The sequence below is a fragment of the Bradysia coprophila genome (assembly GCF_014529535.1).
Source record: "Bradysia coprophila strain Holo2 chromosome X unlocalized genomic scaffold, BU_Bcop_v1 contig_12, whole genome shotgun sequence".
Lineage (NCBI taxonomy): Eukaryota > Metazoa > Arthropoda > Insecta > Diptera > Sciaridae > Bradysia > Bradysia coprophila.
Genome location: NW_023503293.1, coordinates 4,579,758 through 4,723,936, shown reverse-complemented (window position 1 = coordinate 4,723,936; position 144,179 = coordinate 4,579,758). Strand labels below are relative to the sequence as shown.

The window sequence follows — 144,179 nt, the reverse complement described above, 5'->3', positions numbered from 1 at the left end:
TACTAAGAAAATCCGACTCGAACCATCAAATAAATAATATTCATTCACTGATTCACTAAACAAAAATCTTTTTTTAATATTAACAAACAGCACAGCGTTCGTTTAAAATTTTATTAGTTAGAGAGAAAAAATTTTCATATTTCTGCTTTAACACAGATAAAAAAAAATTCTAACGGACACTTTTCCATAAACACCATATGCCACTAATACCCATTATTATTGTATTTATGAACTGATGTATGCATGTACACATTCATTCATTCATTCATTCAAGAAATTTGTGTGTGAAAAAATCGCATTTTTTTTTCTTCTGCACACCTATAGCAGCCATTATTATAAGTGCATTGTACACAGTTTTCACAATGCACCAAATGAGTGTGATCGTGACAATCTTTGATGACAATGAGTTATGACTGAATGTTTTTTCCTTCTCTACATAAATACATATATTAAGCGTTTGACTGACTTCTTTCTAGTTTAAATAGCAATTAACCTCTTAGAAACGGCAAACGATTATGTTTGTCAAATCTAATACTTCATTTGCTTAACGTTTTTCCTTAATACGACATTATTTACTTCGTTTGTTACATACTTATATAAGAAAATGGTAATTGAAGATAATGGATTATTTTTGTCATCGTTGTCGATAACTGATAACTAGCCGTTTCTGTTTATTCGAAGACATTTATGAAGGCTCTCCTAATTTGTTTGTGTTAAAAGGTTAAATTATTCTGGTCTTGTAATGCAGAGAAATTCTTTCTTTTTTATTGTGTTGAATGTCGTTTGCATTTTTCTCCTCTTCGTTCAATGAGAATATTTATACAGTAAAACGACGACGACTGACCCACCACAACACACATTTATACTCTGTCTGATGATAGTTTAATTATAATGCAACTACGTCAGTATTAGCCACACTTTTACATCTATATAGAGGAAAACATATAGCATCGAACCAAATAAGCAAACGAACATGTTTTGTAGCCCTAATTATGGTCATTTCATCTTGTCTGGAACGCGGATTCATTTTTTTTCTTCATTAGCTTTATATTTCTACTGATTAATATTTACGCGTTTGGATGCAGTTGTTCCGTCTGTTGGTAGATAAAGGAATACATATCCGTATAACACTAGTTTATACAGAACAGAATCATATGAGTGTAATCGTTTGATGCATACGAAAAAAAAATGCATTTAATGTGATAACAATGAAGAAGAAGAAGAAAAACTTCTGATATAATTATACGAAAGACATGGAATAATGAAACAAATATGCAGAGAAAATAAGGATTCAAACACTGATGGTTTACTGGAGTTTTTTTTTTGCGCCATTAGTCTTTAGACGTAATGAGCGATTCTTTTGAAAATCCACCTATCAAAATCGGACCCATTTCGTCTGGGATTGATATATATATATATATGGTTTGAAAGGTCTTTGCCAGTAGACCTTAAAACAGGCCTCACACAGTCTCGAGCCACACCTGGTTGCTGGTGGAAGATCTCCGAAGTTGGAAAAATAGTGTTTTTTATCCGAATTTTTTGGCCGTTATAAATGATCGTTCCGGGTGAGATTGGGCTCGTTGGAAAGCTGAGCTTAAGTACTTTCAAAAATTTTCAAAATCTGTCTGAACTTTAGACAGGACTGGGCTGGTACTGATGACGCTTAATGTGAACCTAACATGCTAGTTGTAACATACATTGTCTAAGCTTTCCATTGATACCTCATTTGTAGTGCTGGTGATTGCTGACATAACAGAACTTTATGTTAGTACAACCGCTGCTCGTAAAACTCGCCAGCAATCACCAGCACTGCAAATGAGGTATCAATGAAAAGCTTAGACAATGTATGTTACGACTAGCTATATCAATGAATCTAATCAAACTAGGCATGACCCGAAAGTACTTGAGCTCAGCTTTCCAACGAGCCCACTCTCACCCGAAACGATCATTTATAACGGCCTAAAATTTCGGATAAAAAACACTATTTTTCCAACTTCGGAGATCTTCCACCAGCAACCAGGTGTGGCTCGAGACTGTGTGAGGATTGTTTAGAGGTCTACTGGCAAAGACCTTTCAAACCATGTATATATCCATCCCAGGCGAAATGGGTCCGATTTTTATAGGTGGATTTTCAAAAGAATCGCTCAATAATAGTAATTTATGCAACCGAGTCAAAAAAAAAAATCAGAAAATATATCTATCATCGAGTACACGGCAGAGTAAAAGTTTTACTTTTACTCTGCCGTGCTGAGTAGCATACAACTTTTTCCTTAAAAAAAAAGAAACGAAAGTTTCACATTTCGTCACTGAGTTGAAAATAGCTATTTGCTAACCAGTTAGTAAATGAAGTTGTTTTACGCAGTAGATCTAGATGTGAGATTGCCGATACGAGCGAAGCGACAAGATTTTATCTAACAGCATGTCAAAAACATCACAGATTAACACAGTCTTAGTCAAAAGATTCATTATTTTCATGCAAGACACACACACACACACATGAAGCATACTTCAATACCAATAAGATCCGTAAATATTAGATTTGTCAATTTTCGCACTACAACATGCAACATCTATGACAACGGATCTGGCAGGGTGTAAATTCACTCCATTTACAAACTGAAAGAGTAGAACAAATTATGAATATTTTGACATGACAGAAGATAAAAGCTAGCTAGTTCTTAATTATTAGGTGACTCAGTTCTCAACTTTTGTTGTCAATTTGGGTAATTAATGACAATTTACACAATGTGTAATACACAGCCGTCAGTGGTCGATGTACTGGATTGGATATAATTTGACAAATTACTAGCTCGTCAGTATGTAAAAAAAAGACTCATTTTTCAAAAGGCTGATTAAAAGAATATCTCGCAAATATTGGTTACGTGACTACCTAACGGATAAAAACTGTGTGTTCCACCCCGACAAACTACTGCATATTGGTATTCCTGTAAAGCTGAGGTTCTCCATATTCATAATAAATAATAATCTAATCAAACAATTGCATTATTGAGGTCACAGCCCTTATTAAAGTTCACCGAAGTTCCATCTATTCTGAGAAATTTTCCGGAGGTCATATTTTTTGAAGTTTATATTTGCCCTGGGAGTACTCGACCTCAGCTTTCCAACGAACCCATATATACACCAACTTACGGATATGAAATCCGGACTACGAAGCCCATTTTTCGACTTTTGGCCACATAACACCAGCCAGGTATGGAAGCTGAAAAATATCTGTGACTGGTTTTGGGGCCTAAGAACCAAGGGCTTACTAGGCATATATAAAAAATCCCGGATCAAATAGAGCCGATTTCGGTCAGTCGAAGTTCAAAAGAATAGGCCTCAGTAGACCAACTTTGATTTGGAGTAGCCCTAAAGTTATTTTGCTGCATCTGAATACGGTTTTATCATTGCTACGTGTTTTTGTAACAGCTTCAACAGTACAAACGAGTATAATCAGTTTTGATTCTTGTATGGATCAGCTAGCTGAAGCAAACTCATGGTGAAATTTTCTTGCCTCTAACTGTAAGGAAATCGAGAATTTCACGAAAATTGAGAACATTAAAAAAAATTATCTGAAAACAGATGCTGCACGGGTGGTGTGCCTTGGCCCTTTATTGTTCTGTATAAGAGATACGAACTACAATGAGTTCTTTGGAAAGGTACTGCAGTTTGAAGAAAAATATTGCGGCAACTGTATAGAAATATGGAAGACCTAAAATCAAAATTTTGATGAAGTTGGATCAAAAGACAGTCACATGTACAACTCAATCCTGACCATCTAATCGTAGTGTGGTCGTTTACAAAACAATTTCTCATACACCACATATCATATGCACTTTTCACTACATACCGTGCATCGGACGCATAACGAATCGCTTTAAGTATTGTATTAAAATGTTTTCTGCAATTTATCTATACTCTTCATAATCCGCAAATGCAATAAATGAGCATTACCAACAATATTTCGACATTCAAATTAAAGTTCATTTAAATGGAATGATCCTATAAAGATTGAACTACTATTTGGTGTTCTTATTGTAATTTTTGTTTTTGTTTTTGCTTAAAAAAAAATGAACGGAAATAAGCCAACGAAATAATGATCACACACGTTGCGGTTGCGGTATACCTTACACAAAAGGTTCAGAAAAGTGAAGTAAAAATTAAATTGAAGAAAAATTGGCACATTTTTTTGCACCAATATCTTCCAACACGAGTTTGTGGTCGGTGTTATGTTATTCTTTTTCGCCTTTATTTATGTATGCGTATACATATTTATTGCAGATTTAAGACCATTAAATTGTATAGTATATTAAATATATAAGCTTAAGTGCAGGTCATTTCATAAAAATCAACGACTATGAGAAGCGGGCAAACAATTTTACAAAATTATTTTTTGATCGGATTCGTTTCGTGTACGAAAACGTAAATTATTATTTAAGGAAAAAAAAAATGTTTGGTCAGATGCGCGGATCTTTTGGTTGATGACTTCGATAAAAACAACAACAGAAATTAATAAGCGGCAAAAAATGAAAGATTGAGTTTTCCATTTTTTTACGTAAAATCTTTTTCATACAATTTTGCATACACTTTAACAGGTACTTATTCAACGTTGTAATTGGTCGCTTTTTTAAACATCAACTTGTCATTGTCGAATTTGTAAAATTACACGTTGATGCCATATAATCGACGTTAAATGTCTGAACTTAGCCTAATTACTTCAGTTTCAGCTGTGTTATTAGTAGACATCCATGCAAAACCGCATCAACCCGTAACAAACACAGAATCCTAATATAGTTAGTTACCACAGAAAGGTCATTTGAAGTATTTTATGAGATACTGCCTAAATTTGGATTCTTTGAAAAATTAAAAAACGGGTGGTTCAGTTTGAACAACATTCGAACTGGACTGGTACAAAAATCAAAAATGTGAAGATTGACCTGAAATTTTCATAAAAATTTTCTTGTAGACCTCTCCAAGGAAATTATATACTGATAGAAGGTGGATATCGAACAAGAAATGCGAGATCAACACCTCGCGAGATGTTTGACAATATGCGAGATAAATCGGCAACGATAGTCTGGTTTGTCTGTTTTGGTTATCCACATTTTAAAAATTATAGCGCGACCTTCATACATTCTTAATCAGAGTGTGCTAAAATTTTAAAAATGTGGATAACCAACAAACCGGACTACCGTTGCCGATTTATCTCGCCTAATGTCAAAAATCTCGCGAGGTGTTAATCTCGCATTTCTTGCTCGATATACACCTTCTATCAGTATATAAATTCATTGGACCTTGCGTTGACTTTTTTGATAGTTTAATTAGCCCTCTTAATTAAGAGGACAAACACATACCAATAAACATTTCGTGTTTCATGTTGGGACCAGGGACCACATATTTTACGTAATTTTGTTCGAAATTTCCTCTCTAGGTATAATTACTCTTAGGATCAAAATTGATTGACGCAGGTGTTTACTAGACTGTGTTCTTTTTTTGTTTCTAACAAAGGCTGTTATATCACGATTTAATTGGAAGCAGCTAGGAAAATTGTTACTAATACGTGACAATCACAAATGTACAAGAAAATATATGAAGCGTTCTCTGAAGCCCGCGTCCCACGTGTGAAGCTCGTATGAGTCGTACGGTATGATTCCTAGAGGGAGGAGGGATCTATTTCATTGTATCCATACATCTTCCTATATAATATATAGTTTACCACGAATAACTAAACCATTTTCACAGAACAATTGTATCATTTTAAGAAATCATGAGTTTCTTTTGTGAATGGTAATAATTAATCAAATTCGACGAACCATTAGTTTTTTTTTGTCAAATACCAAAGTATGGTAGAATTATGTCTTAGAGTAGCTGTACTATGATTTGAAAACTCACAAATATATTGAATTACATTGACAACGAAATAATTTATAATTGAGGGTATATCTACACACACGTGACTATATATATTTAATCATCGGTCGCAATCATAATAATAATACTCAGCTCAGTAACCGATATTACGAATGAAGATATGGAAAATATTAATATATTAATCACGACAATTGTTCCGAAAATCTTCTCCATTCTTCTTCTTGTTTTTTTGGCGGTTGTTACACCATTTACAGAGAAATTTAATTACATGTGACCATGCGGTTATGTGAACTTCATTTTTATTAATTTTCATGATCATTCACATTGAACATGTAGGTTGGTTGATACATACATATATATATTATATGAAATATAACTGGGCATTGGCTTCAATTTTTCGCCAATCAACAAATACATTTGGTTGAAATTTAGATCATGTCATAAAAAGCGAATACAAAATCGGTTTAAATGACTTTCAGCATACGTGTTATGTCTGGTGTGTACACACATTAAACATCATCGTCTCTATCTCTCCAACGTGTATCGATTCCCATAATATTCACATGTCTTTATGCTTTCGTTAGATTAATATTACGAATCCAAATGTCGATTTATGGCCACTCTTTGAGAAACATTAAATTGGAACTTTATATATTTGAAATCTGAAATATACCCCAGGGCGCAAAGAAATTCATCAAAATATAAATATGTGAATGTGAACATAATATTTCTTTGATTTTATCATATTGTCTAATCTTTCGTTCCATATTCGAATTTTATGACTTTTATGCTATATGGTGTAGAACCCGGCTTAGCTCGGGATTATTTTATTGACAAAATATGTAAATATTTTTACGCGTCAAAATTATTTTCACGCAGCATAAAAGTTTTTCGCGCGTCAACAATATTTTTGCGCGTCAAAAATAAATTTTCAAAAAAAAATAAAATAATTTCCAGCGTATAAGATTTTAACGCGTTACAAAAATGTTTGCAAAAAGAAAATCCACGACGTAAACAGGCAAGAAAAATTGGTGAAAATGAAAATTGTTTCGTGCGTTTTTCCTCATTAGTGGGTATGCCAAGTATCAAGTCTGTAGGACTTTACATCTGGGCTCCGATACAGAGGAAAACAAACAAACCAACAAACAGACAAACAAACATTAAACTTTATATTATAGATACAATCTCTGGACTAGCTTTATAATCTACATTTAGCATTCAAATATGAACGGCTAAATACCGAAAATTATAAATGGTCGCAGATTTTGATATTCGAATTCATTCAAATAACAATATGCCAGAACAACTTGACACTTCAACATAAAAAATGTTCTAATTTCGGAAATGAAACAAGCGATTTTAGGCAATTAGGTTCTCTCTAAAAACGTTTTATATTTTATTTTGATGTTGAATATTATTTTAAGCGTTTTTATATTCTATCATACATCAAAATTTTGCTTATTTATCTTTTAATTGTAAACAGTATTGGTAAAATTTACAGAATTACCAACGATCGTCAACATGCGACCAGCGCGCCATCTTAATTATTCACTAGAAGCTGTTAAAATATACATGTAAAAGTATCGGGGTTTTTCGCAGAGAGGCAAACCAAATCTCCTTTAAATTTTAGAATTTAAGCCTTCAAATTTTGTCATTTAAATTCGTCACTTTTAATCAACTTTATAAAAAAACAACACATTTTTTGGCATACAGTCTTCGACATTTCAAATGTCTCACTGTCAAATTTTTCTGAGAATTTCATTGTGTCATTGCGAATTCACAATGACATTTGAAATGTTAAAGCCTGTAGTGTAGAATAATTTTTAGTTGCTATTTGTCTATAGAATTGAAATAAATTCATATGCGACAACCTGATTGTCCTATAGCGCAATTGATGGTTATTTGGGACATCGAGTGCAAAGCACTTTATTAGGCTATAGTTGTGCGTAATATATGAGGACGTGTGTCATAATACGCATCGTAACAAAGTATTTTTGCACCGAGATAAATACAACGATTTTTGATGCTGAGTTGCAAATTATTTCAAATTATTTCCCGAGTGTAGTATGACGTTTTCTTTTACAAAGGATGGAAAGACTTTCCCTTAGGGACGGAAAGTCCATTTTCCCTCCCTAGTAAAGGAAAAGATGTTCCTACAAGCCTCTGTTTAGTACTTCATTCTTAGCGCTCTATTATCTGGTGATATAGCTTCACTATGGTAAAATATCTATGAAGTGTCATAGCTGTTGTATACGGAACAGAATATTCAAAGCGCGGCACAGTTTGATCTTTTCTTTTTTAACTACTCTCTTCATGATCCAATTTATTTATTTTCTGTTTGTTTATTATGATTATTATTTATTCGGATGTTTTATTTATATTATATTGAAATTTATAATATGCAAAGCGTAGCGACTTATTTATTAACCAGATTACATTGGCAAAAAAACTTTAGATACTTATATGGTGTACATACGTTAAACCATACTAATCGTTACGTTAAGTAATTTTGATAGATCAGATTAATTACTAATCGTTATAGTTATTTACGTCACAAGGACATTTCATTTTCGTGTGACGTATTAAGTTTTTCTTGCTTCATACGAGAGACGAAAGTAAAGAAATGTCAGTTTTTGAAAGTAAACTTTCGTCCCTCGATGACATTTCTACTCTCGGCTCTCGTAGGAAGCATGAAAAAGTAATTCAGGTCTACACCACATTTAATATATACCGATTTGTTGACCTTGTGGTTTATTGTGGACTTGAACTGAGTTTACTTAGTGTGTGGAGGATTAAATTTTGTTATGAGAAACCGAATCGTGTATAATGTGCTCGATTGGAACTGCTCATACAAACGTCTTACACGTCGCAAAGTTGGTTTCCGATTACATATAATTATTAAATAATTAAGAGGCATACATTTAGGCCTTTTTTAAATACTGGATTTTAGTTTACTTTTGATGATATCTTTCTATTAGAATCCCTTTTGAAAAATGCACGACCGCAATATCGACCACTAATGTGGTAGCTTTCAACAGAAAATAGATCTGGTTGTAGCAGTTTGAATAGCTCTGAGAAAACTGAACAGTTTATGAAAATTTCGTTAAACTGCTCACTTTTCTCGGAGCTGGTCAAACGACTAGAAGCAAAACTTATTTTCATTTAAAGCTAACACATTCGTGGTCGGAATTGCGATCGTACATTTAAAAAAAAGGATTCTGATGAAAAGATATCATCAAAAATGAAATAGGAGACACACAAATTTAGCCTACAATTTTAGCTAAGTACCGATGCCTCTTAACCAAATCGAGTTCCCAATTTAGAAATAGTATTTGATTCCGTCATTCGACCACTGCCGGAAACGCTACAACCAATCGGCTGGAGCAATATAATACATCTTTTCCGTGATTAAGTTTTCCTATCGGTTTCTTCGGTTTGAGCATTTTCAGCAAAAAAAACCTTCCACCCCAACTATGGGTGTACGTACCTGCAATTATCGCAATATTCGTAGTCTATTCTATTTTTCTATTTTTTTTTGGTCTTACTGCAGTTATAACGATTAAATTGTTTAGTTAAAATATTTAAAATATTGTACTGTACTCTCAATTTTTATTGATCTAGAAATCATTATATACAATTCACAGATGACCATGGTAATGATAATTAATTTAAAAAATCCAAGAATTTATTTATTTGATCAGTAGTCTGTGCGGATGTGGATGTTGATGTTTATTACAAACAGCAAATTATTTCTGAAAATCCAAATTATGTCACACCTTTTGGGTGGGTCGGGTCACTTGACTAACTAATTACAAGATTTTTGTCATTTCATGACCATTTGATTTCGATTTTAGTTCTTTTCTTGCCATTTTTAAAGTAACTGTAAAACGATTGTTACGAGAAGGAAAAGAAGATCAGAGGAACAAATTCCAATTCCTTTCATTTTTACGTAGGCCTCCGAAAAAGGAAGCCATGGACCATGGCCCATGGTAAACATGCTTCGAAGTAGTTTCCCCCTTGCCTCCGAAACATTCAGAAGACACAGTACATCTTATAAAAACCTATCTCCATTTTCACGTCAAAGCTCAATTTTCGGATTGAGACCCTAAAATGAAGAAACTTTGACACGCATATCGCATTTGGTCTTAAAACATAAATCGGATTGAAATGGTTGAATATCGGCTGTGCTTTGATATCCGAATTCGATCATTTCATGAGTCATTTTTAATCGAAATGAGGATGTTTTTACACTAGTGCTATCAATAAATTTACATTAATTTTCCTCACCTATTGACACCCTTAACCTTCATCTCTTATATTAGACCTAGTGGTAAAAAAACCACCCTATTTCGTTACCTGTACTGCAAATTGCTATCTCACAATTTCCTGAATAATTTTACCAGGTCAGATCGTCCCAAAATAAAACAGTAAATTGATGGAAATGAAATAAAAACGCATCCGTTACAATTATCATCAGTCGAACATTATCATAACTCTCTGAAATGTAGTTCGTAACTTTTAAATTTCTAAATAATTTTTTCTTCTTCATTTTTTCTACAAAATATACCAAACACGACATTTTCTTTTTCTTTTCGTTTTTTTTTTCTTCATCTTCTTCTGTTAAATCAAACAAACAGAGTGCGTCTGTAATCATGTAAACAAGTAAAGCAATATTGGTTTAGTTTCAAGAAATTTCTGTGCAGCACATACGACTCTACTTTTATTAACCGTCTAAACCAAAATGCAATAACACATGACATTCAACGCAGCATCATACATACATTTATGCTTCATAGAATTAACTGAGCAGGATATTAAAAAGAAGTGAACACGAAGAAGAAGAAGAAGAAGAAAAAGAAATAAGCAAAAAAGAAGAAGCTAAACTTATGATGCTTTCTGTTGAAGAACACAAGAATGCCGGAATTGGGTTTTCGTTGAAAGTGAAGTAGGTCATTGTGGTCGATCGATGAGTTTTCGATTTTTATTAATATTCTCTTGCAGGTCGCAATAAGTTAGAACATAATTTATTGTTACCGATTAGTAAGTTTTTGATTTTTTTACAAGCCCGGTTCAAAATGTTCTTCAAACTGAACGCCTGAACAATATTTCTATTGAGGGCAGATTCCGCCAGGCATTAGACTGATCTTTCCTCTATTGCCTCAAAGTGTTAAAAATTTGATCTGAGGTAACTGGTCATACAAAACTATTGCAATTGGCGGAGGTCAGCATTTCCAAACCCATATTCTACGGTGAACGGTGATCTCCGCTATCAAAATTTTTTCTCCGCCAATAACGGATTTGTTCCATAGTTTTTCACGCTCTATCGTCTTCAGCAAGTTTTATTCGTTCACCATAGAAACTGAGGCGTCCGCTGATAGACGATTTTACAGATTTTGAAAAGTTACCATCAGCGAACCGCCGAGTTACGTGGGAGAACAACCAAAACTTTCGGGGATGGAAAGAGCCGGAAAAACTGTGGAACAAGTCCGTTATTGGCGGAGAAAAAAATTTGGTAGCGGAGAATTGCCGAGGCTCTAAAGTCCCAATTCAAAAAAAATATGCCCTTAAGGGCTTTATTCATTTACGACCAGAGTAACGATAAGTTGGTTGTTGGTGCGCCTGTGACGAGATTGAAGTAATATGTGAATGACAGTCGGCTCCTATTTCATTCAGATTCTCTCACATTCTCTCTCATAGGAGCCAGCTGTCATTCACATGTTCCTTATATCTCGCCACAGGCGTACCAACTTATCATTTCTCTGTTTACGACATTAGAACTTTCTTCAATGTTGAAGTGATACACTGTCCAGGTTCATTACTCTATTTAGAGTACTACTCATGCTTGAAGTGAGCTGAAAATATTCATTCTTCGTAACATTACTGCACACAAATTTTGTGAACAAAACGTTTCAGCTCAAAATAGAATTTCAACGTGCATTTAGTGGTGAAAATGGTTCTAGAATTCGCTTTCACCGCTTAAAACTTTTAGTATAGTCATTGTATTTAAAACGTTCCACGTATTAATTACATTTTAATTAATTAACTTGTCACATTTTTTTTTGTCCATCAAATGTACGTTGAGATAATGCCAGTAGTAAAGCATGAACTGAACATCAACGTAAGTTTTTTTTTTTAAATTTTTATCTTAAGACTTTCGAATCATAATATATAATTCGAAAGGGACTGGCTTCACCGAACCGAGGTACCCTAGTAAACATTGAAGTTCGGAACAATAATAGCTTTTAGGTCACAGCATATGATTCGAATAATATTTTGTTCTTAATTCGATTCGACAATGAAAGTCATCATATAGCAAACATTTAGGCGCTTATAGAATATTGAAATGCTAGCTCATTTTTCGTAAATCCTTGTCTAGTAACTGTTGCATTTGACTTAAATGAGTACAAATTCTCGATCACGAAGCCAAAATAAACGGATAATAAAAAGAAAAAAAATCTTTATTTTGTCTTTATTAGATAGGTCTGAAAATTGTTAGACCTCATGCTGTTTGCGAGCAAAATATATTTTCTCAATTAAATACTTAAACGTAGCAAAAGATGAATTGCATGTTCTTTGATCTTTGAAAGATTTTAATAGTTTTGTTGAAGTTAATTTACATCAAAACGTGAATCGATTAGGATCTCGTAATATGATCGTTATTTTTGTGGAAAGTATTATGCATGTACGGCTAAGTGCATTGTGTCTTTAATACAAATGTTCGATACTATTCACACCTAAGTGCTAATAGCTATTATTATTAAGTGAACAGATCTTACCCGTTAAAGAGGTTGAATCAGGGACTATTATTGGGATTTTTTCCCCCTGAAAATTGCAGAAATTTACCGATGTTTACCAAAAAATCACTACAGTTTACCGAACATCTTTTTCGGTAAATTCTGCATTTTTTTGTGGTAAATTTCGGTAATATTCAGTAATGTCAGTAAGTAAAATTTTCAAAAATAGACTCTGGGTTAAAATGGGTCTGAATGAATGGCATCCTTTCATCGACGAACTTTAAAGTATTATAAACGGGGTAAGATTTTTGTGATTTGAAGTGGATGTTCTGAAGTAATTCGACTTGGATGGTAACATTGTTCAGAGTTAACATACAAGGCCGTATACACAGTAAACTAGAGAGAGCTTTCAAAAACCTTACTTCCCTTTACAACATAAACATCAGATATGAGAACATATCGTGACCAACCGATCTCAGTCCAACATATTCAATTGATATAATGGGATGAGCACATTTGCTGAAGACTTTGATGTCAATAGTCAAGATTGAGAATTAGAAAAATGATAAAACCGGATTCAATCGCCTTATGTGGGCAGATAAAGGTATTCAGCGAAATTCGAACGAAAACCGGTATCACTCAGTGATAGGTTCGGTTTATTGTTTAACAAGAAATAAAAATTCTGACTAAAACATCGATCGACACTTCATTTTGATTCAAACAGTTAATGACATAATTTTACGTCGCACATTGCTTGTTTTAGCGTGATCTGCTTCCTTATCATAATTGTCGTGTAACAATGAATCTAATTACTTTGCTAGTACGTGTATACAATTCGGTAAATTGGTGTTGGTGTTTTATAAAGATTGCCTTGATTTATTGTAGTTATGCCTTTTGATATGCGTTGGGTGTTTGTACGCGGCAGCTGTTGTTAAACAAAAAATTTCATCGGATACCGATCTGGAAACATCCGAAACTCTATTCATTGGTCCTATTGGTGCTTTTTTAACAACACTAGGCCAAACTTATTTCTATATCAACGTCCTAGGATTTCGACCGCGACGTTATCGTCACCGCTACGACTCCGACTCTGATGATGACTGAGTTGCTGATGATGGTGCGATTAGTTGATTAGAAATAGTATCAATAGTATCAATAGACTAAAATTGTTGTTCCATCAAGATAGTGTAATGAAATGGTATAATTAAGCGTAATTTCTACTGTGTAGAGTCCTCAAGCTCTTTAGAAATAACAAAAAAAAAATGATGAAACCGGATTCAATCGCCGATAAGTGGGGAGATAAAAGATTTAGCGAAATTCGAGCGAAAACCAGAATCATTGAGAAAAGGTTTTGTTCTTATGATTTAAATACAAAATAAACTTTCAACTGCGTCGACGCCTCATTAAGTCTATAGTAATTTTCCACCGTGCACGTGGCGAGCTTTCTGATTACATTCTCGTGTAAAATGAATCTAATTATCTTGCTGGTATACTCAACATTTAATTAAACCATTTGGTGATTTGCAATTTAACAATTTAACGAATTTGTGTGTAGATATGCATTTTGATATGTGTGGGATGTTTGTATGCGGCCACTGTTGTTAAACAAAAAATTTCGTCTCATACCGACTTGGCAACATCTGAAACGGTATTCGTTGGCCCGGTTGGTGCTTTTCTAACAACACTTGGTTTAACTTACTTCTATCGTAGCCTAGGATTTCAACCGTACGATCGAGATCCACGCGATCAATATTATCGTAATCGGTACGCCGACTCCGACAGCAGCAGTAGCGATGAAGAGACACCCCAAGAGTTACACGATAGATTATTTAATTAGATTGAATGAGAAAATACTGGAATTTGGTGCTTAAGTTGAGTACATTTAAAGAGTGCTATTTGTATTACGATAGTGATAAGCTTAAGAATTTGAAAAGTAATGGCATTAGATTGTGAACGCCGCTTAAATATCGTGACAAAACGGTTTTGCGATTTTTAATGTTCAAATTGATTCTCAAATTTTGCGACAGCAATTTCGTAAGCCTTTTATTTTCGAGGAAACTACAAAATTCATCCGAAAGTCGAAAGGTGCGGTTAATAGTATATTACTTCCGAGGTTCCAAGTTGTGTATTTGGTAAGTGGGGTGTTACAGCCCGACCCGAAGGGGAGGGCTGTATTCCCCACTTGTCAAATAACAACTTGGAACCTCGTAAGTACAAAGCTTTACGTGATTAGGCAATGTAAATGAAAATGAAACATGCCGTAACACGTAAAATAATAATTCTAACTGAATCGACCAAACTTTGTCAGTATCCATCATGCATTTATTGGTTTTGGTAAAACATTCTTCTACAAAATGGATCTTAAAAATGTGTTTGTATACGCAGCTTCATTAACCCAAGAAGAAACTCAATCGGACGAGATCAGTTCTTTTCTCCCCATTCTCGGCTTTACCTACTTATATCGTAGCCTAGACTTTCAAACTTACTTTCAAAGTCCATGTCGAAAAGAAAAAAAATTGCTACAACACCCTTCATGATGTTGACGGTATTACTAGTTTAAGCCCAAGTCCAAGCTAAATAAATCAATTGTTAGCTCACTCCCTGAACCTCTTCTACAGTAACATTCGGAAATATAAATTGAAAATAAAATTCAAATGTAGAGTTCGATCCGCCGTCGGGCTCCGTATTTGAATGACCCCTTAATCATGAAGTGATTGTATTTGAAATTGATGATGTTCTACGCACAATTAAAATCGTCTGTTGGTCAATCATACCATTCATAGTACACAATGTTAATGTGTATAAATGTAAAGAAGTAAAACACATCGCACTGTCCACCATAAAATAATCAAATGTTTATAAACATTCGAACGGAGCGTATGTAACACTCTTTCGCTCTCTCATCATTTATATTAACGTGGTTCACGCTTGGCCCATTTACCTACAGTCAGGTTGTAGTGACCCGATTGGAATTGTCGACGGAATTTCAATGACTTGAGGCAGTCTGCGCGTAAAATATTCTTTTTCTTATTTTCCATCTTCTTTTAACTTTGTTTTTATAAACATTTCCATTTTAATATACAAAGATGATCGTGAATGATGATGGTGATGATGGTTTAGCAGTGTGATTATTACTTTATGTATACTTTCCTTTGATTCTACTTTTATTTGTAAAAAGACTTGCTAAGATAGATTATTATAGGCTCGGTGGTTTTTTTTACATGTGATTGGTATTTTATGATATGCGGAAAGTTTATTCTTCGTTGGTTGGTTGGTTGTTGTTTTTTTTCCTCTTCTCTGTCGTATTTTATATACTCTGTGTGCATGTCTAAACACAAATCAACATCATAATATAATCAATCCTGTCTGGCAGTTCGATAATAATGACATTGAGTAAATGATTTGAATTTCATTAAAATATTTTCGTAATTTTCATGGAATCTTAACAAATTGGATAGCTTTTGATAGTAAAAATGCGATTTAAAGAACAATTCAGAATATTTTTTAATAAATTAACTGCGATATTCGAGCTCTGATAGGTTTCATTGTAAAGAGAAAATATCGCTGACAGATTATGTGTGAGTTTCTCGATAACTTTATCGAATTGAAATTGAATTATGGTAATAGAAATGCTAAGGAGAAATATCATGATGTTTGCATACGGACGGTTATAGGGGCTGAGTTTTTTCTCGCTACCACTCTAGAATCTGGAGTCCTTATGGAGTAAAACAATTCTTAAGAGACATGAAAGGTTAGACTCAATTGTAGCCTAAGTTTGGGCATGTCGAATCTTATTTTCGATAATATCTTTTCATCAGAATCCTTTTTGAAAAATGTACTATCGTGATTACGACCACGAATGCGTCAGCTTTCAATAAAAATTACATTACAGTTGTAGCAGTTTGACCAGCTTTCAGGAAAACACAGAAGTTTAACGAAATTTTCATAAGCTGCTCAGTTTTCTCGGAGCTAGAAACTGCAGGTACATGTCGTTGGCAACTCCACCCTTTAGTGCTGCATGGGGATTAGGCCTATCATTTAGTGCTCGTTTAATGCTATCAAATCAAATCTATTTTTTGTTAAGAGGCACCGGTACTTTGCCGAAAAGCATACATTAGGGCGATTTTTAATTACTGGATTTTAGTTTACTTTTGATGATATCTTTCCATCAGAATTCTCTTTCAAAAATGTACGACCGCAATTCCGACCACGAATGTGTTAGCTTTCAACAGAAAATAGATTTGGTTGCAGCAATTTGACCAGCTCTGAGAACAATGAGCAGTTTATGAAAATTTCATTAAACTGCTCACTTCTCTCAAAGCTGATCAAACGACTACAACCAAAACTAATTTTTATTCAAAGCTAACAGATTCTTGGTCGGAATTGCGGTCGTACATTTTTCAAAAAGGATTCTGATGAAAAGATATTAACAAAAATGACATACGAAACACGCAAATGTAGGCTACAGTTTTAGCTAAGCGCCGGTGCCTCTTAAAAGCTAAATTCGTTATTAGGGCCCTGCATTTTTGAAAAAAAAAAGTATCAAAAGTAATCCAAAATCCAGTATTTAAAGAACGCCCAAATGTATGCTTTTCTGCCTCTTAGACTGTTTACGTTTTTACGAATGAAACAGAATTCATCAATCATATTTTTGGCCCCTCCCCACGTACCAATATTTCCTATACCATTCTAAAATTCCGAGGTTCGCTGCACAAAAAAAAAACGGTGTTGTCGCAGGGCTTATTTTAATGAAATTGTTGTCCTGAATTTTCGGAAAATTTAAAGTATTTTCACGATTTTTATGAATCGTAAATATAATGAAATTCGTGAAAGCTCTAAGAAGATTTATGAAACATTTTCATTAAAATAGGCTCTGGTATTGCGTGGTAGACTCTGTTCGTCGTTTCTATTTTTGTCCGTTGTTCCAGAAATAAGTTATCTGTTTCACTTTAAATAGAATGTTCACCCCAAAAGCACCCTCTAATCAGCAATGAAAGTAAGGCACTTCCTGAAACTTAATAAAATTAGTAATAGGATTTTGCAATGTGGGGAATTCCAGACTTGATGCTTGAGGAATATTTTAGAAATAAATATTTCGATAAAATATTACGATAAAATTTCGTTTTGTTGATTATCGAATGAGAAAGAACCTAATTTTCAAACTACAAATTCGGACTTACAATCGGAATTTTTCTTATCGTATTCACGCAACATCTATTGTTACAAATGCTAAATCGTAATGACTCAAACGATGACATCAGAGATATTAATTACAAAGCTCTGATTTTCACATTAATATGACCGCATTAACGCTGGTGGCATACAAACTAAAAGTTAAATGCGAGCTAATATTTTGATGGAAAAACTTTTTTTTTATTTATATCTTTCACTTACCTGTGTAAATGTTAACAGTAACCCAACAAAGGTTAATACGATTCTCATCTTTTCTTTGAATTGTTCTGTAATTAGAAAATGAATTGTTTGTTAGTACACATTTCACAATTTATTCTCGAGAGACTACATTATATAAATGTGCGGATAATTAATTTGACGAGTTGTGTGGGAAGTATTTACCAGCAGCATAATATTTAGAGTGGTCGACTTTAATGTCAGATCAATTAAATTTCGTATTTGAATGGACGGACACATTACCGAAAAAAAAGTTTTCATGTATTCGATCATCGTAGGACCACTGAAAGTCAAGCAAATCACCAGTATAATTATCGAATCAATTACCTCACTTGATAAACCAAATCTTCATCAACATATCTTATTTAGACGTCTTAACACAGCTTTTGCTCTATAAGGTCACATCAGCTCAAGCTCATTTCTTATTGATAACAGTCACATTCACACCCTGAGTATATTCCATGGTAGTATGGGCGTAGATACGAAATATGGGATAATAGTAATTTTGGGTAATGTATTCGAAAGTGCGTAAAATCGATCATCCAAAATACATTCTGAAAACCTTGCATTGCACAGGAACAAAAAAAAATCTCAAAACTCCGTCATTTTCGGCTCTGATGCGTGTAAATGATATTGTTTTAGGTCGAGGAAGTTCAGGAAAAGTGAAAACAGTACGGAAGAGCATTGAATGAAGGCGATGGAGGTGGAGGTGAGGCTGTATTTTCAAAAAAAAAACAACTCACTTTTAAGGTTTGTTTAGTATAAATGGCGAGTCTAATTCTATGTGATTGTGAATTGAAGAAAATTTTATGAGCTTTACTACATGGTGTAGTATTGGTACAGGTCGCCCCATTAACTCGTGAACCAAACGTTTCTATTATTTCCAATCTCTATATATCCGGAATGAATTTTTCGGAGAAATAAAAATAGAAATTCTTTCAATTAATCAAACATTTCAAAAAAAAACATTTTTAATCTTAAATCAATAATCTTCATAAATAACTTGGATTTCAACAATTTACATACTAACGAAAGCACATTCTATACACTTTTTCTATTTGTACGCATTTTCAAGGCATGTAAGGCATAATGTAAAAGGCTAATGATTTTATTACCTCGCTTTTTTCTATATTTTTTTTTTCATTCACATATTACTCGACGGTCGCTTCTCAGACATGATTTTCGAAACTTGTTTTAGGATTTACATTTATTGTTTATGATCGAAACATTATTTACATAGGGAATTAGAGTAAGGCGGTATCCGAACATTAAACATTGAACTTGTGGTCAGTTTTGCATTATGCCATTTTTTTCGTTCTTTTTCGAAAACAAATTTTTTTAATTTATCATCATTGTGGCACACTGTTAGAGGTTCGCTGTCTCACATTAATTTCACATTTCCGAAAACATTTCGACCTGTGGTTACCTTTTCGTATGTGGTTAAAACGAAGTAACGGTTAACAAAACCATTACCACCGTTTGACTTAAGTCAATTGATGCAATAAAGGAAGATTATGTACTTGAGTAAGGAGTACCATTAAAATCACTATTTTATTAGATATAATTGACGTCCTGTGAAGAGGTGAAATATTAGTTTTATTATAAAACGACCTCAAGTCTTTGGATGATTTAGTTTTTCGTATTAGTGGAATAGTTTTTCAGAATTTATAGCCGAAGTCGATCATTTGATAACTTTGTTAGCAGTCCTTTTCTCAACTCAGTGACGAAAGGTATAGCTTTCACTGCCTTTATTGAGGAAAACGTTGTTTACAACTCAGTGATATGTGCTCTTTAGGCACATGGTTTTTATTGTCACCAGGTAACGCATCTAGTATAGTATGTCCTTGCTCGTAGAAAGTTTGTTGTTTTGGCAAGTGTGAGCTTTGCGGAACAAGCCGAAGACGCGTGGTGTAATCAGACAAGCGAAAACAATAACTTACAAGCAACTATGTCACCGTCAAACAATGACGGTTAGTGCATGTAAAAAATCATTAATCACTCGGTTGCGTAAATATATAACTATGAAAGGACATCTGTCCCGTATTTGGAATTCTGTGATTTGTTGGCTTCACCGCACATACTGATTTTTAGGAGTGAAACACGTCAACAGAAATTAGAAATTCAATTCAGTTATACAAACACCGACTAACTATGGAATGCGTTGAAAAACTGGTTAGCGAGGAAAAGAATAAAAAGAAGATTAATACGATCTATATCAGTGTGACATTCTACTTGTGACCGTTTTGTTATTGTTGTTGACGTGACTTAATTACGATGGAAGTTACATTTAATTAGTTCTACAAAACATCCATCATAGCAAAGTGTGCGAAAAATCCTCGGCATTTGAATTTTTGATTAATACAATGAGCCATTTGTGAAAAAAAAGAGAGCAAAATTATACTTTGCACTTGGCATACATTATCTTCATTCTATCGCAATGTTCATGTCAATGTGATGTGTACCGTATATGTAATGCAATTAATTCAAATCAAAAGAGGAAGCTGTTAACACGATATCATACACTGATGTAATACCGATGTCTGAGGTTTACATGGTACTTAACGGCTAGTCTTTGTTATCGGCTGCAGCGACAGGAATAAGCAATGAGTTCTGTTTCCTTTAGTCACAATGCTAAAATCAACGATTCGATTGAACTAGATTTAATAAATTTTTTCGGTTTTGTCGTTTATTTCTTTGACAATAAAAGGAACATTTGCGTTTTTATAATACGGCGAGAATTATTTATTAGTTTTACTGCAATTATTTATTTAACTTTTAAATTTGAAGGAAAATTGGAGACTCGATTCCCGATTTTCGATATGTTGAATCGAATATTTTATCGATAAACGATAATATCGACTGACAATTCGATGAAAATAGACTCTCGCCGAAGCACTTCAAGCAAAACTGGTACTCTAAATAGAGTACTGAAAGTTGACAGTGTTCCATACAAAATTTTACACTGTAAAAAGAGTAGGGATAAAATTTCATACAAAATAGTACTCTATTTGGCAGCTGTCATTAATAGCACTTTTGCTGGAAGTGCGTTGCTCTCACGTTTAATTTCAAAACTTGTGCATTACTGCCACCTCTTTTCAACTACTTACAGTACAGTGCGTAGTTAGGTTTGTTAAATCTCTGGTAACATTCACATCATTAAGCATCGCATAACGTGTAACATAAAATCTTTTACTTATAACAGATGCCTAACAGTTTGAGTAGGACAGTTCCTTTGTATGGACTGTATGGACCGTTGATCCAACACACATTCTGCGTTAGCAAAATCATCGGGTTGTAGTGTAGTTATAAAAATAAATTGCCTGAATCACGACAGAGTAAAGCTTATTTTACTCTGCCGTGCCTGAATCAATTTTAATAAAAGATGATGTTGACATTGTGATGATTCTAAAACGCGATTCTAGACCTACCCATCGTCAGTCGTCAAACTTTAGCGATTTAATCTAAATTTAAATCGTTGCGCTGGGTTAAATTGTATGTAAGCAAGGTTCGAAATAATCTACGAAAAAAACCAAGAACAAAATAGCTCAGTATGAACGTCATCGATGGGTTCTCTTATATTAGCGTTCAAGGGACGATGCAAAAGAAAGTCTCGTCGGTTTTCGTATCCAAATAGTCAACCTTATCCCACAACAGTGTTCACACGAAAGATAACACCGATCGTAATCGATAAATCTATCAGTCATAACCAATTTCCTTCACGTACTAAAGCATAATTTTGCACTGTTTATAATCCGCATCGTACAACTATCATAAGTATAATAAATTAAATTTTAATAATTTTGATATTTACGATTATACATTTACCTCTTGTTCGCGCCATTGTAATGTGCTTGTTAAACAAACATTTCATAATACACTTCGTATAATATGAAAAGTACTAATAAAGATATATGTGTGAAAACCTTTCACGAGGCACGCTATTGTTTACTCGGTAATGTATATTGTACTACACATAGTTATAGTAAAAATGGAAGGTTTTACTTGAAATTTTGTGTGGCTGGTTAGCACACAATAATATTCTTTTGAATATTCCATATGAAGCTCGTACGTTTTTTTTAAATATCCATTATAAAGAAATGGGTTAGAAGAGTCAACGCGATTTTACGATTTTCTTTCGGAGAAAACAATTTAATAGGAAGAATGACGTTACGTATAGCATGAATTTCATTGACACTTTTGGTTTGTTATTTGATGGTTTCACCACAATATAGACGGGACCTTCTATCAGGTTCTAATATCCCGCCCACGGCTTTCTTGTGAAAACAAACTTGGTCCCTTCTGATTACGACTTACGTTTACTGATGTCGGAAACACATACACTCCACTCAGGGCCTATTTTAAGGGAATTAATTCCCTAAAATTCCTCAATTTTTTAGCCATTTTTTTGACCTATTTACTTCCAAGGCCACAAATTGAACAACTTCTGGTTTTTTTAGCGGTTTTCGACCATGTGCATGCCAGTCAAACAATTTTGAATGATCATTCTTAAGATTCACGAACAAATAAAATTTGTGAATTTTCAGGAATTTTGAGTAATTTTTGGGAATTTTGAGGAATTTTAATTCTCTAAAAGAAGCCCTGCCTGCACTACACTATACTGAAGATAAAATATTGTACCTACCAAACGCCTCAACCGTCAATACTATCCGTCAACCTTGAAGCTAGTTAAACTTTAATGTTAGCTTAACGTACGTAAAAATTTGAACTAAAAAATACCCAACTATACTGTGCCGTATACTTTCGTAACCCATTTTGTACCACAAAAAAAAATCGAAATATTCTTTCAACTTCAAACTTGTTAATTGCCTCTTAATACATTATTAATTAAATGATCTTAATTATTATGGTCCGTTTCTGACAGGCAAAAATTGTATCTCCTACCTTTGTAATTTGTATTTATCATACCAACATTCAGCTTTCTGTTTTACAAGCATATTTCGTTTACGGAAAAAGAATTGTATATAATTATGGCACTTTTAACTGAAAAAACGTACGTTTCTCATTATCTTCTTTTGCTGCAAAAATTTTGAAACTGATTAATTACAAATTAAATCGAGAAATTCGGCGAAAACGCCTCGGGCAACGACATAGACATTTGTGTATACATACACAGTGTGTATTACACAAAGTATCCACACCACACGAACTGTGTAGATGGAAAAATTGGGGAATGTTAATCGCAGATATTTATAATTCTCTGACTGAAGTTGAGAAAACCAATTAAACGAACTTGATACTGGGCTCCACTCTGTATATCTGAGATTGGTTGGGAGGCTTCTGTCAGGTTGAAATCGAGCTTCTTTTTTCAGAAACAAGATAGACTCAAAATAGCTAAGAATTGAAATTATAAAATCATAACTGAGAAATGGATCTTGTTGACCATTTAGAAATTACAAGCATGTCACAACAATCTAATATTTATGAATATCCTAGAGTTTGATGCAAAATCTATGACTTCAATAATTGTGTCATACATTTCACCGTATACGATAACATAATCCAGAGGTCATCTCTTATACATGTCGTGGTTGTCGATTACAGATGAGTTTAAAAAAAAGGTAAATCAAGACATTCTCTCACATAATCTCTATCGTATGTTTCTATCCCCATTCCCAGATTTCACATTGAATTTAATTCGCTGAGGGAAATTGCTAGCATAAACTACTTTATTAACCGGATGAAAAAAAAAAAATAAAGGTAATCCTAAACTCAATTGTTATGCTAAATAAATGCGACACTTTTACTTGAACAGAATTTATAATGAAATGATCTTGTAAAATTTGAATAAATTAAATCGATTTTGTTTTCATCTTTAACACACACAAAAAAAAAACAAAAAAAATCCATTCAGAAATTCAGAGTTTTTCAGAATGCTAATTCTAATGGCGAAAGAAAGTGTAATTTGATTTCAATAATTTGCTAAGAGAGAAGACTCAGACGAAATAATTTTATTGCTAAGCTATTCACTGATAAATATCGAGAAATTTTGATTTAATCCAGAAGTTAATCGGTTTGCATTATTAATATTGATAAAAGCGAAGCAACTCAAACAAATGATTAAACTGAATAGAATTGAGTTTCATTAATTGCTTACAGGTATACACTTTGTAATCCCATTAAAAATGTGGTTCACATTTCGTTCATTGAATAGATAAAAATTATTGTTTCTTACTATTCATGGTTCTTATACAATGAGGAGAACAACAGCCGAAAATATTAGATGTTTTTATTCACATTTCTTTCTCTTTCTCGGTTTATATTGGCTCATATTAATATGTGGTAATATGCATGCCACTAAGAATGAATCCACGCCGACAGTCCATCAAACGAATTTCATTCAGAAAATGAATTTCACAAAACCTTTAACTGTACAATTGATGATAAAATATAAAAATAAAAATTCATAAAATAAAGAATGACTATTTTCAACCAGTCTCTCGCTTACGGCTACTCACAATGACTTATCCAAAAAGTTAATCAAAAATCGTAAAAGTAAAAGAAGAAAAAAAAAATTCTGATGAAAACCATACAAAAGTTATAAATGTTGCAAGATCACTCTGCTTCGCATTATTAAAATTTCATATGAACTTTTTGACCGATATTCGCACATAGATCAGTGGAACTTAACTGTTACTATAGCAGAGAAGAGAAGCAACAACAACTACAACAACAACAACAAAAAAACATTAATCGTCTTGCACAAGTGGTTGACAATTTTTCTTTTCAAAGAAAATATTTTCATTTTTCTTTCGCGTCTCGTTCTCGAATAACACTTTTTTTCTGCAGACAGACATCAATCATATTTTTCTGTATGTATATTGGAATCGAACGAGTTGTTCGAAAGACATAGTTTGGATTGGATGATTGATGATCTGAGCCTACTATTTCAAAAAAAAATTATTTACTAGAAATATTTTACCTCTGTCGAGCAATGAAATGGTAATATCCTTAATCCTTTCGTTACAAGGTCACTGCAACAACACATGCACTTTTTATTAAAAATCGTAAACGACTGGGATGCGTAAATTATCTTCTTCTTTTTTTTTGGTTCAATTATCAGAAAACCACGAAAAACCAACAAAAAACAAATCTCGTACTTAAAAACAACCTGCTAAACTATCAACCGACCAACAAATTTATCGTTCAAAAATAACAAAAATCCGTCTCTCCCGTGCCGCGGTTAACGCAAGAATGGTTAATCCACCTGTTTCCTTTCAACGATATACTCGCATAAAATCTATGAAATAAAAGTCTTACACCAGATTTATTTGGCTCTGCGAGTTCTTCTTTTTACAACACACTATATACATACATTGGGCATATAAGCGCACGGTGTATTGCATACCTTCGTATCAATGAAAAGCAAAATGTACCACCATCATCATCATCATTAATATTTTATCCATCATCAACCGTTTATGCCTTCTAGTGTATAGTTTTGGCTGTTGATGTTACCACCAATAATACCCAGCCATAAGATATGAGTGTAAAGTTGTATGGATTCAACGTATGAGGAATCAAAAAACAACAACAAACTTCGCGTACTTGTACAGTTCGTATGTGATACAATTTTTTTTTTCTAAAAAAAAAATTTATGGTACAGTGGCGGTGTGCGTTTTTGAAATGATGACACAGTATTTAAAAGTCTTTTTTGAATGGGTTTTAATGATTTACAATATTTCAAGAGAAATAATAAAAGTAAAAAAAAAAATTATTGGAAAAAGAAAGATGTAACATAGTTATGTTTGATGGTCATGTATAAATGTGGTGGACATATATACACACATATATATATACTGTAAAAGTCGCACATATTCATTCATTTCATATACTATACATTAAGCTCTTTCCTCTTTTATACATATGATGATGTTTTATGAATTTTGTTATTACATTTGCCCGACTGGTTCGAATTTAATTAATTTAACCGAATAGAGTTTAATATAAAATATGGGCAAATTTAACTAATAACCGACAACGATTTGTTGTAACCAGTGTGGATATTGCAGATTATAACGTGTGTAAATGAATATTTTCATCAATCCGATCGAAATTGAACATTAATATTGGAATGCTAAAAGTTCTGTTACTTCTGATCGAAAAGGGAATGTGACGACGACGGTGTTTTTTTTTTAAAGAGCCAAACAGCACATTTTATTTGTGTTGATTAGGCTGGTTACATGGAGGTGAATTAGATATGATTATGTATCGGGTCCAATTGTGAGTCACGTGTTCCTTATCGGAAAGAGCGCTTATCGAGACTCTTCGTGTCGATTCGATAGCACCATTAAGATCGTATTGAAATGACTTTAGTAGAGGTAAATTAATTCTACTAGAGATTGACGGGATGGCGAGTTTTTAAAATTCAGTTCAGTTCAGGTTTTTGTTTAGAAGAAACATATAAGCTTCTAATAGCAGAGATGATAACAGTTGGCGTTACTTACGGCAGGTGGGAGCAACGCCATCTGTTAATAACTCTTTGCTTCCAATGAGTCAAGCATTTAACAACTGGTCGTTTTTTTGTAGACTTGTTGTCCCTTGGACATTTTTGTTTTAACTTGTCTGTTATAGACGTATAGACGAGGTATGGATGTAATGTGAACCGCGAGGACATACAATTACACTCAACTTCATATACTATTTTGACCACGGGTGTGACACTATTCATGCTATTCACATATATTTTATGTCGAAGTGTCTTTTGACATAAATTTTGATACTGTTCAATATGAATCTGCCGATTGGCCATATCTATTTTAAACTTTCATTAATTTTAGTAAGACGTAAGATCTTTTTTAGCAGATTACTTGCAAAAGTACCGACCTCAAAAAATTATTAGTAAATCGAAGGAAATCATAGTTCATGTTATCTGTTACGAGTAAGATGTTTAGATGTGTAAAGAAATATCTTCTAATAACTTAGATGTGAGCACCCTCTCGACTATTTTTAGCACTTTTAATAAGACAATTTTTTTCGTTGTTGTTGGGCAAGATTTAAATAGAATTAATCATAAAATCCGGGTTAAGAGATAAAGGGTCTTATCAAAGCTATACTCGTTCACCTCTACACAGTAAATATTGTACTGTGATACCACACGAATTATGGACAGATATTTGAAGCTTCATTAGCTGAATTGTTAAGCTCATCATGGGAGCGATTAATTTATTATTGGTGTACTTTGCATTGATATGCTCAACCCATGCAGCTTTCTATAATCCAATTTCGGATGTCAATTGGCCGGATCCGTACGCATATTATCACGCCGCCGATGGATATTACTATATGCCCCGTTCGGAAGATACTGGAGTTACTCTGTACAGAAGTCGTAACTTAGACAATTGGCGAAGCAATGACAGTACACGAGTCTATACAGCGCCACCAGGTCTGGATGAAGTGTGGGCACCGGAAATTCATTATATTGGCGACAATTTCTACATTTATGTAGCAATACAAACAGGTGGTCTGAATGCCAATCATAGGATGTATGTAATGCAAGCTAATGATCCGGATGATCCGATGGGGACGTGGAGTGATGCTCAAAGGTAAAAAAAAAATTATGGGTGTGGATGAGGCTTTTGTTCTTAGTGTTGAAAGAAATATAATTATTTAACGTTAATTTTGTCAATCCTCTTCCTCGCAGAATGATTGTTCCGGAAGAAGATTATTGGGTAAGAATCTGGTCCATTTTTCATTACGATTTCCTTAATTATTTTTTTTAAAGGCAATAGATGGAACTGTTTTAGAGTATGGCAATGGAAAATTATATTTCATTTGGTCAGGTTGGCCAGCAATAGATTCAGGTCTAGATCATAGCTAGAATGCGCACTAGAATGTATGGCAAATTCAAAAAACAAAATTCTATTTCAGACTTTCCACAAAATCTTTACATAGCGGAAATGTGTGATCCATCGACTATTTGCGGTCGTCGTGTATTGATTAAAACAGTTGACTACGCTTGGGAAAGGAACGGTGCTGATCTGATTGAGGGACCGCAAATTTTACACAACGCTGGTCGCGTTTTCCTCGTGTATTCTGCATCGGGAAGTTGGACGCCCGATTACATAGTGGGATTTATGGGCATCGATAACTTAGCTGACCCACTTGACTACAACAATTGGTGGCGTCACGATCAGCCAGTATTTTGGAGAAATGACGAAGAAAATGTATACGGTGTGGGACATGCCTCCTTGACAACATCTCCAGGTAATATAATAAAACTTAATTATTGAGTCAACACAGCATTCGTAAGTGAAGTAAGAATATGCAGAATGTACAAGTCACAATGAACAGCAAAATGTAACACTATGTTCACTTGCTCATTTTTTATGGTTTTTAGACGGCACTGAAGCGTGGATAGTTTATCATGCAATGGCGGAACCAAATGCTGGTTGGTTAGGTCGAACAGCACGTGCACAAAAATTCTATTGGAACCTTGACAATTCACCAAACTTTGGACGGCCTCGAGGATTCGCAATTTCTCTCGAATCGCCGTCAAATACTAGAACGACAACTACTGATGCTCCTGGCTGTGGTTCTTCGATAACATCGAAACCAATAATAAGCATCGTATTACTTTATGTAGTCTTTAAGCTCAGAGGTGCTTTAATATAGAAGTGTATTTTTCGCTCTGCGCCTTTTCGAATTTTTGTCTTTTGAATTATAAGCGATGGATGCCTAGCATATTCCGTCCGAAAGTAACAGAGCTGTTTCTCTTCCTCACATATCATTTAGCATCACATGAACATTATATTCACAGTTTTGTTTATAACCATATTACATGTCTACCAGCAGCGCGTAAAACTTAAATGCAACATTTGCCAAAAATTTCACAAAAACATGTCTCTTATCTTTGAATCAATGTGGTCAACTCTGTAACATTTATTTCATTAATGCTATTCGTCAGTTTTTCTGTGCTGCTGTAAGACTTTGTACATTTAAATAAAGATAAAAATTGTACGCTATCAGTTACAAGGTGCATCTGTACATACCAAGAAAAATAATTACACCACCTCTGGACGAGAAAGGCATAAAGAAATGGCTAATTCGTACATATCGGGAGTATGGTTTCGACAGCCATTATTATTATTGGATCACATCAGTTTTCGGTCTGTTTCGATCAAATGTTGCATAGAACACCGAAACACCCTGTACGAAATTAATCAGAAATGTGTAGTAGTTATAATTCAACGGATCCAACCATTAATGTTGTTGTTTCTCTAGATAAATTCTTTAGAAGGAAATTTACGAACATTTCATTTTACAATGTGATTTTATATGTATCAACGTTGAGACGTTGAGGTCGTATCAATAAGTCGTGAATATGAAACGACGGGAAGTGATTGTTTTTCTTGCAATTGCATTTGCAACTGTGTCATCTGCATCCATCTACCAAGTATACAATACGCAAAATGTGCACCAATCAGGATCGCGTGAAATTAAGGAAAAGTGTCCGAAGGTAAGTGGGTCAATCAAAATGAGATTTCTTTTGTTTGTTCAAAATTTCGTTAATGTATTCGCAACGACATGATTTTTCGTATATAGTGACTAAATCGTCAAAGAATTCATTTCTGTTAGATTTCCAAATATTGTTGTCAGCATTGCTGATCTAATGTTGAAAACATTTTGTTAGAAATGATTATTGGCTAGTAAGTAATGAGTCGACATATAAGATAAATTGCATGTCGTCTGCATATTATACCCGTCTGAAATATTAAAACAAACGGCCTAAATGGTTAAACCAATGTTTCTGCGCAATATCACAACGGTAAAAATACGAATATGAGTCAGTTCTTTCAGAAACTGAACCTGTTAACTATGGAACTTGGAGGAACAACCAGTAAATATATATTTTACTAGGAAGTTAGTCCAAAAAACTCAAGTTGGAACTGGGTCATTTCGGGTTGGTAGCATCACATTTTTCATAAATACTATACTGACGCCAGTGTCCTCTTATCAAGACGAATCCATGTTAAAGCCAGTGATGTAAAAGATGTTGCATCAAACAGCATTGCTAACTATAAACAAACGAAGATTTAGAAAAGCTCTGACCGATTTTCCAGACTCTGCCATGCATTGCAAGTATGTCTTTTCCAATCAAGCCTTTCCCTAAAGTACTTGCTAGGTACTGTTCTAAAAACGAATTTAAGTTTTATTTAATGCTCAATATAATGATTTTCAAGCTTCTGGTAACTTATGTTGGAAGTCAAAGGTAATACAGAAGTGTCACTAGGTTCAATAGCTACGTCCTACGCTTTGGAAATATAAAAACTTACTTTGACTACTACGAGTAGCATCAACGGCTGAAAACTCATACCACCCGGTAAGATTTCTTTTGTCCTTGTCCTGAATGAATGTCATTTATGGTATTTGTCCCAGTCTGGATATTTTACAGTGTCAGTTGGTGGGAAAACATTTGACTAACTTTTCCGATTTTTTCACTAATTTTCACAAATTATATTTATGTTAAAATTTGGAAAAACAAGGAAAATTTATAAAAAATAGGAAAAATTGGGATAAGATTGAAAAATCGGAAAATATGAGAAAATCTGGGAAAATATAGGAATTACCAAAAATAGTTCCTGATAATTTCATCTTCTGTTATAGAGGCATAGAATTTGATTCGACTCGAACCTTACTTTTGATACATGTAAATATCTATGTCTGACGCATAAACTGACGAATTCAATAATTTTTATAATTTTGACAATTATCCATCATCAAGACCTGCTCTCCAAGATCAGACAATTTTACTCTAGTTAAACGATTGAGCAAAAAAATCTATTGAAAGTTTAAATAGCTTCTTAAATGCGAACAACAACAACAAAAAACCAATTTTTTTTCATGTTGTGATTACGTGGTCACTGGTCACGCACGTTCAACTAATAATAATTTCTTTGTCAGCTATAATTCGGTTATTAATTGATTTGATTCTGACCCACCGCATTAAATCAATGTTTATTATGTTCTTTGCATGAATATTTATATTAGTAATAGTGGACACACCTCACAAAAAGTAAATACTTTGGACATAGGACCAAATACGCATACGAAACGTTGTATGATTATGGCTATTGAACTTCATCATAAACAACATTTACATTTGTGTGTCTACTTCTGAAGTCACTTCGGTATATATTCATTGCATTTAGTACATAACAATTTATAACATATGCTGTATTGCTGTATGCACCACAGTTCTGCACAATCACAGCATCAACGAGAAGAAAGAAGAGAAAAAAAAAACAGTTAAAACAACAAAAATATTTTCCATATTTCAGGTGAAAGCAATACGTAACTTTGATTTAGCCGGGTTTTTGGGCTTTTGGTATGTTGTTCAATACTACGCATCGTCCGAAGAAGCCCCAGTGTATGGTTGCATGAGAAGTATGTTTCGTATGGAACAAGATAACCATGTAAGTGTGTTTTACATTTTAATGTACATGCGTTACGTGCATATCATTTACTCAAACATGTAGTTCGCGGTGTGAGCAAGGTTGGGTGATAAACATTTTCTGTTTTCAGTAAAATGTCATCTCAGTCACTGTGTATAATATGTACATATTTTAATGCGACTATTGAAAATTGATGTAATATGGTAAATACGCGGTCAAGCTATCATCAGAATCCGAGCAATTATGCCATAGAATTTTATTGACATTTTTTTTCGCTATTAGCTTTAAGCTATATGAGGTGCATATCCGCCGGCCGCAAGTAGCAGACGAACCGTACGGACTTAGAGTGCATATAATTGGTACGCACCTAGTTCGCAGAGCTTGATTTAATTTTAAACAAAATTGTAGCAAATCAATAACATGAAAGTTCTCAAGGGTTACTGTGGAAAGTCATCACTGTCGACAACAAGCGGTGCGATACTTAGCTTACGACTTATATGACAAAAATCAAAATCAAAGCGGTGATTTCTTATGATATCACTCTTATCCTTACCCCAATAAGAGTCTAAGCCGGGGTCAACAATCACATGAAAATGTGTCTTTTTCATTCTTATCATAAGCAATAAGCATGTAAATATATTTGCGTCGAAAACCGTACTTTTCAAGTTTAAAGCACTTCTTTCGACGGTTTGAGCATGTAAATTCCATTACATAAATCGGGGTAAAAATGAATAGTCTCGTTTCCGATAGTTTTTTTGATCTCGGCTACGCCTCGGACCAAAAACATTCACACGACAACTCTACTTTTCATCCTTTTTATCTCTAGTCATGTAATATATATTACACACTTGTCACGAAGAAGTCGACGCTTGCCGAGACTGATAGTGACAAGTGTGTACTCTATTTTATCACTTAAGCGAAAACGAGACAACAACATAGACCTAAAGTGTAATTTTTGAATTAAACTTCTAGTTAAGTAATTTTGACATCCGAACACCGCGCATATATGAGAATTAGTAGATTATTCACCTCTGTTCACATGTTTCTTTAGACACTTGGGGAGTTAATGCATGAGCCGAAGGCGAATGGTATAACCCCAAGTGTCTAAATAAACATTTGGACAGAGGTGAATACGCTATTTTATCTATCTAGAACGATAATCTCGAGCTTATCTCGATAAAATATGGTATGCACCTATTGCCAGACTGTTATTTTGACGTGTAGGCATTACTGCCCACGCCTTCGGCTCTGGCAATAATGTCCTACGCGTCAAAATAACAATCTTGGCAACAGGTACATAATATACATTAATTTACTAGGAAGGTAATAAGGCATTTCCCTCCCTAGGGAAATGTCTTTACCACCATCGTAAATTAAAATAGCAAACTATATCAAGGAGGTAACTCGATATCTCGTATCACGAGGAGTAAAAGTACCGCGGGCTGACGTCCTCGGATAGTTTTACTTTTCTGAAAGTCGAGTTTTCGTGTGAATTTTGTTGATCCGAGGCGAAGCCGAGGTCAATAAACACACGAAAACGAGACTTTTCGTTTTTATGCCGAGTTATGAAATGGATTTTACATGCTGAGGGCGTCGAAAGACGTGCTTGAAACATGAAAAGTACGGGTTTCGACGCATGTAGCATATAAAATACTATTGAACAGAGGTTCATTGAAATAAGTGTACATTCGATGAAACTCTCTGCGAACAAATGAAAAAGTCTTCGAATTACACAACTCATCTAAAGTAAATTGAAACTCCTTACGGATATGCAAAAAACAACGAAAATTAGTTCAGTGACTAATTACAGACTTCTAACGACTTTCGTCCCAGAATAAATATGAATTGATCGTACATTCATATCGAAGACAAAAAAAAATGAGATGAAGAAGTTTCGAGTAACTAACAGTATTTTTGGAATGGGAATTGAACACACACAAGAAAACAAAACAAAAAAAAACTTCGCAATGATTGATCCAATTCTCAAATGTACAAAGTGTATTAGAGGCATATATTGAGATCATCTATTATGTTAAATAATCCATCATTGAAAGGCGTCAACTAAATCATTTCGTTAAGAAAATAATAAATGAGAATATTTACAATCAGAATAAGTAATTACAAGTTGTAGAAGATTATAAACATATTTATATCTATAACATTTTATGACAAAGAAACGCACGAAAAAAAAAAAAAACAACAACAACAACACAACCAACCTATTTGAACCATTTCAACTTCGTCACCTACCAACTAATAAACCGCATGAGAGTAATTAATTTTCTTTTATTTTGCTTTTGTTAAATTCTTGAATTGTGCGTCCTACTTTATGACGGTTTTATGTATACGACATGCGAAAAATCGAATTTATTATTAAACGCTTATTATATGTGAGAGTACAGTAAGTACATTTTCGCATACCTCAGGTAGTGCTCAATAATAAACGACAAGTACATACATGTAACACACAAAGATGCGATATATACGTATTATACACCTCACATGGAATATAAATGTAGATATATGTAAAAAGGCATGTGTAACAAATATTTATTTTTCGCTTGGACTTTTTCTCATTACATTGGGATGATGGTTGCCTTTTTTTCTTGCAAAAAGAAAAAAAAAACGAAAAGTTTTTTTTCGGAAATTTGGTCAGCTCAATATTAATCGAAAAAAAAACGCTCTACATTCAGATGGCTTACAAAGTTGAGTGTTGATTTGTTGATTTTATAATTATATAGAAAATGCTACGTTTTTTCTTTGTAACTTATATATTTTGCTTGCGATTAAGAAAAAAAAACATTCTGAAAATCTAAGTAATTGTCCTGCCAGCGACCCAGCGTAATACACGTTAACAACACAGAAACCCACGGTACAATTTTTCTCTGAAGAGGAAATCCGAATAGACTTACAACATCAGCTTAAATAAATAAATAAAAAAAAATATCGATAAAAATCAATAATAATCGAACAGACAGAGATCGTGACCTCGTTTACCTGTAGAATCTAGTTGTTATTGTCGTTAACCGATTTACTTTGTTATTTCTCTCCCTCGACGACAAAATGAGTTATAAATTGAGACGGTATTGTTTGGGATTGATAAATAAATGAGTGAAATGCTGTTGATTTTTTGACCAGTGAATGTTTGTTGTGGTAATATATCTAGATCTGTTCCACGTCGAACAGAAAACATATAGCTGAAATAGGGTATCCAATGGGGATCGGTACCGAAGAGGCTCATCGAATAAATGTTGGCACTGTGAAAATCTATGTAGCAGCTGTTATTAAAAGCACTTTGCTTAAAGTCACGGCAGAATAAAATAAACCAGACATGAGCGGTTCATTTTCGAAACGTCAAATAAGTGACCTGATACACTGTATGAAATTGAAAAATTTTGTTCGCAAAAAATATACTACTAGATTATTCAGGTCCCTAGTCAAATCAGCGCTCCTGCCTGGTTACCTTTTCTCTGTCGTGCTTGAAGTGCTTTAATTATTTACGTCATTTGTCCCATTGACATGTAACTGCACTAACTCATTATGTGATCGACAAAACTCATATTGATGAGCCTATAACTGAGACAATTATTTTGTGATGTATGTTCGGTAGGGTGTTTCTCAAACGGAGTTGGTTCTATTAACCTTGTAAACCATCGAATCCACCTTGAACACATCCGAAGCTCTGAAGAATGTCGGAAAATTTTTACTGGAGATAGCCGAAGTATATGAGGGGGTAAGAGAACAAACACCATTTTAGAAACACGTATATTTGGCTGATCCTTAGTAATGATTTAACCCTAACCCTTCATGCGGGTTGTTAAGGCAGATGTTAACGATAGAAAAATCTTCGAATACAGTTTACACTAGAGACTATACAGTAAAATTGCTAATTACATGTTTTCTTATGTGATTACAGGTATCAATGAATTTTACGTACGTTTTCGAGGAAGATCCATTCAAAGAACCCATTCAGGGTAATTTAACTTGGTTCATACCAAACTTCAATATACCAGGCCATTGGATGCACACGGAAGACATTTGTAAGTAAATCGCTTTGTCGCTAAACATTAAGATTACGAAATCTTTGACTAAATTATACATCTACTAATGATGACATAAATACATAAAATATTTATTGTAAACTGCACGATGATCATTCATTCGATGTAGCCATTAATATTGCCATATCGATGATTCCGTATGATTTTTGTTTTAAAAATAAACTCTTGTGAATTGCATATAGACGAAGGAATTTACAACACATACGTTATTGACACTGATTACAAGCAGTGGGGATTGATAATGCATTGTGCTGAGAAAACCAAATCTGAGAGGTATTTGTCAGCTTTATTGCTGTCGCGTGAACCAGTACTTGGAATGAATGTAATAAATTTCTTGAGGTGAGTTATTGTCATTTAAATAAGCTGGGCCGATAGGAGCGAAAGATGTGTATGCTATGCTAAGCTAGATAAGTGCTTTTGAGTACACCACTTTGAATAGAATATTTGTCAAAGAATTTTCTAATATTTAACGAATTTTGGGAAACAAATTTTGATAACTTCATCGTAAGGAATGTTCGGACCGAGCCCGAGAGAGACTGCAGAATCGCAGAATGAGAAGCATTCTGACAGGTGTGATCATTACACATACTCATTGCTCCTTGCAATCCAGAGGCGATTCATTTGTGATTGTTTCGGTGTGTTTCTTTAACAATTAAAAACAGGGCCTACTTTTTAGAAACTTTTAGAGAAAATCGAGAAATTCAAGAAACTTTGAGAAATTCAAGAAACTTCGAGAAATTCAAGAAATTTCGAGAAATATTTCTTGAATTTCTCAAAGTTTCTTGAATTTCTCGAATTCGAGAAATTTCAAGAAATTCCAGAAAATTCAAGAAATTCGAGAAACTTCGAGAAATTCAAGAAATTTCAAGAAACTAATTTCTCGAGTTTCTTGAAGTTTCTCGAATTTCTCGAATTCGAGAAATTTTAAGAAATTCGAGAAAATTCGAGAAATTTCAAGAAATTCAAGAAATTAGTTTCCAAAAAGTAGGCTCTGTAAAAATACGCCATCTCAAGTCATAACAGCATTTTTAGTTTAACTTTCTTAGCATTTCGTCGTCGTTGTTGATAGCAGATGTATGGCTATGGTTTCCTTTACCTGACGATTTACATTGCCTTCAATAGAATTTTTTAAATGCTTTCGTTGAGAAAGCCAATATTTTAATGAGTCCTACAAACCTAGTAAATCTGATTTCATTTTTATCCGACTAGGTATACAAAATTTGTTAGCTTATCAATTAGTACACAATGTTAGCTTAGACGAATTTTTACAACAAAATTCTAGAATTACGAAAATCAGAACAAAACTAATTCCAAAAATTCAATTTTTTTAGAGAAAAACTGCCGCGTTATGACATTGACACATCATTCATGTTTCCTATCGACCAGGATAATTGTGACACCAGAAACTCGTCATCAGATGACAGTATGAAACTGTTTGAGTACATTAGTGAGCAACAACACTATGAGGAACAAACACCGCTTGAATCGCCTTGAACTAATCAATTTAAAAGCGAAACGCTTGTAAAAAATACTTACTCCCTTACCAACTTGAAAACAGACACTATCATCAAAAAATCTCGCTCTTCATTTGTTAAATAATCAAAATGAATCCAAACTTGAATCGCACTTCTTTTGTGTCTATTTTCACTTTTCTTCGTTTGTAGTTTATGAGAAATGAATAAAAACTTATTTTAAGAAAATGTTAAGTGTATTGAATAAGAAGCTTCAGAAGCTTCAACCCAGGGAGCCAACGTATCATCCAACAAAAAATATTAAGTATAATCTAGTCACTCTGTGACTAAATAATTTTCATTGTCAGGCAAAAAATTAATTGTTTGCAAAATGGACCAGGCTCACAATCTCTCAAAAGCTAATGGACATAAACTAAAGAATGGTGAATACATACCTGTACTCGGTTTCGGCACCTGGAATGTGAGAAATGAAATTTAAAAAAATAAAAAAAAAAATTTAAGAAACACTTTTTTTAGACCGTTGGAACGGATGCTTACGATTATGTCATTATGGCACTTGAGACTGGAGTACGGCTCATAGACACCGCCTTCGTGTATTTAAATGAAAATGAAGTGGGAAAAGCGATCAAACAGAAAATTGACGAAGGTCTCATCAAACGAGAAGATATAGTCATAACAACAAAATTGTGGAATACACATCATCATCCGGATCTGGTCAAGGGTGCATGCATGCAATCACTAAAAAATTTGGGAGTAGACTACATAGATTTGTATCTGATGCATAACCCGTATGCGTTTCGAGAAGGAAGCGAACTTTATCCGAGAGACGAACAGAACGAAATTATCGGTTCAGATGTCGATTTCATAGATACGTGGCAAGAAATGGAAAAATTGTACACATCCGGATTGGTTAAAAATATTGGAGTATCAAATTTTAACGAGCTTCAACTCATCCGTCTTTTAAAACTGTGTGAACATCGCCCTTCGGTAGCACAATTTGAGTGTCATCCGTTTCTCACAAATTTTGACCTATCGACATTTTGTAAGAAACACGATATCATGGTCATGGCCTTCGGTCCATTAGGTAAAGACTGTCAAAATAACATATTTACCTTACACTCCAATGCCAATGTAATTTTAAGGGTCACCTGAACGACCAATTCAATTCACCGGTGAACCGAAACTATTGCACAATATCACAGTAGGAACGCTGGCAAAGAAATATAACAGATCACCGGCTCAATTGCTCATTCGCTATCAACTTCAAAGAGGACACATTCCGATTCCCAAATCCGAATTGCCGGAATTCGCAGCTGAAAATACGCATGTCTTTGATTTCGTGATTGGCTTGGAGGATATGGGACGCTTGGATTCGTTAAATATTTACCGCCGATTCGTTAATGTTTTGTCGTAAGTTCTTATTGTCCTTATTGCCATTGGTAGCTTCAATGTGTTCACAACTATGAACTGTAAATAACTATCGATCCCTTTCTAATCTCGTTTCTTACGAACTTATAATTCTCATCATTTTTTTCAACTTACTCTCATTGTACACATTATCATACGTTTTCGTTACAGGTGCATCAAATTACCTGAATATCCATTCCACGATGATATACGATACGGCGACCAACCAATTGATTTCAAGCGATGTTAGAACGTTTCAAAATTCTCAATAAAAATATATTTTTTTAAAAAGTCTCTCCGTAGAATTTCAGGAATTATTTTCAAGAATTTTGTGAATTTTTAAGAATCAATTTGGTATCGGGGAATCTGGCACACGGTGCGAAAAGAACGCACTTTTAAACTACGTAAAAGGCAGTGCCGCACTGGCTCAAAAAAGCCCTTCGGGCATTGTATGGAGAAATTTCTCGAAAAGCCCTTCGTCGTCATTTATCCATACAAAAATCAAAAGGCCCTTCGGGAATCGCCCGAACGCCCGAACACCCGGCACTGGTAAAAGGTGAACTCGCACACTCAAGTTTATTGCTGCATATGCTTTTTAGCCATGTCGTCGACTTAGTGTTACAAATTTTTGGTATCGAAACGTCGGGTGCGAGTTCACCTTTTACGTAGTTGAAAAATGCATTGTTTTAGTACCGTGTACCAAATTACTCCACGCCATCAATTTAACGAAAAATTGGCTCTAAAATACTCAACTAAAAATCTTGAAAAATCTAACTAAATACTAAAGTAAACACTCTGACGATTCATATTCTGTGCGGAGCCTTCTTGTATACCTTCTACTCTATCTTTTCCACATTAAAAATGCATCTCTTTGGTGCTCAACATTTTTTGCTCATAATATCTACTGAAAGATGACTGGGGTTGGTCGCAAACTTCCACCCATTTACATTCGATTAAGAAATCCTTGCAGTACAAAACCACTGCTCTCATTGTTTTGGTTTATTTCTTTCTTTAAATTTTAATCGGACTCCATATAACAGAACATTAATTATCGATAAAATTTCATGGCAAAATCAATAAATTTCAGTTGGAGTATAAAAGAAATTGAAAAATGATTATTACCTACTGCGAATATGAATCGAAATTCTATTCATCTTGTGTGTGTGACCTTGTGCGTATTTCTCTTAATAGGTGAGAAGCGTGACGTTGGGTAAAAATTGGTTGTACTCCACACGACACCTCAAATTGTATACAAGTGTGTTAGGTATAAATATAGTATTTTCGAATAACTTGGCAAACATGTGCTATAATACAATGTACATGAACTTTCTTATACGTATTTCGTCTAAACTTTTGATAAACGGCGACCGTATGATGGCACACTGATGAATCTGTTACATCTCTTGTTTGGACCATTTTTTTTAACAAGAAGTATCGAAGTTAGAGTAGCTCGACAGAGCCACTAATACTTGAAGAGCAGATTGGAGGTTTAAGTGGCATTAATTTTGTTGTAAAAGACTTCCACGGTGTGCCTTAACCAACTTTAAATGGAAGTGTCGCACCACATCGGATTTTTTTTGCTAATTCAATAGGGGGAGGTAGACTGGTTACAAAAATAGCAATAATAAGAAAAACGGCTGGGACAATTTTTTTTGCGACCACTTTGAAGTCATTTTTCCATACATTTTCATGTATTTTATGAAAATGACAAAAATGTTTTTTTCGCCAAAATACGCATTCACAATTTTTATCATTAAAAAACATTATTTTTAGCAAAAAATTCTTCTACAGTATGCATCTAAACATTGAGATTTCGTTTATACAGCTATTTGGATATATCAAATTCTGCTGGACATGAAAAATAAATTGGGTGTATAAACGAAATCTCAGTGTTTAGAGGCATACTGTAGAAGAATTTTTTGCTAAAAATAATGTTTTTTAATGATAAAAATTGTGAATGCGTATTTTGGCGAAAAAAACATTTTTGTCATTTTCATAAAATACATGAAAATGTATGGAAAAATGACTTCAAAGTGGTCGCAAAAAAAATTCTCCCAGCCGTTTTTCTTATTATTGCTATTTTTGTAACCAGACTACCTCCCCCTATTGAATTAGCAAAAAAAATCCGATGTGGTGCGACACTTCCATTCAAAGTTGGTTAAGGCACAGGGTGCTTCACTAGACAGACCTTATCGCTTATGTTTGACGAATGAATTGGATTAGTGGCGTAATTCCTAATCAAAATGAAAACTATCCACAATCGAAAAGAAGTGAATGCCGACATCTATATTTTCCGGTTTGGGGGTTGCTGTGGGTTGTATTGGGGACGGGTAATCTGGCACACCATACAAATTGATGGTGTGCCAGATTCACCTATAGGCGGCGAATTTGGCACAATCATGACTTCTCATTACATGTCGTAAAAGGACGCATACTATGATGCGTGTGCCAGATTCCCCGATGCCGTTATATTACTTGTATTTGTAATCCAAATATTTTGTTTAATGCAACCAAAGCAAGAACTAGGTGAACTAGGCTTTTAATTTCTGATTTTTCGTTAGATCCTTAGTGCGAAATGAAAACCCGAGTGGAAATTTAAGTGTTAAAAGTGTGAAAAAGAGATATGACACAATGAGACTACGTATTTCGAACTTTTGAAACTTTCGATTTTTACATTAGAATCTAGATTATAATTGGCATCTTCTTGAAAATTTGTTTATCTCCGAGATGCAAGGCACAGAAACGCGATAATATATTCTGGCGTATATGCACGAGGTTGTTATCGCGTCTAGTATGATAAAATATCTTCACACGATTTTTGTTTCATAATATAAGATTACCGACACAGTAAACGGACAATCGATATTTGCCGAGATTGCCTCTCATGTAACGACATCCTATTCTATCATATGAGCGGGAACGAGACAACAAACAGTCAATAATTACCAACTTATCCTTCTAGATAAATAACCACAACATGGCGCGAGTATGATAAATGATTGTTATCACATTAGACAAACCTTAGAAATCTAGCGATATAATTTTGCTTGTAAATTCTTTGTCCCACTGGATACGTACCACCAATAATTTTTCGAAAAGTGCTAATTGTAGATTTAACAAATGGGGACTGTGTCCATTTTTTTACAAACAGCGCGAAAAGAAATTCGATTTTATTAAGCAAGCCAATTCAATCAAAAATTAAAACGAATTTCTAACGAAATATTTAACGACTGCAAACATTTTCCAATAAAATTCAAACAATGAAAACCCATAAACCCACATTGTTATAAATATCGTTTTTATTTGCAACTGGTATACAAAGATAACAAAAAAAAAAACCACAACGAAAGAATTCAATGCAATCACATTGACGAACATGCTATCTAAATTCGATTATACCATTTGAAATTTTAACAAATTTCTAAAACGTTAAAACAGACCATGGTGAGCAAAATACGCAAATGTTTAAAAAAAAGAAACAAACATTTTGAATTGTCTGCACATCATAAAACAGTATTTTCTTTCGAATTAATCATACAATTCAAAAAAAAAAAAATGTTTGCATCAAAACGCATACAGCATTCGTTAGAAGTTAATGGGTTTTGTGAAATTTTTTTTTTTGCCTTAATTCAGATATCATTACTTGCTGGTTACTTGATGTCTGGTGTTAAGCGCTGACCTAATACGTGCAGAAAATCAAATTTTATTTAATTTTAATAAGGCGCAGCCAAGGTGTACGGTGTAGTCAAGTAAGACGGTAAGATTCTCTTTTAAAATATGCAAAATTGCGTAGTGCACGCGGTTGGGTATAATTGAAGAACCATTAAAAGAAAAGCGACATGAGCGTACGGTAGTGAATAATTTCTATTGAAATAAGTCAACGTCAGTGCGTCGATCTATAGCACTGAACTAAGCACATAAGAGCAGATTTTTAGCGGATATTTACTTAAGAATGTGGACAAGTAGTTAATTTCGAATGAAATGATGAGCTCAGAGTTTTGGTATCAAGAATTATTGGTCTATAAACTTTCGCTTCGGCACAACGTCGATCTTTCGCTTATGAAAAAAATCTCGAACACAAACGTCAGGCGGCCAAGAATTCGGACACATTATTACGCTATATTTGTCTTCGGGAACAGTTATTTTGTATTGGAAAAAGTTCAAGCCGTCTATACTTTTACCAGCGGGTAACAGAAGCGACACACGAGTCTTCCCTCTGACGTCATGCGATTTCACCATATTTCCAACACATGACGACTGATGCTCAAGCTCTGACACTGGACTACTGTTGAACGAACGAACAATCCCTTCGTCTGAACAATCATTCGCTGATGGTGATGAAATTCGTGGAATTTGTTGCAACTGCTGCACCAATGGTCGACATAACATTTTCAGTCAAGGACTGAAAGCCGTGAACAAATTCAACCAGATCGCCAGACAGTGATTTTGTCAATAAGCCAATTGACTCATTGATTCGATCTACCGATGCAGCAATGTTTCTGTTTCCACTGTTGCAGTCATGGCAGAACCAATGAATATTAGGACACGTATTGACAGCATTCAGCATTGATTTGTGTACACCAACGCATTTGATATGAAATAATTGTTGACAAATTCCGGCGCATGAAACAAAGTCCGAATTAGTAATCGAACAATCGCACTTATAGCATTTTGACGCCATTGCCAGTCGGAGCGAATGATAAATGACAAATTTTTTCTCTCTTCACTTTACTCTCCGTTTCACAATATCGGCAGGAACAAAATCGGAACAATGGGAATGACCTTTTTGTATTCTATTCTTTGATTGTTGATTCCAAAAAGTCCAAAAAAACGTATTTTGTTGTGATTATTCACTAAAACGACACTTTGAATGCAAACTTTCTAGCACAATTATACTAGCTCAAAAAACGATCGAAAATATCAAGAAATCCAACAAAATCATACGAGCAAAGCGAAACACGTCTGTCACACCAAACAATGTCAATTACTCGTAAGAACTTAATTATCTGACTTTTGTTTTTGATGGTTACCCTCGAGAACAGCATAGTCTATTACTGATGTGAAGGTGGCGATACTTGACGTTTTGTTTCTACATTAGGGATAGTTAATTGGATGGATGGAAGAAAGACATTAATTGCCACCACTGATTTCAATTCAAAGTTCTTAAGAAACTTACAGAAATTGTCACACAATAAACTTTATTCAATTATAACCTAGCTATCTTTTCAATGTTACAGATTCAGAAAGCAAAAGAAATTTTCAGTCTTAAAATAAGGAACACCCAGAAAATCAACATGTTGCTCGAACAAATTTTACTTTAATTAATTTGTTAATCAATTTTAATTACTTTCTCGAGTAGAAAACGTTCAACACTAAAATTGGTCATTCATCAAACAGCCGTATGAAAAAATTTCGCGCACTAAATTATTTTTCCTTCGTTTGTTTCGTTTTTTTTTCTGTTTGGTCATCATGAAAGTAATATGGGAAATAATATTAGATCAGGTCGTTACATTTATACACACAGTTTCCAACCGATTAGTTGAGCCTAAGAAATTAAGTAAGTCAACAGTTTAAATTGAAAACTTCCTATACATCGATAGATGTTTATGCATTATAAACGAGAGCCATAATGTGTTACTTTCGATTGTTTATTGTTCATTCAACACGACGTCGCTATCACAAAATATGCGTTTTTGTAAACAAGACGTGATTTCTTTTCTGAAACAGAATATGTACCAAATGTTAACAAATGCCCTCCAGAAATAACGGTGATAAATTTGCAGGTATCTATTGAAATCGTTGAATTTGTTGAAAAATTGTGTACAAGTATTTGTTGGTGCACGATATGTACAAACAATAGCGTTTCTCAGCAATAAAAATGGGTACCAGCAAGAAATGAAATCCAATTGACGTCTCCATTTCGGCCGTCGTCGTATGATTCCTGTTACTTCTTTTGAAAAATGTAGCTGGTGATTAGAAATTAGTAATGGAACGGATCGACTATGCGGCAGGATAGTATATGCCTCACACGAACCTGGATATGACTGAACTGATTTCCTTCCTAAAAACGATGACTTAACCTAAATCTCAGTTTTTCACAATTTTTCAGCTGAATCTGGCTTACGCTGATTACTAAATTATTGATATGTTTGAGATCAAGATTAAATTGTATAAATGTTAGGTTGCAATAGGTGTTTGATGTTTGTTTTGACCCTCTGCACAACTCTGCTACTAGCATGAACATAATAAATAAGAGCAGTGCTATGCCCTCTGCCTTGGTTTCACTTATTCATAAACCTACTGAATAGAAAATCGGTTACCAAATAAGTATTTACGTCAAGTGTCAAGTAAACTATTTACGACTGAGTTGACTTAACTCTTTATTACTTAACCTGCCACAACGGCAATTATATCACTATAGTTATATCGGTTCTAGAACTTCATTTGAACAAAGTTTTTTCAATCGATCGATTTCAAATCTTTTACTTCTGTTCTTTGAACATTCTTTTTACTATTTAAGACCGCAACAGTCACACATAATCGTTTTTTTTTTTGCGTCGCTATCTATAACAGATGAGTCGCCCGTTTGTGCTAGACAGACGTGATATGGTTTGAAGGACGAAATATTTTTCGGATTTTGGCGAAAGTTTCCATTTTCTGAACTTATATTTTCTGTAATAAGCCGAGGGGTGGATAAACGTAAATTCCGTTCGAACCTTGTTTTTTTTAACAAATGTGTCTTGTTTTTTTCTGTTTTTTCTTGTTTATAAACAAAGAAAAAAACATGGTACTTCTTTCGGGTTTTGTATTTTTAATTTTGTTTTTCTGTTTTCTTTTTAATTGTGCCTGTTTTTAATTTGGTTTTTCAGTTTCTTACAGTTGTTTTTTCGGTTTTCTTCTTGTTTTTTTTTCGGTTTTTTCTTGTTTTCTTCGGTTTTTTCCCCTTTTTTCTGTTTTTGTGTTTTTTCTTGTTTTTCTGTTTTTTATTTGTTTTGCAACAAAGTTATGTTTGTTTTCTATCCCTTCGAACCTTGTTTTTTATGTTTATCCACCCCTCGGTAATAAGCCTTTCTGCCTAAACTGAAGATCCGGGTAATATAAGTTTGCGGAGAACTTTTGTCGGAATCATGTCAATATTGTCATCCGGTTTTGTAAGCAGTAAGAGTCAATCTCTAGGCAGTCAACCTTTATGGCACATGCTACAGTCCTTATCATTTAAAATGTCTCACTGTCATTTCCAACGAATTGTCAAATTTTATTCATAGAGACATAATCTGTTGGTGTTTGTGTGGAAAATCGCGTAAATAATGTTGCTGTGGATGAAATTGTTGCCTTTAGTGTTGTCAAAGATGTTTCTGAATGCTTGTCCAATTATTCTCCAATAATGACAGCGTCATCCAGCTACACTTCTGAGTTTTTAGATTGTGGAATGTGTTCAATACTTGGCCTCAATTTAGTACAGTGCGCTGTTATAGCGTAAACGACGAGCAAACGGAGTGAACTGCGATCCTAGCCTAAGTCTGAATTCACAGTCATCCGTTTTCTTTCCGTTTTGCCTCCATGTACATGACAGTTGGCATTTCATACAATAGAGCACATTGTTTGAAATTACAACACTGTCACGTACACGGAGACAAAAAGGAATCGATGTAATTTAGAAATTGTCGACAAAATATTTTTCAGTTTAAACTGTCTTAAGAAATTCCTCTGTGGCCAATTAATATTGTTCCAGGTAATTCATACGAACGACTTCATTCACATTTTCGGCGACTAAAGAGTGGGTAAAAGTGGGTGCCAAGACATACCGCAGAACTTTTTTATTTTGCTCAGAACAATGTTTTTCACCGAACCTGTCGAAACTGCCTCACTAATTTGGCAACTTTCTTCGTTCTGAACGTCTATTTCTACCTGCATTTACCAAGGTTCTGAAAGAACAGGTTAAGACACTTACGAAGGCGGGTGAAACACAAATCTTGACAATTCAGACATGTATATTGTTTGAAAGGTAGCAACTGTCTCCGCTCGTGTTTGCCATGAAAGACATGACGTACCATACAAAGTCATTCGGACTCAAGTTTTTTACTCTTTCCTCGCTTAGAGTACCATCCGCTTTTGTATTTTTTATTAAAGATTGAAGTGTACTCTATCTGTGGTATTTAGTCCGAGGTTTTAATTTCAATAACTTTTAAAGAACTGTTTGATATCGTCTGAAAAATAATTGACAAAATGTACTGGTGTCAAAGATTCTCGAAAATAAAAGGTTACGAAGCATTTTAAAATTGAGAAGTTTGCTCTCTCCTAGCTAACGGTAAGATATTTGGTCTTTATTTATAAGTTCAACGATTGAGAAACCAGCAGAAGAATTGTTTTAAAAAACCGTCGTAGGAAGCAAAAATTTAGTTTCAGAGCTAAACTTGAAGAGAGAAAATATTCGAGTACTGACTTCTGGCTATCATGGCCGAAAAATTTGATCAACATAAAATTGAATCCAAATTCGGCAGACTGGAGCTACGCGGTGCGTTTAATATAAGAAATTTATAAGAAAAACCAAATTTTTGAAATGCTTTTCTCCGTTTTACCATCCCGTCAATTGAATGAGAAATTTCAATCAATACTTACCGCTCACGGAATGTTAAACAGAGTGCAAAGTGTAAATGAGTTTCATCTGCACAATTATTACCGAATTTCAAATCAACCGCCATTCGAAATGTCCATATGATTTCTCACCGTCCATTCCAATCTAGTCCATTTCGATAAAAGTCATTATATTATTTTGTAAAACTAAAATGGTCGTCGTTGTTTTTTAAAGAAAGCGGGAGATAACAAACAAAATAAATTAATTTGACGCGTTTTGTTCGTCGCAGGAATTATTAAGCTAATGGGAAAACTGTGCGGAAAGAAGTTTCGTTTTTAATTTGCCCTTGAAATGTAAGAAAACAAAGAATACGCAAAGTCGTTTAGCGCTACTGAAGTTGTCAAAATATTCATAGCTACCATCCGAAACCAATTTTTGATACCCAACAATAATATATCATTCATGTAAATATTTAACTTATTTATTAGCCGTAGTTTTGTGTAATTGATTCGTATCCGTTGCGGAAATTATTGGATTATCCGCGTAAAAGGTGAGTTATAGTTATAAATACACGCACAAAAAAATTTATAACCAGCGATGCAAGCAAAACGATATTTTCAATGCAGCACGAAAATTTATGTGTACTTTCCCAACTTTCCAAACATCAATGTCAGTCAATCACAGAAGTTTACCAAACAACTGCAGAAAGGACATCGATTTTATGTAAACGTGTGACTGGATTTAGCGCAGTAAAATGATTGTTCGCGAAATTTAATGTCCACACCTCACAGATAGGTCAATTGAAGGGCTCTTCTTACCTTAAAACGTATCGAATTTTCCCACAGAACGCATATGGAAACACGATTCAATTTAGCCAAAACATCTCGATGAAATAGGTTCCGTGTTTGTCGATGGTTTTCATGGCCATTTCTACATTTCTCAACACATCCAATTAGCGTGTACAGTTGAACTAGGTCCCTAAGGTCCAGTGCAGTTATATTGTTACGTTCATTGTGAATGAACTAAAGATGTACGAGCATTGATATGATCCGAAAATCATGAAAACCCTCTGTTCGACTGCTTCAATCAATCGTTCATTCGTTTCAGGAAAATGTCGCGTTGGAATAAAGGACGAGTACAAACATATGCTCTGCCTTTGGACGCGTTAGTGAAGGAGAAAGAAAATACCAACCGACCAGTAGCTGCTAGATCAGCCGGAACAGTTGGTAAATGGGGAATAACCAGCTTTACGTCGATCCGAGGACCTGCATATGGTAAGACGGTTGCTATATATTTATCGGATGATGCAATTGTAATTATCAATCCATTCAAATCTTTTAGGCTATTCGTCGTTCAGTCCCAAACAGGAACAGACACATCAAAATATTTCATTGCAGTCGGGTGACAGTGCTTCCCAGCTGGCTCCGCCTACTGACGCACCAAAACCAAAAAAGTTTTTCAAAAGCCGAAATATTGTGCCAGCTACTGGTAACCTGACACCGCCAACACAAGTAGATCCAATTCAACAAAATGCAGTGCCTAAAATTAGTTTGAAAGTAAACAAAAAACAACCGAATGCTAGTGATGAAATACGCAAAACTAAAGTGGAAAAACCGGTCAAGCCGAAAAAGGTTAAGAAGCCAAAAGACGAAGCGAAATTAAGCGTTGAAAAGCCGACACGAGTACTGTCGCGCACCCGCAAGGCCGTTAATTATTTGGAAGATCGCAGTTGCAGTCCGACACCGAATTATGCAGCTGTCATCGAAGCCAGAAGTGGTGCGGCGAACCAAGTGTCGGACGAGGTGAGCCCGACAAATACAACAAATGCAAAAAGTAATGACAACACAACAGCAAGTGATGCTGTAGACGATGCAAAGAATGTGGCGCATGATCATCCTCCGATCGTCCTGAGAATATCAAAGGTGAGTCGATGGTTTCTTTACATCTATTTTACTGAATTTCCCGGTCATCGTACCTACTATGAGGTAGTCGAGGTGATAGTGCTCGTCATTCGAATTTCTAACTGGTGAAGCGTTTTTCCCTTGGTTCTTCCTGATAAGAAGACGCAACCCAACTTCTTTCTTTTAACATGCATTAAGTCCCGTACGAAATGATTCTATGTTTACCGTAGGCTACATCCCTCATTGCCTCTGCATGTAGGGTAGCAATTAAAAATTTTTGACCGTATGTCGTGCGGGTGGCTGATAAGCATAATTCTGACTGGCAAAGAAATGTCTCGGAATGTGAGCAGATTTTGTTTCTCGAGTTTTATTGGTTTCAAGTCTCTTGACTTTTTTAGGATTTTAGTAAGGAGTTTGAGTACATTTGAGGATTTTCTCGAAGGACTTTCCATTTTTTTCTTAGCGCTAAAGGATTTGTTAAGCTTTATCCGCCCCTCGTGTATGTGTGTCAGTTCGTGGTTACACATGGCTACTTCAAATGTAACTTAAGGCACTTTCCAATGTAAGACAAGGAAAAAAACAAGTCTTTCATGTGTGAGGGCCGAAAACGGGGATTTTTCCGAAACTTTCTCGGGTGTGCGGTGTCCTACATGAAAAACAATGTAGCAACGGGAAGGGAATTTGAAGATTATTTTAGTACTAAACTGTTACTACTGTCACTGCTGAAAGGGAAAGAGTGTTGATATTTGTCCTTCGAAGAGTTCATTATCTGTCACCAATAGACTGCGCCGGTATGCATCGTCACAATTTCATCATAAATTCTTTGACCGGTGTTTAGTTATCGTCTAGTAAACAAGTTTTAACATTTGAATATGACACTAAAGCTGTAGATCATTTCACATTATGTGCATAGAGGCCTGCCTAATAGTCAAGAGTACAAAGAACTCTTGTCATTTTTAGATACATCTAAGTACTCAGATAACATACTGTTTTTCTTTCACTACATAATCCATTTGTTACCTTGTCAGTCTTGGAATTCCATGTTAAACGACCAGTTCAGTCATCCTGGAAAACATTTTCAATTACTTCAGTAACTTAATTTTCATGGGAGCATTGCCTCAATTAAAAAAATATTGTCTGTGTCCTTGCGGCCCTTTCCATCATTAGAGAAATTCTCTGATCACACCTTCTAATTGCAGTCACGTTCAAAATTCTGTTGATGATGCTCGACTGGCTCGAAAAATCCCTTCGGGCATTGTATGGGGAAAATTTGTAAAAAGCCCTACATTGCATTTAGTCCATACCAAAAAAAAAAAATCCCTCCGGACTTCGCCCGATAGACCATTTGGCCAGTCCGGGCCGTGGTAACAAATCGCCAAATCGCCAAATCCTTTTCAAAATTTAACCTTTGAAAAACGGTAAGCGTATCATCATTAATTTTCTAGCAACACTTGGTATCAAATCTTTTACTTCATAAGTTTATCTATACTCTTTGCCATATATAATACCTGGCCTGAGTTAATAGCTTACTTTTGATCGTTTGTTATCGTCAACAGATGCCTAACCATTCCAAACACTCCAATTAAAATAAAAACGATAATTGGACAATATCCGGTAAAATACCTGTAAATCAATATTACGTATTCCTAAACTATGCTTCGCGTCTTGCTAAATCGATAAGCATACAAATATTCGACCTTACCCAAAACGACAAGAGTGTTAGTTTTTTTAACTATTCTATTACAATATCACGTCGCCTTGTGTGCTTGAGTCTACTACTTCAATAGTCTCAACATTTCATTGGCTATACAATAACCTATACGGTAGATAATATTCTCATCTCTTATTTCGATTGTGATTGTCAATAATAGGTGACGCAGATGACTAATTCACTTACCGCTGCCAACCCTAGCTAAAACTGTCTAGACTTGATTCTTACTACTGTAGCTGCTGTCACAATTAATCCTGCATCACTGCATAGAGATTTTTTTCTTCTTCTCTCCTCTCATTCAGTACATTGTTCTTATTACATAACATTGCAGAGAGCAACATGTGATTATAAACTAACACAAAACATTACACTCTGTCAATTCGTTAATGTTCCTCATCGTTTGTTGTTATACTCGCCCAGCTTATATAGGTGTGTATACATAACTACACATGGCAATATATATCCACAATACACACAGTATGCCTTTCAGTCTATCTTTTATAGTTCGTTCGGTTCACAGTCTTACAACAATCGGGTAGAGACTTTTATGGTATGAGTGAATATACAAAACGATTTTTTTTATCCGCCATATATATATGCACACAGTCAATTCAAACATTTTAAAATATTAATTTTTACACTCTACACTTCTGGGGGTTTGAATAAATAAAATTGTAAGATTCGCTCTAAGGGTTTGATCAGTTCGGCAATCGGTTGGATGAAATATGTGAACCGAATGTAAAAATTACAAAAATCTAATTTTCTTATCGATAACTTTGTCGATCGGATCAACAACGTTCCATTTTAGTTTTTTGAAAATGAGTAAATTGTTTTTCTTCGGTAGTTGAATTGTCTTTTACAAAGTATTTGTGTACAATCTGTCGCGTTCAAGAGCCATCAGATGGTTTCAATGTAATTGTTAGGAAAAAATTGCGCTTTTATCGCGTTTGTTTAGTTTGAATGGTAGTTGGTGCTGTTTGTAATGAAAATTTTGTGTTTTGTTTCTTCTTCTTATTTTAAAGCCATTGGGTTTCTTTCAATGAAATTGTGATCGTTGAACTAGTTAATCAATTTTTTTTTATTTTACATTTACTTATGAAACTCAATACCAGTTTGCATGGCCTTGATTTCGTATATTATAAAGTGTGTGTCCGAAATCAGATTCTACTTGTTATCACTTCTAATCGCCGCAGTGAGAATAATAAACCAGCAATCGAATGAATTGTTTTTCGCCGATTTGGATTGACTAAACAAAATTTGTTAATCTAAAGGTAAAACCGAAATGTAAAATGCTGTTTTCATTTCCTTCATTCATACACACACGCGAGACCACGCGTTTCATATTGAAATTTTGAATGAGATTTTGAATTGGAAGCGAATAAATGAATTATCGCAGTTTTTACTATTGAGATACCAATACAACCGCGTAACTGTGTATAGTGAAACGAATTATATATTAAATGTTCTACAAGCAACAGGTGAATTGAATTTTTTTATTATTATTATTTTCATCGTTCCTTCACTTCTCAAGTTACACGGGCAATCATTTATGTTTTATTGGCGAAAGAAAATATGTTGGTGCATATGTAATGTACAGTTCACACCGATGGTGTTGAGTTACACAGTAAAAATATTTCGCTGATTGTACGATTTATGCACAGAACATATATAATATACGAATTTCGCACTCATTGTAAATGAATCGGTAGTGCTGTCGTTGCTTGTTTATTATTTGTATACTGTCGTAAAACCCTAAATAAAGTTTCAAACACTCGAATCTATGTTTTCGTATTGGGGCCAGTGTCTGTAATTATTGTCGAATGAAAATTTTTTGTTTTGTGACAGATTTTTGGATATTTTCGACCAACGTTCCAACATTTGATTACTACTCCAACTCGACTGTAGAAACTTGATTTCGATCACAACTGCACATCACTAACAATCGATTTTTTTCTCGTTTTATTTTATCAGGGTACGTCACGCCTTATCAGTACGGATAGCGAGGAAGTTATAAGGTCTCCATCATCGCGATCGCCGCCTCAGCTCGGTCCCCCAATCGTCCCAACTGGGCAACATTTAACATCTACTGCCGAACTGTTGGCAGTTCTGTCGGATGATCTACCACCACATGAGCCAGTCATATCTGAGCCGGTTCAATCGGTTGCCGTTGCTGCCGCAGCAGCCTCCGCCGTCACGGAACACAAACCGGAAGGCATTAAAATAAAAATCAAAAAGAATCTAGCCCAAGCATTTATCACTTCAAATGGAGACGATGTTAAGCCGGCTGCACCGTCGGTAGTTAGACGAAATACACGTGCTACACGACGAACGCAAGCCGAAGATTTGGGAAAAATTGCGACAGCCATGAAAGATAATTCACCGCAGCCGGGCAACGAAAATTATGAATTGTATCGAACGCTCGCCTCGCCGGAAGACAAGGATTTCGATTCGCAGAGCTCAGTTTTGGGTAGCATATCGTCGATGTGTGTACCAATGGTTCCCGAAGATAGTCGAGTGATTGTCAGCCGTGGTTCTAGCCACGTTTCCAGTGTCGATCCAGATGACCAGGAAACGAGTCAGGACAGTTCGTTGATGGCCGCACCATCAGAAGTGGATGCCAGACTGTCGACGCCGATGGAATGTGAAGTGGAGAAACCGGCAGAAGTTAATATTTCGCCGAAGAGGAACACAAGGAGTAGAGTTAAGTCACCGCAACCAACAGCTAACGAAATTGTAAAACCACCAGAACCTGAAGTGATGGAGAGAAGATCCACACGGAACAATAACAACGGAATGCTTCAGGTTAGTAAACTCTTTTTTTAGCTTATTTCAATAAGACAATTTGACCGAGTGAGACAAATCCGTTCCATAGAAATCGACAATGGAGTCAATTCCTCGCCCACCTATCAAAAGTTACGGAAGGAAGCGAAAATCAGCAAAGCAAGACGAGACCTCAAACAATGAAATTTTGTCAAAAGTAGACGAAACGACTGATCAACCATTGTTATCACCGACGACTGTTCATATGTCGCAAAGTAGCACGAATTCTTCACCAGACCAAAATAAAGTCCATGCCGCCAGCGAGCACAAAGTTTACAGAAAAGTGAGAAAAATGAATATTGACGACGGTGCGGCGGACGATGATAAGCATGTCAATAATAATTTAGCATTAGGCGAAGACGACAAACCGAGTGTCAAATTGGTGATATCGAAAAAGAAAGGAAGCATTTTCAAAAGTCGTGCCATTGCGGCAGCCAACAGTGAAGGTGAAAACAAGAAGCGTCACGTGTACAAACACAAGTGGGACGACGATTCAAAAGACAAAGCGGCTGCCAATGAAACAACGACGAAACCAATCAATTCAGATGCATACTACAATGACTTTGATGAGGATGGCGAGCCGAGTAGTGGTCTGACTCGAGTTACCCGACAACGATCACCGCAGGCTTATGACGAGAGCGAAATGACCAGCGTGAAATGTGATACCAAAGTAAAGAAATTCTACACCGTCGTTAGGAATGTCAAGAAAGCACATCAGATTCAAGAGATTGGCGAATTCCAGGAAATGGACGACGATGTGGAGTATATTTTGGATGCACTTCAATCGCAAAATCCAATGTCAACGAGATGCCTGTCTGCCATTCAGTTGGCATCAAAATGTATGACACCAGCATTTAGGATGCATTTAAGAGCTCACGGAACGATAACGAAGTTCTTCAAAGCTTTACACGATGCCTCCAAAGATCAGAGCTTGGGTCTGTGCACGGCGACGGTGATGTTCGTGTTGAATCAGGATAATCTGAATATGGACCTGGATCGCGACTCGCTGGAATTGATGTTAAATTTATTGGAGTCTGATGTGAGCCACGCAAACGCGTTGGACGATTGTGGATTAACAAAGGAACAGTTGCAACGAAATAAGGCCAAGGTGAGGGAGCTGTGCGCGGAGATTAAAAATCAGGGAAAAGCCGTCCACTTGAATTTGGACAACATTACAGTGGGTACGTTAGCCATGGAAACGCTGCTCTCACTCACTTCGAAGCGTGCCGGTGAATGGTTCAAAGAAGAGTTACGGGAACTGGGCGGACTGGAGCATATTATCAACACAATATGTGAATGCTGTCGTCAAATATCCGATTATGTGGTTGACTGGACGGAATCGTTGCTGGAGAAATTACGAAAGATCGAACGGTGCTTACGTGTGCTTGAGAATGTGTCCACTCAAAACGAAGAGAATCAAAGCTACATTTTGTCGTACAAGAAAGGCCATGCCGTCGATACTCTGGTCACATTTTACAAGCTTTGCGACAGTGAGATTGCACTGTATCCGACAACCGACCAAACACCCAAAGATAATCCAGGCGTTGTGTTGCGCGAGGCTTTGGTGCCAACATTGAAAGTTCTGATCAATTTGACGCATCCGTTCAATGAAAAGTCCGTAGGAAGTGCAATTTTGGGAGAGAAATTGTTGATATTCGACACCAGCCTACATTTGTTATTGCAAGCACCGAATTACGTTCCGGAAGGCTGTATATTTGAATTAAGTATTTTGGTGAGTGTGACATTCGGTAACTGAAAATGACTGTGAAAAAAACGATTTTGATTTCATCCCAGGTTCTGCTGCTTCTAATCAATCTAACGATGTACACACTTCCGAATCGAATAGTGGTTATGAAAGCGAATGCTCCGTCCGATCACAATCAGTTCAACAAAGTACCAGCGATAAAAGCGTTGATCGAATACTTCTACAAATGTGAAGAAATGGCGAGGTATGTTATCTAGATGTTCAATTTCCAGTTGATGAACTGACCTTCAACTCATTTTCATTTAGACTTGTCGAGCAAAACACCGATGACATTCTGGATAATCCCAAGCAAACCGAACGTAAAGCCCAATCGCAAGAAGAGGTCGAAGAGACTGTTACAAAATGTAAGCGAAACGGAGACGAGACGAATGTCAAAATGAGTCAAATACGATTTCTTTATTTTTGTTTCCAGTACTACAAAAGGCTGGCCATCACATGGAGCATACGATGCTGGCAAGTTATGTGTGCATTTTAGTCGGTCATTTGGTGATGGATAGCAAGGAACATGAAGAGGACATTCGGCGATATTTGATCAACGGACAGTTCACCGAAATGGTGCAAATTCTCGAAAAGTATTACAATTTCATGAATTTAACCGCCAGTGTAAGTGTCACTAAATTTTCCGTTTTGCATCGTGAAACTTTTGTGAAAACAAACAATTATTTTACAGTACGAAGCATCCCATGTCGCTCACATCAAGCAAACGAAAATGATAATCGATTATCTGAGCGACAAACATTCCACATCTGATAACGAACATTTAGCATCATCGGTGGCCACAACCGGCACGTCGTCGTCAGCAGCGACAAAGCATTCGACATATTCGGCGTACAGCAGCGGTAACAGTGCTGCTTCATCCACATTTTTTTCGAATAGGTAATTGTTAGTTTCTAGTTTTTAAGGACAAAATTCTATTTTAGGACTGTGTTTTGAGTCAGTGAGAGAGAAAGAGAGAGAGAGAGAGAGAGAGCGAACGGCAACGACTTTGAAGGTTGTTATTTATATATCGAAAAATTGATAGAGTTAACTTATTGTATTTCTTTCGGCTAATAAGGCGCAGAAGTTTTTTTTTGTATCTCCTTTTCTCGGTATGTAAAGTGAAACTTAGCAACACTATCCTGGTAAATGATGATAGTTCTTAAGGTTAACGTGTTTGGTTGTGTTGCTGTAATTTATTTTTTGTTCAAAAAAAAGAGAAAAGAAAATCCGTCAAATGTTCTGCCATCTTTGGATATAATTTTTCAATTTTTTTTATATTTTATTTTTTTCGAAAATTAAAAATTTTAAAAACATTCAAGTCGCACGGTATAGTGTTTACAATCATCAAATTTTCTGTTTTCTGTAAACGTTTTCGATATCAATACTCTATCAGATGGATACTTATTGCAACCGGAACTGACCTCTGAATTACAAAATGTTTTTTTTTCTCGTTTCTTTTTTGTATATCAATTTTTGAAGCCAATTGATGGAAGCAAAACCTATAATGTTAAGTTAAAAACGTTTCGATATTACAATATAATGTGGAGTTGTGTAGCTCAACTTATTATGTAATGGAATCTTGCGTACCGTCAACTCAATTCAAACTTTTTTGTTTGTTTATTGGTTCAAATACTGAATGTTAAATCGGTTAAAATTGGTTGCATTTCAAATGGATAAATGTGAATCACAGAAGAAGAAAAAACCTCATGGACATTTTGTAAATAAAAAAAATATTTTGTTGTTACAGTAAATATAGAAAAAATGAAAAGGAAACAAATTTTATTGCATAAAATAAACACAACACAAAAATATACTTATTGCAAATATGTAAAAAAACAAACAAAAAGAAACAGAAAATTATTAATAAATAAAACGCAATAATTTGATTGGAATGCTTTTGTGTTTCGTCCAAGCAGAAGCGGAAATGATCTGGCTCCTTAAGACTTCTGAAAACAAATCATCGAGACCTTCGAATTTTTGCTACTAATTACTAATCCCTCAGACTTACCATTGAGACTTCGGACGATCTACGAATCATCAGAACCTTGGTGAATTGCCACCATTTTCCTTTTACAATGGAGGATGTACCTTATACGAAATGCGACTGGAAGTCACAGGATCATTTTCCTTTTACAAAATGTAACAAAAAAAGTGTTTCGTCTATTTATAGAAGACTTTTAGACTGATACAAAGAGAGAAAAGTGAAATTCGACATGTTTTATGATTTAGGAGTTGTTGTGGTCTGTTATTGATTCCACAAGAATTTCGTTAAACAAATGAAAATCTAGATAACCAGACTCATCTCAGTACACAGACTTTACGTACAATAATAGCCCTCAATTGCCGATTTTCGCAGGTGGTACCAAATGGAGAATGGTTCTTCTAATGGAAAAGTCAAAATTTTGGTCGATTTTCCATGTGGAAAAGTGTTGTATGAAAAGTAGCGGTCTTCTTTGATGATAAACAATGAACAATGGTCCATGCCCCATGCGTTAGACTAACAATTGTATAATTAAACCGCTATGATTTTTGTGCACAGTATACAGTACACAGTACACAGTATACAGTACACAGTACACAGTATACAGTACACAGTACACAGTATACAGTACACAGTATACAGTACACAGTATACAGTACACAGTATACAGTACACAGTATACAGTACACAGTATACAGTATACAGTACACAGTATACAGTACACAGTATACAGTACACAGTACACAGTATACAGTACACAGTACAAAAAATGATAGAGGCATATGCTACGAGTAATTTGCAAGCGAAATTAAAATCCTTTAGCAGGGATAGTATATAAAATCCCATGTATTAACTCTCTCGTGGGACACATGGGTTACAGAAACAAATCTAATGGAGTATTAAGAATCGAAATGGCGGTGTGTGAATGAAAGAAGCTCCTAACATTCATTTCAGACCCAATACACAAATATATTTGGCCAAACGAAATTCAATTTGAGAAGATTCGATATCATCGATTAGCCCGTTACAAATTTTCGAACTGTAAACAAATTTTGAAACGTTTTTCATACAAAATAGTACTCTGTTTGACAGCTGTCACACAAAGGATTTTTGCTTGAAGTGCGTTGGTATATCGCTAAAAAGATTTTTGTCAATTTGGCCGCAAACTTTTCGATGTAACATTCAATCCATATTACTGATGGGAGTGATGCAGATGTCATACGAAAATATGCTCTTTGTTATATATTCAACAAGATACTGACAAATTTCCAGAAATGTACGACACGTCATTCCAGATTATCCATCTCAGACTTAACTTCTTCAACTATTTTAAGAAACTCATCCACGACGTCTTTGGGCAAATTCACCGCATACGATTCGTCCATTGACAAGATTTTTACCAAGCCACTGACGTCAGTACGGTCTCTCATCCGCTGCTGCGGCAATGATATATATTTTGTCAATTTTAGGCTGATAAGCGTATGCAGATTGATTATCTTCACACCATCAATATTTACGTTCGTCGTGCTGGGATCAGGATATGAAATATTTTTTTGTTTGCCATCGCCAGGGAACTCACCAACTACAAGGATATCGACGCCTACATTGGTGACTGGGTCACGGAATGATCTACGAGCACCACGAAATCGGGGAGCGAATCCATTGTACACCAATTTCGCATTAAATTGATCCAGATTTTCTTTTGTTAACAAGACATCCACATCCAATGTCTGTCTTTTGAATCCATGGACATTTAAGGCGAATCCCCCAACAATTGCATAATCGATCCCATTCATGTCTAGCTGTTTGCATAGCTTCCTGGCTGTAGATATGAGCGCGAACGTACCATCATCTTGCAACAGCCTTTTCTCAATGTTATCGTCAATAGACGAATACGCTTTATGAATGTTTTCGACAATTATGCTCCTGAGAACTGAGCCGGAAAGGGTTGGTCGATCGAATGGAGGATACGATTTTCCACGAATACTTCCCTTGTTCGATATCATTTTCAACAAGCCATCACTTTTATAGAAATAACTTTGCATGGATGCCATACGTTTCATGGCAATGCTGAAACAATCAAAGAAGCGACATTTGAGAATTAAGAATTCTACCGGAAAGCCATAATAATTATTTGTTCTTATCCATCGACCTAAACGTTTGTTTTTGTTTTGGCGTGACCCGTTTTTGTAAACGAAAACAAAACTTTTAAACGTCGTGTGTGAGAGCATTGACGTTTTCAGTGAACAGTTTCGGACAAGTAAAAAACCGCGTTGATTTAAATAATTGATAAAACAAAAACTTTTATTTTTACATTGTTAGTTTACATTAAAGAATATAAAAAAACTTTATTAAACTTATGATCTGAACGGTATGACCCTATTACACTAGCTGCATTGCCACGCTGAATGACTAGACTAATATTTTTGTTAAAAATTCTTTCGATTGAATCTCGCCGGTGGCCACTTGTTTTTCCACTTGTTCGATCAAAAGTTTATCATAGTTACGAAAGAATTTAAACACAATTTTGTTTTTCCTTGGTTATATAAGGAAACCTCGGTTGGCCGGTAGAGGGGCCATAACTTTTTTCAGTACTTCATGATTTGCGCTCTGTTTTCCGGTGATAAAACCAAGGTTCTAAAAGAACAGGTTAAGAACTCTGAGTTGATCACGAAGGCGGTGACATATTGAATATTATTAAAATCGATATAAATCGGTAAAAATGAAGTGAAATTAATCATTTTTCGCCAAATTTTGTAAAATCTGAGACGTACCTGCACACTAAATAGCGTGCTGTGGAAAAATTTCCAGAATTAGGTCCGTGGACTGAGGCCGCTACTCGGCCCTAAGTGTTTTTTTGCACATAAATCGAGTAAATCTCATCCGATTTTGTTAGCTTTTGTATCATTTGAGGTTACTGAAGCATTTTGGTAAGAGACGCATTAGAGAGTTGTAGACGTATTAGGGTTCCGGGCGTATTACGGCTTACGGACGAAACAAGATTACGGGCCGTGCGGGGTTCAGTCGCAGCAAACGCTCCGACTGTTCTGATGCCTTGTTTTTTTATTCAAACCCAACCAAAACTTTTAATTAAATCAGTCCACATTTTGTTCCGATTTAATTCTGAGTTTTCGCTTCTATCGGCTTTTATACTGCAATAACTTGTTATAACTCTAGTCGAGTAAATCTTGACTACATTATTCGTAAAAATTGGACAATTCAATGGAGTGGAGACGGCAATTAGACTTAATTAGTTATTTACATATCTGTTGTGGACGATAGATTTTAAGCAATTTCACGGGTTGTAGTTCTGAAAGAAGGCGGGTGAAACACAAATCTTGACAATTCGGACATTTATATTGTTTGAAAAGTCAACTTGAAAACAAACTTTTTTTTGTTAAGTTGAAATCGTCATATAAAATTTTCCAGACCTAGTTGGCGCTACAGGAAAATTTTAATTACACCGCCTTCGTGATCAACTCGAAAATGTCTTAACCTGTTCTTTCAGAACCTTGGTAGCCCCAACGAAGTGAGGGTGACAAGCGAAAGTGCCTAAATTCAACCATCCAGATGCGTATACAACTTTTCATGTAAGGGGCTAAAAACCTGAGAAAATTTCTGCAAAACCCCCGCTTTCGGCACCAACACATGAAAAAATAACGTTGGTGTGATTTTAAGAAAGCAATGTGGAAAGATGAATCAGAAAATGTCTCGCATATCGCTTTACAATAGCACAATATTCTTGCCTACCAGTCTTCGGCAAATTTGTTTTGTTTTATTGAACAGTATCAACGAACTCTGGTGAAAATGAATCCAAGGTGATCTTGCGGTTTGTTAGTTCGTTAGCGGTATTTCATTTTGATGTTTGTACATTAAGTAATTCACTTTGAACTCTAGTTAAAAAAGAAAGATGAAAAGATTTCCTATTCGAAAATAACTAGACAAAACAGAACATCAATAGAAATTAAACGAACGAAGTGGACCAAAAAGGAACTCTATTCTCAGCATACTTGAACTCTCTCATCTGTCGTTACAATTGTGATTTTTAGCCCCGTACGAAGTACGAAGGGGCTTATAGGATTACGATGCCGTGTGTAATTGATGGAATTCGAAGGAGACGGTAAGGGCAAAGTGTTTGCCTATGTTCATAGATAACGAATCCGCAATAAAAATTTTGTCTGTCCGTCTGTCCGTCTGTCACGTCGATATCTTGAGTAAATCAAATCCGATTTCAAAATGTTTTTTTTCCCTGAAAGGTAGTTGAAATAGTGAGGCTAAGTTCGAAGATGGGCGATTTTGGGTCGACCCCTCCAGAGCTGGGGCCCCATAAGTGCTTTAACGTTTTCCAAAGATTTCTCTGGCCATTTGAAGGCTACACTTGTAAGTGATACATCAAATGAAAGGTTTTTACAATACCTATCCACACAAAAAAAGTTTATGGATGACCGACTCGTGAGTTAGACCCCTTGGTGTGAACTAGGTACAGGGCGGCAATCCGTTTTTGCTTGTAGGTTAGTCAAATTTGAACGGATTTAGATGGATTTTGATTTATTAGATAGGTATTGACCGTACCAATCAGGGAAATTTTTTTTTTATGAAATTCGGTTTACCGGAGCGTGAGCTAGGTCTCTTGGAGTGAGCTTATATGTGGCTACTCGGCCGTACAGTGAAGGTGGTGTTTTTTGTTAATATCTCGAGTAAAATTTAACCGAATTTCATGAATTTTTTTTTTTGTTTGAAAGGTACTAATGAATGTAAAGCAGCCGTTGTACTTTCCACCTCCTAACAAAATGACCGTCGGCCGCCATTTTGGATTTTTGTAAAATCAATATAAATAGGTGAAAATGATAATTCCAAAATCACTGATCAGTGGGAAGTGTAGTTTGTGTTACTTTTGAAAGGAACGTCGTACGGGGCTTCGTAATTGCGCTATGCGCAATTTTTAAGAATTTTACGACGTTTACGGGCGCAATAGGCTTACGGTAAGAGTAGGGCGACGGACGAAGTAGGGTCACGTGCGCAATAGATGTACGGGTTTGTACGGGGCTCAGTCGCAGCAAACGCTCCGACTGTTCTGACGGCTCGTTTATAAGAGACAGCTGTTAGATTTTTATTCTACAAACAAGTAATTATTGATAGCTGACCTTATTACACACCTAGGGAAAACAAGAAATTTGGTTTAGGTTTCAAAAGCATGTAAAATCCATTACATAACTCGGGATAAAAGTTGAAAAGTCTCGTTTTCATGTGTTTATTGACTTGACCTCGGCCTCGCCTCGGATCAATAAAATTCACACCAAAACTCTACTTTTCAACTTTTTGTCTCCTGTTGTGTAATAGTTATTTATGACATCGAGTGTGTTGTACTTTATTAGGCTCTAGATGTGTAATTATGACACGAGGCCGTACAACGTTACAACGTTTTATGCCACACAGTCATCTAAAGTTTGCAAATTTTGCACATTATGAAGCTGAGTGGCATAAACAACTATTACATGACTAGTGATAAAAAGATGTAAAGTAGAGTTTTCGTGTGAATTTTGTTAATCCGAGGCGTAGCCGAAAAACGAAACTTTTCATTTTGATGCCTAGTCATGTAATTTCTTTACATGGCTTGTTGAAAATGTTACCATTGAACAAGGGAAGTATTCGTGGAAAATCTTATCCCGCATTCGATCGACCAACCCTTTCTGGCTCAGTTCTCAGGAGCATAATTATCGAAAACATTCATAAAGCGAATTCGTCCATTGACTATAACATTAAGAAGAGGCCTTTACAGGATGGTGCTACGTTTGCGCTCGTATCTACAGCCAGGAAGCTATGCAAACAGCTAGACATGAATGGGATCGATTATGCAGTTCTTGGGGTATTCGTCTAAAATGTCTATGGATGTTTTGTTAATAAAAGAAAATCTGAATGAATTTAATACGAAACTGGCTCCCCGATTTTGTGGTGCTCGTAGATCATTCCGTGACCCAGTCACCAATGTAGGCATCGATATCCTTGTAGTTCAAAAAACCCTGAAGGGCAAATGTAATGCAAATCTTTTATCTTACTTACAAAATAACTGATATCGATGAGGGTGACGCAAAAAATTGACAATAAATTTAGAAAGAAAATTTTAAAAACAAAAAAAATTATGTCACAAGTGGCAGATAATGAGGAAACTACTATTAGGAAAATGGTTAAAATATGTCCTGAAAGAATGGAATTCAAACAGAAAAGCCAAATCATCTGCCACTTGTGACGCAATTTTTTTGTTTGTAAAACTTACTTTATAAAAATTTGTGGGTCAATTTTTTGTTGATAAAACTTTTGCGTCGCCCAAAACAATATCAGTTATTTTGGAAGTACTATAAAGGTCAAGGATATCGACGCCTACATTGGTGACTGGGTCACTGAATGATCTACGAGCACCACGAAATCGGGTGTCATACGTTCCAAAACTGTGACGAAACAACTTGATGAAAGTTGCAGATGTCGACAATTGGAAGACGCTTCTTCTCGAAAGTGATATGTGGAAGAGACTCACCATTTAGAACCTTTTCTATTTTTGCATACTTATAGGCACCGTTGAAGTGCTATACGTTTACCAGGGCCTAGTTTTAGCACTTCTTTTCGGAAACTTTCAAGAGGTTCGGGAAGATGCGAGAATTATCATAGATTTCACTTTTTTAAAATTCTTGAAAAGTTTAGAATTTTCATCGTTTTTTAGGATTTCAAAAAGTGTCAACAATTTCGAAAATTTTCAAGAATCAATTTCATGAAAATAGGTCTGGCCTAGTATAGTAGAGTACGGCCCTGTTTTGATATTTTGATTATGACGAGTGAAAACTTTACATCTACTTTACGTGTTTTGACAATGTAAATGTGCTTTACATTCGTTTCTTTCATATCAAATTCGTACGTAAAATGCTGCCTTCTAAAGTTCCATTTTGACGAGTGGGAATACCTACGTAATGCACAATTTTACTCGCAAAACTCCACAGAAATGAAAATAATATCGCAAATGCGTCAGTCATTCCGGTGGTCACTTGGGAGTAAAAGCGTTGTCTGCAACCTCAGATAAAATCTCAGAATGTCCGATGAAAGCCTGAAAATTTACACTTTTCTTACAGAAATTTCTCGAGGTACATGAAACGTACGTATGGTCGTGTGGGGTGTCATTTGAAAGGTAATTGCATGTACTTTCAGGAGAAGTAGAGCTTACGGAAGTTTGGTAGCATCTACGATGCAATATAAGCACTTAAACATTTCAACTTCACATAATTCATCGTAAATGCTGCCACAAGCCATGTACGTTTCGTGTACCTCGAACAATTTCTGTAAGGAAAGTGCATGTTTTCATTTTTTTTTCTGTTGAAAATTTCAACTGCACATATCTCAGTTTGGATGAATTTTAGACCCAACAAGACCCTGTTTGCTCGAAAGAACATGCAACTACCTTTCTAATGACACCCCACACGACATAGTACGGCTCGTGTAACTTGAGAATTTTTGTAAAAAAAAGTGCATGTTTTCGGTTTTTGATCACCTCACACTAGCCACACAAGAAGCCTGTTTTTCAGAAGAATCCCTCTTGATGATACTCTTGCAATTTGTTTAGGGGTGAATTTGACAAATTTGATTAATTGAATGTGGTCTTGGTGTGGAGGTTTATGTCTTCTTCTTTTTTTCGCTGATGTGGTTGTTGTTGTTATAAAAAAGTTTTGTTTTTCTTTCTCAATTTATTTTTTTTTATCTAAAAAGTGCATTTTTGTTGTTGTTTTTATTTTGTGTTTTTAGTTTTTAAATAATTTATTTTAATTTCTTCCATTTTTTTTTGTTTGTTTGTTTTATACGCGGTCAATAATAATATTTTAATAGAGATATAATAATAATGATTTTTTTTTGTAAATTTAATTATATTATTTTAAAAATAAAAAAAAAATGTTTTGGAGCAAAATAAGATAAATAAGAGACAACATAATTAACAGACCTGTTTTCAATTATAATGAGTTATTTTAGGTAAGACAAAAAATTCTTCTTCGTCATCGACTTCTTTTTCATCTACATCATCGAATTCCTCTTCTACATCATCGACTTTTAGACCGGTGCCCACGGCATGGCATTTTGAATCTCGCATAAGGACACAGTTTGAAACGTATGCCATATTATTCCATTACCAGACACGGAAAATATCTTTCACAACGCAGGCACGAAATAGTAATTTTCGCAACAAGTGACGAAAAGTAGGACTTTTCGTTGCCTTTATTGCGAAAAACGTTGTATACAACTCGATGATAAATTCTTTTTTCGGCACACGGTGTGTATTGTCACACGTGGCCTACGGCCTCGAGTGACAATCTTCACATCTAGTGCCTAAAAAAGCATTTATCACTCGGTTCTATAAATAACTATTATTCAACTAGTTGCGAAATGGTGTTGTTCCAAATGCTAACTTACCACAAATTGTTTTACAACAAAAAATCGGTAAATGTTTTGATTACTTTAATCATAGAAACCCGACTTTTTTAAGTAATCATTCACAGTCATTATGTCATTATTCTACGACTTTTACAATTGAATGAGGGTGTTAAATTGGTGTCAAAAAAAGGTAGTGATTTAAGTTTCAACATGAAGTTGGCAATAATTTGGAATTTCTAGAATGTGTGAAGGGCAGAGACTATTTTTTGGGACAACATTTCCTATTATTTTTTGAATTTTCCCATATTTTCCTTAATTTTGCAACCAAAAAAAATGGGAAAATTTAGGAAAATTGGGAAACCTGTGCGATAATTGAAAAAAATGTTTTCTCAAAAATAGTCACTGAAAGGTGAAGACACACACTAGACTTACCCTCGTTGGGGCCTTTGTAGTGCTCGAATAGAGAAATCGTCATGCTTTTTTTCGTATCAGGTAGTGTGATAATTTGACAACGGTTTAAAGCCGTGATCTTATGTAGGATTCAACGGGACGCGGTTCACTGTTCTATTCCTCTTTTTCTTCTACATCATCTTGTTATTTCGGATTATTTTTTTATTAATTTAATTTAATTTTTAATTTTACATTTTTTAATATTTTTTCTTTCTTTCTCTTTATTTGTTAAACTGTCTTCTTCTATTTTTTACAATAAACGACAAACTACGGTCCTACATATACAAATATGGCGTTTGTTATATATTCTTTTCGTTTCCATATATGTAGCAGTTTCATTCTTTCATTTTGCTTATCATAATGGAGAGGATTCTCAGGAAGGGATATTTGATTTGTTGTGGGTGAGTGTGTGTGTTACAAATAGTTTTTATACTTTCAAAAATGTTCTATGCATAAATATAATTTTCGAAAAATAAATGAAAAACAAAACCACCATCAATTTTACATAGACTCGATTTTCGTTTCATTTTCATATTTTTTTAAATATTTTTTTTTTACACAACAATCGGATGTTAAAGTAATTTCTGCTTTTTACTTAAATTTTTCTCTTTGCCCTTTCATTAATTTATAATTTTGCAGCTAAAAATCTCCTAGCAATTTCTATACCTCTAAACATCTAGATTTTTCTTTCGCTCTCTGCTTTCCCTGCTTTCTCTTCGTTTCTCCGCTAATCATTTTCAATTTTTATTTGTAATTAATTTAAAGAGAAGCGATGTGTTGTGTGTGAAGTATGTATTATTTGTGTCGGGGTAGTAACGATGATGATACCGGTCAGAGATCTTTTAGAAGAGCACTTTTAGCATTTTTTAGTTTGTCTAATCGTTTGAGTAAGTGATTGTTGGCTGTTTCCAATTCTTCTAATCGTTCAGACACTTCACGGTTCTATAATAATAAAAAAGAAATTGATTAATTTACTGAGAAAAACAATTTCGATTTCTTCTTTTCATTGCTTCTTGGTTTAGATAAAAATACATAATTGGTCCGAGGAATTGTTATTTCTTAAAAAAACATTTTGTTAGAGTGGACAAAAGGATTGAGTCATAAGACAAAACAATTAATTAATATCACAAACAGGAAAAACGTGAATGGAACATTCCATGATATTAATCGCGTCAGATAACTACAGAAGTTATCCGAGAGGGAGACAGGGATGCATAATTTTTTAAAGACAACACTTTTGAAGAGGGGAAAGATCGAAAGAGGAGAAGTAATAATGCGATTCGTTCATCACATTGTCAATGATGCCCATTTAAAAAAAAAACGCATGACGGTTGTTGTGTTCAGTTCAACCCAGGATAACAATAATTCACTAGCTATAGCAGCAAATTGTAGCCGAATCAACCTAGGAGAGCTTAAGGCTTGATTTCTACTTACCAAAAAAGTACTCCGTGTGAGAGACAAAATTGAATTTTTCCAATTTTTGCTTTGTTTACTAGACAGCTCGGTGGTCTCTCACGGTGTACTTTTTGCTGAGTGGAAATCATACTTAACATCGCTGATAAGACAAGTGATTTATCTTCAGCACGAAATATCATACAAATTTGCCTCTCTTCGGTTTTTATGCGTTGAACAGTAGTATCCAGAGCTTCTATTTTATAACGCGGCAACAAATTCCAATGTCAGACTGTTACAAATTTTAGTTCATGAGAGACCAAAGAAATGTGCACTGTCTAGCGACGGTTCGATAAAGAAAATTGGACTCAAATGAAAAATAATTTTCTTCGACGAACCGTTGCTTCGGAGGGATAACTCACAAAATATGGACGTACAGGTGAGGTAGAACAGTAACGTCAAACGAAACTTTTTGTCTCATATTCTGCCATGAGTACCGAATAGGAAATTAAAATTTTCAATTTGTTCGACGCATAAACCTGTAAGTCTAATTACAAGGTTTGTGTAATTTAATTGAAAAAAAAAATGTAAAAAAAGTAGAAAACATGCAAGATGTCACGATCCACTTTCCTTCCGAGTCCATAAGCATCTCCTTTCGGCAATAGCATCTATAGATTCTTCAAGACAAACGAAATGATGCTTAACATACTATGGTACTCCAAAAGAGAACATCAATCTGACATCATCATTGCCTCTCCTGTCGTAGATTGTCAATAACAGATGACTATAGACGCAGATTGTATTTGAAAGTTAGTTGAGGATGCGTGCACTCACAGTAAAAGGGTACAAACATATTCAAGAATGGGTCTAGTTATACCTTGATTTATATAAAAAAATAGATTTATGGCAACACATTCTTGATGGTTGATATCATGTTCAGTTTCTGATCAGAATGAAATCGATGCGTTAAGATTTTCTGTAAAATTTAAAAATATTGTAGCGCTCGATCACAGTTCATCGTGCAATACAATTAAATAAAGATTTTTGATATTCAAAGTGATCGATGGGAAATATGAAGGGAATGAAGTTGTGGCTATGTTTGAAATCCAAAATGTTTCGTGTGCCGATCGGTCAAAATTTACTAAATTTAACTGTTTGCTGTGCCGAACGCACTGACGAATTCACGTTCTAGGATTATCGGGTTTACGGCTTCCGAAAAAAATATGTTGAAGTTTGGGTCAGTTTTTATTCGCTGTTCGGTCTTGTAACTGTACTGTACTGTGTTAGGAGTAATTTCCTATGAATTTGCGATAGGAAGCAAATGTCGATGAAAGCCTTAAATAATTTGATTTGATGATTCACGACTTCGATTGCGGATTACTGACAATAAACACTCGGAGTTGGGATTGAGCTGAGTATCGGAAATAGTCCGGACACATTCATTTCACATCTAATAAACACTTTGTCGATCCATCATTACCATGAAATTGTGAAAGGAGTCCTCTTGATTGAAAATTTCCAAATCGCGAAATCAAGCTAGCATTAGACACTGTAACTGTCTTCCAGGGGCGCCGACTTCTAAGGACAAGCGAGGCTCGGGCACCACTACTCGAATGATGAGCACCACTACATCTTTCCAGTTTTACTTAAAAGAGCACCACTACTCCCAGATTCGCTTGTTGTATGAGCACCACTACTCCCAAACACAAGTCGGCGTCTCTGCTGTCTTCAAATATTTCTTTTCAATCCCAGAGACGTACAGTTACACCTGGGCCAGTAGAAAACCACGGATGATCCGTTTTTGTTAAGGACACATTATGATTCGATATGAAGTCGCATTGGGTTATTTAAATACTTCAACAAATCAATGCGTGCACTACAAAACACGTATGTCAACATTCATCGGAAAAGATTATTCACAGAGATTGTGGCCGGGCTGAAGGAGGTGTCTTTTTTATTTATTGTGTCAATGACGAGTTTTGTTGATGAACAAGAAAATTCTTTCGGTTTTAGTTACGAGAGATTATACAAAATGAGTTATGTTACGATTTACTGTTGTTGTGACATTTTTTTTTTCATCTTTAAAAAAAGGACTCACAGGATGTAGCCGCTATATTTTTTGGTATAAAATGAAAGCTTTCATTGAAGATGGCATTCATCCCAAATATGTATAATCAGAGGCTGTAAATAGTTTTCATCGAAATAATAATAAAAATAATTTGAAAAAAGATAACTTCAAATTGTCCGTCGAAAATGGTTTCGTTAATTATTGTACCGACATACCTCTCGTTGTAATTTCCTGCGCTCTAATTTCAGTTCTGACTCAGCCTTTTCAGCTGCATCAGCTGTACTCTTGTAACGTATAACCTGAGTTTCAGATCGTGCAAGGCTCGCTTGCAAACTGGCAATCTCTTGCTCGGCTTTCTGCAACTTGTAACGATAGTCAGCGATTTGTTTATTCGCTTCGCCTAGAACAAAACAACACATTCGAATTTTAACTGTTGTGCGATCCGCTTTTTCTTTTATCGAAATGGGTACTTACGTTGTACATCTTCGTAGTCATCATCACCGAGTGGACCGTTCAAAGACCCTGACCTTCGCTGAGTTTTTGAATCCAACAGCTGTTGATGGAGTTGTTGCACTTCATTCTTTAAAGATTGCTTTTCTTCGGCAAATTTCTTAAGTCGAACATCTAAACGAATGACGGACAGATGGAAAGATGTTATGGTGTGATGGTTATAGCGGAAATTCTATTTTTATACGAACCTAACGATCCTTGAACAGTATCTAATAGTTGTGCGTTTTCAACACTGACTAGAGCCCTCCTTGCGTCCGTACCATCATCATTTTCCACGATTACAATAGCTAATCCTTGCTCAGCTATGAGTGTATCGCGTTCATTGAGCTGTCCAAGCGTTAATTTTAACTCGTCCGCTAATTTATCGTTATTTCGCTTTAAGGCGTCATGATCGCGACATTTATCTTTATGTTCCCGCTGTAATTGCGCATGGGCTTCTTCCATCTCTTCCAGCTTATCTTTAAGCAGTTGAATTTGATACGATTGTGATGCTCGTTCATTGTCTAGTTGAGCATTCGCAATCATGGCCTTACGAAATCTCTCTTCAACGTCCTGAAACATTGGACCGGTACGTGTAGCACATGCAAAAACCATAATGAGGAAAGAACGCGACCGATACTCACCTTCAGTTCGTGTCTAATATCACGCAAACTTCGTCCCTCCTCCTCCAACGAATCCTCGCTGCTCCTTCGCGACGACATTGAATTGCCTCGTATCGGACCAGTCACCGACGATATGGCCAATCGTGAACGACCTATTGGATCGATATTCGACGATGCTTGCATGTCAAACACCCGGTCAGCATTTTGTTCCTGCTCCTTTTGCTGACGTTCCAATTCACGCATACGAATTTCACGCGCCTCTGCACGAGCTTGACGCCGCTGAGCCAGTCGCGATTCGGCCTGGAATTCGTAAAATGTTTACATTAACAATGTGATGGGGCACAGGTTAAATTAAAATGGAAGACAAGGACACAAATAACACATAAATAACCAATGAGCTTTCACCAAATTGATGTTAACGCTGATTGTGATATGTTTGGCCGGTGTATGTTGGATTCGGATAAGCTATTTTAATTCTACGAGATATTGGGAGTGTTTGAATATAGCATCAATAACATCGATTTTATACCATGACGCACATCTAATCGAAACATTGCCAAGTCGGTTTGTAAACACGAACTGTGGCAGGTGACCGACTTTACCGACTACAATAAAATTAAATTGGAGGTAGATATTAACTATGCCGTTCATCCCTTCTAATCTCTAACGATTGCAGTACAGTAGACAGCTGGCTTTAAATATATTCGTTTTGGAGTCATTGGACAATAAATTAAGTTATCATGGACAACGTAGGTCTGTTCAAGGGAAGCTGCATATCATAGGGAGTCTAAATTTTTTTTTAACCTATCCTACTCATACCTGTAAAACAAATAGCTTTCAAATGTGTACAAAAGAGGCAATTTCGAAACTGCTGGAATACAGTAAAATTATGACGGTCAATGTTAGGTCACTAAATCGTTTTCAAGTTAACGATTTTTTTAGCAGAGGAACACACATACAAATTAATGGTTTAACACTTCGTTGTGATTAATCAAAATAAATCGTAATATCGACACACATAGTTACAGGTAGAAACCGGTATGATTCTTTAAAAAAATATAAAATTTAATATTAATCACGATACTCTTGATGTGATTCACTGTATCAACAAAAAATTTACCTAAAAGAAGCCGATTAAACAGTCTTGCCTACTGTAAATTACAATAGGCAATTAGAAATAAATCTTTTAGTCGAACCTGGAAAGTGAGAATAATAATAATCAAAAACACCAAAACCCAATATTTAAATAAACACAAAGCTTATTAAAACCACAGTTTTTCCACATGAATAACACATAATTTGTCAGAATATGAACCAAACCTACTATTTCATTAGCCTTTCCAAGAAAGTTCACAATAGCACCATCCTCATCGCTGTACGCACCATCCTCTTCGCATTTCGTCGGGCCACTTGGACTGGCAATATTATTGGAATTTATTGGTGGATCATCAGCGATTTGTTGACGATCAACCGTTGCAGTGTTCATACTATTTTCACCGTTTGTATTGACTATTGAATCCACTTGGTCGTTGCATTCGTTACTTATCGGATTGGAACATTTACTAAGACTAGATGTGTCGCTAATCACAACCGTATCCATCACTGATTCAGCGTCGCCATTCCCCACTTTGATGTTATCATTTTTTGCTTCGATTAACTGATTAACATCGTTATCGTTTGATTTTAAAGGCTCGCTAAAATTGTCCGTTTCATCGACGGCACTATTTACACTATCTAAATCTTCTAAGTCGCTGGAGCTAAAGTCGAATTCCTCTTCACTGTCATTTTTATCGACGCTTTTCGCATTATCCGTATCACCATTCAATTTCACTTTTTTATGCACTGATTCAATGTCTACGGGATCGACGGTCGAAGTGTCTATTGTATCCATTTTTTCCTTTTAAAATCAATATTTTTGCTTTAGAAATGTGATATTAATTGCAACGGAAGGCTTATTAATGTAAATTTTACGAAACTTTATTTGCGGTTGTTCAATTCATTTGGTATTGGGCGCTCGGATCAATATGACTGTTCGAAAGTGTCGTTACATTCAAGTAATAGTTTGAGAACGAATTAAATTCTTATCAGAAAAATACCTCGGTAATCGAGTTCGATTAGATAAAAAATTGTTCAATAAAAAAAAACCGTTGAAAGCAAAGAAGTCTGAAATGACGTTGTAAATAAACGTATTTTGTTAGCATACTACGTATTACAACGTCCATATAGGCATAGATTGCACTGATTCACCGTTTCTTGCGAATTTCAATTGCAGAACATTGTTGAGTGATTTTCATTGTTTATATAGACAGAACCTTGGGTAACGTTTAGTCTAACAATTATGGTGTCTCAGGAAAGTTTTGTGTTTACAATATGAAATGTAGTTAAAGCATATATCCAGTGGTATTACCCACACGAAAAGGTAGATAAAACAAAAAGTTCCCAAACATCTATATCATTTGACTTTTTTCACAACCTAAATACCTAATCACGAAACTCACAACACCATTTCCTTTAATATGAAGCGCGAGCATAAATATTTGTATTCATAAAACCCTCATTTATGATGTGGCCAAAAATAATATTTAATTCAATTACATTTTCAGTTAATACTCTTTAAGGTTTCGTTGCGCTTTCGACGGAACGCTTCGTTTATATAGACACATTTGTGCCTTGAACATCCATCATGAGGGGGAGAAATAAAAAATCTATTTTTTAAACGAATCCATTCGTTAAAGCACGGCGACTTCATTAAAAAAAATTTAAGAAAATCTCAACATTAAGAACGCATCCATCCCATGCGAGAAGAATAATTACGTTCGTATTTTTAGGTGAGTTATATCCATTGCAATTTAATGCACAGACACGGGGGGAAGGTATGGACTGAAATAATTAAATAAAAAATATGGAGCTACAATTTCAAATTAATTTGATTCTGAAAATATTTCCAGTCTTATGTCTGTTGTTTGAACTGAACTGATGTACATATATATATGGGAGTCTGTATTGATAGATTCTATCAAAAGAATTTTATTTGCGAAAACATTGAGTGATAATATCATCGAAAAATATGTCATGATAACGAACAATAAAGGAAGAAAAAGAAAAACGTTTCACTTAAGTAAACAAAATCATTTAAGAAAACACTTGTTGCGAGGCCTGTGCGAACCAACTTGTGTGAGTTCTAAGGCATTTTATACTTTTCACTATATTTTTAGCTACTCCGTAAAATCATTCAATTCAGGGTCGAAATTGTTTTATCGTTCGAATTATGGTCCACACAAAAAACACAAACTGGTATACTCGCTTATCGGACGATAAACAATATGTTTCAAATTCAAATGCAACAACTTTTGGTTGGTTGGTTGGTTGTTGTTTTCTTGTATGTTTAATTCCATTCGATCAACAAAATTAATTATTCGTTTGTGATCCACTTAATGTATTTTAACCCACAATGAAAAAAATTGTATTTTTAATTACATCTATTCGGTTCGATTTGTTTAACTTAAATGTGTAATTAAGTTGTCAACGAAAACAAGTAATAAAAACTCGAATGTAGTGAGGCGTAGGTACGGGGAATTCGTATTTCTTTTCTTTTTGAAAAAAATTACACTGCCCAGTCACACGTGTATACTAAATGCAATAAAAGTTCCGAACAGTGTGTCTCAAACCGCACAACAAAATTTTTACTTTAAAATTTCCAGTCGAGAGTCTTTACAACTACAGCGGGTATGGTGTAGTACACCTTACGTTACAAAAATGAAGTTCGACAACAAAGTTTATCGTCTTCATTCTAATTGATTTGTACTTTGCATTGCATTTCGATATATTCCAAATTGATAAGTCAAATATAAATGTGTTTTTGACAAGCATGTATCGATATGACACTAAACGGCAGGTATATTATGTATGCTCGAACGAATTAACAATAACAACGGATCAAAACATCATTTTAAGATTCCAATTTCAAAATGACAAACAACAAAAATTAACAAACTAAAAATTGTGATCATGAAATTGGTGTTGCTTTTTCGTAAGCTGTCTTCAGTTTAATTGAAACTTGAACTCAATCGATTTCTAATGAACGTAAAGAAGAAAAAAAAACCAGCAAACAGCATGGCTTAGCTCTACACGCGAGATCAACCGAATGTTACTGGATGTATGTATAATTTTGTCATCTTAAAATTATGAAGAATTCCTAATAAAATTTCGAATTAAAAAAAACGAAGAGAAGAAAAAAAAACGGCATACACATATGTGCAGAAAATGATCTCACTCCTTCTTTGTTTATGACATTACGTCATTAATAATGCTTTGATATGTTGCTGGGCTTCAACACATATGAGCCAACCCAGCCACAGAGAGCTTATTCGATCGTTGTTGTTGTTTTTTTTATGTGTGCGCGAAATGTTATTTATACCGTGTTTGGGATGTATATAATGAAATAATATTACAAATTTGTGTATAATGAAGCTGAATGGGAACCGATTTCAACCGAAAAAGAGAATAATTTGAAACCTAACTTCTACACAACTTTATTCATGCATAAATGGTGTTTATTGATAACAAGATATTCCAGTCTATTTGACATTGTATGTTTGAATAACATTAGCATCACAGGGTGATAATCGTTTACCAGGTGTTTAATGTTGATAACATAGCTTTTCAGTGTGACACAGATCAAGTGAAGAAAGATTTGAAAGATAAAAGAAAATCACAAATGAAATTCACAGATTCATCAGAGTCATTCTGAAAAAGGCAAACCATTTACGAGTTGCTCTCCTTGCATCAGACTATGGTTTTAAAGATATTGTTATATCGATTTCTATTGGAAGGTGCTTATTTGCGGGTATATCATAATTGCAATGAATGTATAGATCAGTCATACCCGTTGTATACCGCTTTCTTTGTCTTTTGTCTGACGATTTGAACATAGAATCATTAACAAATATAAATTTATCATTACAATTTAGCTAAAACGTTTTTTTTAGAACTTTTAGACTAAAATTTGGCTTGAGTATCCTGCAATTCATACGATCGGCAAACTATGATGACAAAAAAAAATCAAATTTGATTTGGATACAACTCGTCATCGGTTTTCAACTGTGTTCTCAACTCAATAGCAAAACGAATGTCAAAACTAATGAAGTAATAGATTTTCAATCATCATTATCATCATCATCATCATCATCTACTGATGATTTTCAAGGATTTTCCTATAGTTTTTCTAAGGACTTTTACTGACTATTGATTTTCAAAAAACTTTCAATTTTTTTAGGATTTTCCTGAGTCCTTTAAAGGATTTTCCTAAGATTTTGCAGATCTGTTTTAAGAAATTTCTAAGGTCAATAATTTGTCCTGTTTAAATAACTGTATTCCCTTTTATACACTATGTCGATGATTGCAAAAAAAAAAACTTGGCACTTTTTATACAACCCATTGCTATCGATTCAGTTTATACATACCCTAAACCTCTACACATGCAGACACAGACTTACAAGAAAACAAAAATTTTTGTTGATATATTTTGCCTGTATTATAATTGGTCACTGCATATATTTCGCTCATAAACGTGATCGTCTATTGAAAATAAGCAGTTTCTGTCGTAATTTTATCATTTATTCATATTCATAAAATTGTTTGTAGCACTTGTATTTGAGCAATTGCAGTACTATCTATAAATTATAGACTATAATTCCAGTCCTCCGGTGCAATAAATTAACAAAATTCTAAACACTCGAAGAAAGGTGAATAGCATCATTTATGAGGCGTGAATTTTGTGGGTACAATTTTCGTCTAACAAAAGCAGACATTGGTTCTGCCTTTTTCTTAGATACTCGTACGCAACTTGGTACAAAATGGCAAAAACTAAGAATCTAGGTTTACATATGTTAAACGCATTTCACCGATTAAAAACGTAAGCCGCTGCAACTCTTAAATCAGAATCTATGACGTAATTCACTTTCCAATGGCAGTGAAAATCAGAGGATTCATCCGGTCACTTCAACAGCAACTTATAGTTAAGATGGAACTCGTCGGGCCTGCTAATCATCTGTTATCGACAGCAACAGCAAAACTGAGCTGTAACCTCCGGTTAATATAGTCTTATAAAGCGAAATGAATGTCAAACTGAATGAGCAAAAGATGTTGTACCATTAAATTGGTGTTTTCAACAAACGAAGTAACAGATTTTGTGATTACGTCGTGAAACATCATTTAATCGTTTCAGTGAAAATATTGTTCACAATATTACCATCTATTGGTCTTCAGTTTCTATACAACAATAAAACATATAATTCAATTTCAATTACCACCGACGATCTACAATCCCATAGCCACACAGTAATGACCATTGAACAGAAAATTTGAACAAAAAACGCAGCAGACAATCTGAATCGATATTTGGTTGATGCATCGAAATTATATTGCACAAAATTCGGATGAATGCAATTTACAAGCTTTTTTTTACAATAAATTCCCATGTCTCGTTAAACATATTTCTATATGCACTATATGCACAGCTAGATGAACATATACAAAATTTATGCATGACGGTGGTATATATATGTATTATATATGCACAATATATACGATAGCGGAACGCAAAAACGAGTGAAAAAAAAAACTTACAGACTTCCATGTTCCTTTATTGGCAACGCCAGTTTGAATTTTCGCCTGAATTTCCAGACAATCTGATAATGATGGTCCCCATTGTTGCGAAAATTTTCCAATAACCGGACTTTGCCATTTTAACTGAACCATTTTTTTTGTTTGTTTGTATTTAATTTTACGAAGAATTAATTTGTTTAAAGATACAGAATTATCTACGGTTTTGTGTATTAAAAGGTATATATTGTAAGTCTTTATCTCTCGAGAATATGAAATGTACAGAACACGCCAAACAGAGTGACATAAAAAAAATAATTTAAAATTTTAAATCATTAATTGTTCTTGCGACGATTATTATTATTATGTTACAAAATGTACACTTTTTCCAACATAAAGTGGAATAACAATTATAATGAACTTAGAAACTAAATAACTCTTTGGTACATAATATTAATATTGAACTTCAACCACCGGAACACACTCCCGTCTACACACGAGTTTACAATGTAAATATATTGTCCCGGTGTTGCTTTTGTAAAATCCAGCTATCGACTGCAATTGCAACCGAAATTATTCCCTTTCGTACATGAACTCAAATGCCCTGATTCTATGTGCATGCACATCACCACTACTGCAAAAGAGATGCTGCTCATGGGTTTCTATATGGAAATAATTCAACACAACCGTATGGAGTTAGTTTCATTTCAATTTTCCAATATATAGCCGCATATATATACGAAATGTATTACTATACAACAGTGTAAGATTAGACCCAGAGGTAGATTTAGTTTATATAATATTACATCAAGGTACGTTGGTAATGTGCAGCGTAAAAGAAGATATAAATTTTGACAAAACTCCAGACAGCGAGAATGAACTATTCGTGGTTTGTGCATGAAATGGCATTAAACTTTTAGTTGTTGTTTTCTTTTTTCGTTTGTTTTTATTTTCTTGTTTGCTTTGGTGTTGTGCATAGATTTCCTATTCAACGTTGTAAATCTACCTACCAAACCAGACGGTGAAGTGGGTAAAATAAATAAATAGGAAATTCAACTCCAAGAGGAACTGCAGAAATGTATGACGGCAGAATTTACTATTAGTTTTAATGACTTTTACCGAGTAGTAGTCAGACTTTTCTGTCGTATTTCAATTGAAGAAAAAAATTATTGATTCAAGTGGCTCTAACAGTAGACGATGTTATATGTGCACGTAGGAGTACGTCTGTCGCCTTTTTATAAGGACTTGATGGCGAGAAAATACGATTTTATCCAACGAATATAAGAAAATTTTGCTGAAAAAAAAACTGAGAGGTGTGAGTCATGTCCTTATATCTGTTGAAGTAAATTCTTTTTCGTGCGATCAATACTACTTCTCTTGTCTATATCATAGTAACAATGAAGGATTAAAATCTGACGCAAAGAATTTTTATTAAATTACGAGTCGAATTACTCTCATATCTGTAAGTTTCAATCGAAATTACCACATCTTCGCGTCTAGCCAGTTACCACAATGTGCCTCACCTCACACACAGATGTGCAAAAAATTTCATTTTGTTTTATTTTTTGTTCCCGAAGTAAAGGTGACGTGAACACCAACCTCGTATAACAAATTCTTGAGCATCTAGAAACTGGGATTCGAAAACAAATTCTCAGTCAGTTTCAGTTAAATAACAATTGCGCAACATCAAAAGGAATAAAAATTTTAGGTGTCTATAAGACTTGGAACAAGTCTGCTTTAACCTGATTCGAAACCTTAAATCCTAAACCTAATATTTCTCAGATCTGAAGCTGACCTGAAAACCCTGAGTTCTGTTCAGGTCTCTGGTATCTCTGGTCTCTCATATCAGGACTGGTCTAACACACCGAATCAGGTCCTGAACCGGAATTGAAACATGTCCAACCTGATCTGTTTAGAGCATTATTGGTTAGCAATGACTGCCAATATTTCAAAGGTTAGAGTAAGAATTTATGGCAGGATCGATCGTTCTTTTCCTAATGTTATGGAAATAAATGAAATTCCATAATACATAACACATTTCCTGCAGCAAAGATGATGAATATGAGCATGCTATACCCATCATAGAGAACCATCAACATAGGCTACTGTTACACTTTTATCCAAACTACATTGAGCCAATAATTTCTAAACGAAAAATCATTATTTTGGCACAAAACTAATTAGGCATGGGAACATTATGTGTCGTCGTACACATTATATACGAAACATAGATTCATTGATTGGAAATACCAGCCGTACGAATTGTTGAAAAATCAAAATTACTTTGTGTTTAGTGACAGAATTTGCTTTAACTCGCAGATGTGTCTTACTGCTGATTGTGAGAAGAAGAAAATTTCTTTTGAAACATAGATACACCGAACCGATATACAGTACAGCAAATAATTCCGTTAAATCCAAACATTTTTCTACATCAACAATAAAAAAATCGATTTGGCACAGAAGAAAGATTTCTCTCGAATCAAATACTATACGAAATACTCGTAAGAAAGACAAACTGAAATAAATATTCAATAAAATCGGTTCACATAGTAGTTAGACAGCATAGAAGCGACCATACAAACGATGGAAATTCATTCACGACAAATGTAACGCAGTGTACTGTGTGCACATATATAGTGTACGTGTATATCATACCAAAAAAGAAAAGAGAACAAGGCTATAAGAGACAAGGTTTTGAAAAACGACATAGACCATTTGTCTAGACGGATTAAACAAAAAGATAGAATTTCAGAAACTTTTGATGCAATGCGTCGGTCAAAGAACTATTAAATATTTATTTCAACATTTCTTTTTCGGTTCGTACGAACGATCGAAAAACCGTCAGCACTCTATTCAATGACGACCACAACGTGAATCTAACACATCTGTTTTATTAACATCCAGAAAATGTTTGAACGTGAAACTAATCAAAAAGTGAAAACTATCACTAACAACGTTTGTTTTATCCAGTGTAATTATTTGAATAATTGTCTCTTTTGACTGTTATGCCGCAAAGAATGTAGAGAAAAAGAAATTCCAGACAACATGAATCGTTCACAATTTAATAGAAAAGACGGACGAAGCTATTCTGGGATTTGGTTGTTCTTTTGAACTGAAGACAATTGGTCATAATATTTCAATGGAATTAGATTTAAAACTTCACGTCAAAGTACCGGAAATAAGATTGAGCAACATCTCTACACTAATTACATGTCATCACCGAAACTTGTCAGAATTAGGTATGCATCGCGATGAAGAGATCTCGTTGGTAGACATAGTGGTCGAATATGGGAGGCAGATCAATACATAAATCGTTTATAAAAATTGATTGTGAGGAAGATCCACTCGCGTTGGAAATATTAAAAAAAAATTTAGTTTAAAATCTCTGAAAAATGTAATACTTGAAAGTCATGATTTGGCGCACCAGATCTGTCATTATCGTTGTTAAGTCAGTGCAAAATTAAAATTTTGTAATTTTTTGCGGAACGTTTTAGATCGCCAGTCTCCTCCACATTTGTGTGTGGTTTTCATACTCTCTAATTCTAGCAAAGGACGATGTTAATATGTCGCGACAACCATTATTGAATATCCATAGGAAAATCCATCGTTCGCAAAAGTATATACGAGTACGTACTATGTGAAATGGTCCCTAGAAAGGACTTTGTTGAATTTAGGAATTCATATTTCAATGTTGTTCATATGGACATATCGGTCTAGTCATTTTGTTGTACATAGTCGTAATCATATGTGTCAATAAACGTTCTTCTTGCTTGTGACCGTCGTCAAGAGCACACGTCTTTTAATTCCGCTGTGCAGAATTACCAAATCTCAACAGACTTAAAACAAATTGATCCCAGCCACGTCGTGTCTAAGATCAAATCAAACCTACAATAAAATCGATGAAATCGACAATACGCCAATTCACCCAACGACCAGTCTCAGCAACAGTTTTCTTTTCTCAAACTTATTTTTCAACGATCAATGCATTCAAAACTATATAATTCGTGATAAAGAGAATCATGCGTTACCCATCATAATATATACCATCCAGATGATAATGCTTCATTTCGACGGCATGATTTCTTTTCATCACCACAACAACACTACAAAATTAGTAATTGTATCGGCTGTGATTACCTCGCCTATATAATGCAAAGTATAGGCATTCAGTGTACCATCTATTTTAATGTTTCTCAATCGGTTCAAAAACGTTAAATTTAATGCAATCATCGTAAAAAGTGTATATATATATGGCACACACACCAGATAATTCGTTCAAATGGAATTATATTTATGTAGTGCCTCCGTACGGTTGATACTTTTCAATCCATTTTAAAATGAGACACAATTTAAAGTAATAACTTTTCAGATCGAAATAAACACCATTCCGGCCCGTTGAAAAGTTTCTATGGAACATTCCATCTGTCTAATAACGTTTTCCCTGTGTTGTATACCATAAAATGAAAACGGTTTTCGGAAGAAAAAAATAGCAATTTAATGAAGGGTACACGCCGTCGTCGTTGTCGTTGCCGTCGTCTAATCTGTGCAATAATGTGACTCAACAAATATTTAATTTTAAATGAAGACAAACAGCATATGTATACGCTTGAAATTAAAATGAAACTAAAAATAGATTTTTATGCGATGCAAAGCATTTTAACTTGAACGAAAAGAAGAAAAAAAATTGGTTAGAGAGGAATTGATTGATTCAATAATGTGTGCTGCTGCCTCGCAAACATTGTCGGTCTCTAACAGATAACTAGAGCAAAATCCGAAATGTATCGCAAAATCTATTTCAATTCGAAAGCAATGAAGAAAAAAAAACGTCTCACCGCCGAACGACAGTAAAACATCCAAAATCGTTTGTCTACGTAGCAATTACCCATTTAAACTAAATTCTATTAATTGACAAGCGCAACCATTAATTACGATCTGCTTTTTTTCTGTTTGTTTGTCGTTGTTACTTTAAATTTTAATAGATCACTTGGTGAGTAACATGTAACAAGATTTCCGATTTATTTATTCTGAAGGGAAACACGTTACATTGTAACATTTTTAGCGGAACATGGAAATCATCAGAAACCGAATATCTTTAACTTCGTTGGGGGACAAAATTTTATTTAAAGCAACGGTAATGCGTATGTACATTACTATCGCACGCATTTATGTATAGATAGAACGATTTTCTTGAATTTATTTCCGGTCGAAAATTATCATGTGGAATGTATGGCTTTCCGTTAGTTTTTCTCGGTAAGATCCGTATACATTTGTAAGATTTTTTTTTGTTTTTCGTTTTACTTAATTTTCCCATTCTATTTTCTTATTGCTGGGCTCATTACCATCATTCCTTTTATCTAGTCATTGCTATTACAAGCTTACTGCTTTCTATTTGATCTGCACTTTTATACTGAATTAAATAATTTCGTTGAACCTTTTTTTACAAACGGTAAGCCATCGTCGATAAATCATATGGCCGGTCGTTTCAGAAAGGTTAAACGAAAAAAAAGAACAAAAAAAAAAACGAACAAATGAAAACTTACCTCTCGTGCAATTTGGTCAAGCGCCTGATCTTCGGCATTACTTCTTGAGTTGCCGCGACGCCTACCTACAGCGCCGGGACTTTCCATGATGTGTGGATTGAATTGAAGTGGTTATTTTGATTGATTTGATGTTTGACAAACAATTTGGCACTATGGAAATGGGAAGACAAACATAACAAAAATGTTTTAGTTACAGATTACATACATACGAAATAGAGGAAAAATGGAAAACAAAACTTTTAACATTTTTATTCAAAAACTTTACTTCACGAAGCCAAAACGTTACCTCAAGTTTTGAAACTTACTCGGCAATGGGACAAATTATGGAAATCGTACTTTTTGTGTGTTTCACACAAGAAGTACCATTTCCATCATTTGTCCCATTGGTAAGTAATGAACTATTACTCTACTTTTGGCTATAACTTTGAACTGAAAACATTCGGCTTATCGTGCTGTGCTAGAATTAGATATTGAATACATTGGATTTGAAATAAAAATGTCCACGGTAGCTCAATTGGTTAGAGCATCAGGCCGGCAAGTTGAAGGTTGTGAGTTCGTGCACATCAAAAAATTTTTATTTCAAATCCAATTCGATTCTAATATTTCTAAAGCTGAAAAATTAAAAAGAATTCGTCGCGGAATATATAGCGTTTCTCTAGAAAATTTTGATTTTCACTTTATAATTATTTGTTGACGTCAACCTTGGAAATTGTAAGTAGCTTCGCCATATCTCATACGTATACGTTCTCATACGTTCACTTAAAAATTAAAAATCCTACGTTTCACGTGGACTTATCTCCCTACAAACCTTCGACAAACAGCAAACATATCACGATACATGTTGGCACTTTAACTATACAGAGACTGGTCTTTATCATTTGAACGAATACAAGTCCAAACTGATCTTGCCAGGTTTTCGAGACTGTTCTTAGAGTATCACCAACTGCTTTGACATCGTACAGATTTTTCCACCAACAATCAACGACATCCTCAAGTTGAAATTTGAAGCTTCCGTCAAAGTTATGTGATCTCATAGAAATGAATCCAAATGATCGAAAATATGTGCTCCTATCTGCTGCACTTCCCCACAGAAGCTAATCTAATTTAACCCGTCTATTTTATATTTGAATATTTTTAGTTTACAATTTTGATTATAGATAAAAAATTTCATTCAACTTCTTCAATGGCAGTATCGTCCCCGATATGGACGCAACATTTTCTTTTTGTATCGCCACACTAATGCGTTGAAACAAGTATGATATAGACCGTTTCTCGTTTGTCACATCTGCGATTTTACTGCCTATTTTCTTGATTAAATTTAACCCAATAACTCCTGAAGTTTTCGAACCGATGGGCACAAAGCAGAATTGATTGGACCAATCAGAATAGTGGCGAATTTTCTTATCTTCTGCCTGTTTTGCAGCATATCCTTCATGTTTTGAAGTGGATTCCAGATATGAAGGGGCGAAAGTGTCCCGACATGTTTTAATTTAATCGTTTTAACATGCATGAATCTCTCCAATAGAGAGTCTCCGTCTCCATCCAATCATTTATACCTAACTAACTCGATTACCCTTGTCCAAAAAAAATGACTAAACCGGTCATCCATTCTCAATTCGGTCGGTACATTCAGAAAAAAACCGCATGTAATATCTGCCATTCATAACAGCCCCTCAATGTGGTTCGGTTTATTATTTTAACAAAACTTTTTCACAAACAGGCGTTATTCTTATTCATCATCCCAAATGTATTCGTAATAAAATGGGCTATTGGCACATACACGCTCTGAAGATGCGCGTAACATGTTTCTCATTTGTATAATTTCTATTAATTATTATTATTCAATAACACTGAGAGCGTTAATTTCGGTGTTCGAATTTTGATTGGAGTCTTTGAGTGGCAGTAGCAATTATTAAGAAAACGTGCGAATTTTATGAGATGATGTTCAACCGGTCGGTGTTTTGGTGTTTCGATTAGCTCGGAATTTCATTGTAATGTTAAAAAGAAACTCATTGACGGTGAAAATGGTACATGTAAGAATTGAGTCTATTTACAAGGTCTACGCTTTGTCTTTTACAAACTATCATGTGAAACCGGCCAACGCAACGGTACATTTCAGCCTATGCATTTTGTGTTTTGATTATTATTCAATGACAGATATAGTAGAAACCAAGGCTGTATACTTTGGGGAGGTCACGCAGATACAGATACGCGGGTTACACACCACAGTTGATGATAAAATGGCCGATTTCATACAAAAATTCACCTACTCTGATGATTCTCGTCGTCTTGATGATGTGGTGAAATTTTTTACATGTAAAACCATCATATGTGGTGTGTTCCCGCGTATCTAATAAAATGGCGGTCTGCGTGACCTCCCCAAAGTATACAGCCTTGGTAGAAACTACTGAATTACCGTTGAAACAGCATTTATACGATGGGCACATAGTTTTGAGTCGAACCAGAAAAAGTGGCAAACTGTTGGGCTAGTGTAACAACTGATTGAATTACAAATGGCACATTTAATTTTGTCTCAGGTTAATCTTCGGGAATCTTTTTATTCAGCCCGAAGATGGGCAATGGGACAACTGACCGAGAATTGGGTAGTCAACATTACCCAAATTTACATGTGACTGAAAATTGTTAGATTTGCATTGCCGATCTACGTGAATCTCACTGTACAGCAAACCTTGTCATCTGTTTTCAGCAACAGCGACAAGTTCAGGCCTATGTTTGTTCATACACAGCAGAAGGTAAGTTAACACAAATGAACTCTCAGAGATAAAATTTAAACAAAAGGAGTAATAGATTCAATGATTATACCGCATTGGATTTACTTATCGATTTATAAAAGGCTGTTCGAATATTCAGCAAAAAAAGTCAGGTAGAATTGGGCTCACATTGGAGTTTTGGCATAGAATTCTACTCTGAACTTGACATGAGTTTGAGTCATGGTTATCAGGGAATGCTGAATGAAAGAAGGGAAAATATGTTCTACGCTGAATGTCAAATTAATCTTTCTAAGCTTTGTATCCAATTACATTTCTGTAAACGCGTAACGGTTAAAGATGGAAATTTCGTTTAAAGTGCCTCGTCACCAGAGAAAATGTAGTTTCCCATTTTTTATAACAAAGCTTACTTCTGCCGCCTGCAGTCTGCAACGGGATTAACTGACACTTTAATTTGACAAAAATAAAAACAAATCCGAAAATGACGAAAAATCGATCAATGTGAAACTATTTTAAGAAAGATAGTTCGAAGTCGCAGACCTTGTTTAAATATATCGATTGTAGTATTAAACATAACGAAATTCTTCCCTTGCTAAGGCTTCCAATGAACTGCAAAAATACGAATTTACTTGTATCATAAAGCAATATTTACAAAAGAAAACAGACACCACCGGCTTAACGTTTGCTAAACACAAATGTTGTTGTAGGTGTCATTGAAGGGAAAAATTTCTGTATTTTATCAATTGTTTATATTTTGAATGCCTTTAAATAAAAGTGAAGCCAAATCAAACAGTATACCCAGTCACTATCATTGTAAAAATGTGAATTATAGAAGAGAGTTTCGAACGACCTAGAAATGATGTTCAATCAATTTTGATGAGAAGCTAGTGGATCGTGAACATCATCTGTTCCAAGAATGAGAAATAAAAAACTTTTCTACTTTGACTGATTCGCACATTACTATTAACGACACTCCAAGTCTCGTTTGTTCAAATGACCAAATTATGTCTGAAATCTTAGGTCAGATGAACAGAATATGAACAGATTGTAATCGTACGATTTAAGGTGCATCAAGTCAACCATTTGACGTTTTGAATGAAGTTTATTTGAAAGAAGAAGAAAAAATTCCAGGTAATAAAAACAACATTTAAGTCCTCTAAAAGGGGGTTTTTACGTAAAATATTCGCTGATTGGCTTGGCTGATAGAAGAACGAGATAATAAAACTAAACTTGTACGATGCCGAACATTAAAAACAAATTGAACGCAAAGTGCTTCAACTTTCTATTCAAATAAAATGTAGGCTGCCTTAATGTCAGACCCCGAAAAGGTATTGCGGGCAGAACATGCACACAACAAATCCAACAAATAAGTCAAAATGTAAAAACTCAAAATGAAAAACGTACTCCGCATCAATTTACAACTAGAACCACACTCACCTTTTGTACAATCAACTCGGATGATTTCTGTACAGCAGCTGCTTGGAATATTTCGATGAAAATTCTTAGCCGGGTCGGGTCGGTGACATTTACTTGAATATTTCAATCGCCGCAATCATAACATTGTCCTGTGCGATGTATTCGATGCACAATAATTGTTTTAAAAATAACCACTTAAGTAACTTTTTGGTTTGATTGTCGTACTCATGTGAAAAATAAAAACAGAAAAAAACACTGCAAAAATAGACGAGAAAAAAAATTACTCCAGTGACAACAAGATGGGACAGAATTCTAATATTTTTGACGAACGGATACACCGACTATTATCTATTTAGTGTTTCACTATTTGTTTAATTGGTCTCATTTTCATTGAATTTATTTTTTTTACAATTTTAACTTGTCGGCCGTAAAAAAACGTTTCACAGCAGCGAATGCAATTTAGTTTTTTGGATGATTTTGATTTTATTTTTCTTTTCGCATTCTTCTTCTTCTTCTTTTTATTTGACCATATTTACCATATTTTAGTCGCCATATTATATTACAGCAGTTTTGACAGACTGTTGAAGTTTGTGAAGTTTGCTGTAATTCAAATGTTAGGTGAGGTAGTAGTTTTTGTATTTTGGTGCCTCAGTTCAAAAACAACAAGACTTTCCAGATACGGCCTTGGTTTTCAATGAGATATCGAGTAGCAGACTTTACCAATAATTGGGAGTAAAAACCAATGAAAGTAGAGACCAAGTTTCAGAGCGTTGCTAGATGCAAGGTACATAATGCAAGGTACCGTAGCTAGGCTTCTAACATGAACATAGGAAATATTCGGAGGCTGACGCACTCAAAATAGGCCTTCCATTTTCTCGTAAAGATCATGTTTTCTTGGTGAGAATAAAAACACACACACATGCAATCGTACACCCATATTTCAAACATGGTGGTTTTTTGACGTTGGAAAAATGAGTGTTCGTCCTGGAAACAGTGCAATAAAGGTACATTATAGCCCATCGACCGATTCATCTTCCGAATGACCTCAAAATGTCAACTCAAGAGTACAACTTAACATAATACAAATTTTCAGAAGGGTCGTTCATAGTCACGCCCGAATGGGTGATTTTCCGTTATACAACACGATTCGAGGTTTTTGAATCGAAACCTCGAATCGTGTTGTATGACGAAAAATCACCCATTCTGGCGTGACTATGAATGATCAACTCGAAAACTCTCAAATGACCATTAATGGTACCATACAAAGTACTATTCTGACCGGAGCACATACGGATTTCGCTTGTTTTCGCATCGAATGTACTCTAAAAGTCAAGGTTCTGAAAGAAACTTGCTATAATTATGTTCAACATAACTTTCACAACAAATATGTAACGTTCGATGCAACAACACCCGAAATCCGCAATATTGGAAATTTGTAATGTATATGAGGCCAATGCGATCCGAGTTGGTTTAGGGGTCGCGCAAGGACGAAACATGAAAGCTAATGAAAAGATGGGTTTAAGTAAAACTGAACGAAACTAACCAACGTACTTCAAGAACAGGCACGAGAACAAAGAATTAAATAAGAGGCCTCCATGCAAAATGGAACTGTTATTGGAGTGCGTTGAACTAACAGATGCTGAGGTGACTTGTTAAGATGGGTCGGTTTATTTCACTTCAGAGTAGGCCAAAGAGACCAACTTACTGATTTGTAAGTGCATTCGGATCTCCCAAGTCAGTCAAAGTAGCCCAATCTGTTCACCCAGTCTTTGGGTTTTTCCAAATCATTTATGGGATGTGCATCAGATATATTTATATCTAACGAGAGCTAACGGCATAAGCTTTCATTGCAAAAAGAAATTTATTCGAAAACAATTTTTTGAAGCTATATAGAAATAGATTTTAGTGCGAAAATGCCAGGCTCGTGAACTCAGGCAAATTTCAAATGCCTATTCCGACAAGACGCCAACTCGAAACTTATTGTGGGCTCGTTAGAAAGCCACTATCATTACCTTTACAACGACACCTAACACTTGAAAGAGTCTCTTAGCATGCATTTTTGTTGCTCTTGCATCTAATCTAAGTTGTCTAGCCAAAAAAGTTTTTTTGGACCCTCCCTAGGCTACATTATGATCGTAAAACGAATGGAAGAAAATTAAGTTTTCCGACGAGATTGACCTTACATGACTACCACACTCAAATTGGTTTTTCCTTGCCTTGTTTACCCTTTCGAAAAGTAACGCAATTCGCATATATCTAATGCGGCTCTGCTCTGGTTAGCGTCCAATCGATCGAACACAATACACGTTTTTGCCTTGCGAAATCAATTCGTAATCAGACATCGACCGAGTTCAGTCGCACTGATCGACGTGATCAAAATTTTACAAAAATGACGCAGAATTCTTTGACGAAAATGAAACGACGTTGGATCGACAAATATAGATCAGAATTCGATGCAAAAGTCCTTAAAAGCGCGGAAATGTTAAAACTAATTGTAAAACCGAAGTCTATTTGGTTTGTTCAACATTTGTTGTCGGAAGGTAGCAGCAGCTCAACGGAGTGTAATAATTTTGAAGGGGACGAAATTCGCCCAAACGCTGATAGAGAACACGATAAGCTAACTCAAAATGCAGAAACCAACGAAATGTGGTCAGACAATGTCAGAGAACCGGAACAGCCTACTGTAAATAATTATGGAGAAACCGACGAAATTTGGTCAGACGATGACGGAGGGCCAAACATTTATGAAGAAACCAATGGAACTCACCAAAAGAGACTGGTCTGTGACAAGGGCTATTTTGGAAGTTTTTGTGATAATCGCGGGACAGTAACAAATTCTGTGCACATTCGTAATGGTCCGTCCTGGGACCGAGTACATGCGCTGGTCAATGGTCATTCTGGAAAAGTTCAGAACAACCACGGCACAAAAACGAATTCTCCGAAAATTTGTTACGAAAATTCGACTCATTCATATGGAAATTTCTACGAGTACACGCCGCCTAGATATGGTCGACACAATCACAAAGAATCCATCGATTACGGAAACAATCGGAGACCACATAATGGGCATGTAAGCTAAATTACGTTTTCTGTTGGGTGTCAAATTGGTCAAATTTAAATTTTATTTAAGGGCTTCAGAGGTGCACCTGATCGTCATAATTCACCGAAACCGTACGCCTCCTCCAAATACAATCGAAATGCGAACGGATTCAACAAGTTTTATCATCGCAAGCCTTTACTTGAAAGTCGATGGAATTCACGGAATTCGCCATATTGATTTGAATGTACACAATGTGTACTTGAAATCTTACGACAAGACCGACCGCAGACATTACATTCCTACATTTAATTAACAAAATAAGCACCAACTTTTCACCAAAAATAGAGACAAAAGTTGCGTTCTTAATTAAATACATCTACGTTGATCGTAAACTTTGTCTTCTTACTTGTGACGTCTGACAAAAATCTAAAATCCGTGGGGCTTCTTCTGTCTTTTGGAACACTCGAAGAAAATTTTCTTGAAATGCCATGAGACGAATATCTTTGAAACTTTATTCTCCAGAAACGCTAGAGGTTTTCGTAACACTTCAAAGGTTTATTTTATCCCCAAACGTTAATATTTCTTTTTCCTCTTCGTACTGTACAGTGAATGTCATTCAAATTTAGTCATTAATTTGCTTCAGTGTTTATCAACTGGACCATTTATTCAAACAAAACTGTTCACAGATCTTTAAACAGGTTTACCACTTCAACGAGCGTGCATGTAACTATTTTACTCGCATAAATATGTATATTAATTCGCATTTCTGTTTGTATGAGTGGACCAGCTGAAACAAATGCATGTCTAAGTTTCACTGACGACACCTGTCATGAAATATCTGCTACAAGACTGCAGACCTATCCCACCTTTCACGTATAGCAAACATACAACCACTGTGTTATTGTCGCATGAGAAACTTCTTTTAATCGAAGCATAGCACTGCTCTTACAGTATTAACACTCATATGTCGGAAGTGAAATTGCCTCCCAATTTTGATATATGAATGCGCGCATGGAGATAGCTCGAAATTAAATCTTAAATTTCTCAACGACTTGTATACGTTGTGTGCTTTAACACATATAAATGCTAAGAGCAGAACAGTGCTACGATCTACGTATTTTCAACAGATTGATACGAAATCTTTTACTTCAATAGTTTGAACGCGCATTCTTCTGTAAATGTCAGCCACCGAAATCGTCGCTAATTTTTATCGTCAATGTCGCTACAACAAATTTACCGTTTCTGGTTTTCTCGACACAAACCTGACCTTGGAACCATCGGACGCATGAAGAAGTTTGTCATTTTGATGAAAGAGTAACTTCTGCAGTCGGTGAAATATTTTTCTCAACTATCTATGGAGGAACAAAATGTGTGAAATGATTTCAAGACGGAGCCTCATACAGAATATATTATCAAATCATTTTAAAGGTTTATCACCTTCAACAAGACAATAAGTAAAGAACACTGAAAACCGCAGGCAATCGTACATGTTAAAACCTGTCATCAACAAAGTTGGATTATAAGATTTAACAGATTCGCCAGTCCAACAAGTGATAATGTTTACAGACTGTAAAAGATTAGAGATCTTGTTGCCAGCCAGACCTATCAAGTGAAAAGTGAAACATCAGAATTAGCTAAAGGGCTGCAATATAGAGTTCGAACTTAGATATTTTGGCTGGAATTCCTGGTCAGTTCTGGTCTATTTCGACCTCTCGTTCTATACTTACGGTTCTTTCTCACGAAAAGCAGGATGCATTTTCCTGTATCACAACGTTGAGTCCCTTATGTGTTCGCTGCTTCAAATTCAAACTGGTTCAGCAAGCCAATATTATATTAAAGTTAAAAATCACGCACGACCATTCCGTTCATTTGTTCATTCCAGGTTTATTGTTGATGTTCAGTGGCTACTAATAATAAAATTTCGAACAAAATTGAATGATGTCCAGCATTCTCTCTACTGTGACTTTTTATCGTCAGCCTTTGATCGGATCGGCTCCTCTTTGTAGTGCAAAAAGACGAACGAAAACAGAAATACGCCCAGCATCATCGATAACGAACTTACGTAGTACGGATATGCACTAGGAATAAAACGTTCGTATTGGGTATGTGTCAGTGGGCGCACCGACACCTGAGTCGTGCTGTACAGATGAGTGTAGCCAACGCGGTCGTAGTCCACTTTGAACTGATAGACACCGTAAACGTCCGGAATTTTGAATTTGGCCACATACTTTCCGTTGGCGATTTTCTTCAATGTGGTGCGCACGAATGGATCGATTCGGACGAATTCGAGTTGTACATCATCTGCCTGGAAGGCTTTCCATACTCCGTTGTCCAATTCTTCGATCGAAATTGTGTAGACGACCGGATCGGTGATGGTGTACGATTGAGGTGGACTCTTTTCGCCTTCTTTGTGATGGTCGACAGAAGATACTCGGATCCGACCGACTTCACCAAACACCCATTTTGTTAGGGACTCGACGACCTTTTGGTTTCCGGATTGCTTGAAGCGTTGTCCGCCCTGAGCGTTTTGTACCTCCGATGTAAATGCTTCGTCGGAAAAGAAGAACAGTGAGCCAGAGAATACAACGCGGGCATTGTTTCTAGCTTGCAGTGCAGCGATCAGTAATGTTCCACGGCCCACAGCGTGTGGATACTCTTTGATTGCATTTTCTGGAACGTAACTGTAGGCAGTACTGTCAGCAGTCAAAACTTGCAACACCAAAGAATTTTCACGATCTGCAAGGAGTCCAGTGCCGCGATACAAAAGCGGTGCAGATGTATCCGATCCAATGATGATTTTCGATTTGATTAAATTCGATGGCGAGGCAACGATGGTTGTATGATCGCCCGTATCTGACACATCATAATTGAGATGATCAATGACTGAAGCCCCTTCTTCGTCCATTTCAAAGCCGCACTCCGAAGCGAGTTCTCTCAAAGCATCACCGGACACAGAACTGCCAGCAACGAGAACATTGCCGCCATCGTCAATAAATTCAGTAATCTTCTCCACATTCAAATCACCACCGAATTCCTCGACTGATGGAGCGAAGATGATCAGATTTTTGTACAAATATTCACCATACTTGGACAGCACAAGACCAGCATCATCGGCCAATTTGAAAGACAATTTGTAGCCTCGTTCTGAAATCCGAAAAAAAAAAATCAAATCAAATGTGTGCATAATGATATTGACGAGGACACGTCATCCAGCACTGTTCGGACTTACCTTGTAGACTTTTGAAGAATATGGAATGAGTTTCTCTGATTGCCAAATTGTCGAGGAGCACAAGGGTGTCTTGAGCAATTACGGACACCAGACAAGCGGCCAGGATCACCGAAAATCCAATTAATTTCATTTTATTGCTTATTCTGTACGACCACTTAATTGATAAACGCCGGTGTAACAAAAAAACTGCAGTTGTTTCTTTGTACTAGATTGTTCAGCAAATTTTATTACAGCAGTCAGAGATCGTTCACTTTACATTATTTCATTTTAAGCGAGTTAAAATTCGTGAACAATGTCTCAAAATTACTTGAAGGTGACAAAGCGTATAAACACTGAAGGTAATGCAAATCCACGAAAAAACACACGAAAAAACTCAAGGTTCTGAAAGAACCAGGCTAAGACAACTCTGAGATGATCACGAAGGCGGTGACACACAAATTGAGTTCAGCGGCTACGACGTTTATATGAAAAAGGCAGCGTAACAAAAACAAAATTCCGAATTTTACTAAAAAAGCATTTTCTTCAAGTTGATTTCACATACAAACTGTACTGAGTGCGTTTATCGATTTCGGTGTCACCCGCCCTCATGGGTGTCTTAACCTGTTCTTTCAGAACCTTGGCCCTACTCTCAGATGAATATATATTTTTTTAATGTTGCACACAAGTCAAATTAGCTTTGTTAGGTTGCAACACATGTTACGACTCAATACTGAACCACACAGTTCCAACAACATTATTAATCCAAACGTCAAGGTTGTAACATGAAAAATCACATATCACGCTAAACAGGGGCTGGGGCTGAACGTTTGTGGAGCCTTTGTTACCGTCTGATCACGTCAGAGATATTCTTTCAGCTGACAAATGCTGGCGATAAATTAGCCAAAATTATGTGCGTAGCGTTACACCACTAACTACTACTACTTTACTACGTATCGAATGCGAATTTCTTAATAGTACATTACGTCCGAGGTTCCAAATTTTTATTTGGACGTCTCCAACGTTATGGCCTGACCCGTAAAAAAATTAAAATCGATGCGCTCGTTTATTTAGTTATTATCGTAGCTGGTCATGAAAATCTTCCAGCTAACTTCAATAACTGACTGCAATAGACTGTTATAATCAGAGCGAGAAAACGAAGACTAGTTATTATAACTTTCCTTGGGGTACTTGTCAAAATCTCTTCTTCTCCTTCATCATAACACCGTAAAAAATGCATAGATGCTATTGGCAGGCCATTTCACCTGCAAATAGTCTTTGTAAAAGGAAAAATACTATTGGCAGGCGCCTGCCAATAGCCTCCGTAAAAGGAAAAACCCTATTTGCAGGCAAGTTCGCCTTGGAATGTGTGAGAGAATTTCATATATTTTCTCTCACAATTTCACATCTCTAAGGGTTTTATGCGGTTACGATAGTATACCAGGTAATGCAGACCGATTAAAAGAGAGGATTCACTTAGTCTCGCTGTACATTTGATTTTTCAGGAAAGAAATTATAACGACTCAGTGTATTCGTACCACGATCATTAGTAACATCAACACATTACGAGGAAACTGTAACCCACAACAGATTTGTCTTCAGTATATTCAAATTTTCCCGCCATTATTTACTTTACAATAAAATTGCATGAAAACGAAAGAAGTTGTCATACCGTTCATTAATATTACCATTACCGATTACCACTACCGATGCAACAAATTGTCATTATTCGAAGTGCTACTAAGTGACGAGAAAATTAACGAAAGGAAATTCTATTTGAAAATCGAAAGGGTTTCTTCTCTAAAAAACAATTCATAAACAATGGCCAAAAAAACCTATGATCTGCTGTTCAAATTGCTGTTGATTGGCGACTCTGGTGTGGGCAAAACGTGCATATTATTTCGCTTTTCCGATGATGCATTCACATCGACATTTATATCAACGATAGGCAAGTCAAATTTTTTTTTTATATACAAAATGTTATTCATTGTCTGTGAAATTTATTAGGGCGTAGTGTTATAGAGTTTTTAGTATTATTGCATACATAATATGTATGCGGTTAATTAATTAAATTCAATTTCATTTCAGCAGAATTTTGACAAAAATATTTTTATTTTATTTACTTAAAAAAAACAGAATTTCAATGAAAAGACCTCGTTGTAGTCAATTCTGTAGAAATTCTTATCCTTTTATGGAGTCGATGACTAGAACGTAATTCGCAATAACATTTTGACGATAGCAACAATTTGTTGATAAAGACACACTTTGTTACACTGTCTTGTAGTTAAAGTGTATCAAGTTGCTATCTTATGTAATTTAAGTTTTTCATTTTATATAAACATAGCTCATATGTCTCCTAAGTCTCTAGATAAAATTGCGTATGAAAATTTCTTGTTTTTTTATTATTGTATTGCACAGAAAATATATATAACATCCGACACATACTGCAGAGCAGAGTATCATTCACAGGGGTGTAACTTAGAACAATTTTTATTGTCGCTGCTTAGAACATTTTTGATTTTTGTACCAGCCCTGTTGAATGTCGTTCAAAAACATCGAATCGTTTTTTAATTTTCTGAATGTTATAGTTTTCGAACGTTTTTCTGTTTATAGTAACTTTTAATTGACTTCGGCAATTGCCTAACATCGATGGTATTTTACGACAATTTTTATGGTAAAGTGGTACACCCGTGGTATCATTCAATAATGTAATAATTTTTGTGTATAATTTTATGATTCAATAAGAAAACATTTTATTTTTTCTCCGAATAATTGCCCACATTTATCACTTAGCTAATTGAATGTCTGTTCACAGGAATCGATTTCAAAATCAAAACAGTCGAACTGCGAGGAAAAAAGATCAAATTGCAAATATGGGATACAGGTGAGCGCATTTTTGAGTGAAAATTAATTAATTATTTTTTAGCGGAATAGTGATTTTACATTCAAAACCATTTTTCGTTCTATTGCAGCGGGTCAAGAACGATTCCACACAATCACAACGTCATATTACCGTAACTTTATCAGATAATCTTTGCTGGAAGCTCAATCATTTAAACTATTCTTGTCTTCTTTTCGGTGTTTTAGGTGGATCAATGGGGATTATGCTAGTATATGACATCACAAATGAAAAAAGTTTCGAAAATATAGTGAAATGGTTAAGGAATATTGATGAGGTGAGTGAATTTTACATGATGCCATAATTTACATAGTTCATTTAAGTTTAGACTACTAATGTCGTCACCTCTTTCACATTCAATTAATTTTCAATTTGATCTAATTGTTGAATGGAACAAATAAATTTGAGTGGAGTATTGTGTTGCCAATCCATACGTCGCTTAGATGCTCATCAGTGTTTGGGCCACTTTCGATCAGTGCTGTGTAGAGATCATAATTATTATTTCATACGAATCGGCACAGGGCTAAATTGTAGCCTAAATTTGTGCGAAAAAATGATATATTTTCGATGATGGAAACGGATGGACCATCGTTTTGTGTTAAAGTATGTTGGCTTTGAGTAAAAATAATAAATGATGGTCCAAAAAGGACGCGGATACTAAGTAATCATCAAAAATATATCATTTTTTCGCACAAATTCAGGCTACAATTTAGCGCTGTGTCGATTCGTCTTAAATCTGCAGTAGTGCGAATAGTGCCTAAACTTTTCGTATCCCGAGTAGCGATCCTTCTTCAATTGTACTCATTTAACTTATATGTTTTAGGAGGCATCGATGCTCAGTTAAAATTGTAGTCTACATTTGCGCGTCTCTTATTTCAATTTTCATGATATCTTTTCATCAGAATCCTTTTTGAAAAATGTACTACTAAAATAATGAAAAGAGAACATTTCGGCGTCAAAAAAGAGGACAAAAAGAGGACGCTTTCACATTCAAAAAAGAGGATGAAAAGTGAATCTCTGACGCGGAATTACAACGACTGTATACATGCACTTTGTGTAACTATTGCGTAACTTCCTCCACACTTCATGCTGAAAACAAAAATATTCAAATATGCTCTGTGCAATATGGACTGAAGTCGTACTGATATTCTTTTGGATTCCTTCTCAGTGATAACATCCACTCCATATTACCTAAACACAGACTTCGTTTTACCTTATCCTTGCGTGATCATTGGTATCTCGCACAACGCTACACTATTTTATACTTTTAATGCGAGCGGAGCGTGTGATTTTTTTTTTTTTTTTTTTTTGAGATTAAGATTTTTTTGTATTACCTTTCAGTGATTCTCTGACAGTGAAGATTAATGGTTAATGCTGCGCAGCGAAAATTTTTCGTTCTTTAGGTATGAGCTGCATCAAATTTACTTAAAAAAGAAGAAGACCTGAAATAAAGTGGACATAGAGGACGTTTTCATCAAAAAAGTGATGTTCTTAGAATTTTTGTAAAAAAGAAGAACGAGCCGAAAAAAGAGGACATGTCCCTTAAAAAGAGGACGACAGTTTTCTCAGAGCTTGTCAAACTGCTACAACCAAATCTATTTCCTGTTGAAAGCTAACACATTCGTTGTCTTTATTGCGGTCGTACATTTTTCAAAAACATATTTTTTTTTATCGGAGCTTTAGTGCGGGAGAAGACGCTTTCTCTGACAATTTCAAAAACGATTCTTTCTGGTGAAAATAAGGTAAAAGCAAAATAAAATGATCGAGTCTGGTTTTTGACAATTGAAATTCAATTGTCAAAAACCAGACTCGATCATTTTATTTTGTTTTCATTTTATATCATCAAAAATAATCTAAAATCCAGTATTTAAGAGTGATATCGCCAAATCTTCAGGTGATTTTTTTTAACTTTGGGAACAAACGTTGAGTGATAGCTCGTTGCATTCGTTTTTCAATTCTAGGAAACGCGTGTCTTTCCCTTTTTCTAAAAAAGGTGTTTTCTGTGAAAAGCGTTCAAAAGTGAGTCCGGTAAAAAAACTGTTTTCGGTACCCTCTGACATGTCTTCACTTTTGAACGCTTTTATAAACGCAGAAAATATTTTTTTTTATAAAAAGTGAAAGATAAATCCAACGAGCTATCACTCAACACGTAGGGGATAATGCTCGAGCAGGCACTTTAGGCACACCGGAAAGTGCTAAGGGGGTCGAGGAATGCCTCCAAATAAATTTCTAAAAATCAAAAGTCAAATTTTTGATTTTTAGAAATTTATTTGGAGGTATTCCTCGACACCCTTAGAACTTTCCGCTGTGCCTAAAGTTAATAAGTCTCAATAACCGGTAACGTGTTAAAATCGGAGACCGCTTGCTCCCCAATCACCTGGAGATTTGGCAGATAACCTACCACGAAAAAACTCAGAATTTGTGCCAATTTTAGTGAACTATTGCGTTTTCTCACAGTAGGTTACATCAACATAAACAACTATTTGCATTTTTACTCAAAGCCAACAACGCATTTTCACACATGGCTTCGACTTATATACCCTTCCTCGACTGTTTACATAAAAAAACATTGCAAAAAAACCTCAGTGTTCACATAAGAGACTATTTTCTAATGATTTGTCAAAGAAGAATAATTGTAAAATTCTAGAAAATTCTAGAAATTTTAGAAAATATTTTCTAAAAATAGGCTCTGCTTCCGAGTGTGAACAACTTCAAAAACAAGTATGACATGTCATGGTAACTATCGAGAAAATTGCTGCACTGTTCGGCTGGTATGGAAAATGTTGCTATCGCAACGGTTGCAATGGCGACCGTGCAAAGATAGACTGACAAGTACTCCATACTACTTCCATAAAGTAGCTACTGCCAATTCATAAAGTCATCAAATGGACATTATTGTGGACAGTTTCATGAATTGTAAATCATATGAATTTTTCTTTTGCGAAATTCCATTCTTTCAATCTTCAACCATCAACGCATCTCAATGTTGTCTAACAAAAGAATGGAAAATCAATAGAAAAATCAATGAAAAACCGCACGTTTTGAGAATTACATTCTTCAGCACACGACCCAATTTTCCATACAAGCTGAGCGAGAAACTTGGGCTAGTGCTGAAAAAAAACAACATTACAGCACTCATAACACAACATACAATTACTCATTGAAGTTAGGCTTTAGAAGACTAAACAACCGTACCAAATAATCTACTGCTGATTGTTCAAAGTTTCGGAGTAGAAAATAGATCCATTTGAATCTATTAATGGCAAGACCTATATTTTCGTTAAATTTATTCTCGAATTAAAAATTTCTCAAAAATAAATTCTTCAAAATAGGACCTGGGTTGAGGGAAGGTGTCACGTCGTGGTTTAACCGCAAATCGTGCAACGTATTCGAAAATATATTTTTTAGAATATGAAATAAAAGACGGCCCTAAGTTGAGAAACTGTTAGGGCTACTAGGTCCTCAATGAGGACTCCTCATAGCTATAGAAAAACTGCGGCGTATTTCTCAATGTACGAACACGACCGTAAAATGAGCTAACTACTGCGGTTTTACTTTAGAAAATTTAATTTCTGATTCAGATCGTCGATAATTTCATAAAATTCGTCTAATTCTCTTTCAGCATGCAAATGAAGATGTGGAGAAAATGATTTTGGGTAACAAATGTGACATGCCAGATAAACGAGTCGTCAGCCAAGACAGAGGAGAAGCGGTTAGTCAATTGATAAAAAAAGCGAATCCGTGCGAAAAATCAAATTAATAATTTTAACGAATTCCCTCTGTTCAGATTGCACGCGAACATGGCATTCGATTTATGGAGACATCAGCTAAAGCCAATGTGAATATCGAACGAGCATTTTGTGAACTAGCCGAAGCGATTCTGGACAAAACATCCGGTCAAAATACAACGGAAAATGCCGAAAGAGTGATTGTCGATCATCGTGGCCAAGACAAACAACCCTCCTATAAAGGTTGTTGTGCGCAATAGATTAGGCTGTAGAAAAAAAAAGAAAACAACAGATTGTGAGAAAGAGAGAGAGAGGGAAAGAAAGAGAGAGAGAGAAGCGTATCGGATTGCTCGTTTCATAATTAAATTTATCGAAAAGGAAGAAATTACAAAAACGAAATGGAGTCACAGAAACGTCAAAAAAATTTAACTGACTTGATGAATGGGAAAGCAATATGAGAAAGGAATTTTTTAATTTTTGGACATTTTCGGGCTTTTTTGTTAATTTAATTAGAATTCAAACCTAAGACAGTAAATTTTTTAGTCGTCTTAGTCGTAAGATGATGCTAAAAACGCTACATTTTTGACTGATAAAGTTTTTGAACTTTTGTATCAAGAATTTCAAAGCTTTTTTTTAAACAAAACAAAACAATTTGATTAACGATTTTTACCTAAGACGGCCATCTTTTGATAATAATATTATACATAACCAAATAAGCATTCAAAACATCTAAAAGAATTAAATAATAAAAACTGATGGAACAATTTATAAGAAAACAAATAAAACTTACAAAATGAACAGCACACCGAAATCTAATTTATACTTTCAAAAACCAAAAACCAAAATTCTTTCAATGTGTAAATGTCGTAAATTTTCCTCAAGCTTTTTTCTAACTCATTAGCAAGCAACAACAAAATCAAACAACAACAATCAAGCATTCAGAGTATCCTTCCCACATATGAAAAACCCACTCTGCGGATATTGTTACTTCCGTCATGAATGAGATTAAATGCGCGATTTAGTAAAAGAATAAAAAAAAAAAAACAGAAACCGATCGAAATGTGACAAAATCGTTTATCCCCATGACTCCTTAATTATTTCTGGCCACAGAGCTTACAAAAATGTCATACCACCACCACTACTCCAATCAATTAGTTATTTTCATCATAAGGAGAGAAATCACTGAATTACAGTATACGTGTGAATTCGTTTGCCGAAAGAATTATTTTGCATAAGTATGAAACATACGTACGTTTGCAAAACTACTTTCTCGTGGTATACGAATTCACGCACACACTGTGATTGAGTGTGTTCTCTCCATATTATGAGCACAATTTTACACGCTTTTATGATACGAAAAACAGAAGAAAAAAAAACGATCAAAAGAGAGTGAAAGAGTTCGCTTTGCCTTCGTATACATCAATTCAAAACAGGAGATAGATTACGGCTGCATTATGTACACATTACAAACACATTTTGTGCAACTTCTGTGCGCAGATTTGATGGTAGAAAATAGAGAAGAGAACAGAGAAATGCAGCCGTAATCTCCCCAGGTCGCAAGCGAGTAAAACATCATTTCTATCCCTAGACCTGTTTACAAGGTTAGAGAGATCTAAAAAACTATGGTTTCCGATAACTGTCGGCGCGTGATTTCGTCTGTTTTCGTATCATAAAGCGTGTAAAAAACATTCTTCGTATTCTTACAATGATGAAACAAAAGCAATCCAGAGGATTTGGTGCGCGGAGATAAATGATTTTGCGATATGTTTGCACGGTCAATCATTCTTTCAATCATTGTATTTTAAGTGTACCATAAACTAGTTTGTGTACAGTTTCTCTTTTTATTATTTTTTTTTCTGAAATTAAGCATAATATTTGTAGCGACGTTACGTTATCTATAGCTCAGTTTTTTACTATTTACGAACAAGTGTTATGTTATAATTTTTGCTTTTCGGTAATTTTTATTAAATTAATTTTTATAATGTAACAACAAATCCAACGGCTTTTATTTGACCCCTGTTGGGAGATTTGATTACCTCCAACTGGATAACAAATACAACTGGTAGTTTTGTACCAAAGACAATTTTTCTATTTACAGGAAGAATTATCAACTTCTCAGATAATTTGAAAACGGGCTGGTTATATTTCTTCTAATTAAAAACTTGTTCCCAACCAAGCGGCGGGTCAGGTCCCTTGACTGTTAAAATGTATACAGTGTCAAAAGAGCGTAAAAACAGTGGAAACGAGCCGTCAGAACAGTCGGAGCGTTTGCTGCGACTGAGCCCCGTACAAACCCGTACATCTATTGCGTACGTGACCCTAGTTCGTCCGTCGCCCTACTCTTACCGTAAGCCTACTGCGCCCCCCGAGAACCAGAGAAACTCTCGGTATCGGGCCCAGCGATGGTTGAGGAGCCTATCCTTGGCTGAAACGTGGTGGCTGTCGGTTCAATTGCGCTTTATGCGCTGGGGTACTGCTCCCGGGGAAAGTGCAGTAAGGGTTGAGATGGGCTCTGGCCTCACCTTTGGTAATGTTGGTGCATGAACACCGGCATAAAAAGGTAGTTCTACCCGCTGATTGAGCGGTAATCTCGATCAAATCCTTTTTGGAAAGGAAGAGCTGTTAAGCTTATGGCAGGTAAGCTCTCTAATCTAAAGATATGTTTTCTGCGCCCGTAAACGTCGGTAAAGTAAAATTCTTATGAAGTGTGTACGTCTTAAAAATTGCGCATAGCGCAATTACGAAGCCCCGTACGACGTTCCTTTCAAATGTAACACAAATTTCGAATTGACCTAAAATTAAGTAAGTATCATTTTCACCGATTTATATTGATTTTACAAAAATCCAAAATGGCGGCCGACGGCCATTTTGTTAGGAGATGGAAAGTAGTTCGGCTGCTTTACATTCGTTAGTACCTTTCAAACAAAAAAAAATTGAAATTCGGTCAAAGTTTACTCGAGATATTAACAAAAAACACCACCTTCACTGTACGGCCGAGTAGCCACATATAAGCTCACTCCAAGAGACCTAGCTCACGCTCCGGTGAATCGAATTTCATAAACTTTTTTTTCCCTGATTGGTACGGTCAATACCTATCAAATGAAGCAAAATCCATCTAAATACGTTCAAATTTGGCCAACCTACAAGCAAAAACGGCTTGCCGTCCTGTACCTAGTTCACACCAAGGGGTCTAACTCACGAGTCGGTCATCCAATTTTCATAAACTTTTTTTTGTCGATCGGTATTGTAAATACCTTTCATTTGACGTATCACTTACAAGTGTAGTGCTTAAATGTCTGGAGATATCGTCGAAAAACAGTTAGGCACTTATTGGGCTCCAGCTCCGGAAGGGTCGACCCAAAATCGCCCATCTTCGAACTTAGCCTTACTATTTTGACTATCTTTCAGGGAATTTTTTTTTTTAATCGGATTTGATTTACTCAAGATATCGACGTGACAGACGGACGGACAAAATTTTTATTGCGGATTCGTTATCTATGAACATAGGCAAACACTTTGCCCTTACCGTCTGCTTCGAATTCCATCAACTACACACGGCATCGTAATCCTATAAGCCCCTTCGTACTTCGTACAGGGCTAAAAACCAGTTAATTAAACTGATCCCGATGGTTAATATGTCAAAATTTGTATCTAATTAGAGGAAAAACCAGTTAATTTTTAATTTTTTTTACTATAATCTTTTTATTCGACGAAAATAATGGAGTTAATTTAACTTATCCAAATGGGTGATATGTCAAAATGAAAACTCTCTTTTAACACTGTATAAGTGGATTTATAAGTTCGGGAGATCAATCGACATGGTCAAACTCGCTCAAATTCGATTTAGGTTTCGCCTAAGGAGTGTATTTGAAGAAACGCCAAGAAATATCGCCAACGTGTGAAGAAACACCACAAAGCAACACAAAAGTGCTTCCAGATTTTCTTGCAGTGTCAAAATTTGTTTGATAAACTGCTCATGTCAAAAGTGCGTTGCACAAAGACAAATTTTCAATTCACTATGTTTCTTGTAGTTTTATCACAAATTGGCGACATTTCTTGGCGTTTCTTCACATTCTGGCGATTTTTCTTGGTAATCAACCAAAAAAGATGAATTGCCAAGAAAAATCGCCAAAGTGTGATGAAGCGGGTAAATTGAAGAAAACGCATGAAATGTCTTCCGACGCACTAAAAAATCGGACGAAACGTCTTACGTTTTGTCTAACATAACGCTTTTGCGTTACCTTTCATAAAAAGATCAAACAAAATCATTATCACTTTTGGTTGATTAGAAAAATCACCGCAAAAAATCGACAAAGTGTGAAAAAACGCCATGAAAAATCGCCTAAGTCTGAAGAAATGCCATTAAGACAAATCCATCATTCTTTGTGTCTCTCGGCGTTTCTTCACTCTGTGACGATTTTTCTTGACAAGTAAATAAATCAGTCAAGAATTGTGGAGAAAAAACGCCACAGTTCCTTAAGTTCCTGGACGTTTCTTCACACGTTGGAGATTTTTTTTTGCGATTTGACTTTGGCGATTCTTCACTGGACTAGACCGATAAGAATCATGTCAGTACTAAGATACACCACACCATACAACATAAACCATCTACTCATCCACATCCTACGATATTTTTGGCACGAAACTTTTCTTTTACCTCATTTCTCAAAGAGTTGAGTAAAATTATTCATAATTGCTTTTGTTTTAACCCCAACAAAAAAAAAGAGTTTTTTTCGAAATGAACCGAAAATCTAAAATCGAAATGATCTCTATAGATTTCTTCCATTGTACGGTAAAAACGAATTTTGACAGGCCGAAGCAAACATAACCGCAACTCAAACAAATTTGTTCGTTAAAACTTCAAAGTGAGGTTGTGTTTTTTTTTAATAGGCTATAAAGCTTTTATTTTATCAAAGTAAATTGTGATCATTTTACATTCGTAAGGCTGCAAGGTTATGGGACAAGTTGGTCGGCCTGTAGAGGCACCACATTTTTTTCATAGTATTTCATTCTTGGCAGCTTATTTTCATGTGAACCAATTTCACATCTGTCATTACAGAACAAATGTTTCATATGGTGACACACATAAAAATAAGCGCAGTGACAGCAGTAATTTTATGACACTATGTACTAAAATATTGGAAAACTCTATTACATTTCTTCTTAGTTTTTAAACATCATTCTCCTATAGACTGTGACGAAACTGAATGTATTTCTTGTGAGAAAAATCAGTTTTCCAACGTGAAAATTATCACGAAGGAGACCAACTCGAAAATAGAGTAAACGGAGTAATTAAACGAAGGATAATTTTCAAATTCTTAAATTCGTCTTATAAGAAACTACCAGCCATCGATAGACTAATTGGACGATGTTTTACTAAAACAGACTAACCAACTTCAGTCGAAACATCAGCGATGAGCGAATTATGCTGCTAATTTTGTCGCTGATCGCTAAATCATTGCTTCAATCTAAATCATTGAAAATTTCAGCACTAATTTTACATTGATAAAATAATGTTTGAGCGCCTACTTTCAGCAATGAAATTTTTAGTCATTCTTTTCATCAATGAAATGCTTAGCGCTATCATTGTGTACATTGGATTATTACAGTATATTGTACATTGATAGAATTCAACAACAATCATATTTTAGTGTCCCGAAATCAATGAATGTATTCACCAGGTATGGTCTAATGTCAAAATTTGTATGTATCACCAACATTTACACAAGGGAGCGGGGGAAATAGCGATTTCATATAAACAAACTCATCTTTCAATGGAAAACATTGAGAGTTGAGTTGTTCATATGAAATCGCTATTTCCTCCGGTTTGTCCGTATACCTGGTTTGTACTTTCATTGCCAAAAATTGTTATGCATAAAGTGCTGAGTCATTGTGCATTGTATGTAACAAAAAGAGCGCCATATCGCGAAGACATTATAGGGGACATTATAGATGCCATTACAGGGGACATTCTAGACGAAATTACAGGAGACATTATAGATGACATTTCAGAGGACATTATAGACGAAACTACAGGGGACATTAAAACCTTTCTCGAAAGATCGAGAAGTGAAACACTCAGCGCCATTTTCGTTTTGAGTTATATTTATTCAACGGTGTCGTACCACAGTCTGAAAAACATTTAAATATTTTTGAGCATCAGTTATTCATCTTGAAATTCCAAATCGAAATCGATTGCTTGGCCGAATCCTTCCAAATCATCAACAAATTCTTCAGCACGAATGTTCTTGAGAAAATCATAAAAAGGCTTCGCGTCATCATCGACAAGGTACATCATGGTTTCCAAATCTTTGATTTTTTCTTGAGATAATGGTCTTCCTTCTGGCCACAATGGGCAAATCCGTGTAAATTGGGAATTGGTGATGTAGGAACGGAGATTTTGAGAGTATTTCCGGTGCCCTACGGATTTCTTATCGCCGAAACTTTGAGAACTGCTTTTGCCATTATTTCGGCTAAAGTAGCACCAGTAGTGTCATGTCAAAACAATCTAGCCTTCACCGCAATGTTGTAAGACTTCGTTTTTTCAGCAATATTTGCAACTACTTCAGCGGAGTCACAATAAGTGCCGTGTTATTACTAATTAACTCTGGATTCCAAAAGTCAGACTTGATCACTACTTGAGGGGCAGCAAGTTAGTTAGTTACGTTTATTAGCTCATCATTTGAAAAGACATGTAAAATTACAATGAACTTAACAGTTAACAAATTTTAGCCGTTTTCCACATCGAACCACCATGGAATTGCCCATTGCTCAAATTTGAATTGATTCGATTTGTATTTTCAGTCATTAAAATAATTGTTCGTCTTCTAAAAATGGGATAAAACTGCTAATGACTACTTTTCAGCTACATTCGATATTGGTAGACTATTAATCCTTTAAGTTAAAATTTATCAGTGTACTGACTGTAAACGCATCACCAAAATCTGTCTGCAGAAACATTGCTCCGGATTATTGCTCGTTTCTTTTGGACAGATATATTTTCGTCAGACATACTTCCTTTTACCGAATAGACAAAAATGTAAAGTTTTTTTTCCACTTTTATTATATAGAAACAAGTACTTTATTGGCAGACTTGACTTGACGTGAACACTGAATATGAGCTCATAAAATTTATGAATTTATAAATTATCGGCCGTTACGTCGTCTAAATCAATACCAATTGTCTTGGCTATTACATTCAGTTTGATATTCATGTCGGCCTGCTTTTTAGCTAAGCCGTTCAGCTTCTGATTTATTGCTTCATTTGAAATTGCTTGCTGCTCACTAATTGAAGAAATTGCGTTTACTATTTGTGAAAGTTGTTGCTCAATTTTTGAAGTCAGTACCGATTCCACCGGGTCGGCGGTGATTATTCTATTATCAACTTTACCACTCGATGTGCGATAGACCTGTTTGCATGACGTAGATGGTTGATCTAAAAATGTAAGAAGAAACTCGTTACATAACATTTCGGTAGACTCAACAATATTTCTGGTACCGGTACATGCATTGGTTTAAGAATTACATCGTCGATTGCAATTCATGAAACAAGACTTGTATGAAGGTATTTTATCGCACTAGATGTCGATGAATGGGTAAAATTCTAGACTTACCGGTAGCTTCTTTGATTTCGTCTTGACTTCGAGGAACTGATGACTGTTCATTTTTTGGTTTTGCAAAGCAGTATACTAGCTGATCGTCAATACTCTCACCACGCTCACCTGTAACGTCTCGAACATTTTCAAATTGGATAGTTTCGTTCAACTCATTCGCAATCGGCGACGTCGGATGTCTATCTTTAAAATTCAAAATTTGTCTAGGTAATCAATGGTGTTTCCAAAGGAACTCGCATGTTTTTGAAAATACAAAAATATTCGACACCACGTTACGTACATTTGCCTTTTTTGTTATCGTTAAGAGTACGAAGAGCGGACGAAGATGTACGTTTGTTTTTTCTGGACTTCATTTTGGTCCAGATTCTTCTCCACTTCGAAGTTGGATGTTTAGGTGGGCCAATCGCATTTAAATCATTTGCTAATCGATCCCATTCCGCCAACAACTTATCAGCTCCTGCAGATGATTTCATTTTTCCTTTGGTGAATCCATCAGAACGACCTTCCATGTTCAACGTTAACATTTCTATTTGTCCAGCAGTAATTTTCTTCGTATTTTCTTTACTATGATCTGCGTTCTGGTGAGAATCGTTCTCATCGCTTTCACAATCCGTATAACCTTTGTCAACACAAATATATTTATTAAATAACTCGTCTTCTGAACTCATTTCAAATGAGTTTTTGAACAATTTAAATTATAAGTAAATCAAACACGACTGCCAGCAAGGTCAAAATAAGCTCGATTTGAATATGCTTCGATTCAATTTTTGTTACATGTCTAGTATTAGGATGGATCATTAGACCAATTTGTTACAAGTGTAAATATTTTGTATAATAAGTTTTCTTATCAAAATCTTCGTGTAAAAATATCATTGCATTTTAGTTTTCGATGTTTCAATTTTTGTCGTTGAAATATTGGAAAAGATTTTACCCTTTACATAAAAGTTATTGAAAGAAAGCTGATGCAGCAGTAATCACGCCATAAGTGTGCCTAAAATTTGAATTTTAAGTGAACGATTCGATGAAAAAGTGAACCGAAAAGTGCATTTCAACGTTTCCTTGTATGAAAATGACGCTACATTAGAAAGACCTCCGCACTTTCCAATTTGAATTTTAACCGCACTTATGGCGTGAATTGCAACAGAGGGTTAAAATTGTTAGATACAATCTCAATTTAGTTATCAGTTTTTATGCAATTTATTGATGAAAGTGTGGAACTATTAGAACTTAGAAGAACAACCGAACACATGAATTTCTTACTATCAAAATTGAGTTGAGTGTAGTACAAAACTTGTAACAAAATACAATTTCGCTAAAAAGAAACATATTTACGGCTACATAACAAAACCTGAAAATCGATATCTGACAGAAATTTGAATTTTTCCGATCGACCAAAATGATCAATTAAAAAATCGAATGTCATTATTTTCAACATTTCAAAATACAATTGACAAAATATAATTAAAAATAAAAACCCTATTTCAAAACTTAATATGAATATTCGATCCACCCTATTCATCGACATCATAATCAATAGATTGTTGCAAGTGAGTAATATAGTATGTGCAAACGTACACTCATTTCGCAGTGATTGTTAAAAACCAGATCACATGTTGGTAGAATTGAATTTCCTGGAACTAAATCATATTGTGTTTTTGTGATTGTGAGAATATGATGGCAAGTCTTTAAAACAAAATTGTGATTGTAAAGTCTATATAGGATTTATTTAGGTATATAAGGTCACTGACCGTGATTTGCAGTTGTACCATTTTTAACTTTGAACGTTGTTTTCCAGGAACCAATTGAAGTTAATAATCAAAGGTCAATTTTGTTGTGAAGATTGAACATTTGGCTTCGTAATTAAACCACAAATTTAATAATTTTAAATAAATTTCGTTAATAAAAATGTTTTCTGTGAATCAAGAGTTGTGTGAACCATGATTTGTGGTAATTCATATAAATTAGTTGGTCACCAACTTGGTGGTAACTGACAGGAGAGGCCTGAAAAAAACCGTTAGGAGTCACAATCCATATGTTCATACAGTCTTTCTCAAGAAAGACTATAATCATGTACGATCAAAACGAGAGTGACGTCTGGGTTCGGCCAAAAAGGCCGTGCGCGTTTTTTTTAACATTTTTCACCCCTTTGCAAACCTCTATACTAGAGAAAAATATCAACAAAATAGTTATTTACGGCATCGAGTGCAAAGTGCTTTATTGGGCACTAGTTGTGCAACACTGATGTGCAACAGCATTATACAGCGACCCGGGCGAATTCTGGGTAGCAGTGCTAGTTCTACTTAAAAATCTAGTTATTTATTTGACAAAATAACAAAGTAGCTTTAAACGTAGAAGTCTAACGATTCCAATTTCATTTTTATTCGAACGAATAAAGGATAAAACGTTTCAGAAAATATTTCTTTTAACATATTGAAGTATTGAATCAAGTTCTGCAATATGAAGCACTCATCTAGAGGTTCGTATTAATACGATCTTTTGTAGCCATCGATCAAGTAAAAAATTCTAAATTATAACGCTTTACAATGTTCAGTGTTTGTGTAATTTCAAAATTTCCAATAGACAGTCCTATGGCAGATGTCTTACTTATTAAAAATCCGTATTTAACTGTAGTATGACTCATAAGTTGATTGCTAGAAATTAGAATTTACTGAAATATAATGACTCAAATGATCGATAATAAAATCCGAATTGCACAAGTTATTTCGATTTCGGCAGTCTCAAAATTTATAATGAAAAAATCGGAGTATTGTACCGTAAAACGAGTTAGCCATAGCCAAACGTTTACCAATCATTAGTCTTGAGCGTGCTTTAAGATATTGAGAGATATATTTGTTTATGATTTTTCAGCGAACTCTTTTGTATGCGATGAACAAAAAGGCCGACCAAAACGTGGAAGGCATCTAAAAGTTCCAGGACAGAATCGGGCAGACAGAAAAAGGCTCCTTAACAATAACAAAACTCACGTCAACACCCGAGGAAACGTTGTTATTGAAAAAACGTTTAATGAAAGCTTCGTTTGTCCATGTTCAAAACAATGCACTACATCCGTACCATTACGATTGCGCAAGCGGCTTTTCAACCATTATTGGTCTATTGGCGAATTTTCGGGTCGTTGTGCATATTTATTACGAAGCGTGTCTGAACAACTTAAAAAACGTTCATACTCAAAAACACACTTGAGAAATCGGCTAATGTCTCGAAAGTATACAATCTTTGGTATTGACGTTTGCAAAACAGCATTGCTCAAAACATTACAAATCGGTCCTGGTCGAATTACCGTAGCTTTAAAGAAGCTTAGTAATGAGAAATTTGTTGATGAAAGGGGAAAGGCGATTTGTGGATGGAATAAATTTCCTTCAGCGAAAAGAGAAGAGGTGAAGAATCATATATCGTCGTTTCCTAAGTACGTGTCCCACTACACACGCAACCAAACAAAATCGAAATTTTTGCATTCATCTCTGAACTTAGGGATTATGTACCGATTGTACAAAGAAAAATTTCAAAACCCGGTCAGCAAATCATTTTACAAGAAAGTGTTTTATGAAGATTTCAATCTTCGATTCAAAGTAGCGAAGAAAGACACTTGCAAAAAGTGCGATTATTGCTTCGTGAAATCTAAAACAGCTGTTGGAATAGATCGTCAGGTAAACGATGAATGGCATAAAAGCCATGTTGACCGTGCAGATTTTCTAAGGAAAAAAATGAACGACGATCTGGAACGGGCAAAGATTGACGACGAAATTGAAACATTGACGTTCGATTTACAAAAGGTCCTCGTTCTGCCGAAGGTACCAACAAACATCGTTTATTATCTCCGACAATTGAACTTATACAACTTTGGGATACACGTCGGCAGTACTAATCAAGGAATTTTTAACGTGTGGCTCGAACATGAAGCATCTAAAGGGACACAAGAAGTCGGTTCATGTTTAAGAAAGTATATAATGTCCATCTCTCATCCAGTTAAGAAATTACTGCTTTGGTCAGACTCATGCGGGGGCCAAAACCGCAGCATTAAGCTAGTATTGATGCTGATGCATACGCTACAGAATCACCCATCTTTGGAGACAATTTCACTTCGTTTTTTGGAATCTGGACACTCCTTCCTTCCGAACGACTCTGACTTTGGTGATATGGAGTGCAAACTGAAAACAAATGAAAGAGTTTTCACCGATGAAAAGTACATGCAAATCATGCGGGACTGCCGAATAAATAACAAGTTTCAGGTCAACCGAATGTCGCCCAACGTTGATTTTCACTCAGTGGATAAGCTGTTGCAATACACAACCAACAGAAAAAAGGATTCAAACAAAACGAAAGTTAGTTGGATGGAGACGCATGAAATTGTCATGGAAAAATCGAATCCGTTAACAATCAAAATGAAAAAGATAATTGATGGGGAGAGTCAGTCAGTGAATCTTGTGAAAAAGGGATGCGATGCAAACGGCTTTAAGGATATCAAGCTTGAGCTATTGTGGCCAGAAGGAAGACCATTATCTCAAGAAAAAATCAAAGATTTGGAAACCATGATGTACCTTGTCGATGATGACGCGAAGCCTTTTTATGATTTTCTCAAGAACATTCGTGCTGAAGAATTTGTTGATGATTTGGAAGGATTCGGCCAAGCAATCGATTTCGATTTGGAATTTCAAGATGAATAACTGATGCTCAAAAATATTTAAATGTTTTTCAGACTGTGGTACGACACCGTTGAATAAATATAACTCAAAACGAAAATGGCGCTGAGTGTTTCACTTCTCGATCTTTCGAGAAAGGTTTTAATGTCCCCTGTAGTTTCGTCTATAATGTCCTCTGAAATGTCATCTATAATGTCTCCTGTAATTTCGTCTAGAATGTCCCCTGGAATGGCATCTATAATGTCCTCTATAATGTCTTCGCGATACGGCGCTCTTGTTGTTACATACAATGCACAATGACTCAGCACTTTATGCATAACAATTTTTGGCAATGAAACCGGAGGAAATAGCGATTTCATATGAACAACTCAACTCTCAATGTTTTCCATTGAAAGGTGAGTTTGTTTATATGAAATCGCTATTTCCCCCGCTCCCTTGTGTAAATGTTGGTGATACATACAAATTTTGACATTAGACCATACCTGGTGAATACATTCATTGATTTCGGGACACTAAAATATGATTGTTGTTGAATTCTATCAATGTACAATATACTGTAATAATCCAATGTACACAATGATAGCGCTAAGCATTTCATTGATGAAAAGAATGACTAAAAATTTCATTGCTGAAAGTAGGCGCTCAAACATTATTTTATCAATGTAAAATTAGTGCTGAAATTTTCAATGATTTAGATTGAAGCAATGATTTAGCGATCAGCGACAAAATTAGCAGCATAATTCGCTCATCGCTGATGTTTCGACTGAAGTTGGTTAGTCTGTTTTAGTAAAACATCGTCCAATTATTCATCCAGATCGGATGATATTTACTCAACTTATCGTACAAACAAAAATTACTACTTTTGGTGGCAAACTTTTTTTTAATCCCATTTCTCATGGCATCTGTAGTGGCTACTATCAATTCAAATTCGTCGATATTTACTCAACTAAATGAAGTGACAAAAACGTTGTTTTAGCTAGACATGCCTTTACAACAGCATTAAATGCTAAAGAATTATGTCGAGAAGTGCAGTCTCAACCCCCAGCTTATATCGTGACCTATGTTATAAAACATTGTGCGTTCTTAAAGCCACGGCAGAGTAAAATAAACCAGGCAGGAGCGGTTCATTTTCGAAACGTCAAATAAGTGACCTAATACGCTGTATGAGAATGAACTCAAATGAACACTGACATAAATTGAAAAATTTTCGCAAAATAAATAAGGCCACTAGATTATTCAGGTCCCTAGTCAAATCAGCGCTCCTGCCTGGTTAACTTTACTCCGTCGTGTTAAAGCCGGTTTTTGAGCACAAAAACGAAGCCTGAACAGGTGAATTTGACTTGACAATACAAATAAGTTTGAAATTGTGGAAATCGAAAGCAATGAGAGAATGGATTTTTTTTAATTTTTGGACATATTTGCATATTAGCAAACAACAACAATCGAGCATTCAAAGTATCCTTCCCACATATAAAAAACCCACTCTGCTTATATTGTTACTTCCGTCATGCGTGAGATGAAATGCGCGATTTAGTAAAAGATTTAAAAAAAAACAGAAACCGATCGAAATATGACAAAATCGTTTATAAGATTAGAGTTCCGCTGTACATTTTATTTAAGTCACACTGTTCAATTTCCATTCAAAACAAGGGTGGAGAAGGCGACTTGTGAGCTTGTCTAAATTCAAGTAGTTCACCCTAAGTTCGCCGAATATCGTTTTCAATTTCTTCTATTTCTGGTCCTCCTCCATCTGGATGCAGATAAAAAGAGACCCTTCTCACAGAAAACGGTGCTCTACACATTTTATGCGGTTAAAAATGCTTAGGCACAAGGCACCGTAGTCACTGTCACAGAAGACATTTAGCAGGACATTTAGTTATTTGTGTCCTTTAAGTATGGTTTCCACTCAACAAAAGATAGTCTGTGTGAGACCCGTGAGAGAGCGAACTGTCAAATAAACAAAGCAAAAATTGACAAAAATCAGCTTTTTCTCTCACAAGGAGTACTTTTTTGGTAAGAGGAAATTAAGCTTTAATCTTTAAGCCCGAAATGCACTACTTCAAACTAGCAACTTCAAACTTAAGTACTTGTGAAAGCTACCCAGTTTTGATGATTGAAATCGAGGGGGAAACCACTATTTTGTGATTAACATGGTTATACAGTTAATTTGTTAATCAGAAACATAAGTTTTGTGAATCCAAACGGTTAATCGGTGATTAACATTGATTAACCGCTATATTTCACGTTTATTTGTAGTTTTGCGACGATTCCCCCCGGTCAAATGCTGGTAAATCAACAATTCGTCATCATGTTAATCACTGGTTAATCATGTTAATCACATCAATAAAAAAGAGAGTGTTTTTCCCCTGGATTGAAATGAATCAATTGACTAGTCGTTGCCAACGTGCCGTTTTTATTTTCTCTCGCTGTACGTGTTCTACATTTTTTGATTTTTGTAGTCGTTTCTTTTGAAGCGAGGGGGAAGCTACGCGAGCAAATCTTGTCCAATATTTGCTATTGGAGAATTTCTTCTGCCAAAATTTACGTTTGATAACCACGCCATAACTGAAAACACCGATCCATTCATAATACGTAAGGTTTACCGACTAAACATTTTAACTTCGAATCATTTCTTATACCAGACGAATCTCTATGTTCGAAAAATTAATTTCAAAAAAATGAAATAGTCGTTTGATACTTCGTTTCGCTGGATTTGACAATAGGTTCAAACAAGAGCGAAGCGAGGTTAAAAATAGGAAATTCTACCTCGAACGATTTGTGGTTCTCGCTTCGCGTTTGATGGAATTATTATTTGTTCCCGAGGAGAACACAACATTTTTTACATTGAGAAATGTCCACTCCTGATTTAACATATTTAGGAGAATGCGCCACCTTCTCACCGCATTTGAGTGGAGCAACGACCAAACAAGAATTTTTTGCGCCGCAGCATTTTTCGCCTTTGATGATTTGTCGTCGCCGAAATGATTTTTTATTATCCCATATATCCAACCTTCGTTACCTCCTCAAAATCTACAGCTTTGCACTAACCAATGCAACACTGAAAGATGCATGAAAGCAGATGTGAAAATTTATCATCTCAAATCATCTCCCATATTTCTAAAAAGTCAGTTGTAACAGGTACCAGTTGCCGTTAATCTGTGACAAAGGCAAGTATAATTATTATCTAATCTGAGTACAGATCTAACAGGAACAGAGTCCTGTAAGTTTTTGAACTAATTTTCCCCGAATCGCTTCTGTGGACTCCGTGCATGTTGTTGTTACGGTCATGGTACTTCGAAGGACACTTCAAATGTAAAATACTGTCGGATGAGTTAGAATTGTTTATTTAAAAAAAAGCATGTAACAAAACTGTAAATGCAAATTCTGAAGTCGAAATCTGAAAAACTATTTTTTCAATTCGAAACGATTACATTTTCAATGCGTTACATCAATCGGCCGTAAATCATTCAATCGGAACATCGGCGGCACTGATTTTACTTCTTTTTAGCATCTTTTAATCCACCACCAGTGTTGGCTTTAAAGAAAATGATGTCACCGTCCTCTACTGTATAATTACGACCTTGTTGACGATATTTTCCAGCTGATTTTGCGGCTGATTCAGATCCTACAGACACAGGAATGATTAGTGCTTATCAAACGAATTCATGTCAGAAAAACGATTTTACCTTCCTCTTTAAAGTCAGCGTAATGCATAACCTCAGCCATAATGAAACCCTTCTCGAAATCGGTATGGATACGACCGGCAGCCTGTGGCGCTTTTGTGCCCTTTTGAATTGTCCATGCTCTGACTTCATCCGGACCAGCAGTGAAGAAATATTCTAAATTCAATGCCTTGTAACCGGTGACGATAATCTTGTCCAACACGCTCGGGCACTTCACTTCTTCGATGTATGCCTTACGTTCCTCATCGGACTCGAATTCAGCTAATTTCGTTTCGTATGCGCCCGAAAAGGGTATAATCACCGATCCGGGATCGTGCTTGTCCACCCACTCTTTGATCTTAGCGAGCCATTTATTCTTCTTGCGAATGAAGTCCTTGTCGGACAGATTTACGAGATAGACGACCGGTTTGGATGTAAGGAACAGATACTTGTTAAGGACTTCAATCTGAAATAATCGATTTGCAAAGGTGAACGAAATTCGGGAATTTTAATTTTTTGTAAATTAATTCTGGTACGTACGTCATTAGCGCTCCAATCGGCGAACCGGATATGTTTCTTCTCATCACAGAGAACTGCTTTCACTTTAACTAGAGTGTCCTGCAAAATAAAGAAAAGGAAACAATTATTCGACATCCGGAATCGTTACATAAAAATGGTATCAAAATGACGGTCAATCTGAGTCTGATCGAATATTAATGAAATGAAAGAATTCAAAGTGAGTTAAAGTTACTTTTTTGTTCTGACTATATAGACGTTTTAAGAATACAGTGAAGGCCGGAGGTTCCTCGATCGTTTTCCATAATTCCCTTCTGATTTGGTGAAAGACAGATTTGAGATCTGTAAAGCAAATCACAATTCTTCTACAGACTAAACAGATATAGTGTATCGGCTGCACCCCCTAGACACTATGACAATATATGAATAGCGTGAATAGTGCTTATTAAAATTGAAATAGTGGTCAAAACCAATGTGGATTTCATTTAAAAGGAAATTCAAAAAGGTAGAGGTCGTCACTTTTCAATGACGACAAAAACAGCGCAACGAGCTGTGGCTTGGTTTTCTTTATAGCGTATGATGTTATGTTAAAACCAATGAAGTAACAGATTTTGTAACAAACATTGAAAAACAATTCAAAGAATAGATGTAAACTTAATAAAAGATTGGCCGTCCTCAAATCACAAACGGAACAATATCGTTTTGCACAAAAAATGTTCCAACTGATCTATGCTTATCATCGAACGTATTTCTGAATAATTATACATTTCGCCTATACAATATTCTCGGACATATATGTGATTGTAATGATACTTATCGGATACAATGTCAATCATAGGACAACAGATTTCGGTGACCTTTCATGCATCGTTGAATTTGTCAACGTTTTCTTCGACAATAATTATAGTCTCTGTATATTGTAAGATTGTATTAATCTTGCCATCTGCGGATTGAAAGTCAAAGACAAAGCAATAGACGAGAAGCATAGTCTGTTACGAACGGTAGATTTTAGGCAATGTTGTGAGTTGTAGCCCAAACAGGACGAGATCGAAAGTGTCTGAAATCAATCGCTCGCAACAGATATGTAAATGCCTCGGTAAATACACAACTTTTTATACAAAGAAATCAAATCACGAGAAAAATTTGGCCCAAGACATACAATAGTACATGACTATACCAGAGAAGTAAATTGATATCTCGTATCCAGATACAGGCTGAAGCCCTCGAATACTTTTACTCATCGTGATACGAGATATCAAATTATTTCACGTGTAATAGTACATTACTATGCAAGGGAAGTAAAGTGATATCTCGTATCCAGATGAGAAAAAGTATCCGAGGGCGGCAGCCCGAGGTACTTTTACTCATCGTGATACGAGATATCACTTTATTTTCCGTGTGTAGTACGACGTTTTACTATGCGAGTGATGTAAAGGTTATTGCCTATACATGTAATAGCCTTGTTACATGCACCTGCATAGTAAAGTATGTTTTACTTTACGAGCGGGGGAAAGGGTCTTCACTAGTGAGGGAATGGTCACATTACCTCACTAGTAAAGTAAAAACCATTTCATTCATTTCAAAGCTCATTATTGTCTTATGTAGTGCAAAAGGTTTTCGAGCTGATGACCCTATTTTGTTCTGAGACCAAAAACTACAGCATTCGGTTCATTGATCATTGCTCTAACGATGTATTACAACGAACAAAGTTCAGATTTGATCTGTTCATGATTGCATAACTATTCTATGATTATAAGTCTTTCCATCAACGTCCTTCTTTGACAAAGCGACACAGTGACTGAACAATTTCCACTGGATGCTGTTACAACGATAAAACAAAAATTGTAATTCTTCTCCGTCGTCGTCTCAACGTCACTGGATATTTCCACTGGAATCAATTTCCTTTACAAATTTGCTTCTATTATAGCTGCACATAGCGTAAAGTACACTTTGATGTGAATACAAAACGATTTTAATTACATAATTATGTTGAGGCCCTTAATACCGGAAAATTACACCGAAAATATCGGGTAGAATTACCAACCGTTGTCGTCAACAACATCATCACATTCTTGTATCGTATACACATGTAATCCAGTTCAGTCAGCCTTTATTTTAATATGCGTTCATTAGCAATAATTATCTAATTTATTTATGGGATGGGAATGGATAGAGACATAATACTTGTAAACGCATTAAAATAGGGATCGAGTTTTAGTGCTGACTTGATACATATTAGACAATCTAGAGAGAGAGAAAAAAAACATAATACGCAGACACAGCACATTATAATGTGCTGTGTACGGCTCTATAAAATTAAGTAATTTGTAAATGAATTATTTAAAGTTACTCATATAAATCAGGCCACTTATTTATGATATTAAAATCCCGGGTTGGGGGGGGGGGTTACTTCTACTCTCGACGGGATTTCATTTCGAAAGTTATACAAAAAGTTTCCAACATAAATGGGAAAGCAATCGAAAAGTTATTTTTCTTTTCCATTAAATCGAAATCGAAAGGGTTAATTTTGGGATGTATTATTCAATGAAAAATGTGGAATTATGGTGTTGTGAATACGTAAGGAATATTATTGCATTGTTTTACTATATATTGGTCGAGTCCTTTATGTTTTATTAAATTGGTTTTGTGCGGCTCATGAAACCCGAATCAACCGAGATATCATTTTTCGAATTACATATATTTGTGTAACGGATTATAGTGGAAAAAGATAATTTGAATTTTCAATTGATTTGTAATAATGATTTGATTATAGTCTAAAATATTTCTCATTTTCCACATGTTTATTTTTTAACATACATTTATGTGTGATGCTATCTGTTATGTAGTAATATACAAGTGAAAGGGTTGCTTGCCCGTACTCAATATTCATAAATACATCCCATGCTATAGTAAATGACAAAAGTTTCGGTAAGTTAACAGTTAATCGCACTTAAGGATATATAAATTTTCACTGTAAACGGAACGAACGTTTTTGCGATTAAATTTTCATTTTGGTCATACAGACAGAATTGCAAGTTTTATCAAGTTTGCAAGTTGGAGACAGACCAGGAATTAAAAATGCCGAAATCTACAGCTTAAGTCAAAGTAACCAATAGCAACATGGGCTTAACAATTAATTCCCTAGGGTTGTAATTGGGGTATTAGCGGAGCCTATTTTAGTTAAATTGATTCGACTTTTAAAATTTAGAAGTCAAATGACTCAGGGGACTTGATTCTTGAAAATTTCTAAGCTCTTGAAAATTCCTAAGAATGCTCGAGATTCTAAAATTCAAAATTTTTCAAGAAAAAAATTATGAAGTCCTTATAAATTAGAATTGATGTGACTATCGACAAAATCTCTACTGAAAATCTAATTAAGTGACTAGTATAGGGCAGGGCATTTAATCTTACAAAATACTTTTCATATTTGAAGCACTTCTTTCGACTTCTTTATCATGTAAAATCCTTACGAGGGATTCTTCTGAAAAACAGCAGATCGAAATCAGACGCATTTTTCTTTGGAATTTTTGACTCCAAAAGCCAAAACCACTTTCAAGAAAAAAAATTCTTCTGGGCTTGTATGGCTAGTGTGAGTTGATCGAAAAGCAAAAAAATGCATTTCTCCAGTGACACTAGCCGCAAAGGTTCGTGTGGGGTGTCATTAGAAAGGTAATTGTGTTTACGATCGAGGCAAATATGGTCTTATTAGGTTTAAAATTCATCCACACTTAGATAATTGCAGTTAGAATTTTCAACCGAAAAAAGACTGAAAACTCAGAATTTTCTATCAGAAATTTCTCGAGGTACACGAAACGTACATAGTCGTGCGGGGTGTCATTAGAAAGGTAATTGCATAAACTTTCAGGGCAAACAGGGTCTTATGGGGTTTGGAAGCATTTACGATGAAATATGAGAAGTTGAAATGTTCAAGCGGTTATATTGGATCGTAGATGGTAGCAAACATCCGTAAGACTCTACTTCCCCTGAAAGTACATGCAATTACCTTTCTAATAACACCCCACTCGACTTTGTACGTTTCGTGTACCTCGAGAAATTTCTGTGAGAACAGTGTAAGTCTAACCTGCACATACTTCAGTGTGGATGAATTTTAAAAACCATAAGACCCGATTTGCCCCCGAAAGTACATTCAATTACCTCTCTAATGACACCCCACACGACCCTGTATGGTTCGTGTAACTGGAGAAATTCTTGTAAGAAAAGTGAATGTTTTCGGTCTATGATCACCTCACACTAGCCATACAAGCTTCGAAGAATTTGTTTGAAAGTGGTTTTGGTTTCTAGGGTCGAATATCTTACTGGGCACATATAAAAAATTCCAATGGAAAATGCGTCCTATTTCGGTCTGCTGTTTTTCAGAAGAATCCCTTTACATAACTTGGAATTGAAAAGTTGAACAGTCACGTTTTCATTTGTTGATTGACATCGATGCTGTTAAGCTATTTATTCCTTGTAATGAAATTGACTGTGCTAGGTCAAAGGTACACACAAGTTCGACTCGCATTCAACTTATTCTAATTCAGAGTGGTCTTTTTTACCCAAAATTTATTTTTAAATCGACTTCAGTCTATCAGCATTGGATTGAACTGTCCGGAAAAATAAAGTTCGAAACATTTTTTACTTAACACGTTTCGAAACTATTTTTACATTTGAAAACATTTGCATCGAAACCACATATTTCAACAAAGTCAACAAATAACCGTTGATTGGTGAGCATTTGCGGCATATCTATTTCGGTGGAAAATTATGCTACAGGTACAAAATTCACAGAATGTTTTCTGCACTTCCACCATACTCGTACAGCAATAAATTGTTGTTTTTTTTTCCGAATATTTCGATGTAAATTGTTCAAATCTTAAAACGTCTAATGTTCAAGTTCAGGACAAATACCAGTTGCAACAATTTACTAGCGAAATTATGTGATTTTAGTCCAATTCGAGACAACGATAGAAATTCCTCGATGAGCTCCAACTAGTGGCACCTTAAATCGTAAAGTCAAGCCAATGAATAGCGTCTTAACTGATCGCTCATTTGCAAATGTTGTCTCGTATTGTTCTAATCTTTTGCTTTTGACCTCAAATTTCTATTCTTCATGTAGACTACATGACTCTTATTGACTGTTATCATTTATCAATTTAAAACTTGTCTTAAATCAATTACATATACTTTCTGATACCATATAACAGTAAGCTACTTTCATAGAAGAGATTAGGCAATCCAGGGAAAGTTCATCGTTTCATTGCATTGAAAGAAAGTCAATATCATTTTCATCCTTCACTACCTTCCACACCCACTTAATGAATTTTTTTATTTTTCAAATTCTTCTTATAAAATACAATTTGTCCATCATTTTGTACGTATTTACAATGTGTTATTGCCCGCCATAACGCTAAATGAATCGGTGTTGTATCTCGCAGATAATATTTCCCTAAAATTGGTTTAATAGCCTCAGTTGCTTCTGTACAATGGTAGAATGGCATCTTGGAAAAGATGTGATGACAAACGTGCGTATCAGTAATGTGATGCAAAACCATATCCAAAATTTTTCCGTACGAACGATCCACCGTGCATAGTGATCCGCGCAACCAGGACCACTCACCTTCTCTGAAATGCGGAACGAATGTATCCGTGTGATGCAGGTATGTGATTAGCACAAGGAATGCGTTCATAACGGCATACGGTCCAAAGTACAGTCTTAATACGATAGGAAAGTTGAATGTGTGAATGAAGTAACCAAGAACGCCCAATGATGATATAAAACCGGCATCACTCAAAACAATACTAGGCCGCTCTTTAGGTAGAAAGAATGCAGCTTTCGGATTAAAGTGACATTTTGGACCATTTTCGTATTTCCTCGGTCCCCATTTGTTCATACCCAAATATGCTGGCATCCATCCGAACAGTAATATTCTGATGATCTTATACAAATGAAATGCAGGACTGTCCTCAATAGTTTCTGACCAAGTTGGTTCGACTTCGTCTTGAGTGAACGGCACATAGGCTTCGTCGTTTTCGCAACTACCCGTGTTCGAATGATGTTTGCGGTGTGTTATTTTCCAGGAGTGATAAGGTGTCAATAGTGCTGAGTGTACAAATAATCCTACGGTGTCGTTAACAAAATCACTCTCGGAGAATGCACCATGGCCTGAAAATTCATTTTCGATTAGATTATGACACTTTTGCTTTTGACCAAGACCCTGCAGCAAACAGAAATATTCAAGCAATTTATTGACAAACGTTATACTAAGTCACTATGGCTTTAATCCAACATCAGTCTTGAACGGATTCATTGTTTGACGTTCGCAAAAAACAATCAACCGTAAACTGCAAACGATTTCAATTACTCGCTTAAATATTTCGTGTTCAGCCAGGTCAACGTTCTGAGTGAAGAGAGAAAAAAAAAACTACCCACCACATTCATGAGCAAGAACCCAGATGCCAAACATAACACTTCCTTGCACGAACCAATAAATCGGATATCCAATTAGTTGACAATAAAACGGCAGTGATAGCAGCTCAAATACAGCATACGAACAGCATAATAGCGAACTTATAATCATTAAGTCCAACGCTAAATATCCAAACGATTTCACCATGCTTCGTTCAAAACAATGCGGTGGTACAGCATTTCGGAGTTCGGATAGCGTAAATTGTGGCCGGGCTATGGGCTGCGGTACCGGTGAACCTTCCACATATTCGTAGCCAGCTTTTACTAACTCTTCCTGCTCATTGTTGTTGGATTGCACTAATGAACTTTGTCCCGGACACATTTGGATAGTTGAAAATTTTAAATCAAACTAAAGTTCACTGTATATTTGACCGCACATACTTTAACACTCAGATCGTTCAGACATCGCGTGTGCATATGCATACATCTTAATTGGACTTACGAAGTCTGTATGAAACAGTGTATAATATGAATGAGTTTAGAACGAATGCCGAAAACTTATGTTGAACCGATCAACCGATGCCGATATTCCACTGGAACGTTCGGCTATAATAACTTGTTGTGAATGATTATAATTATTTTTTGCGTAAGAAAATGCTCAGTTCATTTATAGTTGCTAAATTATTGGCTCGATCGATTGGTACAGAGTCCGAACAAACGTGTTTCTACCGTCGACAAATCTAAATACTTTCTACTAACCTTGAGTGAAGCGGATTGAATAAAAATTTCAAACGTAGCTAATATATACGAAAAATATCTAAATATCGTCGGTGTACTGAAACGAATGGATCGAAAGAAGTCGTTCTTAACGGTCAATGACCGTTTTTCGATATCTAGCCGAACACATATGCTCAAATCATTTGAATCGTTTCAGTGACGATAATGCTTTAACACTTGTACACACAATTTTTATTCTCAAAATTAACAGTGACAGTTCGTTCATTTTTCTCGTATACCCATTAGACCTGAACGACATGGCATTATAGGTATTTTGTGTCCATTCGTATACGTATATATTTACTAGTATGGTTCGAAATGGATGCGACATAAATGGAAGAATGAAGGTAGAAATCTACTCAGCATCATGATGGACAATGGATGTAAGAAAAATAAAAAGGTTGATGTTCCACTGCGGGTCTGATTTTCTAAACAAAAATGTGAACAGACTATGGACAATGTTGAATTACATTCTGATGCTATTTTTAGACAATCGATTCTTTTACACTCTACAAACACTGGCGATAAAGAAATGAGACACATCGACATGCTCGTTCTTCATTTCATAATTATGCCATATCAGCGAAAATATAAATAGACTCGGTCTGATCAGCTTTCGAATGGACAAAAAAAATATTCATGAATGGCATGATCATGACCAATTCCAATTCAAATTACGACAACTGCATAGAACCAGTTTAATTACTATCTCACCGAAACGGCACTGGATTGCGTCTACAAATATTGCCACTTAAGTTTGATTGTTTCCAAAATACCACAAAAAATCTTTGTTATACTTTGACCCTGACAGTGCTTGCTGACGCAGCGATAAGATTACGCGTTGCTGATAAGAAGCTGTTGAGTCTCATTTGATTTTAGAGTATACGTTCGGATGAAATGCTTCACGATTTCTCATTTACAACTTTTGGCTAAATTTTTATAAAATTAGATCCTATGGGAGACGTAGCAACAGTAATGATATAAAACAGACGAACGTTTTGAATGAGTGATTATTGTATATTATACGAGACTTGCCGCCTGCCTGTGCGTGGACCAATAAATTAATGGCACTCAGCGTGCATCGCATAATCGGCAATGTGAGACGGTTCGTGTTTCATTTTTTGTTTGTTCAATTCATAAAATAGATAATCGGCAGTCATTTTTTCCGTCTGTTGCCGCTGATTCTTAGTGAATGAAGAGAGAAGCAGAGCGTTCGGTGTGAATGTATTGTGATCATGGAACGTTACAATTCAAACATGATAACACTGAGGTTGGTTGCTAGACAATAACACACCACAAGAAATAACATTTTTAATGTTGAACTAATGGGAACTGAAAAACGAGAAAATATAGCAAATCGCCCGGCATTTTCGATATTTCGTGGAATTTTTGATAATTGCTTGAAAGTACTTTTCGAATTAACATGATAACGCAATTACTTCAACGTATTGAATCATCTATTTAGGTACGTTGCGATTAAGTCGATTGTCATGATTGATTATTCTCTGCAGATAACTGGAAATCACAGCAATCATAAATATCGTCTAATTAGTAACGCGTGCTAATTGTCACAGCTGGGGATCATCGAACTCTCGTAACGGAAAATATCTAGACCTAGAACGAGTAGTTTGTAAAGTGGCATCGAAGCGCTTCAGATGTCTACGAGATATTTTATTTTAGTCCAAATTAATAGTGATAAGTATAGAAATCATTGCTTCAACGTAGCGCTACTAACTATTCTGCCTATAGCGAAAGACGAAAACCAGCAGAATAATATTTCCGTATCATATCAGCAATAAAAAGAAAGGAACATTACAAAAAGCCGCGAACCAAAACATGAAATTGATTGCATTGAAGAGGGTATTCGGCGTTTTGAACATGATATTCGGTATAAAAGAGTTCTTGTAGGAGTTATACTGAATCTTGAATTTTATTACATGGCAATTCGACATACACCTATAAACAGAGGTGTAGGCTATAATACGGCGTTCGAAATTGTAAATGCGTTACCGTAAGGTATATATCGTGTAGATGCAAATGATTTCATTTGAATAATAGGAGAAAGACAATGAGTGTAAAACAAAATCGAATTTCGTGTTTCTTCTGTAGATCACTAAATGCATTCACAAGCTACATGCTAAGTATTTAGTACAAGCTGAGAATGTATAGAGTAGAGTATTGATATTACACGGCACAAAGCCATTTAAGTTCATTAAGTTAGCATATACCTCAAATTTGAAAAAAAAAATTGCGACAGACACAGAATATGCAAAAATTTAGGTTTATGAGACACTTCTTCACAACTCGAAAAATAATTGAAAATACCACGAATTGGAAAAAAAAACTAGTTTTTGTATTTGCAATACCGAACATATTGCGAATACGAGGCTGTCCGATGATCTACAATTATATGGTCGTCTTATATAGTAAAACGAATAATTGAATAAATGAAGTAAGAGATTTTGTCGTAACATTAAGTTACACAATTATTATTAAGCGATAATTTTAACAAAAATTCTATCGCGACACGATTGTCGATTCTGGGTCTCAAGTTCTAAATGGTTGTAAATGGATAATCATCGATTATCAGTAATAATTATCGATAAAAACATCGATTATCGACATTTTGTAATAATTTATTGATGAAACACCAGGGACAAAAATCGTAAACATGACCCGAAGCCTCAAAAATAAAGAAGCAATTAATCAAGCTGGAGTCTATTCAATTCCCTGTGGTACATGTCAGAACATTTACATTGGTGAAACCTTTCGTTTCGAAGAATGAAAAGAAGACCATGAAGGAAACGTAAGAAGAAGAAAATACAAGAAATCGGCAGTTGCAAGACATGTCATCAAAAACAGAAATCATGAAATTGACTGGAACAACGGAAAAATAATCATAAAAGAGAAAGATTTTGGTCTAAGACAAATTAAAGAAGGACTGGCAATCCAACAAAGTACAAAAATGTGTGTGAAGTATCTGCGAAAAAAACCTGCGAATTTTAAATATCCAAAATGTGTTTCCTTGTACAAAGGCTTTTCCGCAACTTTTTGTAAAAGGAGAATGGTTTTTGGAATACATACGGAGATGTAAACCATTTTTCCTTTTACAAAAAGTTGCGGGAAAGCCTTTGTTTTGTACAAGGAAACAAATTTTGGATATTTAAAATTCGCAGGTTTTTTTCGCAGATACTTCACACACATAGTACAAAAACGTTAATGAACACTGATCGAGGATTAATTTTGAGCAACGCGTGGAATCCAATAATTCCGAACATAAAAGATTTCATACAAGAAAGCCAAATTCATAATAACCCATCCCTTTCACACCAATTAGAAAAACAATAAGTAGGTCTCATTAGTTATTGTCATCCCTGATGATGCTCACAGTTTGTGTGCGAAAGCTCGGAAAAAATTAAAATAAATAAATAAACCACGTATTCCAATTATTTAAACAATGAACATTCGATTGATATATAGTTAACATTGAGCCAGGTAATACTCCCCAGAAACCGGGAAGAAAGCCCAGAGTTCGAAATTCGCAACAATCCGCCTTCCTTTCTCATTATCAATAATTGACAAACACTAGATTATCAACAATCGATAAACATTTGATTATCGATAATCGATTTTCATCCGATACTTGATTATTTCTGAACATCGATAAAACATTCGATTGATATTGATTTGTGGAAAATATCTATAATCGATTGTCGGCGAATCATCGATATTGCAAACTTCTTTCATTTATAGATTTAAGACAAAAATTGTCTTCATTTGTTATCATTTGTTACCTAGAGATTTTACTTCAAATTTTAGAATATTTTCGTTTTTTTCTGTACTTTGGAACGACGTTTTCGGTTCAGTCTCTATCGAACCAAAAACTAAATTTTTCAGCAAAAGATTAAGCTAGATTCGTTAAAATAGATAGAGCTCACCACGTATAACAGAATGGAGTGATTGTGTAAATTTTAGTATTTTAGTATGCTTGACAATTACAACTGAGATGTTATTAATTCAATCTTGATTGCATAGAGGGATTCTTTTGAAAAACAAACTACCAAAATCTGACGCGGCTTCCAGCGGATTTTTTTTTGTATGTCCCTAGAAGACATAGACCAGTAACATTAGAGGAAACAGTTTTGTCGTGTTTTCGATGCTTTTTGGATGCACGGGAAGTTCCCGTCAGGAAGCGTTAAAAATTCGCCGATTTTTACCCATGCTTTCAACTGCCTACATCTCAGTATGGATGAATTTTAAACCCAACAAGACCCAAAAGTACATGCAATTACCTTTCTAATGACAACCCAAACACGACCTTGAACGTTTCGTGGTCTAGGAGAAATTTCCATGAGAAAAGTGCATGTTTGCGGTCACGAGCTTCGATGAATTTAAAAAAATATATATTTTGTGTTCTACGGTCCAATACCTATCTAGGCACATTGGAAAATCCGCTACAAGACGCGTCCGATTTCGGTAGGCTGTTTTTCAAAAGAATCCCTCATAAAGGTTTATACGATCACTTCATTTTAGTTTTTTCAGTCAACCATATTTCTTATTGTTTTACTGGAAAGTTTGAGTTTTCGGTTCGGTATAGATCGAATCGAAAATTTCGGTTTTTCTGATAACCGACTCATCTCTAAATCCCTATTTTTTTGATCGAAATTTTCAATGTCAATCATCCTTTCTTAACATATTAGTAATTATTTACGTATAGACTGAGAAAGTGTCGCAAGCTTCTAGAAAACACTTTTTCCTAACTTGTGTATCAGAGATTGCATGAAAACCGTATGGAGCACACTATCGCAACTCCTTTCATAGGAGAACGGGATTTATGGATAAATTCTTCTTTCCACTTTCTTTTCTATGGATGGATACAGACGATTCTATGTTTGCTGTCCACCATGGCACAGAAATAATTTTCCGTTATGGTGTGAATAGAAATATGTTTGTAAAACGCAACTGAATATGAAAAATAAACCTTTCGCTGTAGTGTAGTCGATAACACAATTTTTCAACACAACTTTTTTTTTAAATCAAGAACGACAAGAAATTTTTTACAAATCTTCTCAAAAATCGAGCAAAATACAATAATATCGAAAATATCTAAGGCCTGTTTTTTGATTGTCAAATTTAATTGTCAAAAACCAAACTCGCTCATTTTATTTTGCTTTTATTTTAGAAAATTTAAATTGTTTTCTGAAATTTTCTGGATTTTCTCAATTTTGGACAATTCATGGAAATTCAAAAATACTTTTAAATTAAGTCTGAAAATCGTGGGTATCTTCTTGTAAGAATGCATTTAAAAGTGTTTTTTATGGAAACAGCCTTGTAACCGTTTGGACTTATCGACTGCACTACTGAGGCTTTAGCATATTTCATTGTGAAATGGACATTTTACGGTAATGAGTTTAATTCATACCGACAGGGATATTATTCCACGATTTCTTTTCGAATGAAAAAAAAAATGTTTTTACATGAATGAATTGACATTAAAAGTCGACATTATCGAAATTATGATCTTTAACATTCCATACATTGTTAAACATTCGATCTTGTCTCTCGTTTTCATTTTATTTTCTATCCGTTGATCAACCGATAATCCACATACAATACAGAAAAAGGAATATGCCACACCGATAATTATAACAAGTATAACATGAAAAACATCACTTTTAAATAAAATCAAAAAAAAAAATTCGTGTTAAAATTTCCATACGACACGTACATATCATTTGTCAAAATCAATCAAAATAATTATTAATCAATTTTTTCGTATCCGTCTCTCTAATATATCTCTAGTCTCTTTAAATAATTTCCATGTTTCATGTCATGTTTCGATATTGATATTCATCCAATTCTATAGTCCCAAATACATATCTAATTCAACCATATTCATGTTTTACCCATGGTATCAATGACACCAAAGAAAGAACGAAGGAAAAAAAATTATATTTTTATTGAATGAATCGGTTTAACCTTTACGAATTAATGGTTTGTAACATGAAAAATATTTTGACTATAAAAATGCAGAACAAGAACACCATGGGTGGTCCCGCGCGTTTTTTTTTTGTGTGGACCAGGCCTAGAAAATTGTACAATGCGATGATATGTACAAATGTTCATTGAAATTTCTCGGTAACAATACAGGTGTTAATAGAGTTTACACAGTCAAAACATTATCAGATTTTGGAAAGAAGAGGTGAAACCATTTATCTTCTCCATCCATCAATGAATTGATGTTTTCTTCTTTTTTTTATGTTGAATAATTTAATTTTATTAAAATTCATAAAGCACATGATCATACTGCTATTTGTGTTATTCGAAACTGTGAATTCAATTATTTACGAGAAAGGGTAAAGGTGACGATTCGATTATTATAATGGAAAGAAGAAAAATTAATAAATTGATTTGATGAATGATAGGAATAATATTCAATTCATAAAGAAACATCACTTTCTACTCACATATTCCGGTTTAAGTTTCTTGTCACCGCCACGAATACAGGCCCGTTCAACTTTGTCTAAGTTTTTCAACAGGGCCTCTTCGTCCTTCAACCGAAGTTCTTCTGCGATTATATCAAAATCTCTGATCGGATCTACTTCGCCTTCAACATGGGTCACGTCTGGATCATCAAAAGCACCTGCAAATTATGAAGAGAGAAGAAAAAAAAAAGTTATTTGCAAAATCGTATTCAAAAGAAACACTTCAAATTACTGTCATTATGTTTAAATGAAAAATATCGAATTTAATAATTCTATAAACAACAACAACAACAACTATAACTGTTGATATATTAGCAACGACAACACAGCAACAACAACATTAAAAAAATTGGATCGCTTTATTGATCATTTTTAGATAAAAGAAAAAAAAAATTGTCTTCCCTTTCTATCAAATTTGCATCAGACAAACGTATTCGATAATATACGAATGAATTTAGCTTAATAACCATCAACATAAAGCAAAATGATAAAAAAAATAAATAATTTGCGATTGATGATAGCCACTCAATTTTGTTAGATGACAAAAGCTATAATTTTGAATGCAACCAAATTGCTCTCCATTCCAATGGCTGGCCGAAACCTATGAACATGGGAATCAGTGTACGAGACTCGTACTACGAGTTTTCGATAATATGAATTGTATATAGACCGATAGTACGGCTGCTCGACATTAAAGAATGATAAAACTCAGTGACATATTTCTGGCCAAGACATTCTTTAAATCGATTTCTCACCATGAAGTCATGAAGGCTTATTTTTGGCCAAATGGAGAAAAATGTAGATCTGGTCTACATTTTTCTCCATTTGACAAAAAATGAGCCTTCATGGCTTCATGGTAAAAAATCAATTTAAAGAATGTCTTGGCCAGAAATATGTCACTGAGTTTTATGATTCTTTGAGCGACCTAATTTCGAGCCTTTTCACAGAGTCTATGATTTGAAGTCTAAAAAAATATCGCGACAAATACATTCATCGAAAACGTTGATAAAACATATTAAAGGTAAAACCAATGAAGTAGAAGATTTTACGTTAATCTTATGAATTCGTAAGTAGTGATGTACTTGCCGACCTAAACATTACAAGAAATTCAAATTCTTCGGATTCAAAAAATGGTTCTAAGGAGCAAGTTTTCCTCACTAATTTGCACAAGTTTGCGCTATATTGCAAATCAAGGAACCTTTTTTCAATCAAAGGAATGTGATAATGGTGAAAACAGTCTAAATCTTTAAGAACTACGTCTTTCCGTACAGAAATGTTTTACCTTCTTCCAGTCACATTTTGTATGGTCCGAGTTAAACTCACATTTTTATGGGATTACTTGATAATTTTAACATAATCCTATGTTTAGTCAAATACCCTTGGTCACGAGATTTCCGGTTAAACGTCTATCGAAGTGTCTGTGATGGATTAGAGCTCGGTCGAACTCAGGTCATGTAAAATTAAAGTAACACACTCTTATGCTGTCGATCGAATTCAGTGTGATTTGTAGTCAACCGCAGTAGACACGTATAGACCACCCGGTCAGACATAATATGTCAAAAACGATGGGTACATTCTGAATCCTTCGATCGAATTTCTCCGAACGACAATTTAATCTTCAAAAGAGAAGATACTTCTTGCCAAAGAAAATCGATTTTCATAGACAAGACACTCTGCTTAATTTCTATAAAACTGATACCCACACCATTAAGCTACAATACAACTGGACGAAATTAAAGCTTTAATTAACGTTTCTAATAACTTTGTCTCAATGACTTCTAATTATCCAGCATATTCGTTGCAATTACGAGGCTACCAGACACCCTTATGCACATTACACTATAGTGTCTATATGATATTAATTATTGCATATTGTCATGCATGAAACTGAGCAATGTCCGGAAAGTTCTCAATGGAAAAACGATGAAATAAAAAACAAACAGAAGAAAGAAAAAAAAATGGTTTTATAACAAACAATATCGTTTTGCTTGATATTATACTATACATAGATGCCATTTGAGTTTTAATGCGAAACGATTTGGCCGCAAATTATATAAATAATCGAAACAAAACGCCTCGAATTGTATGTAACATTTACATATAGCCCTTTAATTTAGGATTAATGCCGACATTATAGTTCGCATAAGGCACGTATTTATCGTACACGATATTTTCTTTTATCGTATTTGTTATGGATGGCATACATTGAACATTTCCCATTAAAATTAGATCGTTGACATTGTTCGATGTGACACAGTATGAAAGTAAACCATTTCCACGAATCTGTCTTTCAGTGTGTCGTGTGGAAACTGATATTTATAAAAATTACTCGGGGAAAATTGTTAGATTTGGACCGTTATGTCGAAATTTTGCACCTTTCACATTTCATACGATTAGCACTAAAACTCAATTTTTTTTAGTCAAATCACTTTACATTTCGCTTATGGATTACGAAACCATTCTTTGGATAATTTTGTTATTTAAACGTTTTTTTTATTAATAGTAATTTGAGATAAGACACTGAAGTTCTTATTTCGATTGTATGTAGGTTATTCAAACAACCATGGAATAAACCGCTGGAAGCTAAGTTATGATAATCTTTAATTGTTGTGGCTACACATATAAAATAATTGAATTTAATGTTTGTTGTTATTTTTGCTAGTTCTATTTTGTCGATATAATTTGCGTAATGTACATGTTATTCATTTATTCAAGTTATTTTCTTTCTTTTAAATTGAAAATAAAAATCCAATTCAATTATTTAATTGAATGAAAAAAAAACTTATTTTCATTGGATTACAACTGCAAAACGTATTGCAATTTATATGCAGTAACCTTCTACAAACGGCAAGCGTGCTTCCTTGACGTTTTTTATTATAGGAAGATCCTCTGTGTAAACTAAAGAACAAATCTAATAGATTTGTGTGTAATTCTACCACATTTCTAGTCCATTTCACCACAATCAAACTAATGTGAGCGCTATATTTTTAACTGAACCAACTTCACTGCGGTGACATTTCATTGATATTTACCAGAGTGAAGTTGTTTCACCAAAAATTATTGAGCAGAGAATGAAGTACTGAATTGTGGCGCTTCTACAGGCTAACGTAGTACTATATATTCCACATCATCTACTTCATTTGTTTTACCACATCAGAATCCATCAGTCCATTGACGTTGCTTTCAATAACAGTTAATTGGGCTACCCATACCGTTCAAATAGTACATTAAAACGTAACACTTTCAACAGTACGCATAGGCAGAACACATTTTAAAGGTAATCAATCCACAAACGACGAAAAAAAATCAAAACCCAGAACACAAAAAAAAACTTACGGCATAAATGGAAGATTGTATCACATGCACCGATGTGAGACAAAAATGCATTGCCCAGGCCATGTCCTTCAGCAGCTCCCTTCACTAAACCGGCAATGTCAACAATGTTGAGATAGGCGGGCACTTTGCTGAAATTTATTTGAAATATAAAATTTGTTATGATTAACGTTACACACAGGATGTGGTTCATAATGCATAAAGAAGTGAGGAATTGCTAACATTTACAATATCTCGGATAAAGACAATCAAATTACAAAGTATTTCACGGAACACAAAACAGTCAAAAGCCCAGAATCGATAGGTGAGGCATTGTGCGCCTGTACATAATAATTTTAACAATGAGGATCTGTCCCAAAAAATGTCAGCAAGATAATTGAACCAACAAATGCGTCATAAGCAAAAGATGTTGAGGAAGTCAAGAAAATTTTTAAAATACACAAAAATGTGTCCTGAAAGAAGGCATTCAAAAGGAAGAATAACGAATTTTTGGTAATACTTTATCTAGACTCCAATGTGTTGATAGGGAGAAGTAATTCAATGTTATTTTTAGTGAAGAGTTGGAGTTACAAAATGATTTACTAGACTGATCGCTATTTTGTTACAATACAGGTAGCACCACTTAATCATGCCACAAGGTCTTAAAATAAAAGTCAGTCGCAGTTAGTCTACAATACATAATTCATGAATTGAGTTGAATAAGCAAACTTAAGTAAAAATACGAATTACGCATGTGTGATATGATAATGCAAAGATATAAATAGTGAACCTGAACCTGATATTATGTCGATTGAATGGAAGGCAAGGATGATAGTTGTTTTCCTATATTTCTTCGTTTTATGTTCCGATTTTTTTCCTCTCATTAAGAAAGGTAATCGGATAGAACGACCCGATGTCTAATTTTTCCTTATTTAAAATGCCCGGTATTTCCGAAGATCGGAAAATTTTTGACGGATATCGCTAAAATCAAAGCTTGAACTTTGGAATAAAAAACATGATTGAAGTTCTCAAACAAGCTATTAACCGAAAGTAGTCTAATTTTTAAAATTGATGCAAATATTTCTTGAGATGAACAAAAACATCGAAAGTTGGAGCCAAAAAATGGATTTTTGGAGATAAGAATATTAAAAACGGAGCTAACAATAGTAAACGATGGTAAAAGATCTGATGGTATGACAATAGTTCCGTGGATTCATGGCTCCTTCATACGTCAGTGAAACCTCTAAGAAAACAGTGTCTATTACCGATAAATCAGAGAGATTTAAGCATAATCATTACATACGTCTTAAGGAAAACTATTTATTGACCCCCTTGCTTTTGAATCAATCGGTTGCATGGGTCCTGAAACAAAGAAATTTATTGACAAGTTGGGATCGTTAATAAAGGGGCAGGGGAGCCACGTTCCAAAGATTACTTGTTGCAGACAGTTTCTATTGCTACACAAAGAGGCAACGCGGCATGTGTTCTTAGAACTTTTGGAAGGAATAGAATAAATGATTTTTATTTATTGTAATATTTGTTGATTGAAAAGATCGTTTTTTACTGACTGCACCGTATGCGAGCAGTCTTTTTTTCGCTTTGATAATAAATAAAGAGAACTAACAACAATGGAATGAAAAAGATACAATTCCAATCGAAAACCAAAAAGAAACAAAGATACAATTCAACAGGGTTCTTTTTACTGAGTTTTGAGTTCCTATAAGTTTTGATAGCGAATGCTTAAATGGGTTACAACCACATTCAATCCGTGCGAAAATAATCCTAACGATACTTGAGTCCATATTAGTGAATCAATTTAAGTTAAGAGAGTCACTGTCACTGACACAGTAGGGCCACGATAAATTATAAAATAATAAGTGTATCAATAAGTATCAATAATAAGTGTTAAGCTCCGTAATATTTAAACTAAACTTTTTTTTGTAAATCACCCAGAGGGATTCTTTTGAAAAACAGCCTACCGAAATCGGACGCATTTTCTATTGGAATTTTTTATATGTGCCTAGAAAGGACTTCGACCCTAGTGGCCAAAACCACTTTCAAAAAAATTCTTCGAAGTTTGTGTGGCTGGTCAGAGGTGAGCAAAAACCGAAAAGTTGCAATTTTCTTACAAAAATTGCTCCAGTTACACGAGCCGTACAGGCTCGTGTGGGGTGTCATTAGAAAGGTAATCACATGTACTATTGAGCCGAATACGGTCTTATTGGATTTAGAATTCATCCACACTGAAATATGTGCAGATAAAGTTTTTAACCGAATACGTACACTGTTCTTACTGAAATTTCTCGAGGTACACAAAATGTACATGGTCGTGTGGGGTATCATTTGAAAGGTAATTTTATGTGCTTTTGAGCCAAATAGAGACTAATGTGGTTTGGATGCATCTATGATGAAATATGGACACTTAAACATTTCAACTTCTTTTTCATCGCATATGTATCCAAACCACATTAGTCTCTATTTGGCTTAAAAGCACATAAAATTACCTTTCAAATGATACCCCACACGACCATGTACAATTTGTGTACCTCGAGAAATTTCAGTAAGAACAGTGTACGTCTTCGGTTTAAAACTTTATCTGCACATATTTCAGTGTGGATGAATTCTAAACCCAATAAGACCCTATTCGGCTCAATAGTACATGTGATTACCTTTCTAATGACACCCCACACGACCCTGTACGGCTCATGTAACTGGAGCAATTTTTGTAAGAAAATTGCAACTTTTCGGTTTTTGCTCACCTTTGACCAGCCACACAAACTTCGAAGAATTTTTTTGAAAGTGGTTTTGGCTTCTAGGGTCGACGTCCTTTCTAGGCACATATAAAAAATTCCAATAGAAAATGCGTCCGATTTCGGTAGGCTGTTTTTCAAAAGAATCCCTCATTGTGGTGGTGTACGTGGAATGTGAATAACTTACTAGTGGGACGGAAGTTAAACCCTCACCACGTATGTTAAACGTATACAGTGGATGTTTGTCCTAAACAATGAATTTGCATCATATTGATATTTCGTAACATGAAGAAGATAAACGACAAAAAAATATTTTTGTAAATTAAAAAAAATTATCAACAAAATCCTTTCAATTTTTATGAAGTATCTAGTTTCATTTCGTAATCATCTCAAAAAGTTGTTTAAGTTGAAATTATCTATAATTGATCCAAGTCCACAACTATCTTGCCACCAAGTCGTAACTAATTCTTCATTCTTTATGAACTTAATAGTACATTAAGGTACCGGTGAATATACCGAGAATTAATACTCTTCTGTATATTGCACAAACACGAGTGTAACGATAGGATATATTTACCTAGATAAATAATAATGACGTCATATCAATGGAATAATTGAGAAAAATAATGTTTCTCCGAAATATACTCCGAAAAACAGTGTTTAATGTCGATATATAGACCGCAACGCAATAAATTTAATTATGTTTTTAAAAAAACGTTGTCATCATTGTTTGTGCGTTGCGTTACAACTTGCTCATGTAACTTATACGCCACACACGTTTATGGCTTTCAAAGTACGCTTCAACAATAAGAAATGTCAACTAACACTACTGTACTGCAACATTAGAAAGATCGTTGGCTCATGATCCAGAGGTCCCCGGTTCAGTTCCCGAAGAAGTTAATTTTTAATTTGAAATATTTGTTACCAATAACTTCTGAAATGTATAATAATTACTGTCAACTGTTAATATGGTGTCTACCGTAGATGAATTCAATAAAATTAATATTTTTAAATCTTTGTGGAAGAGCACGTATTATATTCGAGCCCGCTGTATAACTACCTTACCACACTTTTTAACAGGGAGCACGAATGATATACGCATAGCACGTAGGAAATTTTGCTCAGTGAAGATTGATCGATTTTTATATCTTTTTCACAAAAGCTGAAGAAAATTTTTCTCGAAAACTAGAAACTTTCCTTTGGGAAATTGCGTACAAACCGCTAATAACTATCCTTGAAGTTTATGTATCGAGCAAAATTGAACCTTTGAAACTAGTTTCGTATAACTATTGTACATCTTTGTTGAAATTTAGAGATAATATTTCCATACCAAACCACTTTTAGCACTACCCATCAATAACGTTAATAATTTAATGAATTTCCTATCATCCTATGTTCGACTCTTTCTTTTCTTTCAACCGCAACTATATTTTCCATTTGTTTGTTTTAACCTCAATCCTATCTATTGACTGTACACTATTATCGATGCAAGACTACGAAAAAAACTAGTTGAAAAGAAAAACCTCGATCTAAATAATAAAACTTGATTACTATCTTTCCATTCCAAGAAACAAAATTATATTCGTGATAATACGCTCGAACCTCAAACTGAAAATATAATAATAAAAAAGAACAACAAACCCTGTCCGTGATTATCTGTATAATTTTTATTGATAATGTGATATGCCAGTTACCGGAATTAATTTTTCTTTTCATTTTTTTTTTCTCGAAAGAATGGAAAAAGAATAAAAATCAACATCTAAAATATGTATATGATAAATAATGCCACTTATTAAACAACCATTTTGTTGGAAAACACCAACAGCCATTTTAAGATATTGATGGTGCTTATAGCCATAGCTAATTACGCTTTTATAACATTGAATGTCAATGTATACATAAAATATAATACGCCAGCCAATTCAGAAAAACTTCTTTCATTTTTCAGACTCATAAAAATCCGCACGAATATACTTATAATGTTACGAATTCATCAGTTTTAATATGTGTACAATGTGGCCAAGTCATCAGCCACTTCTTGAATCGCGTTTTAATAAATTGTTCAACATTTTCTTGTGTTTCTTTTTTTCGGTTTTTTTTATTTTGTTGTTTTTTTTTTATTCCTTTTTTTATTACGTTTGATCATATAAATGTTGTGCATACACAAATGCAGTGACCGCCGACCATGTGAGAAAAATCGCGTGCATCTTGGCCATCAGCATATATAAATACTGAGCGCCATTTGTATTTTTCGACTGTAAAACTCCTCCCATTTAACACAATAAAAAGCTCGAAGAAAAAAAAAATTGTGTGTATTACAGCTGAACTGGACTGCCAGAGTAAATTGGTTTTGTACGAAATAATTACAAAATTGGATAAAATTGCCGAAATTGCTATAGCGAAAAAAGAAATCCAAACGATTCTTTACTTTACATCAAGAGTAGCAGAGCTACAGTCTATTATTGTCTATATGCTAAGAAAATGTGATAAAAGAAATGGCATTCGTATACCAATGTTCTCAACAAAAATACAAATTGTACTATACTAACCATTGTACAAAAAAGAAGCTAGACTCGATGTCTGCATACTCCAAAAACTTCAACCGAATTTAAATTGTAGATATTTTTGCTGAGGATGTAACCCAATCGTTAGCAGAGAAAATAATGGAATTCCTTGCCTCCCAGTCCGAGACTAATGCAAGTAAGGTTTAATATCCAGGCCATACTGAAAAACTCGCATCAGATTGTAACCCGAATTATCTGACATCTGAATTTAGCCTGAAACTATGACTAACATATTTTCAGGTTGACCTGAGTCATTTGTGAATTAATTCTTCTGCCCTATATGAAGCTAACGCGAATTTGTCAGGTCAATCTAATTCAGGTCTAATCACTTTTTCAGGTCGATCTGTCCTGACTATCATATCATACGTTGTAAAAGCATAAATTCAATCCAATGTCTTCAGTTAAAGCCTACATATTCCAGTTGAACAGACATCTCGTTAAATTCTGCACGCTCAAGCATATATGACTTGAATGAACCAATTTCACGCTAAAAAGCTTCAATTCGGAGAAATTATTATCGCGTGTTCGAGGTAATGACAGTGACAGATTCATGTGAAATTGTAGTCTATTATACTATACACACATCCTTCGTCGATCATGTTGTCAAAACATTATGTGCAATTTTACGCGAAGTTTTTCAAATTCACTAAGTTTATGAATTCGAAATGCAGATGTTGATCATTGACGATTGAAACAAACGAAGACATTCGACCTTTATCTATTTAAATATATTTTGAAACAATTTTAAACCAATTACCACACACGACACTAAGAACATTTTTCACTCAAAAGCTTCGTAATAAAATCAAACGTAGAAACCTGGACTCAGCGAAGAATTTAGAAAGAAATCCTCAAACATTTCTAATTACCAAGTGAACTTAAAAAAATTCCCGAAAGACTTTTTGAGTTGATTAAGATAACACGACTCGATCACATTAGTTGCTCCAACTGTTGCTGCATTGTGATCGTGAAGTACCTGTTCTGTGTCGAAGGGTTTTACCAGGGCGTGGGCGAATATTGGAATTTAGTTTCAAGTTCAGGGAAAATATGTTGAGCAGAAGCAGATTCCGTTGAAGCTTATCTTCAAGGATTAACTTAATGGAGAGTTTTATTAGGCTTGGCTTAGACAATCTTTTAGGATACCATTTCTTTGGTTGTACGCTATGTAAATTTGCGTCAGGATAACAAAAAAAAAAACTAGAAACGGAAACCATTTCGTTTTGACACATCAACTAGATAAATTCTCGGATGTCTTTCAAATGAGCAATAAGCAAGGTATGCGAAAAGATTTGTTATAATCAAGTAAGATCGTTCGTAAAAGAATTCTCGCTAAAACATGTGAAAATGAAGGTTGCCTTTCGCACGCACTTTCTTTTCTTGTGACGTCCATTTTACATGTTCTCGTGTAGAGTCTTTACCAGTCGATGGGTAATTATTCTTGTGATTATTATGAGTAGGATTATATTGACGTGCGTGACCCCTCGTTACCAATTCCCTCAACATTTATCAAACTTACGAAGTATAAAACGATTCAAACTTACCTCGCTGGCTTGTGATAATCAACCAAAAAATCGAATCGGGCATCGGGAACGGGTACCCTACGTAAAGAAAAAAAAATTGTTAGCGGATGAATGCTGCAATGGACAATAGCAGCGAGATGTCGTCAATTTGATCATCATACTGAGTTACTGAGAAAAGGACATGAGCTAAGGAAAATGTATAATTTTTGATGACCTGGTTGACTAAATTTACCAACACTATTTACTATGTGAAAATCTTCTATTAGTCAAAAATACTTATTTTCATTCGGATCGATGGTACAAAATGGAAAATTAGAAGCAGCCGCAGCACTTTTCGTTAAAACATTGAAGAATGTCGACTTTCCTACATTCGGGACGCCAACGATACCAACACGTAAATTAGTGCCGACACGACCAATCAATGGCTTTCGTTCAGGTTCTTCAACTTTTTTTGGTGGCATTCTGAAAAGAAGCAGAAAAAAAACGTTCATAAAGAGGAGAAGCGAAATTTAGCGTTCAACGAATTTAATCATGAAAATTATATTTTTTATCGTAAAATCAAAATATTTATTAAGATTATTGGTTTGGTGAATGGTGGTTTGCTGCATATTATGCAAAATTATCATCGACAAGAAAAAAAAACTATTTCAACAGAGAGGAGAACACATATACGCAGCGACGCGAAGATATCAGACATAATTTGCCATAAATGCAATAAAAACTGAAAATCGATCTTTACACACAAATATTCATATTCAGACAAAACCGATCAACGACGGTTGGAATACCTTAAGGGCACAGAGACTATTACTTGAGCTTCATACCAGTCATTACATAAAACTTTTTTTTTTTGCGAGCGCCCGTAATGACACGGTGGAAACAACGGAGCTTTAAAATAATAATTTTTTAAAAATGTTTTTTTTTCTCTCTCTCGTAGCAACTACTTAAATTAGACAATAATTATCAGAATGGAGGATACTTCATTTGCATGCACGATTTAGAAAAGTATGGAATTTTATTATGGAACGCCAATACACACAGCATGTGCAGTGGAGATAAATGATTTTGCCTGCCTTGCAGTTATGTTCTAGAATTAAAGAGGAGAAAATATTGTTATTTTCTATGTGCGGTGTTTCAAATATTTTGTGGATAAATGCGATGAAATTGTTACAATTATGGTTTTAGAGAAAATGCGATATAATGCGACCGGATTTGTGCTACGATAAGAAACGGATTAGTAATTGGATGAAATTGGACTGAGCTCATCCACCATAATCACAATAATGAAGCACATTGCTAGGAGAAGGAAGAAATGGTGCTAAGCGATTCTCGTTAAAATTGCCCACAAAAGACTTTTCGGTCTCAACGAACTCGTGTATCACTATCTCTATGTTCATCTGTTGAATTTTATGATTCTGTTTCATAAAATTGCATTATGACAATTTGGCGGTAAAGCTAGTTAAACAAATAGTTTGCGTCCGGCAAATCGTGGTGTCTTCTGAGAAGAGGGATAAATTTGGATTGATGGTCGTTGTCAAGACGATGTCCTCTTCACAGATTGATTTTTTTAAAATCTTTTTTTGTTTGGTTTTAAGTCGTTGAAGCCATTATTGAAGGAACATTAGTCGAAAATTGAACAAAGTGAAATCCTAACTTGTGAGGGTGTTCAAAAATGTGTACACAAAAAGGGGATCAGATTTATAGATGAGCAGAAAACCTACTTTTCGATAAAAATTTACAAATTTATGGATCGCACAGCTTCTTCGTTTGGGAAACATCTAAATCTTTTAGAAACGGCAAACGTATGTAATCTAAGTTTCGACTATGTGAGAAAATGTAATTTGGAGCGCATCCCCGGACATCAAGATCATGTTATCTTCCCGGTAATGGAACCCATATTTCCCGACTCAGCAAAGGTTCGATTTCCCGGTATTCAAACGAAATAATTTCCCGATAACTAGGTGACCAGGATACCGCATCATAGTTGTCGATAAAAGATGACTAGTAATTTCTGAAAGCTTAGATAGATTGGGTGAGTGGAGAAACTAGGGGAGAACCCTAGAATTTCCTGCACCTAGACCGCCAATGCCCACAGTAAATTAAATCCTATTCACTTGATTCAAAAAGTTCAAAACTCGCTTGGGATGGACATATTTTATGTAATTGATTATATAGGCGCCAAGGTTTTTGGCTCTAGCATTGATGTACGTCGGACATTTGCACAAGAAGTGCTCAGCCATCTCGACATCTTCTGCGAAACCTTAGGTAGACAAGTGGCTATCTGAAAGCTAAATTCCTACTTATGAACAGAAATTTACTACAATTCTACTAGAATGGATCCGGAAGTGATTATTTCTTCTTCAAAGCTCTTGAAATGAACAAATTTAAGGACTCCATGAATGGTAAAAATGCTAGAATTTAGGATGAACATATGAGCTGCCAATCAAAAATGACCTGGTAAATCTTTCACCTAGTTGGAAACACACTGAAACTCAAGACCCTCAGTGTTAATGAACAATGGAAATTTTATTGGAACGAAAGCGCAGGTTTTCCAATAAACATTTGATTAAGAACAAGCTGGGAGGCTTCAATCTTCAGCCCAGATGAGAATGGAGATGACCGGGTCAAGGCTGTTCAGTTCATGTGATTGGATGCACAGATGGCGGTGTCGTGATTCTCCATAATGCGACAGATGTAATGATCAATACGATCAATGGAAAGAGTATTGAAAGAGTGCAATCTACGAAGATTTGACGACAACATTCAAACTTTGCACAGTACGAATTAAGAATGGATTAGATGGCTGAGTGGCTTGGACATTGAAATATGAGTAAAAGAAACTCCTAAGATTGATTTTGTTAAAACTTCGGTCAGTTTTTAAAAAGCCAAGCCCTCAAAGTACGAAGTTTTTCGAGTGTTTTCATTAAAAAATCCGTTACTTCGTCCTAAAAGATTTCACTTTTCCATCTCAATTGTAAAACGGTCTTTCGACAATCGATAAAAAGCATCAGAAGTTCAAAATGAACTCATGTATACACGCCAGGTGTAAGGAAATAACTGATTTCAAACTGTAAGTATCCCTGACATTGGAATATAGTTACAGTTAAATTTAGTTCCACAGATCCAAATACATTGACAAGAGTCATAGGTCATTTACAAAAAAATAAATAAAGTAATTTCGATTGACATTCCACATCGGCGAAAAGGTTTTTTCCGGTTTTTTCATAGTAGAATGTCAAGAATCTCACCACAAAAATCTCTCATTAAAAGCGTCTTCTTGAAATGTCTTCCAGAGAAGAAAAAACAATTCGCCTGTGTCTTCTTTGTGGTGCACATCAAAGAAGACCAGTGTCTCTTTTGAGCGGAGGTAGACCAAGGGAATCTTACTCTAGAAAGTTCACAAATATTAAAAGTGGTCAATGAAGAAAGTATAAACACAATCTATGAACATCGAATGTAAGTGTTTCATTACTCAATATTTTGCCGTTCGATATACACAATAGCCAAATTTAATGTTCACGCCATCGACAACAAATTTGTATGTGGCTTGAATTGGTTTGTCCAAATTAGGAAAACAAAAACACCGGATTCACCATTCGTATAACCTAAAATTCATTGTTATGATTGCCGCATCGACATTGCTGTACTTATTTATGATACTTTCGCACAAATTAAACAAAACCATCAATGACTAATGACTTACATTATTGTTGGTTACTTCAACGTTTTATTCAATTTCTAAAGAAATAATTGAAAATCACAAAATTTTTAAAGAAATTGACACTACAGAACGTGGCGACGTAAAGAGAACGAGAAATGTCACTGTAATGTCAAGATTGCATCGATATTGTTGGTTTACAAACTAAAGTACATTTTTAGGCGGCAAATTTGAATCGACGTAAATTTTTGTTTTCTTTGTGTAAATCAGAAGCGACTAAATATGCTTCTTCACAGTTATGTTTTGTATTCTTCTGTACTTTGATTATTCAAATCAATTATTTTTTCTCTCTGATGCATATATTCGCATGAAAGATTTGGTGTGAATAAATTGTCGGATATTGTTAAGAATTGTTTTTTATAGGTTTTGTCCATTGAAAATAGTCGAAAAAGGGTACGTTTAAATCAACCGTCCCAAACAGGTGCACATGTAAGTTTTCATGGAAACCCGAGAAAATTCGAAAAATTGCCCTCATTTTCGGCCCGAAGCATGAAAAGGTCTTTCTAACGTAG

General features: G+C 35.1%; 12 protein-coding genes and 1 long non-coding RNA gene across 22 annotated transcripts in view; 7 read left to right on the top strand and 6 right to left on the bottom strand.

The window, feature by feature from the left end:
• The window catches only part of LOC119067134, a 33,690-nt gene extending 8,480 nt beyond the window's left edge, over positions 1–25,210 (bottom strand). Inside the window, exons 1-2 of the mRNA XM_037169930.1 lie at positions 24,955–25,210; positions 18,000–18,064 (exon numbers count right to left, since the gene is read on the bottom strand). Coding sequence (XP_037025825.1) covers positions 18,000–18,047 — 48 coding nt within the window. The 5' untranslated portion in view covers positions 18,048–18,064; positions 24,955–25,210. The remainder of the gene's footprint in view (positions 1–17,999; positions 18,065–24,954) is intronic.
• Positions 13,109–14,689, top strand: LOC119067148. Its single transcript, XR_005085873.1, has 3 exons — positions 13,109–13,425; positions 13,491–14,092; positions 14,161–14,689. It is a non-coding gene; the product is annotated as an uncharacterized LOC119067148 (long non-coding RNA).
• Positions 25,211–27,059: 1,849 nt separating the features above from the next.
• On the top strand, positions 27,060–28,695 carry LOC119067140 (extracellular exo-alpha-(1->5)-L-arabinofuranosidase-like). Its single transcript, XM_037169938.1, has 5 exons — positions 27,060–27,577; positions 27,676–27,703; positions 27,757–27,835; positions 27,903–28,238; positions 28,372–28,695. Exons 1-5 carry the CDS (start codon positions 27,183–27,185, stop codon positions 28,644–28,646), a joined length of 1,113 nt encoding a protein of 370 aa, XP_037025833.1. The 5' UTR covers positions 27,060–27,182; the 3' UTR covers positions 28,647–28,695.
• A 591-nt stretch (positions 28,696–29,286) lies between these two features.
• On the top strand, positions 29,287–39,381 carry LOC119067273. The gene is made up of 7 exons (XM_037170152.1): positions 29,287–29,490; positions 31,313–31,447; positions 35,343–35,466; positions 35,670–35,826; positions 36,819–36,974; positions 37,378–37,381; positions 39,325–39,381. The coding sequence occupies exons 1-7, from the start codon at positions 29,356–29,358 to the stop codon at positions 39,379–39,381; spliced, it is 768 nt and encodes a 255-aa protein (XP_037026047.1). The 5' UTR covers positions 29,287–29,355.
• Positions 39,382–47,136: 7,755 nt separating this feature from the next.
• LOC119067131 (protein wings apart-like) lies at positions 47,137–56,375 on the top strand. Of its 2 annotated transcripts, XM_037169915.1 has the most exons (10): positions 47,137–47,294; positions 47,430–47,491; positions 48,049–48,215; positions 48,283–48,863; positions 52,525–53,355; positions 53,426–55,105; positions 55,168–55,322; positions 55,385–55,482; positions 55,551–55,741; positions 55,809–56,375. In XM_037169915.1, the coding sequence occupies exons 3-10, from the start codon at positions 48,053–48,055 to the stop codon at positions 56,016–56,018; spliced, it is 3,909 nt and encodes a 1,302-aa protein (XP_037025810.1). In that variant the 5' UTR covers positions 47,137–47,294; positions 47,430–47,491; positions 48,049–48,052; the 3' UTR covers positions 56,019–56,375. The 2 variants fall into 2 exon arrangements, with proteins under 2 accessions (XP_037025810.1, XP_037025811.1); XM_037169916.1 differs by lacking the exons at positions 47,137–47,294; positions 47,430–47,491; positions 48,049–48,215; positions 48,283–48,863 and adding an exon at positions 51,999–52,031.
• Positions 56,376–66,123: 9,748 nt separating this feature from the next.
• Positions 66,124–87,338, bottom strand: LOC119067133 (leucine-rich repeat flightless-interacting protein 2). Of its 9 annotated transcripts, XR_005085872.1 has the most exons (10): positions 86,836–87,332; positions 82,670–82,819; positions 71,851–72,423; positions 70,548–70,826; positions 70,113–70,476; positions 69,889–70,038; positions 69,630–69,814; positions 69,445–69,527; positions 68,224–68,322; positions 66,785–66,896 (listed from the first exon to the last, which is right to left on the bottom strand). XR_005085872.1 is itself a non-coding variant. In XM_037169924.1 (9 exons), the coding sequence occupies exons 2-8, from the start codon at positions 82,754–82,756 to the stop codon at positions 69,486–69,488; spliced, it is 1,680 nt and encodes a 559-aa protein (XP_037025819.1). In that variant the 5' UTR covers positions 82,757–82,819; positions 86,836–87,332; the 3' UTR covers positions 66,124–66,896; positions 69,445–69,485. The 9 variants fall into 9 exon arrangements, 8 of the variants coding, with proteins under 8 accessions (XP_037025819.1, XP_037025818.1, XP_037025816.1 ...); XM_037169924.1 differs by lacking the exon at positions 68,224–68,322 and having other exon boundaries at positions 66,124–66,896; XM_037169923.1 differs by lacking the exons at positions 68,224–68,322; positions 69,445–69,527 and having other exon boundaries at positions 66,124–66,896; positions 86,836–87,069; positions 87,224–87,321.
• A 1,755-nt stretch (positions 87,339–89,093) lies between these two features.
• LOC119067144 lies at positions 89,094–90,238 on the top strand. The gene is made up of 2 exons (XM_037169941.1): positions 89,094–89,884; positions 89,945–90,238. Exons 1-2 carry the CDS (start codon positions 89,204–89,206, stop codon positions 90,089–90,091), a joined length of 828 nt encoding a protein of 275 aa, XP_037025836.1. The 5' UTR covers positions 89,094–89,203; the 3' UTR covers positions 90,092–90,238.
• A 1,475-nt stretch (positions 90,239–91,713) lies between these two features.
• Positions 91,714–93,297, bottom strand: LOC119067136 (dolichyl-diphosphooligosaccharide--protein glycosyltransferase 48 kDa subunit). Its single transcript, XM_037169933.1, has 2 exons — positions 93,084–93,297; positions 91,714–92,998 (listed from the first exon to the last, which is right to left on the bottom strand). Exons 1-2 carry the CDS (start codon positions 93,211–93,213, stop codon positions 91,809–91,811), a joined length of 1,320 nt encoding a protein of 439 aa, XP_037025828.1. The 5' UTR covers positions 93,214–93,297; the 3' UTR covers positions 91,714–91,808.
• A 1,480-nt stretch (positions 93,298–94,777) lies between these two features.
• On the top strand, positions 94,778–100,730 carry LOC119067146 (ras-related protein Rab-10). Its single transcript, XM_037169944.1, has 6 exons — positions 94,778–95,007; positions 95,875–95,943; positions 96,032–96,073; positions 96,147–96,235; positions 99,581–99,670; positions 99,746–100,730. The coding sequence occupies exons 1-6, from the start codon at positions 94,881–94,883 to the stop codon at positions 99,944–99,946; spliced, it is 618 nt and encodes a 205-aa protein (XP_037025839.1). The 5' UTR covers positions 94,778–94,880; the 3' UTR covers positions 99,947–100,730.
• A 5,055-nt stretch (positions 100,731–105,785) lies between these two features.
• On the top strand, positions 105,786–112,063 carry LOC119067135. Its single transcript, XM_037169931.1, has 2 exons — positions 105,786–105,975; positions 110,168–112,063. Exon 2 carries the CDS (start codon positions 110,512–110,514, stop codon positions 111,979–111,981), a length of 1,470 nt encoding a protein of 489 aa, XP_037025826.1. The 5' UTR covers positions 105,786–105,975; positions 110,168–110,511; the 3' UTR covers positions 111,982–112,063.
• On the bottom strand, positions 106,742–108,063 carry LOC119067143. The gene is made up of 3 exons (XM_037169940.1): positions 107,580–108,063; positions 107,300–107,482; positions 106,742–107,121 (listed from the first exon to the last, which is right to left on the bottom strand). The coding sequence occupies exons 1-3, from the start codon at positions 107,965–107,967 to the stop codon at positions 106,826–106,828; spliced, it is 867 nt and encodes a 288-aa protein (XP_037025835.1). The 5' UTR covers positions 107,968–108,063; the 3' UTR covers positions 106,742–106,825.
• Positions 112,064–115,285: 3,222 nt separating the features above from the next.
• LOC119067139 (obg-like ATPase 1) lies at positions 115,286–143,781 on the bottom strand. The gene is made up of 8 exons (XM_037169937.1): positions 143,653–143,781; positions 140,230–140,411; positions 139,971–140,031; positions 133,140–133,267; positions 129,786–129,961; positions 116,160–116,237; positions 115,644–116,085; positions 115,286–115,582 (listed from the first exon to the last, which is right to left on the bottom strand). The coding sequence occupies exons 2-8, from the start codon at positions 140,408–140,410 to the stop codon at positions 115,452–115,454; spliced, it is 1,197 nt and encodes a 398-aa protein (XP_037025832.1). The 5' UTR covers position 140,411; positions 143,653–143,781; the 3' UTR covers positions 115,286–115,451.
• On the bottom strand, positions 121,415–123,329 carry LOC119067137 (delta(12)-oleate desaturase-like). The gene is made up of 2 exons (XM_037169934.1): positions 122,566–123,329; positions 121,415–122,298 (listed from the first exon to the last, which is right to left on the bottom strand). Exons 1-2 carry the CDS (start codon positions 122,921–122,923, stop codon positions 121,448–121,450), a joined length of 1,209 nt encoding a protein of 402 aa, XP_037025829.1. The 5' UTR covers positions 122,924–123,329; the 3' UTR covers positions 121,415–121,447.
• Positions 143,782–144,179: the final 398 nt, after the last annotated feature.

Coding starts and splice junctions, on each gene's coding strand:
- LOC119067140 (XM_037169938.1), top strand. CDS start 27,183: ATGGGAGCGATTAATTTATTATTGGTGTACTTTGCATTGATATGCTCA. Junction 27,704..27,756: donor TTCCGGAAGAAGATTATTGG/GTAAGAATCTGG, acceptor TTTTTTTTAAAG/GCAATAGATGGAACTGTTTT. Junction 27,836..27,902: donor TTGGCCAGCAATAGATTCAG/GTCTAGATCATA, acceptor ATTCTATTTCAG/ACTTTCCACAAAATCTTTAC.
- LOC119067273 (XM_037170152.1), top strand. CDS start 29,356: ATGAAACGACGGGAAGTGATTGTTTTTCTTGCAATTGCATTTGCAACT. Junction 29,491..31,312: donor TTAAGGAAAAGTGTCCGAAG/GTAAGTGGGTCA, acceptor TCCATATTTCAG/GTGAAAGCAATACGTAACTT. Junction 35,827..36,818: donor AATGTAATAAATTTCTTGAG/GTGAGTTATTGT, acceptor CAATTTTTTTAG/AGAAAAACTGCCGCGTTATG.
- LOC119067131 (XM_037169915.1), top strand. CDS start 48,053: ATGTCGCGTTGGAATAAAGGACGAGTACAAACATATGCTCTGCCTTTG. Junction 53,356..53,425: donor ATAACAACGGAATGCTTCAG/GTTAGTAAACTC, acceptor TCCGTTCCATAG/AAATCGACAATGGAGTCAAT. Junction 55,742..55,808: donor TCATGAATTTAACCGCCAGT/GTAAGTGTCACT, acceptor ATTATTTTACAG/TACGAAGCATCCCATGTCGC.
- LOC119067133 (XM_037169921.1), bottom strand. CDS start 82,756: ATGGAAAGTCCCGGCGCTGTAGGTAGGCGTCGCGGCAACTCAAGAAGT. Junction 70,039..70,112: donor TACTGTTCAAGGATCGTTAG/GTTCGTATAAAA, acceptor TCATTCGTTTAG/ATGTTCGACTTAAGAAATTT. Junction 66,897..69,629: donor GCAGGAAATTACAACGAGAG/GTATGTCGGTAC, acceptor TTATTATTATAG/AACCGTGAAGTGTCTGAACG.
- LOC119067144 (XM_037169941.1), top strand. CDS start 89,204: ATGACGCAGAATTCTTTGACGAAAATGAAACGACGTTGGATCGACAAA. Junction 89,885..89,944: donor GGAGACCACATAATGGGCAT/GTAAGCTAAATT, acceptor ATTTTATTTAAG/GGCTTCAGAGGTGCACCTGA.
- LOC119067136 (XM_037169933.1), bottom strand. CDS start 93,213: ATGAAATTAATTGGATTTTCGGTGATCCTGGCCGCTTGTCTGGTGTCC. Junction 92,999..93,083: donor ATTCTTCAAAAGTCTACAAG/GTAAGTCCGAAC, acceptor TTCGGATTTCAG/AACGAGGCTACAAATTGTCT.
- LOC119067146 (XM_037169944.1), top strand. CDS start 94,881: ATGGCCAAAAAAACCTATGATCTGCTGTTCAAATTGCTGTTGATTGGC. Junction 95,008..95,874: donor GACATTTATATCAACGATAG/GCAAGTCAAATT, acceptor GTCTGTTCACAG/GAATCGATTTCAAAATCAAA. Junction 99,671..99,745: donor GCCAAGACAGAGGAGAAGCG/GTTAGTCAATTG, acceptor CCCTCTGTTCAG/ATTGCACGCGAACATGGCAT.
- LOC119067143 (XM_037169940.1), bottom strand. CDS start 107,967: ATGAGTTCAGAAGACGAGTTATTTAATAAATATATTTGTGTTGACAAA. Junction 107,483..107,579: donor CGATAACAAAAAAGGCAAAT/GTACGTAACGTG, acceptor TGAATTTTAAAG/ATAGACATCCGACGTCGCCG. Junction 107,122..107,299: donor CGAAATCAAAGAAGCTACCG/GTAAGTCTAGAA, acceptor TTACATTTTTAG/ATCAACCATCTACGTCATGC.
- LOC119067135 (XM_037169931.1), top strand. CDS start 110,512: ATGTCTCGAAAGTATACAATCTTTGGTATTGACGTTTGCAAAACAGCA.
- LOC119067137 (XM_037169934.1), bottom strand. CDS start 122,923: ATGTGTCCGGGACAAAGTTCATTAGTGCAATCCAACAACAATGAGCAG. Junction 122,299..122,565: donor GGTTCTTGCTCATGAATGTG/GTGGGTAGTTTT, acceptor ATGAATTTTCAG/GCCATGGTGCATTCTCCGAG.
- LOC119067139 (XM_037169937.1), bottom strand. CDS start 140,410: ATGCCACCAAAAAAAGTTGAAGAACCTGAACGAAAGCCATTGATTGGT. Junction 129,962..133,139: donor TACAATCTTCCATTTATGCC/GTAAGTTTTTTT, acceptor CATAATTTGCAG/GTGCTTTTGATGATCCAGAC. Junction 115,583..115,643: donor CGCTGACTTTAAAGAGGAAG/GTAAAATCGTTT, acceptor CTGTGTCTGTAG/GATCTGAATCAGCCGCAAAA.